Source organism: Pecten maximus, chromosome 2 (genome assembly GCF_902652985.1).
Source record: "Pecten maximus chromosome 2, xPecMax1.1, whole genome shotgun sequence".
In the NCBI taxonomy this organism is placed as follows: domain Eukaryota; kingdom Metazoa; phylum Mollusca; class Bivalvia; order Pectinida; family Pectinidae; genus Pecten; species Pecten maximus.
This window is the reverse complement of record NC_047016.1, coordinates 12,814,878-12,936,111: the sequence shown is the minus strand read 5'-3', so window position 1 is coordinate 12,936,111 and position 121,234 is coordinate 12,814,878. Positions and strand designations below refer to the sequence as shown.

The 121,234-nt window shown below is 37.5% G+C and overlaps 1 protein-coding gene across 3 annotated transcripts; it reads left to right on the top strand.

Moving 5' to 3' along the window:
- Nucleotides 1-2,096: 2,096 nt before the first annotated feature.
- LOC117318006 (protein crumbs-like) lies at nt 2,097-107,263 on the top strand. Of its 3 annotated transcripts, XR_004530290.1 has the most exons (32): nt 2,097-2,260; nt 18,135-18,722; nt 43,439-43,567; nt 44,638-44,745; nt 44,997-45,110; nt 46,982-47,127; nt 47,485-47,698; nt 48,100-48,271; nt 49,503-49,635; nt 49,985-50,138; nt 50,659-50,997; nt 56,739-57,056; nt 58,249-58,386; nt 58,769-58,964; nt 61,928-62,042; nt 62,387-62,600; nt 63,578-64,627; nt 64,854-65,595; nt 65,766-65,878; nt 66,643-67,447; nt 77,608-77,734; nt 83,160-83,240; nt 84,630-84,786; nt 84,919-85,029; nt 88,104-88,232; nt 88,995-89,219; nt 94,891-95,010; nt 97,948-98,175; nt 98,913-99,055; nt 99,486-99,576; nt 99,892-102,813; nt 102,938-107,263. XR_004530290.1 is itself a non-coding variant. In XM_033872979.1 (31 exons), exons 1-31 carry the CDS (start codon nt 2,197-2,199, stop codon nt 100,029-100,031), a joined length of 7,404 nt encoding a protein of 2,467 aa, XP_033728870.1. In that variant the 5' UTR covers nt 2,097-2,196; the 3' UTR covers nt 100,032-107,263. The 3 variants fall into 3 exon arrangements, 2 of the variants coding, with proteins under 2 accessions (XP_033728870.1, XP_033728882.1); XM_033872979.1 differs by having other exon boundaries at nt 99,892-107,263; XM_033872991.1 differs by lacking the exons at nt 2,097-2,260; nt 18,135-18,722 and adding an exon at nt 30,674-32,681 and having other exon boundaries at nt 99,892-107,263.
- Nucleotides 107,264-121,234: the final 13,971 nt, after the last annotated feature.

Here is a 121,234-nt window from a genome sequence, read left to right as displayed (position 1 = left end):
CCACAAGGGAGTGACAAGATAGGTCCCCCACAAGGGAGTGACAAGATAGGTCCACCACAAGGGAGTGACAAGATAGGTCCACCACAAGGGGTGACAAGATAGGTCCACCACAAGGGAGTGACAAGATAGGTCCACCACAAGGTAGTGACAAGATAGGTCCCCCACAAAGGTGTGACAAGATAGGTCCACCTCAAGAGAGTGACAAGGTAGGTCCACCACAAGGAGTGACAAGATAGGTCCACCACAAGGTAGTGACATGATAGGTCCCAAACAAGTGAGTGACAAGATAGGTCCACTACAAGGGAGTGACAAGGTAGGTCCACCACAAGAGAGTGACAAGATAGGTCAACCAGAAAGGAGTGACAAGATAGGTCCGCCACAAGGGAGTGACAAGATTATCTATGTCAATGGGGCCAACCACAGGGGAATGACAAGATTATCTATGTCAATGAGGCCAACCACAGGGGAATGACAAGATTATCTCTGCCAATGGGGCCAACCACAGAAGAGTGACAGGACTTTTTGTCAGTGAGGTCCAACAGAGGTTTTGTGTGATGACTACAGACGTGATCAAGAAATTTATCTTTTCTGTATAAACTGATAGAAACCAAGTATTTAAAATGTCAGCATAGAAAGTATGACAGCAGTGGACAGGTTACTTGCAGTTTCTAATTATTTTAAGATGACTTGCTATTACAAATACATTAAATAACTTTAAAATACTGTCATGGCCTCACTTACTGTTTTATTTTTACCTTCTTCACTTATATACATTTTATCATGATGAACGGCACATCAGCTATAGGGACCTGCCGGGTAATGTTTTACTGGAGATTTCCCTCTTTAAGTTAGGAGGGGAGGGGAGGGGAGGGGAGTGGGGGTCCTTTAGCCTGCGAGTGCCCATAGCCTGGGGGTGTTCTTCATCCTGGGGTTGTCCTTCAGCCTGGGGTTGTCCTTCAGCCTGGGGCACATTATCCAGTCTCTGGTGTGGTGACAAAGCAAAGTAAAAACCGGTAAAAGTGTCTCCAATCTGTTAACATACGTATGAGGTGTGGAAAAGGTTGCAGACATTGTTTATCATGATATAACATGGTAGTATCTAAAGTTGTTACTTTATGCACTAAAAGTCAAATAAAACATCACACTGGTTGTTTTCTTGGTAGGATTCCGAGAAATTATGTACATATATTAAAACAAATTATTTCTTATTCCATGTGCATCAGTTGGGCATGAAAAGTGTCAGAAAAGTTTGATATTTACGAGAAAAAAAGTTTTTTTGTAGCCATGTCTACTTTGCTTCTGGAATTAATTAGATTATGAAAATCCGGATTTCAGTTATTTTGCAATTAAAAATGATTTATCACCAAAGTATCAGAATTAAAAAAACAACAACATAATTATAGTTCGAAAAAATAGTATAAGTATGGTATGTTTATTTCAGAATTCTTGCCGTACTAAGTATTATGAAACGTACTATGAAGTGATACTTCGTTTCTGAACCACGGTACACTTTTAACAGAGACCTATATACTAATAGTATATAGGTCTCTGACTTTTAATATGCACACCTTTTTATGTGGTCGCTGTGTCGTGCTGAACTTTAGAGTATCTCAGTAATTCGGCCTGTCACAAAGTAATGTCCGTCAAACATTAGACAGAGATATCTCAATTACGTAAACCATGTTACAGCAGAACCTTTGTAAACCGAACTCCTCGGGACAAATGACACATTCATGAGATGTGCTGTGCATAATAGTTAACCATCTGATTATTCAGGGCCTGTTTTTCAATGTAAATTATATAAAAAAAAATACTTTGAAAAAATTATACCAGTACATGATGATTCGGTCATATCCGAGGCTTTTTATGCGAGTTATTTCCCTTGCATAATAGTACCCACACACCTGTTCCACAGGTAGACAAAACTAAAAAATAATAATTCAAAGGTAGTGTGGTGTGTTTTCAATTAGAAGTAATCTTATAACCGAATAACTGAACATGTTGCAACAGAAATAGTGTGGAAACAACGGCACCAAGATAAGGGGAAACCAAGTATAGTCGACCTGAAACACAGGTCACGTGATTTGTGACAAGGGCCATTCACACGGTGTTGGTGTTAGTTTACATGTGTGTTGTACATGTGTGTTGTTTTATTTGTAAATTCTAAGATGACAGTGGACATTAGCAGAGTGTAAAATGAAAGACAGACGTTCTGGACGGCCTAGGACGTCGCTCCTTGTACCATGGGGCACGTGCACAGGTAGGAATTATCGGGGGACGGGCGGGTTCAGAAATGTCGAAGTGTATATGTAGTGACCCGTTTGTGGGCTTGACCAATTATGCCTGCCCATGGCGGCGCCCTGAAACACAACATACTCCCCGATTTCATAACTTCTAGTGAGTAAACTTTAATGAAATCAGTGTAATTATAAGTTATCGTTTAAAAGTTGTCTCGTAACAGACGGTTATGCCTCACCTTTCTGACAGGTAAATATTGACGTGAACCTGATTACGATGCAGGTGAAAACATATACAGGTGAGTTTGTTGACAATTTGTGTCATTGGTATTCCCAGTATGTCCAAATCACCTGTTAGAGATTTGACAGTTTACTCGTTATCACCAGTCGTATAAAATGTCAATTTGCAATTAAGGAACGACATTTTTATGTCATCAAGTTATATGTCCATGTATATTGTCCCACGCAGGTATATTCGACACACCTGTATATCACTGTATATGATACATAGACGATTTACACACCTTACCGTGGTATTTACCACCAGTAATCTAGGGTGGATGGATGTGTCATATAGCTGAAAATTTGTCCCAAATTCTTTCATTATGAGCACACAGTCTTGTGTTGATTTAAAAACCTGTAGTGATAATGTAGATTCATAGCACTTTTAAAGTTGTGTTACAATTATATATAAATGAATGTCAATAATTGTCAGAATAATTGAGAATTAGTAAGCTGTGGAGATACTGAGGGTGCTGTAGATAATACATAAAAGAGCTAGTGTTAAGTTATGTAATCGTACACCAGCACGCTAGTATATAGCTGTCATTTTGGTTTTGTGATATTATATAATTAAATTATATGTGTACAAAATTTTAAAATATTAGGTCAGTATTGCACAAAACTGAGATATGAGTAATTCAGTAACAGATCACAAACCTGTCCGGCTAATAGTTACCAATCCCTCAGAAGAAGTTTTGTCTAATCCAATTGCTTTTTAATGATTATAATTTTGACAGATTTCGTTTTTTTTTTTTATTACATTGTCATTTGCATAGATTAGTAAGTGTAATAATGGTTGTCCTGTCTCAGAAGTCACCGTAAGATATTGTATAAAGACAAGGATCTCTACATATAAGGGAAAAGTAAACCAGGTAAAAGATCAAGAAGTGAACGCTAATGTTTTACACTGAGAAATGCTGACTTCAAATTCACCTAGGTAAAAGATAATCAAGAACTCTGATGTTTTACACTGAGAAATGATGACTTAAAATTAAAATTCACCCAGGTAAAAGAACGCTAATGTTTTACACTGAGAAATGATTACTTTATCTGTCCGTTCCACGACTGACGTAATAAGTAGGCCTTGTCATGTTAGGCTAAAGAAGTTTGTAGTTGATTAGTCCAGGATGTTAAGGAATTAATTATTTTATACAACATGAAAAGTGAAAACTACACAATACTTCCTGCTGTGTTGATAACATTACCAGGTACATATCAGCTGACTTGATTAGACTACGGTAGATGTAGGGATGGATTCAGTTTAAGGTATAGATTATTATAACTAATTAATACTCATTTTGATTATTATGATCAACCATATAATCAATTTACATAACCTGAAAGTTAGAATGAACAATTGCATAAGTATGAGTTAGTGTTATCAAAGTTAAGAGGTATTTACCGTAAATAACAACATAAGTATGAGTTAGTGTTATCAAAATTAAGAGGTATTTACTGTAAATAACAACATAAGATTTGATATCTCTATTTCCTAACAATGATATGCTGGAGCGATAGTGCCTATCCCTGTACACACGATAACCTATTTTGTCTCATTTACAGGGCTTGTGTACATGTGTACGTATGATAAGTTATCAGATAGGGTATGCCAGTCAAATATTTATATTTTACGTAAATGTTCCATGATAACTATGTCTGACTTTATAACTGTGATGTCCAATGCAGGAAGAACCCTGTATAACGTGGACGTCCTAGAACCCTATATAACTATGACGTCCTAGAACCCTATATAACTGTGACACCCTAGAACCCTATATAACTATGACGTCCTAGAACCCTATATAACTGACACCCTAGAACCCTATATAACTATGACGTCCTAGAACCCTATATAACTGACACCCTAGAACCCTATATAACTATGACGTCCTAGAACCCTATATAACTGTGACATCCTAGAACCCTATATAACTGTGACGTCCTAGAACCCTATATAACTGTGACATCCTAGAACCTTATATAACTATGACGTCCTAGAACCCTATATAACTGTGACGTCCAAGAACCCTATATAACTGTGACGTCCTAGAACCCTATATAGGTGTGACGTCCTAGAACCCTATATAACTATGACGTCCTAGAACCCTATATAACTATGATGTTCTAGAACCCTATATAGCTGTGGCGTCCTAGAACCCTATATAACTGTGATGTGCTATACCCGAAATAGCTGTGGCGTCCTATAACCCTATATAGGTGTGACGTCCTAGAACCCTATATAACTATGACGTCCTAGAACCCTATATAACTGTGACATCCTAGAACCCTATATAACTGTGACGTCCTAGAACCCTATATAACTGTGACGTCCTAGAACCCTATATAACTGTGATGTGCTATACCTGAAATAGCTGTGGCGTCCTATAACCCTATATAGGTGTGACGTCCTGGAACCCTATATAACTATGACGTCCTAGAACCCTATATAACTGTGACGTCCTATAACCCTATGTAACTATGACGTTCTAGAACCCTATATAACTGTGGCGTCCTAGAACCCTATATAACTGTGACACCCTAGAACCCTATATAACTGTGGCATCCTTTAACCCTATATAACGTCCTAGAACCCTATATAACTGTGATGTCCAAGAACCCTATATAACTGTGACGTCCTAGAACCCTGTATAACGTGGACGTCCTAGAACCCTATATAACTATGACGTCCTAGAACCCTATATAACTGTGACGTCCAAGAACCCTATATAACTGTGACGTCCTAGAATCCTATATAACTATGATGTCCTAGAACCCTATATAACTATGACGTCCTAGAACCCTATATAACTGTGACGTCCAAGAACCCTATATAACTGTGACGTCCAAGAACCCTAAATAGTTGGGACGTCCAAGAACCCTATATAACTGTGACATCCTAGAACCCTATATAACTATGACGTCCTAGAACCCTATATAACTATGACGTCCTAGAACCCTATATAACGTGACACTCTAGAATCCTATATTACTGTGACACCCTAGAACCCTATATAACTGTGACGTCCTATAACCCTATATAACTATGACGTCCTAGAACCCTATATAACTGTGACGTCCAAGAACCTTATATAACTGTGACGTCCTAGAATCCTATATAACTGTGATGTGCTATAACCCTATATAACTGTGATGTCCAAGAACCCTAAATAGTTGGGACGTCCTAGAACCCTATATAACTGTGACGTCCTATAACCCTATGTAACTATGACGTTCTAGAACCCTATATAACTATGACGTCCTAGAATCCTATATAACTATGACGTTCTAGAACCCTATATAACTGTGACGTCCTAGAACCCTATATAACTATGACGTCCTAGAACCCTATCTAACTGTGGCGTCCTATAACCCTATATAACTGTGACGTCCTAGAACCTTCAGATGATGTAAACATTCTGTGTTCTCACGGCTGTTATGGAACTGTAATCAATTATCAGATGTCTCATTACCATATAACTATGGCGATGAAAATGAAAGTATGATAATTACATTGTTACTTTGACAAATTTACCTCATCCATGCCAATATAAAAATAGCTGGGTTATGTATCTCTCCCAGCTATATGTAATTTGATCATTTTGAGTTTCATACTGTGTATTATGTATAAAATTTATTACCGTAACCGAACAACAAAAACTAGTGCACAGCTCAATGTTTCTATTGATATAAAAATATGTATGAAAGGCAATTTTTAGGTGAAATAGTTTGTAGAAATGTAGAATATCAAAGTGTTCATCTAACTCTAAATGCTACAACATAGAGAAATGTAGAAGAACATTAAACACATAAGATTTATGATATTCCTGACAAAGACATCGTCCATTTAAATTGATATATAAGGAGGGAAATATGTTTCTTGTGTGTTGAATTTTTTTTTTTTTAATTCATTTCTTTAACTTGATTAGCGTTTCTCTGAAAACTGTACATATATTTTTCACATGATTAATCGTAGACCCTATGACTTTAGTCGATTGGGAGGTGCTAAGTTTATACCCACCAGCTTCCTAATATAGATATTTCTGATTCAGAATATCTTATTAGACCTGTTTATCATCAGTCTGTTATTACATTAAATGTTTTGTGTCTTTAGACTGGTTAACAATTATGAAAAATACTTGTTAAGTTGACAGAAACTAAGGATTGAATATCGATAATAAGGAATATGTACATTTAGAGTATACAATTTAACATATGGATCAAAGAATATTATGCCTTTCTTGTATACAATTTAACTTATTATCTATAGAATTGTCAATGATTATTATACATATAGATGAAAAAAAGTTGCAAATATATAGATCTGCATTCTTTGTGAGATCAAACCTTGAGAGAATTATTGCACTGTACATAAATTGAAGGACATCTACTACAATATTGATATATATATATATACATGCTTCAAAGGAATCCACCATTATCTATCATGTTACGTGGGGTCAAGCAATCATTGGACACATTTACAAAATCTGATTGAAGAGAAATAAAATGACAAGAGGTTCTAATTTTGTACTCTATTGAACAGTTCTGCTTGAATTGATTTTGATTCAGTTCAAATATGTAAGAAATGTTTAGATTACGTATTTCCTGTACATTGTCACTAACACCTCCGCAGCGATACCTCAAAACTCTTCTGTCTTATAATAGTTTTATTACTGGTACATGTATTTATATTTGTACACACACAAGAGAAGGTTAATTTAATTTTACACTTTTAAATGTATGGTCTGAGAGTAACCATGTATGTTATCACATGTAATGTACCCTGGTTATATTGTAATAGCCGTATTTTAATATAGAAATATCCACTATAAATCACGTTGTTTTTTCCTGTAGATTTCTTTCCGTATTTGTTCATCATATTAAATGACATTCTAAAAAAACTCTTCAGGAAATGAAATTAAGGCACATACTTTCCTGTCAGATTGTGTACATGTTATAAATATATATGTATGAGATATTTTAATACGGAATCTTTCTCCCCACAAATAAACAAGAAACCATAACATCTTGATCAAGTACATCTAGTTAGATCAGTTATAAATCATACTATTATAATCAGTTTTCCATTGTTTGTATGAGAATGCAGTTTTACTTTTCATACCTCTATGAAAAAAAAACCCATAAATGGCACGAAAAAATGTGACGTCACAATTACGACAATTGATGTTACGTAATGATTTGTTCAAAAGAATCCCTTATTAAATAAGTAAAATTGTACATAAAACATGTTTTAAATTTTAAAATAAAGTGTAAGGAATTAGGTATAAGCATTGATGTCAATATTTTTCAGTTTCATAGGGATATGAAAAAAAAATGTTTGCAAACTTTTGTGAGAATCCGATATGCAGTTTCATACAGTTTGCGAACATTTTTTTTAATAATAATTCAGTCAGGGTAGGTATTGTGTAACTCAGTAATTACATTAGTCAGGATAGGTGTAATTATCACATTAGAGTAAAAATATGTAGTATAATTATAACCATAACTAATATAGTGTTATTATAACCACATAACTACACCAGTCAGGGTAAAAACAGAGTAATTATAGAGCTATGTCACCACATTATACTTAGTAGGTATTACAGATAAGACTAAGTAGACCTATGAAGGCTCTTAGTGACATTACTAGTGGTCAAGTTAATGTATAGGTATTTGATGTGTTGACATCCAGGTGATCTCAGCAGCCTCATCAGCCACAGATAGGTGAGATAATAAGTACACACACCTGATACAGGTGTAAACTAAGTAGAGTGAAGCCAGGTGTAAATGATATCCCACTGAGATATTGATACCCAAATCACATACATCACTGGGGATGAGCTTATCAATAAGTAAGTAAGCTATATACTTATGTGTCTATCAATCAGGCTCTTACATGGATGTTACAGCTGCTGGTTAGTCCCCTGCTAGTGAAACTGGCAGGGGGGGGGGGGGGGGGGACTATAGGTTTCCTCACCTGAGCCATCTTATATGTATCTGAAAAGCCAAAATTGGTCAGTGCATGCTCTAGCTGCTTAATATCTTGAGGGATTTTGATCAAACTTCACACAATGATAATATAAAGGACCATAATATCTCAGACAATTAAGTTTGAGTTTCAGGGGTTTTGGGTCAAGGCCACTGTTACTGAGTATTGCTTTGATCAATACCCATTATGCTTGTTTAGCTTGACATTAGCTTATGATGCCTTTCTTACACTTTGGTATAAAGCTGTAACATTTTTTAAGTATAAAATGTTGCATGAGAATGGAAATTGCCTTGGAGGTTAAAAGTTAAGGTTATCTGGGATTCAAACTTACCTATTAATGTGTATACTTTTACAAAATCTTATATGAAAGGTGAAACTAACTATAGTAAGTAGTAAGTAGGTGTTGTAATCTTGATTTCTTCTGCAGCCATTATATATGTAATTACTGTACTTCATGTTGCAATTTTCTTACTGTTGTTGTGCATACAAATGTATATGTCATCAATAGACAGTGTACAAAGTTACAAAACACACGTGGCTATATCTCCATTGATTATTTTCTGTAATGACAGGTGTTCACAACAACATTAACAAATATCCATATTTGGTAAAGATTAAAGTAATTCTAGTCCACAAATTGAAATATTATTTATTTATAGTTGTGTCATCTGTAACTGATGTTTATCGATATATATATATATATATATATTGATTGTAAGTGTATAGATGTGTACCACATGATGATTCAGACTCCCCGAGCTCTCCTGGGTGAAATCTAGCTGTACAAAGAAGAAGTGGAAATTTAAATAGATTAATTATAATGCTTTGAATTTCAGCAAATGTGACAAAGATTTGTTTAAGAAATTATGTTTTTAAGCAAAAGTGATTACTTGGTAAATTAAAAGTTTGTAAATTCATATAAATCAATTATTTGTTTGAATTGATGAATCAGGTCTATGCATTTGTAAATGTACCCATGTGAGATGTAATATTGTGGATCTGTGGATACCTGGCTGTGTTTTACCTGTTAAGACAAGGTCATCGCTCCATCATCCTGTATAGGGGATATTGTGCCTGTACAGCAACATATCTCCTGACGGAGTACCTTAAACAAGGGATAGCTATATACTTCCTGCTTAGTTAGTTTGGTTTCAAACTTGTGATCCTACCGTGCTGACAACTAATGTTGTGATAACCTGTATTTAAAGTAAACCTGTCTATAATACTCTGGAAATATGATTTAACAGGCAGAAACCTGTTTATTACATAAGCCCTGCCAGTATTTTTCTGGTAGATATGTTGTAGAGAATTACTCCAGAGAAGATTTAAGTTGATGAATCTTGTGTCTGCTTTGTATCACCTGAGTTTCTGAAGTGGCTCTTCAACTATGAACATCTCATTAAAGTGCTGGCCAACAGTTTTATGTACTCTGACAGGAAGACAAGGGACCCCCAATATAAGGTCTCACAGTCACTCTAGAACACTATCAGTAGTATGGTAAAACACGTACAGTATTTAACCTACTAAACACATAGGATAATAAATGCCCTGGTTGATTTTAGGATTTAGGCAACTGTTAATGATTGCTGTACCTGAAATTCAGTGTTCAGATTTTTTTTTTTTTTTTCAATGTCAGACACTGATTACATTATATTTGGTATGTAGATAGCAAGGCATTATGTCATATGTCTAAAGTTAGAATCGCATTAAGTTCAAAGGTCAAATTCAAATTAATTGGCTTTGCCCTAACTTCTGACACTCTGAAGATGATTGAAAGTTTGTTGGGTGCCACTTTCGAGTCAGGTGTGACATATCATGTCCACGTCAAGGTCACATTTAGATCAAAGGTCAAATTCATTATCTAATGCAATAATATATCTCACATATATTATGGCAGAGTTTGACACTTTCCGCTCTTGAACCAATATGACTACAAGTTAAGGTCACTATAAATTCTTTTCAAAAGTCAAATTGTCTGAGGCTAAATTACTTTTAAAATTACTAGATTACTGTTTTGCTTATTAAAAGCAAATGAAATTTTATGCATATAATTCTATTCAGTGTAGATTGAAAAGCAGCATGTTTCATGTACCACTTACAGCAATGTAGAGAGAGGCGGCAGTAGTAAGATATGATAAATTGAAGGCCTCAGAAAGACAGAAAGTAATTGTGTAGTGTCCTATGTTCTGATATTTCACATAAACTAAAAAAATGATAAAGATGCCTGTTTATCCTGGTAGTTATAATGACTGTTGGGTAGAGAAGCTGTTTGTTTCACTGTATTTCCTGTTTTAAACATGGACTTTGACATAAATGGTTCATATCTTATGGGTTTGTTAAATTAGGTGACCTTAGAGTTTTTGACTGAGGACAGTTGGTGGGGTTTTGAATGTCCAGCTGGTGATCTAGCCCATTGGCGCAAATAGATACGTCTGTAGTAGTAGGAGCTGAAAACCAAAGCACTGATCATGGCCAATTACTAGTACTAGCTTCTGTATGAAAACTATGAGGGTCATTAAGGACGTGCCAGGTTTTGGAGGTGGAGAAAAGCCGGAGTACCCTGAGAAAAACCACCGGCCTATGGTCAGTACCAGGCAACTGCCTCACATAGGTTTCGAACTCGCAACCCAGAGGTGGAGGGCTAGTGATAAAGTGTCAGGACACCTTAACCACTCAGCCAGTCCGCAGCCCCATTTCATTTCCATGGCGCATGTTCATAATTTTATATCAATATCAGGGTGAAGGGAGTGAAGACAGTGAATAAAATCCCTATCTTGATCCTCATAAATTGTCATTGCCACAATGTGGGTAGTAAGAGAATACATGTAGTAATTTTCTTCTATTAATGGTGATGTATCACCAAGGATTTTATCATCGAAGAAGATTTTGAGCATGAAGAACGTAACCAAGGGCAATGTCATAAAGGACTTTATGAGTGGAGGAAACCTGGAGGAAGTTGGAACACGTGTCAGTCTTCAGGAACTCAAGAACAATAACTCTATGAAATCAATTCTGATTCACAGTGGTTTTGTGACCCATGTTGATTGGCTGTGAAAAGAAAATTATGGTTCTCTCAGAAGTCTAAATAGAAAGAAAATGTAACGAATTAATGCAAGGATATTAAAAAGAATTAATATTTAAGGGAGACCATTGATAAAAAGGAGGATTAAGGGGAGGATGGGGTGGGAATTGTAACAGACGAAACGGGAAAGTATAAAAACAAATTATCAAAGAAGGCAATTTTATATCAGCCTATAAAATACTTAAGGAAGTCAGAATACAACAGGAAAACAACATCGTGTTTAATATTGAGGAAACAGAAAATATCTGAAAGGAAAAAGATGATGGGGAAATCAAAGAAATGTTTATCATATGCAAATTAAGGAAATCAGATATTATAGCAATACAAAGACCAATCCTTGTAAATATAGACTCTTTAAAAGAACAGTAGCTTTCTTAATAAATATATAAGGCAGCTAAGCATGGATAAATGTTTACAAGAATTTAGTCTCTAACGACCTTACAAGGAAGGAATGAAATAAAATTACGATCCGAAGTTGAGGAATCCAAGACTCTTGTCAATCGAGTGAGAGGCCCTCCCTGGATGACAGTGAAAATGTTTTTTGATTCCTGAACTACAACAATTACCAAGAACTAAATATATTGAGTACATGACAAAATCAAAAAGGAAACAAAAACTTTGCCTAGTGTTTCAGGAAATCTTTGGGATTCACTTTATTTCAACAGTCGTCGGTTCAGAACCTATAGTATTTTAGAAGTCCATCATTATCATATCATATATAATTTTTTATGACAGGGTAAGGATATATCATATTTGTTTCTGTTTTGAAATGCTCAAATTTTGAAAAGCTTGATTCTGTATGATGTGTTGCCTTGAGGTATATGATTTACGTTGCTGGTATAAATGCACATCTCTGTAGAAAATTAAGCACTTAAACAAATAATTTGTGTTATGGTGTCACTGGCAAAGCATGTAACTTAAATGGATGGCTAAGATACCACTGTCTGACAGACAGAATATCTAACTCACCTGTAAATAGAGAGAACTAGTTTCTTGCAGAAATTCTGTTTGTCCTTCACCTTGGCCTGCATTATGCATTTCTCAGTAAATACCCTAAATATGATTATAATAAATTCCATAAGAAGGATTTTTAAATTTATGAAGGTGGAGGAAATCATGAATAATTCTTACCGTTGGCGACAACTTAAGATTTAATCTGTCAGCTAGTTGGCATAAAACATTGAAAACTCCAACTATTTACAATTGTTACTGCTAAACTAGGTGTTTGAGGACGAAGTATGACAAAGACACTGCGCCCAGTCTTATTATGTTAGGTCCACTAAAACATCTGTTAATGATCCAGGTGCTATGTACATAAACTAATACACTTTTATAGGTTCAGGATACTTAAATTGCTACAACTGTGTGTCCATGCCATCTTGTACCTGTATCAGACCTTTTGTTGGGTAGATGGAATGGATGTTTTATACTGTATTATATATCATACATGGGTCTAATAAGTAATAACGATGGTATAATCCAATTTCTACCACAATACCCTGTGTTATTCAACTCTCAGACCATCAGTTAATCATTACAGCCGTTGAACTCTGTACGCATTTCGATTGGCTAACACGGTGAACTTTGACCCAAGCTGCAATTGTTATTGACGTCATCAATAATCTAATGACGTCACATCACCGGGTCCCGGACGTCACCTGTACACTTTATTTGCATACGCGAAATTATACTTGGCCACGTTTCCCTTTGATTCAAGCCGATATTATTGTGGTAGAAACAGGTCACACGACTCAAAATTGTTGGATATGGAATTTATTTCACACTCGTAAGTTATTTTTTAAAAGTTGCAAAAAACACTCGCTAAAGCTCGTGTCTTTTGTAACTTTTAAAAAATAACTTACTCGTGTGAAATAAATTCCATATCCATCAACCACTCGTGTAACCTCTATATAGGTACTGGATCCTAACAAACAAATGTTCGTTGGATGCGTATTACTAGAAATAGATAATTGTCAAGTAGTAATAATGACAATACAGACAAGTAAATTGTCGAATTTTTGAGGCAATCTGCCCCTTTATAAAGACACAGGTAACAAGGTAATATACATAATGTATATCGTGATATACAAAATGTATACATATACGTCTTTGATCAAATATGTTAAATATGTGAGTATAAATTTTAGTGCCCTAATGAGATATATTTGATATTTGAAATGTTGTATTTTTAAAGATAAAAAGTTGCATGTTTATTCACACTTTTTGATGGAAACTCATGTAGCTTACACAAATATACTCAGTGTCTTAGTGCTTATCTGGAACTGACTATACTACAATATTTACCTGTAAATGGTGGCCTTTACAATGACATACCTGACATTCCAGGCGATAAGCCTATATAAAGATTTATATATTATAGGTGAGGATCTTACCTAGGATCAAATAAATGGAGTCAAAGATCAATAAAATGGTACCAATAGAGAGGTTGGGTCTATCAATTAAACAGAGGCCGCCCCAGGGAGATTCTATAATGGTTGGCAGATCAGTTACCTATAACAGGTGTTTATGTACTGATAAAGAATTCCCCTGGGGGAAATGTATTGATGTATATATTGTATTTCATTAATAAATAACTCATCTGATGTTAAACTTTGATATTAAACTGTTGTTTTTTCCATTATTGCAGCCCTAGGCCTCCAGAAGTAGATGTACTGTATTAGCTATAGGTGCAGTGTGTTATATCTGGGAAGACAATTAAGGGGTACCTGACTGTACATATCATTAGCTGTGTGATACAGTGTGTCTCGTTAGGGAGATTTGTAGGCCGTATGTCACCTCTGTTAATCTGTCCTTAGTAATATTACCAGACTAAGGACGTATATAAACCACTATCAATCAACCAGTAAAACAGAGCAAGGTTTTGTACAGTGAATATGATAGATTAAATAAAAGTACTGCTCTGTAACAATTGATACACAGGTTGCTAAGCTTCTTTTGAACATGACCACATGTTACTTGTCATAAATTTTAAGTTTTAATATCTGTATACCAATTAAGCCAGTACATTAATAGTAGAATACCATTACAAATGCACAACCATTGTATACTAGTTGTGATATCATGTTTGTATATATATTGTCCTTGTTGGTTAAGCATCCCAAGAAGAATACAGAAAGTGCAGATTATAATGTGAAATGAATTAAGACTTTGTAATTAAAAAATGTATGTTTTTTTTCAATATTTATAAACATTAGACATTGTTAAGATTTGTTTCTCTTTAATATACAAAGTACATGTATACATGAATTTCTGAAGTACCATTCCATTATATATGTGTATATTGTCACATAACAAGATAAACAAAAACAGCTATAGATTTAAGTTACCTCAGTCCAACCCCACAAACAGCTATAGATTTAAGTTACCTCAGTGAAACCCCACTACAGCTATAGATTTAAGTTACCTCAGTCAAACCTACAAACAGCTATAGATTTAAGTTACCCCAGTCAAACCCCACGAACAGCTATAGATTTAAGTTACCTCAGTCAAACCCCACAAATAGCTATAGATTTAAGTTACCTCAGTGAAACCCACAAACAGCTATAGATTTGAGTTACCTCAGTCAAACCCCACAAACAGCTATAGATTTAAGCTACCTCAGTTTAACCCCACAAATAGCTATAGATTTAAGTTACCTCAGCCAAACCCCACAAACAGCTATAGATTTAAGTTACCTCAGTCAAACCCCACAAACAGCTATAGATTTAAGTTACCTCAGTCAAACCCCACAAACAGCTATAGATTTAAGTTACCTCAGTCAAACCCCTCAAACAGCTATAGATTTAAGTTACCTCAGTCAAACCTCACAAACAGCTATAGATTTAAGTTACCTCAGTCAAACCCCACAAACAGCTATAGATTTAAGTTACCTCAGTCCAACCTACAAACAGCTATAGATTTAACTTACCTCAGTGAAACCCCACAAACAGCTATAGATTTAAGTTACCTCAGTCAAACCCCACAAACAGCTATAGATTTAAGTTACCTCAGTCAAACCCCACAAACAGCTATAGATTTAAGTTACCTCAGTCAAACCCCACAAACAGCTATAGATTTAAGTTACCTCAGTCAAACCCCACAAACAGCTATAGATTTAAGTTACCTCAGTTTAACCCCACAAACAGCTATAGATTTAAGTTACCTCAGTCAAACCCCACAAACAGCTATAGATTTAAGTTACCTCAGTCAAACCCCACAAACAGCTATAGATTTAAGTTACCTCAGTCAAACCTACATACAGCTATAGATTTAAGTTACCTCAGTCAAACCGACTGAGATATTAAAAGATATGTTCCTCTTAAAACCAGAATTAACCAGAAAAGCCCTCGGGCTTATATTTCCACTTGGGTCCATGTTCTTTATAACTTTCCTAGGTTTCAAACTGGAGAAGAACAGACTAGAAGTCTGATGCTCTATAAGTTTACAGTGTAAATAGGCCTATAATTGTGGTTTACTCTGTCAAGTTATTTATTGTAGGTGTATAAACCATTCTGTTGACTCACATAAACAGTGTTTCTGTATTTAGAGACCATTTGTTTGAGTAGGAGTTATTGAGAATGAATTATACACTTTTTAACCAAATGTAACACAATTACTTTCTTATTTGACATCACTAAATTTGTCTAAGATCAATAACGACAAGTTTGTTTATAATATTGATATTCTGTCTAGATCCGTTGAATCACATTAAGAAAACCTTGCTATATGATTCATATTAAATTACATGTATGCTGATGATAATCAAATTCCTTATCCATAATACTGTTGGGCTGGAAAAGAAACATCAGTAAAAATGTAAACGATATATACCAGGTATGGTTTTTAGCCCTGATGTGCATCTTCAGGTGGTGAACTATTGAAAGTGGTCTACCTTTGTCCGATCAGTGGTTTGTTAATTGCTCGATCTGCCTGTTGTCTGTTGCTCAATCAGTGGTCTTTCACCCAACAAGTGGTCTGTTGTCCAGTCAGTTGTCTGTTGTCCAGTCAGTAGTCTGTTGTCCAGTCAGTGGTCTGTTGTCCAGGCAGTGGTCTGTTGTCCAGTCAGTAGTCTGTTGTCCAGTCAGTTGTCCGTTGTCCAGTCAATGGTCTGTTGTACAGGCAGTGGTCTGTTGTCCAGTCAGTTGTCCGTTGTCCAGTCAATGGTCTGTTGTCCAGTCAGTAGTCTGTTGTCCAGTCAGTAGTCTGTTGTCCAGTCAGTTGTCTGTTGTCCTGTCAGTTGACTGTTGTCCAGTCAGTAGTCTATTGTCCTGTCAGTTGTCCATTGTCCAGTCAGTTGTCCATTGTCCAGTCAGTTGTCCATTGTCCAGTCAGTTGTCTGTTGTCCTGTCAGTTGTCTGTTGTCCTGTCAGTTGTCTGCTGTCTAATCAGTGGTCTTTTGTCCAATGGTCTTTCGTCAATTAATACTTAAAACTATCATACATACTGTAATGTAGACATTGGAAATCCCCAATTAAAAGGATATGTTAGGTGGATGTATCTGTCAGTGTACAGTAAAACACTCTAGTTGGTATTTACTTATCTTGTTTGGTTGTTGTATGGTGTTGATAACTCACACAAATCTGGGTGTGAGGAGGCTATGGTTAGATGATTGTGTTATCAGGTTTACACTGATAGCTAGCCCTGTACTGGAATATAGGCCAATCGGTTTTCATCATTAGTTTGCATCAGTTCCACATTTGTTACGTAATACTTACAACAGAGAACAATACTTGTCATCACATTAGTGATTGTATTACATTGATTGCCTGATTTTGATAAAGGTTTCATTACATGAACAGACCTTCAAGAAGTTCAGATATGAATTTGTTGGGTTGATCGATGGTCAAAGTCGACGTCACTATTGCTAAAAACAATTTGTTTTTTACTGTCACATATATCTTTTGTCAACACATGAGATGTTGTAATGTTAATTGCCTGATTTTGGTGATTGGAACTTCACATTCATTTTTGCATAGGACATACCTTGAACAAGTGTGAATTTTGAAGTGATTGGTATATGTTTTGAAGGTCACTGTTACTAAAAATAGATTTTTCTTTTGCATCAGTTCACTTCAATGTTTTTCAAAGGCTTCAAAGTCCATAGGTATACATCCCATACTCTTTTAATTTAGTTTATATACAAGATATGATAAAATGACAATGGGGTGTTTGATATTGGATTTAATTGTTCATCAAACTAAAATTTCTTAAATTACTTTTAGAATTTGAATTAAATTCACAAAATATCTTATGTTTGTGTATTATATCCTGAATTGCTAAAATTGTAGTTATGTTTTTTGTGATGGCTGCCGCCAGTGAGCTTCACAATCATTGATTGCATTTGTTGTTATTTCAACATCAGAAACTAAATGACAATGCATCAATGAAAAACCCTACCTTTCATTCACCAATGCATCGGTGAATCATATCACCACTAATATGAAGTTATCAAATAAAGAACAGACTTTTGATCCATACTGAGAAATAAAGAGTTGTGTAAATCACATGTGCAATGTCTTATGATCTGTGTCCTTTATTTTTACAGTGCTGGGTTTCATCCTCTTCCTGCTAGACGTTCCAACGGAGGCCACAACCAATGGGGGTGTAGCGTTTTTTAATGTGTCTATGAATTCCAGTTTACACATCCAAGGAACAAACTTTACGTGGAACCAAATTGGTGCACAGTTAGCGTTTAGCTACAGAACTTGTTCTGGTGGCCAGCTTCTTTATCAGCGTGGCTCCACCGGAGACTTTATTTCACTAGATTTAAATAGCAATGGAACATTGGAATTTCGGTGGAAGGCTGGAAATGAAGAACATTTTATTCCTTACGGGAGTTCTTTTATAGGAAAAGATTCTTATTATGTAAAAATTCATCGTACAGTTTTTAATATTTTAGCATTAGAAGTTCATTTATTTGGAAATACTGTTTTAAATGTATCTATAGCCAATACTACATATCGAGCAAGTATTTGGCATGTGAACTTTGGGGGCAGTGCAGGTATCCAGGTGGGGCGTCAACTGACTGGATGTGTAATGGAAGGCCCTGGAATCTCATTCAGGAACAACAGTAATGTTCAGCCAATCAATGTGGTATGGAGCGACACCTGTCCAATCAGTAGCTGTTCTACAGGTAAGTAATTGTCTCTCAACTAATATCCATGATAAATACAACAACAGCCTAAAATCAACGCAACCATTGAATACACCTGTCTAATTAATACAGGGGGCCATTGATCATGATAGCTCGGTCAGTGGAGCGGTCAGGCTTATGCACCTGTGGTGTATGGTTCGATCCCCACCCAGGGCAGTTTTTCTCCGAAGCCATGCATGGAGTGTCATGGACTGTTGTCAATGTGTCACTTGGCCAGATACTTTACCTCAATTGCACTTACTAGTGTGTGACAGGCCTCCTGTATGTTGTTTGGTGAGGTAGCCACCAGCTACTACTAGGTGGAGACTCCCCACCACAAAATGGCCCTGATTTCTCACAAGTAGATAATATTAAAACCTGCCTTGGAAAAGTAAGGTGAATTGCATGCAATTATAGTTTGAAGACATTGTGTGCCAAACTGACTAAACATGATGGAAAAAATGGATTCAACTCCTCATGTGTACTCGATTTTATGAGAAAAATAATTTGTATTTCAATATTTTTTGTGTGTTCTTATTGCCTATCACTCAGCAGACGTAACAGGAATGTCTATGGCTACAGAATAGGAAAGTGCAGGATTGTTATGTAGTACTGTATTTTCACATTTTTGTTGTAGATTTTAATGGTTTTATATGTCCAGTTGATGTAATACAATTCTTAGAGGTTATCTGAAGGTCTTGAGCTGTAATACATCGTAAAAACAATCTTTGCTTTACATATCCAAGACTGTTTGGTATTTCCTACATTTGATTAAGGTTTAAAGACCTTTGGTCAATCAACATAATTGAAATGAAAACAGAACTGGTCTGTTTACACAAAGGCTGCAGTAATTATTTATATAGAAATATAGGTGTGTATTGTATAGGTCCATAAACCTGTGAATTTATAAAGAAAAGCTTAGCTTTCTCAAGTTTCAAAGGAAACTGTATTTGATATGTATTTGATCATGTGACCACTAAAATATGCATAACATGAGATTTTTTAAGGTTTCGGTTATAATTAAATTTATTTCCCACACATAATACACAGGTATACTCTGGTATATAATATACACACGTGTATACAGAGGGATACCCTGGTATATAATATACACATGTGTATACAGAGGTATACCCTAGTATATATAATACATTATGTACCAGGGTATACATCACTGTAACTTACATCACTGTAAGCATCACAGTAAACTACATGTGTGTATAATATATCATATACCGGGTATACATGTGTGTATAATACATTATATATCAGGGTATACCTCTGTATACATGTGTGTATAATACAGTATATACCAGGGTATACCTCTCTATACATGTGTGTATAATATATTATATACCAGGGTATACCTCTCTATAAATGTGTGTATAATATATCATATACCGGGGTATACCTCTCTATACATGTGTGTATAATATATCATATACCGGGGTATACCTCTCTATACATGTGTGTATAATATATTATATACCAGGGTATACCTCTCTATACATGTGTGTATGATATATTATATACCGGGGTATACCTCTCTATACACGTGTGTATAATATATTATATACAGGGGTATACATGTGTGTATAATACATTATATACCAGGGTATACCTCTCTATACATGTGTGTATGATATATTATATACCAGGGTATACCTCTCTATACATGTGTGTATGATATATTATATACCGGGGTATACATGTGTGTATGATACATTATATACCGGGGTATACCTCTCTATACATGTGTGTATGATATATTATATACCGGGGTATACATGTGTGTATGATACATTATATACTAGGGTATACATGTGTGTATGATACATTATATACTAGGGTATACATGTGTGTATAATATATAATATACCAGGGTATACCTCTCTATACATGTGTGTACAATATATTATATACCAGGGTATACCTCGTGGATATATATATATATACCTGCTGTAAATATGAATTAAATCTGTAGAGAGGGAATTTGTATAAACTTTTAGCATAAATCATTTAAATCATCTGACATCATTTTACATTGATTTATTTACATTATAAATTTATTATATTGCATTGTTCTTTGTAGAGTAAGGGAAGTAACTCTTGTTTGCTTGTTGAAATAAGTCACCAAGCAATTGTGCAAGGGAGATAATTAATATTTCCATGTCTATTTGGAATTTGGGGACAATATGAGAGGAAGTTTAATAAGTTGAACAACTTTGGTAGCTGTATGTATAGATTATGTAAAAGGTATTATAAACAAAACATGTACTAATGTGTGATGTGGTACATGTATTTATTTTGTATGGCATGAGTTAAAGGGCTGACAATTCAGGAATATTTTTGAGGTGATCAAATTACTTTACAATAATTCCTGTTTACAGACTTTCTTTGATTTTTTTAAACAAAAATTTCAGCATCCATTCTCTGACTCCATCAATATATCAAAGCTAAAAAAAGAAAGCCTTAAGTTATACCAGCTCTGTCCATGTTCAGTTGTACCAGCTCTGTCCATGTTCAGTTGTACCAGCTCTGTCCATGTTCAGTTGTACCAGCTCTGTCCATGTTCAGTTGTACCAGTTCAGTGTCTAAGTTTAGTTGTACCTGCAGTCCAGTGTCTATGTTCAGTAGCAAAATACTTGTCAACAAAAAAGTCATGTTTTCTGTCCCTTAAATGAAGAAATGTTTGATATTGACTTTCAGATTATTTGTATCAGGATGTGTAGAGTACTGTTTTCTGCTCGGGGGAAACACCAGTATATAAGGAACCAGATTTTAGATTTCTTTATTACTAAACACTCTTCCATGTTACTGGAGATCTGCAGAAATAAGATGATGAAATTGTAACTGTAGTCAGGAAGCATTGATTTTGTTGAGGGCTTGGCTCAGCCATTAGAAATGTGTATTAATATACATGTATTCATTGTTATGGTCAAAGAGCCTGTCATCAATGGAATAAAGGCCTCCATCTTACCAATATTTAGAATTCAGCACTATGAATCAGTCTAATATTTAGAATTCAGCACTATGAATCAATAATATTTAGAATTCAGCACTATAGATATATGAATCAATTTAATTTTTAGAATGTGTCTGATGTCAATTCAATGATTTAGATTGATGTTACAGCAATGCATATTATATTATTCAGATTACAGTGATAGAGATTACCGTCTGTTGTAGATTAAAGCAGTGTAAATAAGAAATGAAGTTAACAGTGGTGTACATTATAGTTTTCTGTGATGTAGTTTACTGTGATGTAGTTTACTGTAATGTAGTTTACTGATGTGATGAAGTTTACTGTGATGTAGTTTACTGTGATGAAGTTTACTGTGATGTAGTTTACTGTGATGAAGTTAACAGTGATGAATTTAATGTGATGAAGTTTACAGTGATGTAGTTTACTGTGATGTAGTTTACTGTGATGAAGTCTACAGTGATGTAGTTTACAGTGATGAAGTCTACTGTGATGTAGTTTACTGTGATGTAGTTTACTGTAATGTAGTTTACTGATGTGATGTAGTTTACTGTGATGTAGTTTACAGTGATGAACTTTACTGTGATGTAGTTTACAGTGATGAAGTTTACTGTGATGAAGTTTACTGTGATATAGTTTACTGTGATGTAGTTTACAGTGATGTAGTTTACTGTGATGAAGTTTACTGTGATGAACTTTACTGTGATGTAGTTTACAGTGATGAAGTTTACAGTGATGTAGTTTACTGTGATGTAGTTTACTGTGATGAAGTTTACTGTGTTGTAGTTTACTGTGATGTAGTTTACAGTGATGAAGTTTACTGTGATGTAGTTTACTGTGATGTAGTTTACAGTGATGTAGTTTACTGTGATGTAGTTTACTGTGATGTAGTTTACTGTGATGTAGTTTACTGTGATGAAGTTTACATTGATGTAGTTTACTGTGATGAAGTTTACTGTGATGTAGTTTATGGTGATGACGTTTACAGTGATGACGTTTACAGTGATGTAGTTTACAGTGATTTAGTTTACTGTGATGTAGTTTACAATGATGTAGTTTATAGTGATGAAGTTTACTGTGATGAAGTTTACAGTGATGAAGTTTACAGTGATGTAGTTTGCAGTGATGAAGTTTACTGTGATGTAGTTTACTGTGATGTAGTTAACAGTGATGTAGTTTACTGTGATGAAGTTTACTGTGATGTAGTTTACAGTGATGTAGTTTACTGTGATGTAGTTAACAGTGATGTAGTTTACTGTGATGAAGTTTACTGTGATGTAGTTTACAGTGATGTAGTTTACTGTGATGTAGTTTACAGGGATGAAGTTTACTGTGATGTAGTTTACTGTGATGTAGTTTACTGTGATGTTGTTTACAGTGATGAAGTCTACAGTGATGTAGTTTACAGTGATGTAGTTTACAGTGATGTAGTTTACAGTGATGTAGTTTACTGTGATGAAGTTTACTGTGATGTAGTTTACAGTGATGTAGTTTACAGTGATGTAGTTTACAGTGATGAAGTTTACAGTGATGTAGTTTACTGTGATGAAGTCTACAGTGATGTAGTTTACTGTGATGAAGTTTACTGTGATGTAGTTTACTGTGATATAGTTTACTGTGATGTAGTTTACTGTGATATAGTTTACTGTGATGAAGTTTACAGTGATATAGTTTTCAGTGATGTAGTTTACAGTGATGAAGTTTACAGTGATGTAGTTTACTGTGATGAAGTCTACAGTGATGTAGTTTACTGTGATGAAGTTTACTGTGATGTAGTTTACTGTGATATAGTTTACTGTGATGTAGTTTACTGTGATGTAGTTTACTGTGATATAGTTTACTGTGATGTAGTTTACTGTGATATAGTTTACTGTGATGTAGTTTACAGTGATATAGTTTACAGTGATGTAGTTTACTGTGATATAGTTTACTGTGATGTAGTTTACTGTGATGTAGTTTACAGTGATGTAGTTTACAGTGATGAAGTTTACAGTGATGTAGTTTACTGTGATGAAGTCTACAGTGATGTAGTTTACTGTGATGAAGTTTACTGTGATGTAGTTTACAGTGATGTAGTTTACAGTGATGTAGTTTACAGTGATGAAGTTTACAGTGATGTAGTTTACTGTGATGAAGTCTACAGTGATGTAGTTTACTGTGATGAAGTTTACTGTGATGTAGTTTACAGTGATGTAGTTTACTGTGATATAGTTTACTGTGATGTAGTTTACTGTGATATAGTTTACTGTGATGTAGTTTACAGTGATATAGTTTACAGTGATGTAGTTTACTGTGATATAGTTTACTGTGATGTAGTTTACTGTGATGTAGTTTACAGTGATGTAGTTTACTGTGATATAGTTTACTGTGATGAAGTTTACTGTGATGTAGTTTACTGTGATATAGTTTACTGTGATGTAGTTTACAGTGATGTAGTTTACAGTGATGAAGTTTACAGTGATGTAGTTTACTGTGATGAAGTCTACAGTGATGTAGTTTACTGTGATGAAGTCTACAGTGATGTAGTTTACTGTGATGTATTTTACAGTTATGTTGTTTACAGTGATGTAGTTTACAGTGATGAAGTTTACAGTGATGAAGTTTACTGTGATGTAGTTTACTGTGATGAAGTCTACAGTGATGTAGTTTACAGTGATGTAGTTTACTGTGATGTAGTTTACAGTGGTGAAGTTTACTGTGATGAAGTCTACAGTGATGTAGTTTACAGTGATGTAGTTTACTGTGATGAAGTCTACAGTGATGTAGTTTACTGTGATGAAGTCTACAGTGATGTAGTTTACAGTGATGTAGTTTACAGTGATGTAGTTTACAGTGATGTAGTTTACAGTGAAGTAGTTTACAGTGATGAAGTCTACAGTGATGTAGTTTACTGTGATGAAGTCTACAGTGATGTAGTTTACTGTGATGTAGTTAACAGTGATGAAGTTTACTGTGATGTAGTTTACTGTGATGAAGTTTACTGTGATGTAGTTTACTGTGATGTAGTTTACAGTGATGAAGTCTACAGTGATGTAGTTTACAGTGATGAAGTCTACTGTGATATAATTTACTGTGATGTAGTTTACTGTGATGTAGTTTACAGTGATGTAGTTTACAGTGATGTAGTTTACTGTGATGTAGTTTACAGTGATGTAGTTTACAGTGATGAAGTTTACAGTGATGTAGTTTACTGTGATGTAGTTTACTGTGATGTAGTTTACAGTGATGAAGTTTACTGTGATGTAGTTTACTGTGATGTAGTTACAGTGATGAAGTTTACAGTGATGTAGTTTACAGTGATGTAGTTTACTGTGATGTAGTTTACAGTGATGAAGTCTACAGTGATGTAGTTTACTGTGATGAAGTTTACTGTGATGTAGTTTACTGTGATATAGTTTACTGTGATGTAGTTTACTGTGATGTAGTTTACTGTGATATAGTTTACTGTGATGTAGTTTACTGTGATGTAGTTTACTGTGATGTAGTTTACAGTGATGTAGTTTACTGTGATATAGTTTACTGTGATGAAGTTTACTGTGATGTAGTTTACTGTGATATAGTTTACTGTGATGTAGTTTACAGTGATGTAGTTTACAGTGATGTAGTTTACAGTGATGAAGTTTACAGTGATGTAGTTTACTGTGATGAAGTCTACAGTGATGTAGTTTACTGTGATGAAGTTTACTCTGATGTAGTTTACAGTGATGTAGTTTACAGTGATGTAGTTTACAGTGATGAAGTTTACAGTGATGTAGTTTACTGTGATGAAGTCTACAGTGATGTAGTTTACTGTGATGAAGTTTACTGTGATGTAGTTTACAGTGATGTAGTTTACTGTGATATAGTTTACTGTGATGTAGTTTACTGTGATATAGTTTACAGTGATGTAGTTTACTGTGATATAGTTTACTGTGATGTAGTTTACTGTGATGTAGTTTACAGTGATGTAGTTTACTGTGATATAGTTTACTGTGATGAAGTTTACTGTGATGTAGTTTACTGTGATATAGTTTACAGTGATGTAGTTTACAGTGATGTAGTTTACAGTGATGAAGTTTACAGTGATGTAGTTTACTGTGATGAAGTCTACAGTGATGTAGTTTACTGTGATGAAGTCTACAGTGATGTAGTTTACTGTGATGTAGTTTACAGTGATGTAGTTTACTGTGATGTAGTTAACAGTGATGAAGTTTACTGTGATGTAGTTTACTGTGATGTAGTTTACAATGATGAAGTTTACAGTGATGTAGTTTACAGTGATGAAGTCTACAGTGATGTAGTTTACTGTGATGTAGTTTACAGTGATGTAGTTTACAGTGATGTAGTTTATGGTGATGAAGTTTACAGTGATGTAGTTTACTGTGATGAAGTTTACTGTGATGTAGTTTACAGTGATGTAGTTTATGGTGATGAAGTTTACAGTGATGTAGTTTACAGTGATGTAGTTTATAGTGATGAAGTTTTACAGTGATGTAGTTTACTGTGATGTAGTTTACTGTGATGTAGTTTACTGTGATGAAGTTTACAGTGATGTAGTTTACTGTGATGTAGTTTACAGTGATATAGTTTACTGTGATGTAGTTTACAGTGATGTAGTTTACTGTGATGTAGTTAACAGTGATGAAGTTTACTGTGATGTAGTTTACTGTGATGTAGTTTACAATGTGATGTAGTTTACAGTGATGAAGTTTACAGTGATGTAGTTTACAGTGATGTAGTTTACAGTGATGTAGTTTACAGTGATGTAGTTTACTGTGATGTAGTTTATAGTGATGTAGTTTACTGTGATGTAGTTTACAGTGATGTAGTTTACTGTGATGTTGTTTACTGTGATGTAGTTTACAGTGATGTAGTTTACTGTGATGTAGTTTACAGTGATGTAGTTTACTGTGATGTAGTTTACAGTGATGTAGTTTACTGTGATGTAGTTAACAGTGATGAAGTTTACTGTGATGTAGTTTACTGTGATTTAGTTAACTGTGATGTAGTTTACAGTGATGTAGTTTACTGTGATGTAGTTTACAGTGATGTAGTTTACAGTGATGTAGTTGACAGTGATGTAGTTTACTGTGATGTAGTTTACAGTGGTGAAGTTTACAGTGATGTAGTTTACAGTGATGTAGTTTACAGTGATGTAGTTTACTGTGATGTAGTTTACAGTGATATAGTTTACTGTGATATAGTTTACTGTGATGTAGTTTACAGTGATGTAGTTTACTGTGATGAAGTTTACTGTGATGTAGTTTACTGTGATGTAGTTTACAGTGATGTAGTTTACAGTGATGTAGTTTACTGTGATGAAGTTTACTGTGATGTAGTTTACATTGATGTAGTTTACTGTGATGTAGTTTACAGTGATGTAGTTTACTGTGATGTAGTTTACATTAATGAAGTTTACAGTGATGTAGTTTACTGTGATGTTGTTTACTGTGATGTAGTTTACAGTGATGTAGTTTACTGTGATGTAATTTACTGTTATGTAGTTTACAGTGATATAGTTTACTGTGATGTAGTTTACTGTGATGTGGTTTAGTTTGATGTATATTGCAGAAGTGTAGATTACTTTTAGGTAAATGATGATGTAGCTAGATCATAATGAAGTAGAATATTGATGTAGATTGCAGGGATATGCAGTCTTGTAAATTAAAGTGTATAGTGTGGATTACATCAATGTATTTTCTTGGTATAGATTATAATGGCATACATATAATGTTAAAGGTATATATATGTGGTCAGATGGACGTTGGTGTACAGTACATGTACTCTACAGCTACTATATCATTGTGATATATTATGCCCAGGTAATGTTGTATCTTTACAGAGGTGTCATTGTATCTCTGTGTCACTTGACCAAAGTAGGTGATTAATGACCTAGGGGTGATACTGTTACTATGTAATGCCATATGTGGACATGATAATTACCCAGTCCTCCGCCACATAGGTATGTGGTCACCTCACCAGTCTATAATGGTCAGTCATGAGGATATATAACCCAAAGCAATGACCAGACCAGCAGATCTGAGAATTGATAGCATAATTCCTGTACAGAATTCCAGTTGTGATTTCAAGTATTAGCCCACAATATTTCTCAAATATATGTTTTCCTGGTGTTCAAACCGTAGGAACCAAACTCTCTAACTCACTGTGATTTTGTTTGCTAATAAGATTTGGTTTTAAGTGTATGGTATTGAAGATTTCAATTCTTTGTCTAGTTGTGTACAGGAAACTCATCTTAGATAAAAGCTTATCTGTGTGTACCTTGGTATATAGATATCTGTGTGTACCTTGGTATATAGATACCTGTGTGTACCTTGGTATATAGATACCTGTGTGTACCTTGGTATATAGATATCTGTGTGTACCTTGGTATATAGATATCTGTGTGTACCTTGGTATATAGATATCTGTGTGTACCTTGGTATATAGATATCTGTGTGTACCTTGGTATATAGATATCTGTGTGTACCTTGGTATATAGATATCTGTGTGTACCTTGGTATATAGATATCTGTGTGTACCTTGGTATATAGATATCTGTGTGTACCTTGGTATATAGATATCTGTGTGTACCTTGGTATATATATATCTGTGTGTACCTTGGTATATAGATATCTGTGTGTACCTTGGTATATAGATATCTGTGTGTACCTTGGTATATAGATATCTGTGTGTACCTTGGTATATAGATATCTGTGTGTACCTTGGTATATAGATATCTGTGTGTACCTTGGTATATAGATATCTGTGTGTACCTTGGTATATAGATATCTGTGTGTACCTTGGTATATAGATATCTGTGTGTACCTTGGTATATAGATATCTGTGTGAACCTTGGTATATATATATCTGTGTGTACCTTGGTATATAAATATCTGTGTGTACCTTGGTATATAGATATCTGTGTAATGGACCTGATACCACAACTTCTGATTCAGTTGATTATAGCTGTAATGGTCAAGTGTTGATAGACTGGTCACTCGTTTTCACCCATAGGCTGCTTGTATTTTATGTTCTGTTTCCTATCTTCAGCTTGGTTATGACAAGTATGTCCAGATTGATATAAAGTTTACCAGAGAATCCAGTTATGTTTATGTGCTATATAGCTGTCTCATCAATGAAAATAGAGAGACATTATGGTGGTCCATGTTTACAAATTATTGTATACCTGAATCAAAGTCTAAGGATTTATTGTGACAGCAGGAAAATCATAATGATCTTAAGAAAGACCTTATATATAGATAACCCAGAAAAAAAAAACACTTCATAGATGTAAAAGTTTTCAACATGGTTTATCAAACTTTGACTTTAATTTCTCTCATTTCCCTTATAATCCTTGGGGAGAGAGGTCTTACATAGTGACATCTCGGGTTATTATAACATGAAAAAAAAATTAACTGATTATGAGTACAATTATGTTTAAAACAAGGTGAAAATCAGTAACATAAACCTCTCAATAGGGAGGATTGGCATGTACACTTGTATATGTGTGTGAGCTGACCCTACCGAAGAGTGACACATAATGCCTTCTACATATACAGAGTTATAGCCCTTTGTTCAGGTTCAGGTCTGAAATTTGGATTGCTTGCAAAACTCAGCCTTATTAACAGTGAGGTATTAAAGACATGTGCACATTCCTGTTTACATGTCATTTAAATGTCACCCATCTGTTAAAATGTCACATGCCAGAACAGTTATAACTGCCTGTGTAGTTCAGACTTCTGACTGATGGTCGAACACCAAACTGGAGGAGAAAACTAATGCTTGTTTTGTGTTTGTAAGTCACCTTACTCATTACAAGGACACAAAAACTCATTGTTATGTCACATCAGAGAGTGGATGTTTATATATCATGACATTTTCTGTTGCCTGCAACCTAAAAATTGATTTGGATTTTTTTTTTAGATAATTACATAAATCTGTTATGGGTGTGTCACTGCATGAGCTTTAATTGCAACCATTGTATTCATGCTCCTGTTAATTTTTCTCATTTTGGGAATTTCTTATTTGATTATTTCACATATGATTTATATAAAAGCATTCAGCAGCATCCACTGGCATACAGAGTTGTAGAGTGCTCTTTGTTTGTTCAATCTATAAAAGTTTGATAAAAGTAAATATGCCACATAATCTTGTTTAAAATCTATCTGTGATTTCATAGGCGTGACCACTGTCACAGATGTTGCATGTCACCAGATATGGTAGTGATGATAATCAAATAGTATCTTGATTATTCTTTGTCAATATTTTAAATTAATACCAAGAGGTCTTCAAATGGGATATTTGGGTGTAGATATGGTAGGCATTTTATATTGAAATAATCTTTTTAATAAATTGTACTGTAAAAATAATTCTTATTTTTCCATTACAATTGTCTATGATCTTGAGTGTAGTTATTTATTTAATTGTGATGAACTGTATTATACAGTTCTTATTTACCAGAAGAATACAATTTATGTGTATTATATCTGTACCAAATGGTGATGTTGGTAGGTTGTGATTTAATTACCTAACTTGATTGGTTAGCTGTCCATCTTACCTGGCCTTGACGAGTAGGCATGGCACCTTTACAGGTAAGATATAGCTGTCAGTGTTGTGAATCCACCTACCTGTCCTCAGCTACACTAAACTGCCCCAGGGGCACCTCAATTATTCTGGGGCTCCAAATGGGGTAACCAGAAAAACGCACATTGTATTATCTGTCTATCATTGCAAATCATATATATATATATTATAATATTTAAAAATCATTTAAAACTTGTCATTTATATTTTTGCAAATGATATTCATTGCGTTGTATCTATTTATACCTAAATTAAAGTTATTGTACTTCAGTTGTGGCCACCTTTAGGGCCCCAGTGGACACTTATTTCATTATTATAGACAAACAATAGATAGGCCTAAAGACAGATATTTATATACATACCAGTGGAAAAAAGCATTGTTTGGCATGCAGGATAGAAGCTGGACATGTGTTGGGGACTAGGTGGTAGGAGACGTGTGGTATTAGATAGTATTGTGGAGATACTACGTCCCTCATTGTGAATCACAAAACAGCTAATCTATAGTACCTGTTATCTGAGGGGATTAATTACCTGACAGGAAGGGTGTATGTACCTAGCTGGACCCTGATGTTTACAGAACAACCTCATTACAGGTCAGCTGGTTTGTCTCAGACTGGTGGCCACCAAACTTTTTATCAAGAAACAGGAACATTCCAGTCATACATGGTGTTGTATTTCGTCTCCAAGAAAACGAAAGAAGCACACTGTTGACTAATATATCTCAAGCTGAGATCACCACAAGGGGACCAGAATTCATCCGACATTCAATAACATGTAATACCTGTGAATCACTGCAGATTGCTTTCCGTGTTGCACCTGAACATATCAAACTTGGAAGTCATTAGATCAGGATTAGATCTGTGATTTTTTATTGCTAGTAAACAATTTCATGTTGACAATGTATAAATGTCAATATATATAGCAAGTGACGTAACCTAAAACATTGGGAAAGTGTTATTGATTTCTTTAATAGTTGTACCTGAAGTACAGAATGTTTTACTTATCCACGACAGAATCAAAGCTTTTACCTGGGAAATACTTGTGTGTATACCTGTGACTGGTGTGGAAAACAAACCTGTATACAATATTAATTAACTGGTTGAAGAGTAATATAGGATGCCTTATATGAGATCCAACTTCTATGAAAATGTATATGGGATTTAATCGGCTGCAATCTGTTGCAGGAAATTTAAAATATTGAAGGTCATCTGTCTTAGTTGAGGTGTAGTGTTACATACTGGGGTGCTCTCTGAACTGTGAAATTGGAGCTTTAATCGACTGTTGGTGTAACGTCTACATATTTTTGAAATACTACCTGTACTGGAGACCAGGTTGGATTTATTTGAACCTTTACCCTGTTTTATTTGTGACTGACCATCATCATCAGACAATCAACTGACCACACTGTCCAGTTAGAGAGTTTTCACGTCTACAGACTGTGGTATTATACTGTACACTTTGGGTAGTACTGTAGTGTACACACGTGTGGTACTTGTGAATTATTAATTATCATATTTACCTGTGACAGAAACACACCAGTGTTCCAGTAACTGTTTGGTTTACTGCATATTTCACCTAAGACATAACCTATTTCAACACAGACAGGAGTCTATACCTATGGACTGTGGACAAATTACTGACTACAGCTCTCACATAATTTTCTCACTCTACCTGGGGATTTTAAATTTGAAAAGGATTGTAGCTCTCCTGTGAAGAAAGGTAGATTTTATAATGAGGAGACAAACCCATTTTTGCATGACTTGTTGAACTTCAGAATGTCCCAAAGATGAGTCAACTAGAACTGAACATACCTGGATTATCACCTGGCTAGATTTGTTAATTTTTAATAATTGTCATTTTACCCCGTGATTTAGATCTACCATTGTGTTTATAACAGTGTACAGGTGTTTGGTTTGTACTTGTGATTTTCAACAAGGATTTAAAATAGACGTTGTGACTGATCCAGAGCTTTACCAGTGAAAGTAACAGGTACCATCAGTGAAAACTAGTATTGGAACAGGTAAATGTGTGATAACTGTGAAGTCTCCGGCCATTTATCACAACACTAATGGTTATGTGGTACTTACCTGAATATCTAGGTGTGTAATCCAATCAATTATATAAACACACACCATACACTGTGCAGTTATCCTATATGTTGGTGTTCTAAATGAGCTGTTGCATGTTGGCATATTCCCAGTAACTGATCAGCATATCAACATTCTAGGCCTGTGACAAATATCATGGTGATATATTTATTTTGTGACAATTTTTGTGATTCTGTGGATATGTGTGATTGAAGGAAGTTTATTTTGAGGACAAATACCATTGTAAGCAGTGAATCAACAACCTTCCCAATGTTCAAATTTCTGCTTATCATCCTCCTTGTTCCCATTGGATTATGTTCTGGCCAAGGTTAGTATTTTGCATTTTGATGTTTACCTCACCCCTGACATTACCCCTCCACCTCCCCCAACCCTGACATTACCCCTCCACCTCCCCCAACCCTGACATTACCCCTCCACCTCCCCCAACCCTGACATTACCCCTCCACCTCCCCCAACCCTGACATTACCCCTCCACCTACCCCAACCCTGACATTACCCCTCCACCTACCCCAACCCTGACATTACCCCTCCACCTCCCCCAACCCTGACATTATACCCTCCGCCTCCCCAACCCTGACATTACCCCTCCACCTCCCCCAACCCTGACATTACCCCTCCACCTCCCCCAACCCTGACATTACCCCTCCACCTCCCCAACCCTGACATTACCCCTCCACCTCCCCCAACCCTGACATTACCCCTCCACCTCCCCAACCCTGACATTACCCCTCGCCTCCCCCAACCCTGACATTACCCCTCCACCTCCCCCAACCCTGACATTACCCCTCCACCTCCCCAACCCTGACATTACCCCTCCACCTCCCCAACCCTGACATTACCCCTCCACCCTACCCCCCAACCCTGACATTACCCCTCCACCTCCCCAACCCTGACATTACCCCTCCACCTCCCCAACCCTGACATTACCCCTCCACCTCCCCAACCCTGACATTGACATTACCCCTCCACCTCCCCAACCCTTACATTACCCCTCCACCTCCCCCAACCCTGACATTACCCCTCCACCTCCCCAACCCTGACATTACCCCTCCACCTCCCCCAACCCTGACATTACCCCTCCACCTCCCCAAACCCTGACATTACCCCTCCACCTCCCCCAACCCTTACATTACCCCTCCACCTCCTCCAACCCTGACATTACCCCTCCACCTCCCCCAACCCTGACATTACCCCTCCACCTCCCCCAACCCTGACATTACCCCTCCACCTCCCCTAGGTGAGGGTAAAGGGTAGCTGGCCTGATCAACAATACAATCATGAGGGGGCAAGTAAGGAAAGTATGAATACTTTTATGTGAGAAATATATATATATATATAATAGCTAGGTAAAAAAGAGATTGGTTATAATAATCTTAATATCTTTAAAGTTGTGCTTATTAAAAAAATAAAATGAAAATAAGATGAGTATACAATCCATGAAGCTCATTAATAAGCAATAAAATTAGGTAATTTATACATATATTAATTGCTCCACACTAAATGCCATAGAGATGATTCATTATAATGTTAAATTCTGTTGAACCTATCCTATACAACACGTGGACATCACACATACCTTGTAGCTCCGTATAGATTGTCTAATTGTCAACAGGAAAATATGTATAAAAATATTGACAACTCCTTCGTTGCCGGTCTACTTAGGAATTAAATATTGCATAACAAGACAGATAATTTTATAAAACTTTTTATCTGCAATTAATTCTCTTTCTGCAATTAATCTGCATGTATGCTGTATTCAACCAATAAGACTTAATTAGGTTATTTAGCAAATTGTGATTGGTATACATGTAGCTGATTTAAAAAGAGTCCATCTTGTTATAACATTCATTTATCTCAAATAAAATAGTAAATTTTGGTGAACTATGTTTGGATGCAAGAAAAATAATAGAAGGTATATATATATATATGGAATGTGACATTTATGAGAGGAAAGTAATGAGACCAACTTTTTATGATATAATGGAAATCATTTTGATCAGGAGGCAGTGAGAAATCACCTAACAATATTAACTATGGTTTGTCATCCTTGCTGAATAAGTTAATATATATCGGTATACACAAATGTATAAATGTTAGCCGATGATCAATCTGAGAAGTGAATTTATACCAAAATGTAAATTCATGTAGTATATCCTATTAAACTGAGAAGTGGTAACTATAAGAATTGTGGATTATAAAAGCATGCAGAAATTTGGCTATTGTGATTTATTTCACTTTTTAGCCCACCATCATCAGATGGTGGGCTATTCAAATCGCCCTGCGTCCGTGGTCCGTCGTCCGTCCGTCCCTCCGTCCGTCCGTCCGTCCCTCCGTCCGTCCGTCCGTAAACAATTCTTGTTATCGCTAATCCTCAGAAAGTACTGAAGGGATCTTTCCCAAATTTCATATGTGGGTTCCCCTTGGTGCCTAGTTATGCATATTGCATTTTTAGACCAATCGGAAAACAACATGGCCGACAGGCAGCCATCTTGGATTTTGGCAATTGAAGTTTGTTATCGCTATTTCTGAGAAAGTACTGAAGGGATCTTTCTCAAATTTCATATGTAGGCTCCCCTTGGTGCCTTGTTATGCATATTGCATTTTGAGACCAATTGGAAAACAACATGGCCGACAGGCAGCCATCTTGGATTTTGATAATTGAAGTTTGTTATTGCTATTTCTGAGAAAGTACTGAAGGGATCTTTCTCAAATTTCATATGTAGGTTCCCTTTGGTGCTTAGTTATGCATATTTTATTTTGAGACCAATCGGAAAACAACATGGCCGACAGGCAGCCATCTTGGATTTTGATAATTGAAGTTTGTTATCGCTATTTCTGAGAAAGTACTGAAGGGATCTTTCTCAAATTTCATATGTAGGCTTCCCTTGGTGCTTAGTTATGCATATTGCATTTTGAGACCAATCGGAAAACAACATGGCCGACAGGCAGCCATCTTGGATTTTGATAATTGAAGTTTGTTATCACTATTTCTGAGAAAGTACTGAAGGGATCTTTCTCAAATTTCATATGTAGGTTCCCTTTGGTGCTTAGTTATGCATATTGCATTTTGAGACCAATCGGAAAACAACATGGCCGACAGGCAGCCATCTTGGATTTTGACAATTGAAGTTTGTTATCGCTATTTCTGAGAAAGTACTGAAGGGATCTTTCTCAAATTTCATATGTAGATTCCCCTTGGTGCCTAGTTATGCATATTGCATTTTGAGACCAATCGGAAAACAACATGGCCGACAGGCAGCCATCTTGGATTTTGACAATTGAAGTTTGTTATCGCTATTTCTCAGAAACTTATGAAGGGATCTTTCTCAAATTTCATATAAAGGTTCCTCTTGGTGCCTAGTTATGCATATTGCGTTTTGAGACCAATTGGAAAACAACATGGCCGACAGGCAGCCATCTTGGATTTTGACAATTGAAGTTTGTTATCTCTATTTGTCAGAAAGTACTGAAGGGATCTTTCTGAAATTTCATATGTAGGTTCCCCTCTGTGCCTAGTTATGCATATTGCATTTTGAGACTATTCGGAAAACAACATGGCCGACAGGCAGTCATCTTGGATTTTGACAATTGAAGTTTGTTATCGCTATTTCTCAGAAAGTACTGAAGGGATCTTTCTCAAATTTCATATGTAGGTTTCCCTCAGTGCGTAGTTATGCATATTGCATTTTGAGACCAATCGAAAAACAACATGGCCGACAGGCAGCCATCTTGGATTTTGACAATTGAAGATTGTTATCGCTATTTATCAGAAATTGCTGAAAGGATCTTTCTGAATTTCATTTGTAGGTTGCCCTCTGTGTCTAGTTATACATATTGGATTTTGAGACCAGTCAGAAAACAACCTGGCTGACAGGCAGCCATCTTGTATTTTGAAAATTGAAGTTTGTTATCGCTATTGTACAGAAGGTACTGAAGGGATTTTTCTCAAATTTCATATGTAGGTTCCCCTTGGTCCCTGGTATTGCATTTTGGGACCAATCGGAAAACAACATGGCCGACAGACAGCCATTATCGCTAAATCTTAAATTTTATATATAGGTTCCCCTTGTTTGAAAAGTACTAGATCTAGAGGGCTGTTTCTGAATTTACACAAATTAGTAAGACTTAGAAGAAGGGAAAAGTAGAGAAAAGATCAATCTGACATGGAACCTATAAAGATCATTCAATGGTGGGCGCCAAGATCCCTCTGGGATCTCTTGTTAATGTATACATGTAAAAACAACCAGGTGAGTGATGCAGGCCCTCTGGACCTTAGTGTCCTGTCTCACATTGCTGTTTGCCCTGTAAAACAACTCCACTCAAGCTCCTTTATAATCGTCAGCTGTCATTTCTTACTGTGTTATAATTCCTAATTCCCATGACTGAAAACTGAGAACATAAATATCACTCATTATTCAACCATTTAACAATGGCTATATGATGTGTGGGGGCTGCAAAGGCTTGGTGGGTTAGAACATCGGTCACGTAACTTCAGGTAAGATTTGAGCATCTGTCACATAACTTCAGGTAAGATTTGAGCATCGGCCATGTAACTTCAGGTAAGATTTGAGCATCGGCCCAAATCTATGGCAGTTTGTGTTTCTTGGGAAGCTGAGAAATTGCCTGGTCTGTGCTGATCTGATTGTCTCTTGGCAAGGTACTTTACCCTACTTGCCCTTGATGGCATGTGACAGGTGACTCCAGTTTATTGTTCAGTGAGGTAGCCACCAGCCTCTACAAGGAGACCAAGCTGTCTCTCAAAATAACCCTGGCTGGTCCTGGGGTGATAAACCAATAGAGCGGTCATCATTACAATATTATAAGAAGCATAAGTAGTGATTGTTTCTGGTGTATCATCTTGGTTTAAATAATGTTGGGATTTTTTGTGTGTGCAGTAGGGGGAATAGTTTGTAGTTGGAGGGGTGGTTGGATGGCTGTATTACCCAGCATGCCTTTCACCTTGGCTTCCATCTGGGCCAAAGCGATAAATATAAGTTGGTATAACTTGTTTTAATTTTTGTTGTTAAATGAATAAAGTTTACATTTTAGGATGGGATATTTGAATTGTGTAGGAAGGCGAGAGGGGTGGGGGTATTCGAATGACGGGTGATGATAGTAGGTGGGGGGTTATGATGGGAGGGGGGTGTATGCATGGTCATGAAAATACGGAGTAAATAATGGAAATGTGGCGATTGTTTACTTAGTACTGAAAACATTGGTAATCTCTGTAGTTGTGAATTATATAGACATACAAGAGGAAACCATTAGATCTGTTACAGGAAGAGTAGACCAGAAGAAAGATGATCTGTGTATAAAGGTATTATTTGACCTTTGCCAACATTTCACCTTGACAATGATACAGGAAGGTGAACACTATTAACGAGACAGTAGCCGTGATATACCTGGGGTACACTATCCCTCAGGATACTAACTGGAGCATTGGGAAATAGAGATGTATCTGAGTATAAAGTAATTGGTTGTATATGGTTTCTGTAGACCCATTAATCTTCAATCCTTTATACCTGCGGCCTGACTATTAACATTACACAGTAATCAGTAACAGAACAAAACACTATTAATGATGTATGTATTTCATTTACACCAAGTTTGATCTCCATGTGTAGCTTTGTCAGTATAGGAAACCAGAGCGGAGCAGATATTGTTTGTTACTGGTATATTCTTATTTGGTACCCTGGCTAAACGTAGGATATCATTTTTACAGAATTTGGTCACCCGGCTACATAAACGTAGGATCTCATTATTACAGAATTTGGTCTTCCAGTTAAATCATTGGAACTTATTAAATAATTAAGTCACATAGGACCTTATTACAGAATTTGGTCACATAGATCAACATAGGACCTTATTACAGAATTTGGTCACATAGATCAACATAGGACCTTATTACAGAATTTGGTCACATAGATCAACATAGGACCTTATTACAGAATTTGGTCACATAGATCAACATAGGACCTTATTACAGAATTTGGTCACATAGATCAACATAGGACCTTATTACAGAATTTGGTCACATAGATCAACATAGTATCAAATTACAGAATTTGGTCACCTAGCTGAACATTAGGTCGACCTTATTACAGAATTTGGTCGCTAGCTAGCTCAATCTAGGACCTTAGAATTATTACAGAATTTGGTCACCAGTGAGGTTCAACATGGGACCGTATTACAGAATTTGGTACATTGGTCCTGGCATAAAAGGTTTATTCTCAGGTGAAACATAATTAAAACATATACATAAAAATATATATCATTAGTGTGTCAACATATACATTATAATGTCATCCTTCACCAGCGGAGTGTATAATGTGCTGGGGAGAGAGTGCTAATAGGTCAAAAGAAAAATTGAAAGAGTGAATGACAGGAAAAAGAGTGAATGACAGAAGGGAAAGTATGAACGGCAGAGGAGAAAGTGTGAATGACAGAGGAGAAAGAGAGAAGGACAGAGAAGGCAAGAAGGACAGGAGAAAGTGAAAGACAGAGGAGAAAGAGAGAAGGACAGAGAAGGCAAGAAGGACAGGAGAAAGTGTGAATGACAGAGGAGAAAGTGTGAATGACAGAGGAGAAGTGTGAACGACAGAGGATAAAGAGAGAAGGACAAAGGATAAAGAGAAAAGGACGGAGAAGGAGAGAAGGACAGGAGAAAGTGTGAACGACAGAGGAGAAAGTGTGAATGACAGAGGAGAAAGAGAGAAGGACAAAGGATAAAGAGAAAAGGACAGAAGGAGAGAAGGACAGGAGAAAGTGTGAACGACAGAGGAGAAAGAGAGAAGGACAAAGGATAAAGAGAAAAGGACAGAGAAGGAGAGAAGGACAGAGGAGAAAGTGTTAACAACAGAGGAGAAAGTGTGAATGACAGAGGAGATAGAGAGAAGGACAAATGAGAAAGTGTTAACGACAGAGGATAAAGAGAGAAGGACAGAGGAGAAAAGGACAGAGGAGAAAGAGAGGACAGAGAAGGAGAGAAGGACAGGATAAAGAGAAAAAGACAGAATGAGAGAAGGACAGAGGATAAAGAGAAAAAGACACAGACGGAGAAAAGGACATAGGAGAAAGTTTGGTTTATTTTGTTTAACGTCCTATTAACAGCTAAGGTCATTTAAGGACAGCCTGCCGTGCGTGCGACATGCATGTGTGTGGCGAGTGTGTATGTGTGTTTTGGGAGGCTGCGGTATGTTCGTGTTAAGTCTCCTTGTGATAGGAGGAGAAAGAGAGAAGGAGAGAAGGACAGAGGAGAAAGAAAAAAAAGACAGAGGAGAAAGAGAAACGGAAAGAGGAGAAAGTGAATGACAGAGGAGAAAGTGTGAACGACAGAGGAGAAAGAGTGAAGGACAAAGGAGAAAGTGAATGGCATAAGCTATCATAAGCTGACTGTGCTGGTAACAAACCTGATTTTGATTATTAGGATAGCCATTGACCTGTAATGATGGGTGATATTTTCTCACATTTCTTCTTGTCCAGAACAATTTATCAGGTTATTTATGATATCAATTAATACTCTAATAAACTATATGTCGATTACAACATATTCTATGTTGCATTTGGAAATAAATTGAATTGAATTAGTAGGAAGCCACATATCCCAGCTCTGTGGTGTGGCCAGTGCATGCATATTGGCCTATATTATATATAGAACTAATAGGAAGGAGGAATGAAAAATACCCTGTCTATGTCGGCTAGTAAGAAGACCATAATATGCTCTCTCCTTTTACCGAACCAACATTTTAATTTCTTGGTAAAAAGTTTGAGGAAAGTAGTGATCATATATCATGATGTTTATTATAAATCATTTAATGTTGTATGTTTATACACAGCAATAGTTTAACAGTTGAACAGCATTAACATAGCATGATACAGACATTATGTAAATGAGGTGGGTGTGGCCAGTTTATCTGTCTGCTATAGCAGACCTTTTGAAACAAAAAAATGACATGGATTATAATTGCTATCACATCTCGATTCCTGACCACATCCTATGTTAATTGGCTGGTGAGAACTTATAAATATTCATATGGTCATTTACATATGACTATGTAGAGTAAAATGCCTGGTGGGATTAACCAAGAGAAAATGCAAGAGTACACAAGATGCAAGAAATTCTATTTTACATCAGATATATGGTAACAGTGAACATAAGCTAAAAAGACCTTGTACTTCGATTAGAGTTTTGAGACGTGTTTAATGAGTTTCACAGTATAGTTTTACTATCCCTTACTATGATTCAGAGAGGAGATGTAAGGGATTAGGCTCATTGTTTATGTACAAAACCAAAGTAGGAACAACATTGTTACTCTACTGACTTCTGGATCTGGTTGTCCTGAAACTTCATACAACTCAAATTCAAATTCTTAATTTATTTATCTTGAGCATATAATATCATCTCATCAGTATAGCCATTTAAATACAAAGTATAAATTCAAGTTTAGATTCATGTGAAGTATTATATGAAGTATAATAACAGAATCATTGAGTATGAGTATTCACAATACTTGAACTGAAAGGCTTTTACCCTCGTTTATAATCAAACAACAGACAGTGGTATTGAACAATAGTATGAAACAATGGTATGAAACAATGGTAAATTTGCATGATATTAAAATTGATGAAGATTATTTAATTCTTCAGTATTTCAGAAGTGAATACACGTAATATGATTTATTTATAGACAGCAGGATTCCTACAGTATTATGTCTGAATGTATTTAGTTCTTAACAAGATGAAAAGGGACATATTACATATTAATATATATTTAGTATGAAGTCTCTAAGTCTGTGACTCTTACGTATACATAATGGACAAATATTATGTTACAAGGTATTGTCCTATGTCTTCCGGCTTCTATTATCAGGTTGTGTGAAAAGAGATGCATTTTACAATTGCCTTTTTACTTGACAGAACCATCATCTTTTGTACAAGAACACATTTTAACCACCATGAGTCAAAATTGAGATCACTGTTAAATATAATTACTATAAATAGATTTTTGAAGTCTTCACTCCACCTAGTTCATTAATTATCCAAATATCCTGAAACTTTGTACACTTTTTCATAGCCATCATCTCTTGTACAAGTTTTTGTACACATATATTTCAACCAAAATTGAGGTCATGTACTGTATACCTAGCTATAAATTTATTGAGAATTAAGTGATTATATTAGTGAGGAGACTCAGATCATCTATGATGCCATATTTGTAATATCCTTTTAAACTCAAACTTTGTTTCACAGTTTCTTCAAAAAGAACTGATGATCTTTATGATGTAATGATTAATTATCCTGATTATATATGAAACATGTTTTAAATCCTGGTTACATACTCATGGCCTATTGGAATCTGAGGTCCAGAACCCCAAAGGGCCCCCATAGGGTTAGGCTGGCTGATTTTGTGTTGTTAAGTTTGAAGAGGATTCCTGAATAATTTTTGCTAAAGGTTTAGCAGGTTAAGGTGCTTTCAGGCGTTTAGATCTTAACTCCGCTTCATACTTATAAGATAACAATTGAGGTTAATCTGAAGTATTGTTTGTTGTGTATGAGAATACCGTGATTAGATGACTGTGATCGGAGGTGTAGGCCTGACTTGCAGTGCTTATGGATAGGTAGCAACATCCTCATATTCATCATCATAAACATTCTCACGGGACAGTCAGTGGTCACATCTGAGTGAACACAGTGTCACACCTGAGTGAACAGGTACACTCTTACTCGTAAAACAATAAGGAGTTGGGATCGATGTCTGATGTGCCCGTGTAAGCTTGCTCAAGCTTGGAAAGGCATTTGTCAGTTTCACTTACACAAGCATATCGGAGATAAAATTTCACGGATACCATGTGACCCAATGAGATTTAATTAGTTTGTTTGGATTTAAAACTAGTAATCATCACACAATCAAATTGACACACAGTCACTTTTTTAATCACAAGCTCTAAAGATGAGGTTTAGCTCCTAAACAACGGAGATTCATCTTCTCATGAGTTCCTCCACTGCAGATTTTTTTTGTCCAAGTCTCATTTATTCATGCATCATAAAACGTAATATAAATACAAAAATAAAATTTATTTTGCACGGGGGAAAGTACCAAAAATTGATGCCATACTAAAGTAGAATAAGTACATCAAGTTTCTAAGTAGCCAACAGTTTCTGTAAACATCTTATAGTAAAATATTAATTACCCTGTTGTACATTAATACAACTTTAAATAATATTGCGTATTGCAAAATTCGCTGTTTTGACAATTGAGGCAATTTTTAGTTAATAAAACTATACTCCATGCACCTTATGGGCATATTAAAGTCTGCATGTTGGTGTTTTCTCATGCTGTAGTTGAAAATGATTAACATTAGATGAAACCAAATTGTTTGAAGTATACTATCATAATGTTGTAAACATTATATTTATGCTGATGTTAGGGACGTTATAATCAGTGGCCGCCACATACAGTGGAAGCTCTGTATTAGACTAAGATAATTTGTATACTGTGGTAAATATAATAATCCCAGAAAATGAGAACATAATTAATCATCCAATATTTATGATACCTTGGTAATTTAAACATTTATGTTTAGTGTTAGAGTAACTGATCCATTATAGACGACCCTAATCTGTCTCCTGATAAAATGATTGTTCATTAGGTACTCTATATTTAACTCAATTGTTCATTAGATACTCTATATATAACTCAATTGTTCTATATATATCTCGATTGTTCATTAGATACTCTATACATAACTCGATTGTTCTATATATATCTCGATTGTTCATTAGATACTCTATACATAACACGATTGTTCTATATATATCTCGATTGTTCATTAGATACTCTACATAACTCGATTGTTCTATATATATCTCGATTGTTCATTAGATACTCTATACATAACTCGATTGGCTCTTTTTGGTGTAGTCTTTCTCACCCTTCTCTACTAAAATCTTGTGATTTTCTCAATTTATATAAAAAGATATGACAAATGAGTAACCAGTTTGATATTTACTTTTGCTGTTGTGAGAGACCACCAGTTATACATGCCTGGTATGTTGTACTTTCAGTTGGGGAGGATGGGAACCAATGTGCCTCAGTGCCATGTAAGAATGGAGGTACCTGTGAGGACGGCTTCCAGAACTATACCTGTCAATGTCCTCACCTGTTTAATGGCACCAACTGTGAGGTCAACCTCAGTAAGTTATCTCCCCTGTATCATAGCAACCTCAGTAATTTATCTCCCCTGTATCATAGCAACCTCAGGAAGTTATCTCCCCTGTATCATAGCAACATCAGTAAGTTTTCTCCCCTGTATCATAGCAACCTCAGGAAGTTATCTCCCCTGTATCATAGCAACCTCAGGAAGTTATCTCCCCTGTATCATAGCAACATCAGTAAGTTATCACCCCTGTATCATAGCAACCTCAGGAAGTTATCTCCCCTGTATCATAGCAACCTCAGGAAGTTATCTCCCCTGTATCATAGCAACATCAGTAAGTTATCTCCCCTGTATCATAGCAACCTCAGTAAGTTATCTGCCCTGTATCACAGCAATCTTAGTAAGTTATCTCCCCTGAATCAGTATCCACAATATGTTATCCCCCCTGAATCAGTATCCTCAATATGTTATCTCCCCTGAATTAGTATCCTCAATATGTTATCTCCCCTGAATCAGTATCCACAATTTGTTATCTCCCCTGAATCAGTATCCACAATTTGTTATCTCCCCTGAATCAGTATCCTCAATATGTTATCCCCCCTGAATCAGTATCCTCAATATGTTATCTCCGCTGAATCAGTATCCACAATATGTTATCTCTCTGAATCGGTATCCTCAATATGTTATCTCCTCTGAATCAGTATCCTCAATATGTTATCTCCTCTGAATCAGTATCCTCAATATGTTATCTCTCTGAATCAGTATCCTCAATATGTTATCTCTCTGAATCAGTATCCTCAATATGTTATCTCCTCTGAATCAGTATCCTCAATATGTTATCTCCTCTGAATCCGTATCCTCAATATGTTATCTCCCTTGAATCAGTATCCTCAATATGTTATCTCTCTGAATCAGTATCCTCAATATGTTATCTCCCCTGAATCAGTATCCTCAATATGTTATCTCCTCTGAATCAGTATCCTCAATAAGAACATGTCTGTCCTTTGTTGTGGCAGCCCTATTAAGCCCTGTTTTCCTGACATGCTATATGAGTAAACCTGCTGTGTGGTTTAGGAGTACAGGAGTATTTTGTTTCTACCTTTACAGGTGTATACGGTTGTGATGTTAGCCCATGTCTCAATGGAGGATCCTGTAACCCTGTGACACCCTCGGTATCCACGAGTAACCGTATCTATGTGTGTAACTGTGCTCCAGGTATGTGTGACTATATGCATCATTTACACAGACTATAAATGACTACTTTCTTTTCACAGCTATGTATATTAACCAATGATTGGAAACAGCTTTAGTTAAATTTCATTGCATGTTCATGTCAAAATTGTGGTTGAGTAAGTTTTGTACTTCATGTAGTAATCGAGTTGTAACACAGAATATGTAATATTCCTACAGAAAACTATATCTGTGGAGAGGTGACTAATGAATTGTTCTTTGTGTTGTTTTGTCAGGCTTTACAGATGTGAATTGTCAGGTGAACATCAATGAGTGTGACGTGGATACCTGTCAACATGGTGGTCAATGTGTGGATGGGATCAACTCTTTTTCCTGCACCTGTACCTCGTGTAAGTATGGGGAAGTGTAGCTCTGACACCTGTACCTCACATAAGTGTTGGGAAGTGTAACTCCGACACCTGTACATCATATAAGTGTGGGGAAGTGTAGCTCCCACACCTGTACTTCATGTAAGTGTGGGGAAGTGTAGCTCCTACACCTGTACCCCACATAAGTGTGGGGAAGTGTAGCTCCTATACCTGTACCTCACATAAGTGTGGGGAAGTGTAGCTCCTACACCTGTACCCCACATAAGTGTGGGGAAGTGTAGCTCCTATACCTGTACCTCACATTAGTGTGGGGAAGTGTAGCTCCTATACCTGTACCTCACATTAGTGTGGGGAAGTGTAGCTCCTATACCTGTACCTCACATTAGTGTGGGGAAGTGTAGCTCCTATACCTGTACCTCACATTAGTGTGGGGAAGTGTAGCTCCTATACCTGTACCTCACATTAGTGTGGGGAAGTGTAGCTCCTATACCTGTACCTCACATTAGTGTGGGGAAGTGTAGCTCCTACACCTGTACATCATATAAGTGTGGGGAAGTGTAGCTCCTACACCTGTACTTCATATAAGTGTGGGGAAGTGTAGCTCCTATACCTGTACCTCACATTAGTGTGGGGAAGTGTAGCTCCTACACCTGTACTTCATGTAAGTATGGGGAAGTGTAGCTCCTACACCTGAACGTCACATAAGTGTGGGGAAGTGTAGCTCCTACACCTGTACCTCATATAAGTGTGGGGAAGTGTAGCTCCTACACCTGTACCTCACATAAGTGTGGGGAAGTGTAGCTCCTACACCTGTACTTCATGTAAGTATGGGGAAGTGTAGCTCCTACACCTGAACGTCACATAAGTGTGGGGAAGTGTAGCTCCTACACCTGTACTTCACATAAGTGTGAGGCAGTGTAGCTCCCACACCTGTACCTCACATAAGTGTGGGGAAGTGTAGCTCCCACACCTGTACCTCACCTAAGTGTGGGGAAGTGTAGCTCCCACACCTGTACCTCACCTAAGTGTGGGGAAGTGTAGCTCCTACACCTGTACCTCGCATAAGTGTGGGGAAGTGTAGCATAAGTGTGGGGAAGTGTAGCTCCCACACCTGTACCTCACATAAGTGTGGGGAAGTGTAGCTCCTACACCTGTACCTCGCATAAGTGTGGGGAAGTGTAGCATAAGTGTGGGGAAGTGTAGCTCCCACACCTGTACCTCACATAAATATGGGGAAGTGTAGCTCCTACACCTGTACCTCACATAAGTGTTGGGAAGTGTAGCTCCGACACCTGTACCTCACATAAGTGTGGGGCAGTGTAGCTCCCACACCTGTACCTCACCTAAGTGTGGGGAAGTGTAGCTCCTACACCTGTACCTCGCATAAGTGTGGGGAAGTGTAGCATAAGTGTGGGGAAGTGTAGCTCCCACACCTGTACCTCACATAAATATGGGGAAGTGTAGCTCCTACACCTGTACCTCACATAAGTGTTGGGAAGTGTAGCTCCGACACCTGTACCTCACATAAGTGTGGGGCAGTGTAGCTCCCACACCTGTACCTCACATTAGTGTGGGGAAGTGTAGCTCCTACACCTGTACCTCACATGAGTGTGGGGAAGTGTAGCTCCTACACATGTACCTCACATAAGTGTGGAGAAGTGTAGCTCCTATACCTGTACCTCACATAAGTGTGGGGAAGTGTAGCTCCTACACCTGTATGTCACATAAGTGTGGAGAAGTGTAGCTCCTATACCTGTACCTCACATAAGTGTGGGGAAGTGTAGCTCCGACACCTGTACCTCACATTAGTGTGGGGAAGTGAGTTCGTACACGTGTACCTCACTTGAATGTGGCGTTGAAGATTTCAACATATTGTATCCTTTTATTTGTAGTGTTTGAAGGTGATCGCTGTGAGAATGATATTAATGAGTGTCAACGATATTCTGGAATCTGTGGCCCTGGAACATGTTTCAACTTTGAAGGCGGCTATGATTGTCAGTGTCCTGTGGGATATGATAGCAAGAGGAATTGTTCACAGGTAAAATATAAAAACATATGTTTACATGTAAAGTGATATCCTGGATATGTACTTGTACATACATTATAACGAAGCCAAATAATGAGGGCAATAGTTATTTTGGTTCTTCTAGTCATTAAGGGGAAACTCATCCATTGCAGTCAGACACAAGATTTTGTTATCTGAAGTATTGTTGATAGAATGAGTGCAATTTTCAAAGTTTGCATAATTAAGTGCACATGCTTTGTAATTAACATGATAAAAAACACTGGTATCATGAATCATTACTACCATGGTTGGATCAAGTGATAAAGATATTAAGGGTACAGCCAAATTATTGTTTTATAGATGATGTATAATTTGTATATCTGTTGACAGTCTCTAGATGACTGCCTCACTGGTCCGTGTAAGAATGGCGGTAGCTGTGTGGACGGTAATAACTCGTACACGTGTCAGTGTATCCCAGGGTACACTGGCAGTGACTGTCAGACAGACATTGACGACTGTAAGGATGTTGTGTGTTCAGGCCAGAACACAGTCTGCCGTGACCTGGTCAACTCCCATGAATGTATTTGTAAACCAGGATACTTTGGTAAGCACTCTGGTAGTTGAATCATTGGTTGATGTGTACATTAAATTTGAATAGTTTATTACTGGATTTGATTGGTTGATGTGTATGTTAAATTTGATTGGTAAATATAAATAGTTTATTAATTAGATGATTGCTGGATTTGATTGGTTGATGTATATGCTAGAGTTGATTGGTAAATATAGATGAATTAGATGATTACTGGATTTGATTGGTTGATGTATATGCTAGAGTTGATTGGTAAATATAAATGAATTAGATGATTGCTGGATTTGATTGGTTGATGTATATGCTAGAGTTGATTGGTAAATATAGATGAATTAGATGATTGCTGGATTTGATTGGATGTTTGTGTTTGTAGGTCACAGTTCATTGTTTTATGTAATCATTTTGATATGTTACAGGTGAACCCTGTTTGGATGTTGATGAATGTCTTATGCAGCCCTGTAAGAACGGTGCTAACTGTACAAACCTGGAGAACGACTACAGTTGTACTTGTGTATCTGGCTACACTAACAAGTCATGTGATGTCAATATTGACGACTGTGCACCAAATCCGTGTCAGAATGGAGCAAGGTTTGTAATTATAGTAAAACAGCACAATTGTTTTGTAAAACATCAACATAATATGGACAGATATCAATACTAAGCCAGCCTATATCAATTGTAAGGTCTTGAGCATTTGATTGCCCTACACCCTCAGTTTTATCAACTAGTTTGATTTAGGATTCATGTTGACTGTGGGATCTGGGCCTTATTGACAGATGGCTGTGCTAAAAATGATAAGAAATGATGCCATGCGGTCTAGATCATTTAAATATTTGAATGTTTTGAGTTCCAGTGTGCTACTAGGTAGACATTCAACTCCCTGTGACCTCTACTAGGGTCTTGTTTGGGGCATGCCTTGTTAAGTGTCGAATTAACATAAAAGTTAGCTCACCAGGCCAAAAGGGCCAAGTGAGTTTAGGCCATGGTGTAGAGTTGTCGTCTGTCTGTTGTCCATGGTCTGTCCAACATCAACTTTTCCATTTAACTGACTTCTTCCTACTAAACAAGACTCCCAGAGTCATGATATTTTGGCTGATAGGTTCCTTGGATGAGGTCTGACAAAGTTTGCAAAAAGAAGTGACTTGACCCATATTTATTAAGGTCACAGGGTTGAAATTCCTCAAAACCATTTAATTGACTTCTTCTCACTAACCAAGACTTTCAGAATTATATTTGACTGAAAGGTTCCTTAGATGAGACCCAACAAAGTTTGGATAAACAAATGATATTGACTCATATACAAGGTCACAGGGGTCAAATTCCTTAAAACGACTTCTTCTGGTTGACCAAAAGGCCAAAAATCATAGTCTGCTGGTAGGTTTCTAGGATTTAGCCCCACAAATTTTGCAAAAAGAAATAACCTTGAACCATATATTCAAGGTCACAGATGTCAAAGTGTTTAAACTTCTGGTTAACTAAAAAGCCTAGAATCAAGTTCTTTTGGCTAAATGAAAGGCAGGGAATCGTCAAACAAGTGAATACCAGATGAGCGATGCAGGCCCATTGGACCTCTTGCTATTTGTTTATAGAAGAAAAAATGAAATTAGCAGTTAAGGATATCACACCTCTAAAACATTGTTGACTTAATAAACCACATATTGTTTTTCTGCAAAATGTATACAGTATTGAAGGTCATGTAACACTGAGTCATAAGATTATAGTTAAGTTATTGAATTGTTATGAAAACATGGTTAGGATATAAATATAATACCAAACCACCATGGATTTAGAAATGATAAAAAAATGTTGAAATTTTCAGCTGTGTGGATGGGGTAAGCAGCTTCACTTGTACTTGTGTGCCTGGGTACACGGACCTCACCTGTAACACTGATATCGACGAGTGTCAGGCAAGTGGGCAGCCCTGCCAGAATGGTGCCACCTGTAGGAATGAGGTAAACAAAAATCAAGTGCTGTCTCACTGTCTCGCTTCTCATTATCTACTCCGTTTCTTTTTATCTATTGCTGTGCATGGGCACCAGTGCCCTGGTGATATCATATCATAATTAAAATTATTTTCTTCATCTTTTGGTAAAAATGTCAATGTGAAAGTAAAATATTTTTGCTGTTGTAAGAATAAGATAGTTAAAACTCCTACATAATATAGTAAGATTAAGATAGTTGAAACTCCTACATAATATATCTCTAACAAATAAAGCTTGTATCAGGAAGGTGACTTTATTGACAGGTATTGTTATTTGTGTATTACTACTGAACATTGTATTTTATTGTTATGTCTTACAGGTGAACAGGTACGAATGTGATTGTGTAGCAGGTTGGACTGGTACCCATTGTGAGACGGACATCAATGAATGCTCACCACAACCATGTGAAAATGGCGGCACCTGTCATAACTTCCTCAACTTTTACAACTGTACCTGTGTTACAGGGTATTCAGGTAATGTACCTGTGTTACAGGGTATTCAGGTAATGTACCTGTGTTACAATGTATTCAGGTAATGTTCCTGTGTTACAACGTATTCAGGTAATGTACCTGTGTTACAGGGTATTCAGGTAATGTACCTGTGTTACAACGTATTCAGGTAATGTACCTGTGTTACAGGGTATTCAGGTAATGTACCTGTGTTACAGGGTATTCAGGTAATGTACCTGTGTTACAGGGTATTCAGGTAATGTACCTGTGTTACAGGGTATTCAAGTAATGTACCTGTGTTACAGGGTATTAAGGTAATGTACCTGTGTTACAATGTATTCAGGTAATGTACCTGTGTTACAATGTATTCAGGTAATGTACCTGTGTTACAGGGTATTCAGGTAATGTCACAGTAATAGATGATCACTTTGCTATGACCTTCATTCTTTATCATCGAAAGATTTTGATTTCTATTTTAGTAATTAATAGATCGCAATGGATTGATGTAGTTTTTAACATATATACACTTGATATTATTTGACAGGTGTTAACTGCAGTGTAAACATTGATGACTGCTTGCCAGACCCCTGTCAGAACGGAGGAACATGTATTGACCAAGTGAACGGCTACAGGTGTGACTGTCCCCCCACCCATATGGGTAAGACGTGTAATCTTGTATATGATGCATGTTCGTTTACGCCATGCAAGAATGGAGCCACATGCCATACCACGCCTCCGAGCCAACAATACAACTGTGCATGTGTCCTAGGATATACTGGCAATGACTGTGAGACAGACATCAACGAATGCGCTTCCAATACTTGTCAAAGTCCCCAAGTCTGCTTCGATCTAATTAACAACTACACCTGCGCATGTCCCAGCGGTTTGTTCTCCTTGTTTTTATGCTCACTGTTTGTAAATCTGTCTTGTAAATCAGGATTATCAATGTCATCATTCATCTCGCATGCTTCAATGGCAAGGGATCAATGTATATAAAATGTGAAAATGAAATTTATCAAATCAATTTTTAATGCCAGGAGATATTGAACAAAATAATAGATTAACCTGGTGGAAAATATTTCAACAATAATTCATAACAAGTGGATTTTTCCACATGAGAACAAAATAGTAGATAATCTATAACAAGTTGATTGTTACATAAGAACAAAATAGTAGATAATCTATAACAAGTTGATTGTTACATAAGAACAAAATAGTAGATTATCAATAACAAGTTGATTGTTACATAAGAACAAAATAGTAGATAATCTATAACAAGTTGATTGTTACATAAGAACAAAATAGTAGATTATCAATAACAAGTTGATTGTTACATAAGAGAAAAATAGTAGATAATCTATAACAAGTGAAGTGCTCCACTTACCAGTAGTCTAGAAGAAAATAGTAGAGAATGTATAAAAAGTTGATTGTCACACCAGGACAAGATAGTAGATAATTATGAAAAATAGACTGTGGTAACTGAATATTAGTAGATATTTAACAAAGCTACATGGATGTGTGACAGTACACATGATAACTTGCATGGGTGGAAGGTTTTTGTTGCATGAGGTACAGGTTATGTGTGGTATTGTTCCTGCTCAAAACATTGTTATATCTAGGTATTAACATTGTCTGTATTTACATCCTATCAGGAATGACTCCCTTTTCTACCCTGGTGGCTCCCCTTTCTACCCTGGTTGTATCCCATCAGGAATGACTCCCCTTTCTACCCTGGTTGTATCCCATCAGGAATGGTTCCCCTTTCTACCCTGGTTGTATCCCATCAGGAATGACTCCCCTTTCTACCCTGGTTGTATCCCATCAGGAATGACTCCCCTTTCTACCCTGGTTGTATCCCATCAGGAATGGCTCCCCTTTCTACCCTGGTTGTATCCCATCAGGAATGACTCCCCTTTCTACCCTGGTTGTATCCCATCAGGAATGGTTCCCCTTTGTACCCTGGTTGTATCCCATCAGGAATGGCTCCCCTTTCTACCCTGGTTGTATCCCATCAGGAATGACTCCCCTTTCTACCCTGGTTGTATCCCATCAGGAATGACTCCCCTTTCTACCCTGGTTGTATCCCATCAGGAATGACTCCCCTTTCTACCCTGGTTGTATCCCATCAGGAATGACTCCCCTTTCTACCCTGGTTGTATCCCATCAGGAATGGCTCCCCTTTCTACCCTGGTTGTATCCCATCAGGAATGACTCCCCTTTCTACCCTGGTTGTATCCCATCAGGAATGGTTCCCCTTTCTACCCTGGTTGTATCCCATCAGGAATGACTCCCCTTTCTACCCTGGTTGTATCCCATCAGGAATGACTCCCCTTTCTACCCTGGTTGTATCCCATCAGGAATGACTCCCCTTTCTACCCTGGTTGTATCCCATCAGGAATGGCTCCCCTTTCTACCCTGGTTGTATCCCATCAGGAATGGCTCCCCTTTCTACCCTGGTTGTATCCCATCAGGAATGGCTCCCCTTTCTACCCTGGTTGTATCCCATCAGGAATGACTCCCCTTTCTACCCTGGTTGTATCCCATCAGGAATGACTCCCCTTTCTACCCTGGTTGTATCCCATCAGGAATGGTTCCCCTTTCTACCCTGGTTGTATCCCATCAGGAATGACTCCCCTTTCTACCCTGGTTGTATCCCATCAGGAATGACTCCCCTTTCTACCCTGGTTGTATCCCATCAGGAATGACTCCCCTTTCTACACTGGTTGTATCCCATCAGGAATGGCTCCCCTTTCTACTCTGGTTGTATCCCATCAGGAATGACTCCCCTTTCTACCCTGGTTGTATCCCATCAGGAATGACTCCCCTTTCTACCCTGGTTGTATCCCATCAGGAATGACTCCCCTTTCTACCCTGGTTGTATCCCATCAGGAATGGCTCCCCTTTCTACACTGGTTGTATCCCATCAGGAATGGCTCCCCTTTCTACCCTGGTTGTATCCCATCAGGAATGACTCCCCTTTCTACCCTGGTTGTATCCCATCAGGAATGACTCCCCTTTCTACCCTGGTTGTATCCCATCAGGAATGACTCCCCTTTCTACCCTGGTGACTCCCCTTTCTAACCTGGTTGTATCCCATCAGGAATGGTTCCCCTTTCTACCCTGGTTGTATCCCATCAGGAATGGCTCCCCTTTCTACCCTGGTTGTATCCCATCAGGAATGACTCCCCTTTCTACCCTGGTGACTCCCCTTTCTAACCTGGTTGTATCCCATCAGGAATGGTTCCCCTTTCTACCCTGGTTGTATCCCATCAGGAATGGCTCCCCTTTCTACCCTGGTTGTATCCCATCAGGAATGACTCCCCTTTCTACCCTGGTGACTCCCCTTTCTAACCTGGTTGTATCCCATCAGGAATGGTTCCCCTTTCTACCCTGGTTGTATCCCATCAGGAATGGCTCCCCTTTCTACCCTGGTTGTATCCCATCAGGAATGGCTCCCCTTTCTACCCTGGTTGTATCCCATCAGGAATGACTCCCCTTTCTACCCTGGTGACTCCCCTTTCTACCCTGGTTGTATCCCATCAGGAATGACTCCCCTTTCTACCCTGGTTGTATCCCATCAGGAATGGTTCCCCTTTCTACCCTGGTTGTATCCCATCAGGAATGACTCCCCTTTCTACCCTGGTTGTATCCCATCAGGAATGACTCCCCTTTTCTACCCTGGTTGTATCCCATCAGGAATGACTCCCCTTTCTACCCTGGTTGTATCCCATCAGGAATGACTCCCCTTTCTCTCATATCTCGCCATGTTGGATAAAGTTTGCCCATGTAAGATAGCTATGTAAGATAAATCTATCTTACATAGCATTTCACGCGCGCGGATTAATCTGCGTTCAAGGGGGACAACTCTCACAACGTCGTCTGCTTGTGTTCACATCCGACAGTCCTTATCGTCGGTGTCGGTTTTGAAACGTTGGACTTAACTATAAAAATACATACATTCTTAGATAAATATATATCATATCAGCAGTAAATCAATAGGGCTACATGGTTAAACGATTAGACATTTCATCTGAGCGAACATATAACTCCGTTACTGTAACTACGCCTACAGGCCTGTTGTAACAGTTACAGTACAATACAGACTTGCCTACCCGACAGATTTGTCATTTGTCATTAAAACATGTAAACAAACACAAACACCTGGCAATGAGAGGAAGTAAAATAAAAGCCATACATAAAAAAATATAAAAAAGAAAATGTCAAACGTCACAACCTATGAAATGGTTCCGTTTGCGTCAGCAGGGGGGCCTGGAATTTGCTACGGTACTGACAGTAACTGTTAGGCCTACTCAGTAACCTGTGTATTTGGAAGTTGGGAATTGGCTCTTAAATGAACGAACATTCGGTAAAAATGACACCCTTCGATGTTCATATAAAAAATATTTATTTCAATTGTAACTCAGAGTCTATATTTGTGTAGAGTAACCATGAAAACTAACTGTCATCCTAGCCTTTCAATATGATCATCGTTAGCCTATCGACTGACCTACCTTCGTCATTCCATCAAGACAACCGGTTAAACACATATAATCCTATGTCACAGACAAGATCGAATACTCGTATAGAGTCACTGTTCGCTGGTTCACACACGAAGTTGCCAAAATCACAGTGAATTTAAAATTACCAGCCACGAAACATCGCCGCGTCATGGCGATCGAGATCGACATCACTCTCATTGAACTATGAATGGAATTCCAATGACAGTCGTGACGTCATACAGTGACGTAGTATTTTATAAAAAAAAATTGACTTGACATTTAAAAGTACAGTGTGTTCTGTGAAATGATTAAATATGTCGAGGTGCAAATCAAATTATATGTGAAGTTGGGAAACTCATTTCAGCGTTGGCTTTCAGTATTGTTGATAGAACTTCTTTTTCTCGGATGTTGACAATTTGATCACGGCCACGTAAAAGTCGGTCAAGTTACGGTAATTTTTATCGGCGAATTGTTCATTCGTTCATCACTTAACCACAAAATGAATGAAATTTGTGTGCAAACATTGTTTGCTAAAAATAGGGTATGATCTTTCAGAATATCACAAGTATATTGAGTAAAAACGTCAAATAAAGAAATTAAAAAATTGAAGAAAATGGATGGCTGAGGGACACTTTCGCCAGAAATTCGGTAATGATATGAGAGAAAAAGACTCTTTCATTATGTGTGTATGTAGGATAGGGATATTCCACCCTCGGGATCACAAAATGTGGTAAAACCCTCGGCAAGCCTCGGGTTTCACCACATTTTGTGACCCCTCGGGTGGAATGTCCCTATCCTACATATACACATATGAAAGAGTCTTATATTCTACCCTGGTTGTATCCCATCAGGAATGGCTCCCCTTTCTACACTGGTTGTATCCCATCAGGAATGACTCCCTTTTCTACCCTGGTTGTATCCCATCAGGAATGGCTCCCCTTTCTACCCTGGTTGTATCCCATCAGGAATGGCTCCCCTTTCTACCCTGGTTGTATCCCATCAGGAATGACTCCCCTTTCTACCCTGGTTGTATCCCATCAGGAATGACTCCCCTTTCTACCCTGGTTGTATCCCATCAGGAATGGCTCCCCTTTCTACCCTGGTTGTATCCCATCAGGAATGACTCCCCTTTCTACCCTGGTTGTATCCCATCAGGAATGGTTCCCCTTTCTACCCTGGTTGTATCCCATCGGGAATGACTCCCCTTTCTACCCTGGTTGTATCCCATCAGGAATGACTCCCCTTTCTATCCTGGTTGTATCCCATCAGGAATGGCTCCCCTTTCTACCCTGGTTGTATCCCATCAGGAATGACTCCCCTTTCTACCCTGGTTGTATCCCATCAGGAATGACTCCCCTTTCTACCCTGGTTGTATCCCATCAGGAATGACTCCCCTTTCTAACCTGGTTGTACCTCAGACAGTAGCATGTCACTTCCTTAGTAGATTTTTTGTAGATACAGGTGTGGTGTAATTCAGCTTTAACTCTCATTCAATATTTAGATGATTGTGGTCAGATGATAAAAAATAGAACCCAGTGTCGAAACCTTAAATCATTTGAACTTTCTAATATATGCTCTGTTATGGCTTTATCCTGTGGAATTGATTTCCAAAATGGCTGTCTACCTGAGCCATTTATGTATCTTTTGTTGAGTTCTGAAATTTAGACTTCTTCCTAATTTCATCAGAACTGATTTGAATACATTTAATTGTTTTCTCCCCTGACAATATGTAACTAAACTTTACCCTGGTGCAAGCTCCTGTAGACATGTCGGGTTTAGTATCCTTGGTAACAAGCCGTAGTACTCACTTTAACTTTCAGAGTAACTCACTTTACCAATCAGAGTAACTTTTGAGTAACTTATATAATTAGAGCATGCTAGTTCCCTGGGAAGGTAGCTGAAACTCTTTTAAAAATAGTTTCAGCATAAATTAACACTATCTCTTGGCATAGTATTACCCGAGTCCTAGTTACCTTATATTGAATATAGCACTCCCTGTACAGTTTAAACTTTAGGATATTAAGTCTCGTCAATTGTCCAAACCTGGTTACAATCTTTACTTGATATTCCCAGAAATCCAAGAAATGTTGAAAACAACTAACCCTTCATTATGTTTCTGTGACAGGCTACACAGGTGAAAACTGTTCAGTAGACATCAATGAATGTGATCCTGACCCCTGTCAGAACGGGGCGACCTGTGAGGACAAGATTGGCTATTATGTCTGTCAGTGTCCCCGTATCTTTCTCAACCTCACAAGATTCGGGAACGGTCAGAAACTGGAGTTTGAGACTGGGTACAATGGTACAAACTGTGAGTACAGTATAAACGAGTGTGACTACAACCCTGGTGTGTGTCTAAGTGACGGCATCTGTGAGGAGGAGGACGGCCTACCTGGATACCTGTGTAAATGTGGCCGTGATGAGGACGGGGTTTACAGGACAGGTATTACATTATCATTATTAGTTATTATTACATAATGCGTTTAATTTTCCTTAACTATACCAATAAGCTATATTTTTAACTATTGCTCAGCTAAATTGAATATTGCACAGTAACTTGCGAATTATTTGACACCGCATGACGTTTCAGAATTTAGTCCTTCCCTTTCAAGCATCTAAGTCCCTCAGATGTCAACACTGCCAGATGACAGTCATGGTAACTTCTAGGGTAACATAAAAGTCATGATTTCAGTGATTCTAAGTATGTTTTAGTGATTATGTAATAAAACAATTATATCACGGGTGTCTGTGCAATAGTTCAGAATATTTGACCCTCGGTACTACTAATCAACTTATGTTGTATTTCACTCTGCCTTCGGCCTCATGCAATAGAACTAGATTACCAAAACCTCATGTCAAATGTTCTGGACTATTGCACAGACACCAATGATATATTTGTATGCTAGCACGGGGTCTACAGGACAGGTATTACATTATCACTAGGGAGTACTAGGATGGGGTCTACAGGACAGGTATTACATTATCACTAGGGGGTACTAGGACGGGGTCTACAGGACAGGTATTATATTATCACTAGGGGGTACTAGTACAGGGTCTACAGGACAGGTATTACATTATCACTAGGGGGTACTAGGACGGGGTCTACAGGACAGGTATTACATTATCACTAGGGGGTACTAGGACAGGGTCTACAGGACAGGTATTACATTATCACTAGGGGGTACTAGGACGGGTCTACAGGTCAGGTATTACATTATCACTCGGGGGTAATAGGACGGGGTCTACAGGACAGGTATTACATTATCACTAGGGGGTATTAGGACGGGGTCTACAGGACAGGTATTACATTATCACTAGGGGGTACTAGGACGGGGTCTACAGGACAGGTATTACATTATCACTAGGGGGTAATTGTATATAAAGTTATTTATTAAGATAGGAACACTTCTGTTACTAGAAGGTATGTTTATAGTCCTATACATGTGAATTAAGTCATTTTCATATCTGGTGATGTCATTACTGAATGATGCACAAATGGAAAAGATAAAATAATCTGTGTCCACTAATTCTGTTTTGTACAAATAAGAAAGTCTTCTGAAATACAGTAAAAACAGCATATTAGGGAACAAAGAGATGTGAAGGATTAAATGTTGAGTATTAATCTGGATTACTAGGTCAAAACTGTGACTTGAGGACATCCTACTGTGAAACAGCAGACGAGGTAAAAACAGATCCTCCTGCATGTAAATATGGCGGCACTTGTTTACCAGGGGCTACGTCCTTCACCTGTAACTGTGTTGCAGGCTACACAGGTAAGTTAATTAAAAACTAGAGTGGTACCTGTATTTATGACCAATTTACTATGTCTGCAGACAGAATCTTGTCCATGTTAAACCTCCTATATAAACAGGTATTTCCTAACTTTGTGAGCCTCTACTTTAAATCTTTTACAATTTTTGATATATTTCAGTTGTAAGATATCCTTAATTATATATAAAATTCTCCTGACCCACAGAATTAATTTCTAAGAAACAATCATGATAGACCATCGCTTTTATTTTTCATTTCTAGGACGTTCTGAGAATTTCCTCATATTTAATTGTTATTGCTGGATTGGGAGGTATTAATGGTATAAAGGTATTAATGGTTTACAGCTGTGGTTTTGTTTGTAGTCCTTGTTTTTTTGTATTACAGATCGGCGATGTAAGACTGATATTGATGAGTGTGAGTCCAGTCCATGTCAGTACGGCGGAACCTGTAACAACATGGTGGCCAGCTATAATTGTACATGTATCCCAGGTATCACTGGAGTGAACTGTGAGATAGATATTGACGAGTGTGAGTCGTCGCCGTGTCTACATGGAGGTCGTTGTAACCATTCCATCAACATGTAAGTCAGAGTATATTGTTGTCCATAGTTTACAATAGTTTTCATATTTTAACTGAAGTTAACAAATAGATATCAATAGTTAAAAGGAAGTGTCAATATTAGAGCCAACAACGGGTGATATTCATAGTTTTTATTTACAAAAAAAAATGTCAGGTTGTTATTCTGTACAGAATTCTCCCCTAGCTTGTAACAGGGGTTATTGGAATTTTCTCACTATTTTTACACATTTTCTGTATTGTGAAACACAGTACTGGCACCTGTGTTTGTTTTCACAGTTATTTTTCAGCAGTCTTTTTTTTTTACGTCACTGGTGTACAAATTATGATTTTTCACAGTACAGTGTCCTGCAATCAACTTGAAATATTTTGTAACATGTTTTTATAGCCTTTGCTTTTCCTGTCTGCTTAAATTGTTCTTTTTCTCCCACTGTAGCTTCGAGACATATGACCGTTACAGGGCAAACCTTAGCTATATAGGGTAGGCCTTTAGTTCTTGGTATTGTGACGCTGCTCTCCAAACGCATGATTTCATTTTATTACTCTTATGGTTGCAGTTACTTTCTTTTGATTTCTGGTTTTTATTTTGTTTTAGATGCTTAAGTTATTCTTGGTTAATGATTATTTTATTTTGCATGTATTCTATTCTTTAAAGAAGCATCTTGAGTAGTTAAAATTTACTCGCTTACAAAAACAAAAGGTTCCTTTCTAAATCAATAAACAATTGACTTACAAATTAAAAAAGAAATGTCTTAAGTATATATTAGAGTTTTTGTGTTTATATAATCCCTATTGTGAATTGTGAATTCAGGTGTTGTACCTCGTTAGCAGTCTCTATAGTAATCTACCTGGCGATAACACACCTATAAGATATGTGATATGGATTGTTAGCCTTAATTAAAGGAAAATGCTCTGCTTATTTTGTGCCTATAATAATGGGGCATAGTGCCATTTGAGTTTGTTGCGTTTGATAGAAGTACTGTTGCGGTATGAATTATAATAAGATTTTACGCCTGAGTGAAGTGCAGTTGAGTTTGTTGAGTTAGATAGAAGCACTGTTATGATAAGAATCATTTGACTTTGCACCTGAGTTAATGTTGCATTTGATAGCCCCCCAAGTGACATGCCATGACTTAAAAGCATACATATAATAATGTAATTGTATAAAGAATTCAAGGAAACTTCCTTAACTTATAATATCATTTTTTCCTAAAATCCAATAATGCTTTCCTATAGAAAATCATGAGTTTAAAGGAATGTTGATGACACTGGGGCCTGATGGGCCGCCTGTACTTATAACAAACAGGAATGCTCCGCCCCTCCTCCTCCCCATATAACAAACACGATTGCGCCGTTCCTGCTCCTCCCCATATAACATTATCTATAGTATCCATGTGTGGAAGGTCAAGGTCACTACTGAGGGAGGGGTTGTTATTATGATATGCAATAGTGTTTATGCAGCACATAACACTGCATGAAGACTGATGGTTATTGATTGACTCTTGTCACCATACAATCGTCCTGTAAACTGTCATAATAATCAGGGATATCGCCCTGTAAACTGTCATAATAATCAGGGATATTGTAGGCTTCCCTCACTGCAGCTAGTTGACAGTACATGTATGTATTTTATTTACCTTTGAACTTAAAGCATTGCACAAAGGTCATGAGCCCTATAGCTGAAACAAAGGTGACCTTGAGTATATATATGTGTTTATGTTTGAGTAGTGTTCTTTGAATGCTGTTTGAGTTAAATTATTTTGTGTGTCAAATAAGTACACATTATGGGCAGTGATAATTCCTACTATTTTCCTAGTCAGAATTTTATATAATTATTAACGACCTTTACAAATATATCGCTAATATACATTGTTGAAATGAAATCTAGCAGTAAGTGAAATAGTGCAACAGTAGAAAAAACAAAAACAAAAACAAAAACCAACAAAAAATGGTAAATAACTCATCAGACACATGGGTGGGGGGATCTGTCCTGGAATATCATTACATGTACAGGTTTATGAATCATGTAATTCGTATTTCCATTTTCTATTTTTAAGACTAATGATAACCCTATGGGTATTGCCAAGCATGAGGATTATTTTATTGGTTAGATGTATTTACATTTAATTCCCAAAATGACTAACCTTGTGATTCTCAAAAATTCTGAATAAATTTAAATAGAAAGAAAAAACATAATACAATATTATATTCTTTGTCAATCGTTATCTTATGTATAATATGTAGTAATACTGCACATTGTTATATACAGGTAAAAGTATATTACACATTGTTATATACATGTATACAGGTATGAGTATATTACACATTGTTATATATACAGGTATGAGTATATTGCACATTGTTATATATACAGGTATGAGTATATTACACATTGTTATATATACAGGTATGAGTATTTTACACATTGTTATACATGTATACATGTATACGGGTATGAGTATATTACACATTGTTATATATACAGGTATGAGTATGTTACACATTGTTATATATACAGGTATGAGTATGTTACACATTGTTATATACATGTATACAGGTATGAGTATATTACACATTGTTATATATACAGGTATGAGTATATTACACATTGTATATATACAGGTATGAGTATATTACACATTGTTATACATGTATACATGTATACGGGTATGAGTATATTACACATTGTTATATATACAGGTATGAGTATGTTACACATTGTTATATATACAGGTATGAGTATGTTACACATTGTTATATACATGTATACAGGTATGAGTATATTACACATTTTTATATATACAGGTATGAGTATATTACACATTGTATATATACAGGTATGAGTATATTACACATTGTTATATATACATGTATACAGGTATGAGTATATTACACATCATTATATACAGGTATGTTAATTACACATCATTATATACAGGTATGTTAATTACACATCATTATATACAGGTATGAATGTGACTGCTTTGACACTGGATTTAATGGCACAAACTGTCAACTCAACATTGACGACTGCGCATCCAACCCCTGTATGCATGGCTCAACTTGTGAAGATGGTATCAAGGTAGACAATTAAGAAATTCAGAAAAATTAATGTTAACAGAATTAGATTCTAACTATAAATGTTACAATGTCTTCAGTATGTTTTGATTACAGGTCTTACTCCCAACAACATGTTGTACCTTAACTTTGTACTTCCTCCATTTTTGTTGAAATGGTATATTGCTTATACAGAATTTTATCTGAACTCAGTGGTTAGGTTATATTGTTCAAATGCAATGTAATACATTAATGTAAGTTATCTGAAAACAATGGTTATTTCATCAATGCTATTTTATTTGAAAACAAAAGGACATTACATGAACTATATTCTATCTGATAGCAATGGTTATTATATTTTTTTACCAGGATTACAACTGTTCCTGCTATGCTGGCTACACTGGTAAAAACTGTGAAATTGACATCAATGAGTGTCTCAACAGTCCATGTTATTACAACAGCACCTGTCTACAAAGATCTAACGAGACATTATATGACCCGGCATATGACCTCCCAGGGTATTCCAATTTCTCCTACGCCTCAGCTGCCGGCTACACCTGTGTCTGTATCCCTGGAATCACAGGTTTGTTTTTAATCTTAAACATTTTGCATACATTTTACTTCATTATATAACATAAGCCATATACTTAAACTTGTTGTTATATAAAGTTTACTGAGCACAAATACAAAATCTTTATTGTGATGTTAAAGATGTCTCTATCAACTATGTGGCTATGTTGTTAAGGTGTCTTTTTATCCCCCGCGAAACCCGCGAAACGCGTTTGCAGGGGATATTAAATTGGGCTCCGTCCATCCGTCCGTCTGTGTGTCCGTCCGAGATTCTTTTCCGGGCTATAACTCCCTAAAAGTTCAACGCAGCTCCTTGAAACTTTCTGTATATATCAGACTAGTGCCCTAGTTGTGCCTTTTGCTATTGCGGTCCTTCCATTTTTGGAATTTTTTCTGTCACCATGGAAACTTAGTCAAAAATACCAAATTACTGTTTCCTTTTGTTTCCGGGCTATAACTCAAAAACTGTTCGAAGCAGCTCCTTGAAAATTTCTGTATATATCAGACTAGTGCCCTAGTTGTGCCTTTTGCTATTGTGGACCTTCCATTTTCGGTATTTTTTCTGTCACCATGGAGACTTAATCAAAAAACCAAATTACTGTTTCCTTAATAACTCTTACTTTGAGCTTGATATATACATGTATTTGGGTTTTCATGTCAACTGCGGGGCGCGGGGGATAATGCCAAGCTTTGCGGCTCCTTGTTTGGTGTGTGATAATATTAAGAGTTGTCTTTGATATGTTAGGAGTTGTCTTTCCTTTGTTTATGATGACATGTTATTAGTTGTCTTTCCTTGGTATTTGATGACATGTTATTAGTTGTCTTTCCTTTGTATTTTATGATATTATGAGTTGTCTTTCCTTGGTATTTGATGATATTATGAGTTGTCTTTCCTTGGTATTTGATGATATTATGAGTTGTCTTTCCTTGGTATTTGATGATATTATGAGTTGTCTTTCCTTGGTATTTGATATTACTTGTATGTTTCAGGCGAGAATTGTTCTGTGAACATTGATGACTGTGTAACAGACAACTGTACAAATGGTGCTACGTGTGTAGATGGTATAAATGAGTACAGCTGTCGATGTGCACCTGGTTACAAGGATGTTTACTGTCAGACGGAGATAGATGAATGTTTGGAGTACCGCCCCTGTCAGAATGGTGCCACCTGTACTGACCTCATTGCTAACTATGACTGTACATGTGCAGAACTTTATTTAGGAAATAAGTATGGTGGAAAAAACTGTACATTTGAATTGACAGCATGTGATTCTCATCAATGTCTGAATGGTGCTACCTGTGACCCATTCCTGGTTAACGAGGCTACAGGACAACAGAACTACAGGTGTGAATGTCCCAGTGGCTTCACTGGGCAGTTCTGTCAAAGAATCACCAGCGGAACTTTTGAAAATTCCCGATTTAAGGCTGTGTTGATATCCAATACCACCAACAACATATCCTTTCAGTTTATCACCACACTTCCGAATGGCATGCTGTTTGTCTGGGATGGGACCTATCCCTCCACCAGGACATTTGTCACAATTGAGTTGGTCGATGGGAGGCTCAATATGAGTTACATTCATGGAAATGCTATTTCATCAGTTAGCATGAGTACTGTAGGATTTCCATTCTTATTGAATAATGCTGTCTGGCATTCTGTAATCCTGCAACAACGTGCTAACAGGCTAACACTGAAACTGGTTAGCGATGTGTGTCCATCTGAATCTGAGTGTACCAAGGAAGTCGGCCATTCACCAAACATAGCAATAGATGACATTTATTTCGGAAGGGGCAAGACTCCTTTTATAAATGATAGGACACTTTCTAAGACTTACTTTATAGGATGTCTCCAGGACGTGACAATCAATGGGGCTATTCAGATAGTTTCGGAGGGGGAGTCCATTTCTGTTACTAAGGGCTGTGCTCGAGTTGACCAGTGTCGGCCTGATCCCTGTAATGGTAATGGTGCCTGTACTGACCTCTGGACTAGCAAGAGGTGCGACTGTTACCGACCACACCTGGGAGGCACCTGTAATCAAGGTAAATATTATCACAGCTGTTTTTTGGCATGTTTTGTTAGTGCCTTAATTGTTAAATAGTGCTTGGTAAATGTTAGAGTACTACATACTGGGGGCATCACACAACAATCTGGTCATTATTTTGTTTGTTGTATTAAAGTCCATCAACATCTACCATATATAATATTGAAAAATAAACTTTGCAGTACAGTAACATTGTTGAATTCTGTTTTTTTTTTTTTTTCCAGAATATGTTGCAGCAACCTTTTCATTTGAAAATACAGTGTCAAGAGCAAGTTTCAGCATTCCTGATAATCTGAAGTCAACTTTGACCTCTGACATTGACCTTTCACTCTTTATGAGGACAAGGGAGGCCGATGGCTTTGTGGTATTTTTTGGTTTCTATGGCAGTACTTCTTCGAGCCGGACATTCCTAACCCTTGAGATGTATGGTGGAGCCCTGGTCAGCAGATTTGTGTTGTGTAACTTCCAGAAAGTTTTATTTGCTAACAATACATTATACAACAGTGGGTTTCAGCACTTTGTTAGTATGAAATTCATTAACGGAGAGTACACTATTTCTGTAAATAATACCGCTTTAGACAGTGTGGTTATCACTTCTCAAAATTGTCCATTTAATGCAGATAAAGTTTATTTTGGAGGAGAGATTCCAGCTCTGAGTTCGAGTGTTATTACAGGGACAGCACGAGTTAAGAGGTCATTAGATCCTGTCGTTAACGAGATAATCAATGATATCAATAATTTTATCAATGTGACAAACTATAAAGGAACCCTACAGGATGCTCAGTTAAATGAGAACAGTCTTCAGTTTATTCCTCCGGCTGACCCATCCATCGTGAAGATTCATCCCATCAATGTCGATGATAATTCAACATTGACTAAAGGGGAGAGATCAGACAACATCTGTAACCTCACCATGCCATGTCTCCACAATTCTTCTTGTACAAATGTATTCTTCAATGATTTCAGGTGAGTTTTTACCTGTAATTGCCATCCATTTACCTCTGTAATTTTAATTAAAGTATTAATAAATATTTATGTTATGCAGTGTCATTTTGTTCTAGATGGAATTATTTATCCCATAATCAAGTTAAGTTATTGTCTAAGTATTAATACATCTGCCATTTTTTTCCTGACAGTTGTAAGTGTCAGAGAGGTTTCCGAGGGAAGGACTGTGGCGAGTTGGATTTTTGCCATCAAGACTCCTGTCCAGTGGGGGCCACTTGTCAGAGCCTAACAGATGGGTTTGAATGTAAGAATCAGTGTGTTTACATTTATATCATCTTAATGGATTTAAAATTAAGTATAAGAACATGAGCATGATATGTAGTTGTATTATCCTTTTTTTTTTTTATTCAACAATGTTAGAAAGAGCTACTGCCCTTTGTTTATTTCAGTTTTTAGAAAAAGACCAGACATCTCCTCTCTTAGTTTTGTATATGATATATAGTTTGTTATCATAACATGTAATTTATAATCATGATATGTAGTTTATAATCATGATATGTAATTTAGAATCATGATATGTAATTCATAATCATGATATGTAATTCATAATCATGATAGGTGATTTAGAATCATATGTAATTCATAATCATGATATGTAATTCATAATCATGATAGGTGATTTAGAATCATGATATGTAATTCATAATCATGATATGTAATTCATAATCATGATAGGTGATTTAGAATCATGATATGTAATTCATAATCATGATATGTAATTTATAATCATGATATAAGATTCATAATCATGATATGTAATTTATAATCATGATATGTAATTTATAATCATGATATGTAGTTTATAATCATGATATGTAATTTATAATCCTTATATGAAGTTTATAATCATGATATGTAATTTACAATCATGATATGTGATTCATAATCATGATATGTAATTTATAATCATGATATGTAATTTATAATCATGATACCTGTATCACTTCATCTGTAAATTTTGTCTCGCCTGACTTCTACTAACTTTTATCATATTTGTCTTTTTTTCAGGTCTTAGTTCAACACTCTTCAACCCAACAACAAGCTCTATCACATACAAAGCCGTTGTACAGCCAGATAAAGACATTGATCGACTCTCACTCAAAATTAAAACATTAGTAAGAAATGGTGCTTTGTTAAACATTGGATATGATAACTATTATGTGAAACTTAGCATTGTGGGAGGAAAAGTGGCAGTGGCGTGTAAATTTGGAGATACAGGCGAGGATAAGTTGGTGGTGGATCATTATGTGAGTGATAAGCAGTGGTACCTTGTGACCTTTCAGGACATGTTAGACAATGTCACCTTGACAGTCCAGTCAGACACAGGGGAGGTAACTCATGCCAGTGCATCCCTCATTCCTCAACATAAGTTGCACTCCTTCTCCTACCTGGTTACAAGCTCGGATGCTCAACATGTTAAATTTGGCCAAGCTTTTGGCTCCCGAATTCCCCAGTTCTACTATGGCTGTGTGAAGGAAGTACGGCTAGGAGGCATCCTTTTGCCATTCTTTGAACAATCTTCTTTCACAAATTTCACAACTCAAGAATATTTCGAAGTGGTGAGTATGACATCTATTCCTATTGGTTGTGTGGAAGGAGACCGATGTTCCTATCAACGATGTCAGAATGGTGCCCAATGTTTAGCTGGTTACCACGACTACCAGTGCACCTGTCCTAGTGGCTACGAGGGTCGATGGTGCGAGACTAATGTTCCAGACTGTAATCCTCAAAGCTGTGACTCTAGCCATGGGGTGTGTGTGGATCTGGTGAACAACTTCTTCTGTGACTGTCGTGCTGGCTACACAGGAACAAGGTGAGATACATGTTATTCAGCTAAATTCTGGAATAATTCAAAATACTGGTCTGGATGTTTTGTGTTTTGGTAAATTTATGTTATCATGCTTCTTCAACAAAATAATGATATATTCTATGAGTTTCATCTCACAAAAATTCTTATTTTATATTTATGTGCATATGTGCTTATTTCAAAATATTTATATGATGTATAGAACATTTGCTGAGACAACTTGTTTGTCCCCACTGGGTTATTGTACTGTGACTGACAATCTGTGTCCCCACTGGGTTATTGTACTGTGACTGACAATATGTGTCCCCACTGGGTTATTGTACTGTGACTGACAATATGTGTCCCCACTGGGTTTTGTACTGTGACTGACTATCTGTGTCCCCACTGGGTTATTGTACTGTGACTGACAATCTGTGTCACCACTGGGTTATTGTACTGTGACTGACAATCTGTGTCCCCACTGGGTTATTGTACTGTGACTGACAATCTGTGTCCCCACTGGGTTATTGTACTGTGACTGACTATCCGTGTCCCCACTGGGTTATTGTACTGTGACTGACAATCTGTGTCCCCACTGGGTTATTGTACTGTGACTGACTATCCGTGTCCCCGCTGGGTTATTGTACTGTGACTGACAATCTGTGTCCCCGCTGGGTTATTGTACTGTGACTGACTATCTGTGTCCCCACTGGGTTATTGTACTGTGACTGACAATCTGTGTCCCCACTGGGTTATTGTACTGTGACTGACAATCTGTATCCCCACTGGGTTATTGTACTGTGACTGACAATCTGTGTCCCCACTGGGTTATTGTACTGTGACTGACAATCTGTGTCCCCACTGGGTTATTGTACTGTGACTGACAATCTGTGTCTCCACTGGGTTATTGCTGTGTCCATGCTGGGTTATTGCTGTGTCTCCACTGGGTTATTGCTGTGTCCATGCTGGGTTATTGCTGTGTCTCCACTGGGTTATTGCTGTGTCTCCACTGGGTTATTGCTGTGTCTCCACTGGGTTATTGCTGTGTCTCCACGGGGTTATTGCTGTGTCCACACTGGGTTGTTGCTGTGTCTCCACTGGGTTATTACTGTGTCCTTACTGACATTTACCTGGTAGTTATTTGTATGTCAAATTGGATTTAGAAAATTGTGGGCATTTTATATTATGATATCATTATAAGTTAGATATATCTTGTCTGGATGACCTTGATGCCTCCAAGTTAGATATATCTTGTCTGGATGGCCCTTGATGCCACTAAGTTAGATATATCTTGTCTGGATGGCCCTTGATGCCACTAAGTTAGATATATCTTGTCTGGATGGCCCTTGATGCCACTAAGTTAGATATAACTTGTCTAGATGGCCCTTGATGCCACTTAGTTAGATATATCTTGTCTGGATGACCCTTGATGCCACTAAGTTAGATATATCTTGTCTGGATAGCCCTTGATGCCACTAAGTTAGATATATCTTGTCTGCATGGCCCCTGATGCCACTAAGTTAGATATATATTGTATGGATAGCCCCTGATGCCACTGTGTTAGATATATCTTGTCTGGATAGCCCTTGATGCCACTAAGTTAGATATATAACTTGTCTGGATAGCCCTTGATGCCACTTAGTTAGATATATCTTGTCTGGGTGGCCCTTGATGCCACTAAGTTAGATATATCTTGTCTGGGTGGCCCCTGATGCCACTAAGTTAGATATATAACTTGTCTGGATAGCCCTTGATGCCACTTAGTTAGATATATCTTGTCTGGGTGGCCCTGGGTGCCACTAAGTTAGATATATCTTGTCTGGATGGCCCTGGGTGCCACTAAGTTAGATAAATCTTGTCTTGATGGCCCTTGATGCCACTAAGTTAGATATATCTTGTCTGGATGGCCCTGGGTGCCACTAAGTTAGATAAATCTTGTCTTGATGGCCCTTGATGCCACTAAGTTAGATATATCTTGTCTGGATAGCCCTTGATGCCACTAAGTTAGATATATAACTTGTCTGGATGGCCCTTGATGCCACTAAGTTAGATATATCTTGTCTGGATGGCCCTTGATGCCACTAAGTTAGATATATCTTGTCTGGATGGTCCTTGATGCCACTAAGTTAGATATATAACTTGTCTGGATAGCCCTTGATGCCACTTAGTTAGATATATCTTGTCTGGGTGGCCCTTGATGCCACTAAGTTAGATAAATCTTGTCTGGGTGGCCCCTGATGCCACTAAGTTAGATATATAACTTGTCTGGATAGCCCTTGATGCCACTTAGTTAGATATATCTTGTCTGGGTGGCCCTGGGTGCCACTAAGTTAGATATATCTTGTCTGGATGGCCCTGGGTGCCACTAAGTTAGATAAATCTTGTCTTGATGGCCCTTGATGCCACTAAGTTAGATATATCTTGTCTGGATGGCCCTTGATGCCACTAAGTGTGGATGGCCCTTGATGCCACTAAGTGTGGATGGCCCTTGATGCCACTAAGTGTGGATGGCCCATGATGCCACTAAGTTAGATGTGTCTTGTCTGGATGGCCCTTGATGCCACTGTGTTAGATATATCTTGTCTGGATGGCCTTTGATGCCACTTAGTTAGATATATCTTGTCAGGATGGCCCTTGATGCCACTAAGTTAGATATATCTTGTCTGGATGGCCCTTGATACCACTAAGTAAGATATAACTTGGCTTGATGGCTCTTGATGCCACTAAGTTAGATATATCTTGTCTGGATGACCCTTGATGCCATTAAGTTTGATATAACTTGTCTGGATGGCTCTTGATGCCACTAAGTTAGATATATCTTGTCTGGATGACCCTTGATGCCATTAAGTTTGATATAACTTGTCTGGATGGCCCTTGATGCCACTAAGTTAGATGTCTTGTCTGAATTGTTATGATGCCACTAAGTTAGATATGTCATGTTTGGATGGCCCTTGATGCCACTAAGTCTGGATGGCCCTTGATGCCACTAAGTTAGATATATCTTGTCTAGATGGCCCTTGATGCCACTAAGTTAGATATATCTTGTCTGGATGGCCCTTGATGCCACTAAGTTAGATATATCTTGTCTGGATGACCCTTGATGCCACTAAGTTAGATATATCTTGTCTGGATGACCTTGATGCCACTAAGTTTGATATATCTTGTCTAGATGGCCCTTGATGCCAAAATGTTAGATATATCTTGTCTGGATGACCTTGATGCCACTAAGTTAGATATATCTTGTCTAGATGACCTTGATGCCACTAAGTTTGATATATCTTGTCTAGATGGCCCTTGATGCCAAAATGTTAGATATATCTTGTCTGGATGACCTTGATGCCACTAAGTTAGATATATCTTGTCTAGATGGCCCTTCATGCCAAAATGTTAGATATATCTTGTCTGGATGACCTTGATGCCACTAAGTTAGATATATCTTGTCTGGATGGCCCTTGATGCCACTAAGTGTGGATGGCCCTTGATGCCACTAAGTTAGATGTGTCTTGTCTGGATGGCCCTTGATGCCACTGTGTTAGATATATCTTGTCTGGATGGCCTTTGATGCCACTTAGTTAGATATATCTTGTCAGGATGGCCCTTGATGCCACTAAGTTAGATATATAACTTGTCAGGATGGCCCTTGATGCCACTTAGTTAGATATATCTTGTCTAGATGGCCCTTGATGCCTCTAAGTTAGATATATAACTTGTCAGGATGGCCCTTGATGCCACTTAGTTAGATATATCTTGTCTAGATGGCCCTTGATGCCACTAAGTTAGATATATAACTTGTCAGGATGACCCTTGATACCACTAAGTAAGATATAACTTGGCTTGATGGCTCTTGATGCCACTAAGTTAGATATATCTTGTCTGGATGACCCTTGATGCCATTAAGTTTAATATAACTTGTCTGGATGGCCCTTGATGCCACTAAGTTAGATGTCTTGTCTGAATTGTCATGATGCCACTAAGTTAGATATGTCATGTTTGGATGGCCCTTGATGCCACTATGTCTGGATGGCCCTTGATGCCACTAAGTTAGATATATCTTGTCTAGATGGCCCTTGATGCCACTAAGTTAGATATATCTTGTCTGGATGACCCTTGATGCCACTAAGTTAGATATATCTTGTCTGGATGACCTTGATGCCACTAAGTTTGATATATCTTGTCTAGATGGCCCTTGATGCCAAAATGTTAGATATATCTTGTCTGGATGACCTTGATGCCACTAAGTTAGATATATCTTGTCTAGATGACCTTGATGCCACTAAGTTTGATATATCTTGTCTAGATGGCCCTTGATGCCAAAATGTTAGATATATCTTGTCTGGATGGCCCTTGATGCCACTAAGTTTGATATATCTTGTCTAGATGGCCCTTGATGCCAAAATGTTAGATATATCTTGTCTGGATGACCTTGATGCCACTAAGTTAGATATATCTTGTCTGGATGACCTTGATGCCACTAAGTTTGATATATCTTGTCTAGATGGCCCTTGATGCCAAAATGTTAGATATATCTTGTCTGGATGACCTTGATGCCACTAAGTTAGATATATCTTGTCTAGATGGCCCTTGATGCCAAAATGTTAGATATATCTTGTCTGGATGGCCCTTGATGCCACTAAGTTTGATATATTTTGTCTGGACTACTTACTCCTCCAAACAAAGTTAACCAATTTCATTGAAATTACACGCGAATGTTACTGATTATGTGAAGGTGTGCATGCAGGTTTATTGGTTTTGGTTGCCATTGTAACATGTTACAACACACAGATTTTGTGTAGTGTCCAATCGCTCACCAATTCTTTGATCAATTTTATTCAAACTTAGTTAAGTGGTGTTGCTTATTAAAGCCTATTATCTAAGACATGAGACGTGTCCAGAATCACTACTTCAGAAATAAAGTAGAGGTTTCTAGTTGGTAAAAAATTGAAATATTTTCTGATTAAGCTGAAAATTGGTATATAAAGGTTTTGAGGGATGGCAGATAAAATATGTTACTATTTTCCAAATGATAGCTGTTGTTAAGTTGCCATGTTAACCATAAGAAAACCTACTTATCCAAACATGTCTAAACAATTTCAATTAAACTTACATACACATGAATGTTATGGAGCATGTACATGTACACATGTTAGGGTGTATTGCTTCTTTATTTTTGGAAATGTTGTTTAGGGGTCAGTCTCAGGATTAGTCGATTTAGTGAGATCCTGGGCCTCTCATGAGAATGAGGGAAAAGGTTTTGTTACTTATTGATGAAAGCTATATCCACCTTTTACCGGAGAATTTGGTAAATCATCAAACATGGAAGATGATTGATATAGTGGGATGCTATGATCGCACTAGAGGATCAATGTTAAAGAAGTCTTGTCTGCAAGAGGTATACATACATGTAGTTATTTGTCAGGATTTAGAAAAAAAAATAGTTCCCAGTGTTATAACCCTGTTTTGTTTTGTATCACAAACTAAGCTGTCTATGACGATCTGGGGAATGTTACTTTGAGTACATTATATGAACTTTAACAAAATACCTAATCTAATACTGTTTGGGGGTCTATCATTATATTGCTAGTATATTAATCAATCAATCAATCAATCTGAGTGAATCAGTCATTCAATCAATCAATCAGTTTATTTATTAAAGTGTCACACAATATATGTATACATGTATATACAAATTTAGGTAATGTATATGTCATATAAAAACATATGAAACATAAAAACTACATTAATTGCCTAGCCAAAATTGACTTATGACAGACTATAACTTAGTAATCATTTTCATATGAACATATTCACTTATATAATCCTACAATATAAAATATATAATCCTACAATATAAAATATATAATCCTACAATATAAAATATATAATCATACAATATAAAATATATAATCATACAATATAAAATATATAATCCTACAATATAAAATATATAATCCTACAATATAAAATATATAATCCTACAATATAAAATATATAATCCTACAATATAAAATATATAATCCTACAATATAAAATATATAATCCTACCATATAAAATATATAATCCTACAATATAAAATATATAATCCTACAATATAAAATATATAATCATACAATATAAAATATATAATCATACCATATAAAATATATAATCCTACAATATAAAATATATAATCCTACAATATAAAATACTATCATATTACATGATGTTATATAATCCTACAATATAAAATACTATCATATTACATGATGTTATATAATCCTACAATATAAAATACTATCATATTACATGATGTTATATAATCCTACAATATAAAATACTATCATATTACATGATGTTATATAATCCTACAATATAAAATACTATCATATTACATGATGTTATATAATCCTACAATATAAAATACTATCATATTACATGATGTTATATAATCCTACAATATAAAATACTATCATATTACATGATGTTATATAATCCTACAATATAAAATACTATCATATTACATGATGTTATATAATCCTACAATATAAAATACTATCATATTACATGATGTTATATAATCCTACAATATAAAATACTTAATCATACAATATAAAATATATAATCATACAATATAAAATATATAATCCTACAATATAAAATATATAATCCTACAATATAAAATATATAATCCTACAATATAAAATACTATCATATTACATGATGTTATATAATCCTACAATATAAAATACTATCATATTACATGATGTTATATAATCCTACAATATAAAATACTATCATATTACAATATAAAATACTATCATATTACATGATGTTATATAATCCTACAATATAAAATACTATCATATTACATGATGTTATATAATCCTACAATATAAAATACTATCATATTACATGATGTTATATAATCCTACAATATAAAATACTATCATATTACATGATGTTATATAATCCTACAATATAAAATACTATCATATTACATGATGTTACACCAGAGGTTGACCACATATGTCTGTTGTTAAATTGGTGAGTACATATTGGGAGATAGCTTTGTGTACACTGTCCTGTATCCATTGTAGTAGAGGTGGCCCAGGGATTATAGGTATGTCCAGTGGTTATCTGACCTTTATCAGCCTTTAGGGCCCCCAGTATACGGTAGACAGTCATGGGAAACCTGATCAATTCTTTTTATCAACTTTTGAAATAATTCATAAAGTTCAATGTACATTACTAGAAATCATTTATTTCAATTTTTTATAAAAAAAAAAGTAGTTATCTATGACATTTGATCAACGTAGAATCATTTCATTTATCAGGCATCATGACATTTAACAGGTTTATTATAGCAGTTATTAATCAAAATATTAATGGCCTTTCATTGAATTTTGATAAAAACTTTATTTATGTGGGAATTTGGTATCTGGATGTTATATATATCTACTGTGTCACATGTAGAATTTGTATTTAGATCCCAACATCCTCCCTTTTGTGGGCCCCTCCCTACCTGGGATTATTGAGACCTCGTGGTGGACTACTGATCCCCACAAGGTCCTGACCCTGTGTCCAGGTTTATGTCACTTTCTTCACATTAAAATGAACATCTCCGATGATTGTGGCATTTTTTCACCAGTGTGTAGCTCACCAGTGTAAGCCTAAGGCAGGTGTACTACCTGGCTCTTCCTGACTTTATCAGCTTGTCATCTACTGGCCATATCATTGTCTGCAGTTTTTACAGTATGACAGGTGCTTCTGCTGACCACCACTTCCTGTTGGACTGGACAATATTTGAGTTGACATGTCTGTGACAGTTTCATCAGTATAACGTTTGGCAGTAGCAGCCATTTCTGATAGTCATGAAAACTTAAGTGAAAATTTAAGTGAGAAGTTTTAGGATTTTCCCCAGTGTGAGTGAGTTTGGAGTTTTAGGATTTGCCCAGCGATGAGTTGTTACTATCAGTAGTGATACATAGAGTACCATGCTAATATAGAAAGTGAAAAATTAGTGCATTACTTGTCACCTGTTTTACCAGTCACCAGTGTTACCTGTAGAAGTCACCTGTCACCTATACCTGAGTAAGATAAAACAGACACTAATAGTTAAATGCCAGTGTTTCTACAGACTTGTGTAATCTGTCTACACAACACTGGAATAATCCACTTACATGTGCACTTTCAGGAGCATATTACAATGTTTCAATGCTTTGTAGACAGCAGTGAAATTCCTGTGGACTATAGTTAGATCAGAATATTTTATAGTCATTTATGTTTTAATTACGGGTTCACAGAAAACTTGTGGCCAAGCTGGAAAACAAGTATATAGCCACATACCAGACTACCTGATCTTATACCTGAGTGGTTGATTTACCTGTGGTATTTTTACCTGTCTGAATACACCTGTAACTGTCATTGATCATGTGTGTTGAGCCTGTGTTTACCTCCATATTACCCAGTAAAAACAGGTAAAAACTACACCCATACATCGACCACCAGTGGCCTGAATCTGCTGTGGAGATCAGCATGGCTGCCCCTCGGGTGAGGAGAAAAATACTAAACATCGGGAGTACTCCTTACGGATTCCATGTGGAAGGAATGTGTCCTGACACTAATCTTCTGTTGGAGACGAGATTACAATGAAATTGGGTTGATATTTGGATCACAGAAGGATCTACTAACTGTGTTATAATTTCCTGTGTTAAATTCTATTGGAGATTTCATTGTGGTTGTGTGAGGCAGTGTTAACACCGGACACTACAGGGTATTACTATGAATCTACCTGTTATTTTTACACCTGTTGATTACTGTTACAAACAGTAGATAGGAATGTGTTTTTATTAAAACTCTGGTCAGTGTGCTGTCAGCAGACATATTAAAGCTACCTTAAACTTGTATATTGTCCAACTGGGTCACATAAACACCTGATATTTTACATGGAGATTAACAGAAAACTACCATGTGAGATCCTTTATTGAGGACTAATTTATACAGAAGAATTAGGACTGAAGTACTGGTCAGTGAAGTGGTCATGTATGACAATAGCTGGCTTGAAGGGCTCACATCCTCACTTTTGGACAGTGGTAAATTTGCTGTTTTTAGGTGAAATTCTCGTTAGTTGACCATTGAATTGTGCAGTAGACTTGTGGTGTTTGTTGGGGTGAGGTCTCTGTGACAGAAGAGGTGTCACTAGTCCACAACTACTGAACAGGATAGTGTACCCAATGTCTAATTGACTTTCTGTGTAGCTGTGGTCATCATCCTACATCATAACCTACCTGGATGCATTTTCGTGTTAAAACCTCTACACATAGGTACTTTGGACCCCCAACTGTGACCTAGATATTGGGTACTATACATATTTACCTGATTTCGGTTTTTACAGTTACATCAGTGTGTGTATTGTTACATTACATGTTGTGAATTACATAACTTAGGTATGTAATACACAGGTGAATTACATTGGTATATAAATACAGGTGATGTGTTGCATGGTCACACCTTTAACGAGAAAAGTAGAGTCGTGCTCCTGGATCAATAACTGACTGAAAAGAGGATTCAACACATGTTGTTTGTGGACGTGTACCTGTGGTTTACCTATCTGTCGGTCGTGTTTTCTTGGTATTCCTCTGCCATGTGATAATTACCTGGATGTTACTTAATATCCTAAAAGGTGTACCTGGAAATTACATTAGTGTGTTACACAGGTAGTGAGTACAAAACAGGATTTCTTAAAAAAATCCGGGGTAAATTATAGCTGTTTGTGTCTGATTCCAATGGTGTAACCTGGTGTGACAGTTTGATGTTTGTGTACTTGCTGTCTGACTTTATTGTACACATACATATGTCTAGTTTACATGCCGTGAATTTAAACACCGACGTCAATGATTTGACATCTCTGTCATATGTGTAAAATGACATCTTCACATGTAGCTGAATATGTTACGATATTGTGCTTATGTTGTAATCGCTTACAAACTGAATGGTAATGACAGAACTTCCACAACTGTTTTGACTGGATTGACTTAAAAAGTATCTTAACGAGTATACAGGTGTATCTAAATCAGGGTACTTTAATTAGTGGTGTACTTTAACGAGTATACAGGTGTACTGTAACAAGTATGCCTCAGGTGACCTTGACCTTTGTGGGGACATGGATTGTGCTGATGGCCTGGGTAGTAATGTTTGCCCCTCCCTCCAGGTGTGATGTGGCCATCAACTACTGTCAGAATGATCCCTGTCAGAATAACGGCTCATGTGGAAATGGTACCGGCGATTACCAGTGTACCTGTACCGATGACTTCACAGACAAGGACTGCAGTACACAGGTAAGGGTTTATGTATGTGTGGATGATGGTGTTTGTGATGTATTTAAAAAAAAAAAAAATGTACTGTATATTCAATGTACCCAGCGTATAATGCTAAGCCCATATGGCACAAACACACTTTGACCCAAAGTTGGGTTGGCCTTATCACTGGCCAATGAAACCCCCCTATCTATTAATGTTAGCATTTCTACGCCCCCGCCATTTTATTGGGGGTGGGAGCATTTTTACGCCCCTGCCATTTTTTTGGGGATGGGAGCATTTTTTACCCACCCCCATGCATCTTATAATGTGTTACTCATGTCCATCCATCCACTCTTGCATAATCAATGACCTCTGACATCTTCTGCAGTACAATTAAAAAACACATTTTTTCAAAGTCACCGACATATAACTTGAGAATTCTCAACATATTTACACCATGATAGCATACTATGATGTTTGGTGGTTATTTAGGTCAAGGTTGAAAGGTTAAAGGTCACCTGAATGGCACTCAACGTGTCCTGTCTCCTTCCAAATCAATATCTTACCTGGAGAACCTCTCAACAGATTGGTTTTATATATTAGCACCATATAGTCATAAATTTAAACCAAGTTCAATTGCAGAGGAATGGGGGCCTCAGGTCTTATTACATTTTCTGGTTACTGAACTGAATTGAATATGGGTTATTTAATTAGGAGACATTGACTTGGTTAATTAGGAGACATTGACTTGGTTATTTACGAGACATTGACTTGGTTAATTAGGAGACATTGACTTGGTTAATTAAGAGACATTGACTTGGTTATTTACGAGACATATTGACTTGGTTAATTAGGAGACATTGACTTGGTTATTTACGAGACATTGACTTGGTTAATTAGGAGACATTGACTTGGTTATTTAGGAATACATTGACTTGGTTAATTAGGAGACATTGACTCGGTTAATTAGGAGACATTGACTTGGTTATTTACGAGACATTGACTTGGTTATTTAGGAATACATTGACTTGGTTAATTAGGAGACATTGACTTGGTTATTTAGGAATACATTGACTTGGTTAATTAGGAGACATTGACTTGGTTATTTAGGAGACATTGACTTGGTTAATTAGGAGACATTGACTTGGTTAATTAGGAGACATTGACTTGGTTAATTAGGAGACATTGACTTGGTTATTTAGGAGACATTGACTTGGTTAATTAGGAGACATTGACTTGGTTATTTAGGAGACATTGACTTGGTTAATTAGGAGACATTGACTTGGTTGATTAGGAGACATTGACTTGGTTGATTAGGAGACGACTTGGTTAATTAGGAGACGACTTGGTTAATTAGGAGACATTGACTTGGTTGATTAGGAGACGACTTGGTTAATTAGGAGACGACTTGGTTAATTAGGAGACAATGACTTGTTAACAAGTAAACACAATATAAGTAAACTAGGTGTCTATGTTATACATGTAAGGGTTGGAAATGTTTGAGACATGAGGTAAGGTCCTACACATTAGGTAAAACGTTATCAGGTACGCCATTGTGACATGTAGGACAGTGTTGTATTGTCTGGTACACCTGGCACTGTTAGTTAAACACATACTTTTTTACTTACTTCAGTAAAAAGTGAATTACATTAACACAAACCTTAACATAAACCTTCAGAAGGTCATGTATTAGTCATGTTTTAATAAGGGAAAACATTATAAGTTCTGTTTCACACGAACATTAAACTTGAAATCTTAACAGTATAAAACTTTAATTTAAAACAGTGCGAATTTACTGATAAAAACCATAATAAAACTGACATTGTGTAATGTACTGGTAATAAATTTTCGAGCCGTTGTCCTGGTCTGGTTTGATCACAGCCTATATAGCTTATCTCAGTCACACGACCCAGACATATTTTATACATTGTGTCATCGTACTTATTTACAATAAAAGTTCCCTGTAAGTATTTGCCCATAGCTAGAGAGTTAAACCCAAGTATACCTGTGGTTACGTCATCGTATATTTTCATAGTTCCTTGTGATTATATCTTGTTACCAAGGGTTATATAATATCTCTAGATTCTCTACATACCTTAATTATGGCTGTCAACATGGAAGTATTCATGTTGAGGATATGTTAGGTTTTTCATAACCTTTTAACCATTTATTCACTACTTAAAATATAGTTTTATAACAATTATTTGAATATGGCCTTATAAATTTTCATAGAATAAATATTAATATTGTTATCGCATTCTGAAGTCAACTTTTGTGGTGTTAATGGGTCCTGTTCTTATGATGTCACCACTGCAGGTAATTCATGTAATTAAACACAAAATCATCAATTTAAATTCAATTTAATACTAGATATGCCCAATGACCCGGCCTATACTATGTGTACCTATACTTTGTATACCTAATGACCCAGCCTATACTATGTATACCTAATGACCCGGCCTATACTATGTATACCTAATGACCTGGCCTATACTATGTATACCTAATGACCTGGCCTATACTATGTATACCTAATGACCTGGCCTATACTATGTGTACCTAATGACCTGGCCTATACTATCTATACCTAATGACCTGGCCTATACTATCTATACCTAATGACCTGGCCTATACTATCTATACCTAATGACCTGGCCTATACTATGTATACCTAATGACCTGGCCTATACTATGTATACCTAATGACCTGGCCTATACTATGTATACCTAATGACCTGGCCTATACTATGTATACCTAATGACCTGGCCTGTACCATGTATACCTAATGACCTGGCCTATACTATGTATACCTAATGACCTGGCCTATACTATGTGTACCTAATGACCTGGCCTATACTATCTATACCTAATGACCTGGCCTATACTATGTATACCTAATGACCTGGCCTATACTATGTATACCTAATGACCTGGCCTATACTATGTATACCTAATGACCTGGCCTATACTATGTATACCTAATGACCTGGCCTATACTATGTATACCTAATGACCTGGCCTATACTATCTATACCTAATGACCCGGCCTATACTATGTATACCTAATGACCTGGCCTATACTATGTATACCTAATGACCTGGCCTATACTATGTATACCTAATGACCTGGCCTATACTATGTATACCTAATGACCTGGCCTATACTATGTATACCTAATGACCTGGCCTATACTATGTATACCTAATGACCCGGCCTATACTATGTATACCTAATGACCTGGCCTATACTATGTATACCTAATGACCTGGCCTATACTATGTATACCTAATGACCTGGCCTATACTATGTGTACCTAATGACCTGGCCTATACTATGTATACCTAATGACCTGGCCTATACTATGTATACCTAATGACCTGGCCTATACTATGTATACCTAATGACCTGGCCTATACTATGTATACCTAATGACCTGGCCTATACTATGTATACCTAATGACCTGGCCTATACTATGTATACCTAATGACCTGGCCTATACTATCTATACCTAATGACCCGGCCTATACTATGTATACCTAATGACCCGGCCTATACTATGTATACCTAATGACCTGGCCTATACTATCTATACCTAATGACCTGGCCTATACTATCTATACCTAATGACCTGGCCTATACTATGTATACCTAATGACCTGGCCTATACTATGTATACCTAATGACCCGGCCTATACTATCTATACCTAATGACCTGGCCTATACTATCTATACCTAATGACCTGGCCTATACTATGTATACCTAATGACCTGGCCTATACTATCTATACCCAATGACCTGGCCTATACTATGTATACCTATACTATGTATACCTAATGACCTGGCCTATACTATGTGTACCTATACTATGTATACCTATACTATGTATACCTAATGACCCGGCCTATACTATGTATACCTAATGACCTGGCCTATACTATGTGTACCTATACTATGTATACCGAAAGGCCTGGCCTATACTATGTATACCTAATGACCTGGCCTATACTATGTATACCTATACTATGTATACCTAATGACCTGGCCTATACTATGTATACCTAATGACCTGGCCTATACTATGTATACCTATACTATGTATACCTAATGACCCGGCCTATACTATGTATACCTAATGACCCGGCCTATACTATGTATACCTAATGACCTGGCCTATACTATGTATACCTAATGACCTGGCCTGTACCATGTATACCTAATGACCTGGCCTATACTATGTATACCTAATGACCTGGCCTATACTATGTGTACCTAATGACCTGGCCTATACTATCTATACCTAATGACCTGGCCTATACTATGTATACCTAATGACCTGGCCTATACTATGTATACCTAATGACCCGGCCTATACTATGTGTACCTAATGACCTGGCCTATACTATCTATACCTAATGACCTGGCCTATACTATGTATACCTAATGACCCGGCCTATACTATGTGTACCTAATGACCTGGCCTATACTATGTATACCTAATGACCTGGCCTATACTATGTATACCTAATGACCTGGCCTATACTATGTATACCTATACTATGTATACCTAATGACCTGGCCTATACTATGTATACCTAATGACCTGGCCTATACTATGTATACCTATACTATGTATACCTAATGACCCGGCCTATACTATGTATACCTAATGACCCGGCCTATACTATGTATACCTAATGACCTGGCCTATACTATGTATACCTAATGACCTGGCCTGTACCATGTATACCTAATGACCTGGCCTATACTATGTATACCTAATGACCTGGCCTATACTATGTGTACCTAATGACCTGGCCTATATTATCTATACCTAATGACCTGGCCTATACTATGTATACCTAATGACCTGGCCTATACTATGTATACCTAATGACCCGGCCTATACTATGTGTACCTAATGACCTGGCCTATACTATGTATACCTAATGACCTGGCCTATACTATGTATACCTAATGACCTGGCCTATACTATGTATACCTATACTATGTATACCTAATGACCCGGCCTATACTATGTATACCTAATGACCTGGCCTATACTATGTATACCTAATGACCCGGCCTATACTATGTATACCTAATGACCTGGCCTATACTATGTATACCTAATGACCCGGCCTATACTATGTGTACCTAATGACCCGGCCTATACTATGTATACCTAATGACCTGGCCTATACTATGTATACCTAATGACCTGGCCTATACTATGTATACCTAATGACCTGGCCTATACTATGTATACCTATACTATGTATACCTAATGACCCGGCCTATACTATGTATACCTATACTATGTGTACCTTTTAATGTTGGATGAGGAATTATACCCACCTTTTCCATTTGAAAAAGAAGGTTCCTAATAATCCTTGCAACACCTGATCATCTATATTTCACAAAACACATTTCATGATTAATTAATTTAATTTCTTTGATCAGAAATACCAAGACTGTAATGGATCCAGTCCATGTAAAAACAATGGCAGCTGTGTCTCTATCAACCTTACCGACACCTCGGGGGTAAGTACCGTCTGTGTCTCTATCAACCTTAGCGACACCTCGGGGGTAAGTACCGTCTGTGTCTCTATCAACCTTACCGACACCTCGGGGGTAAGTACCGTCTGTGTCTCTATCAACCTTACCGACACCTCGGGGGTAAGTACCGTCTGTGTCTCTATCAACCTTACCGACACCTCGGGGGTAAGTACCGTCTGTGTCTCTATCAACCTTACCGACACCTCGGGGGTAAGTACCATCTGTGTCTCTATCAACCTTACCGACACCTCGGGGGTAAGTACCGTCTGTGTCTCTATCAACCTTACCGACACCTCTGGGGTAAGTACCGTCTGTGTCTCTATCAACCTTACCGACACCTCGGGGGGTAAGTACCGTCTGTGTCTCTATCAACCTTACCGACACCTCGGGGGTAAGTACCGTCTGTGTCTCTATCAACCTTACCGACACCTCGGGGGTAAGTACCATCTGTGTCTCTATCAACCTTACCGACACCTCTGGGGTAAGTACCATCTGTGTCTCTATCAACCTTACCGACACCTCGGGGGTAAGTACCATCTGTGTCTCTATCAACCTTACCGACACCTCGGGGGTAAGTACCATCTGTGTCTCTATCAACCTTACCGACACCTCGGGGGTAAGTACCATCTGTGTCTCTATCAACCTTACCGACACCTCGGGGGTAAGTACCATCTGTGTCTCTATCAACCTTACCGACACCTCGGGGGTAAGTACCAGTCTGTGTCTCTATCAACCTTACCGACACCTCGGGGGTAAGTACCGTCTGTGTCTCTATCAACCTTACCGACACCTCGGGGGTAAGTACCATCTGTGTCTCTATCAACCTTACCGACACCTCGGGGGTAAGTACCATCTGTGTCTCTATCAACCTTACCGACACCTCGGGGGTAAGTACCGTCTGTGTCTCTATCAACCTTACCGACACCTCGGGGGTAAGTACCGTCTGTGTCTCTATCAACCTTACCGACACCTCGGGGGTAAGTACCGTCTGTGTCTCTATCAACCTTACCGACACCTCGGGGGTAAGTACCATCTGTGTCTCTATCAACCTTACCGACACCTCGGGGGTAAGTACCATCTGTGTCTCTATCAACCTTACCGACACCTCGGGAGTAAGTACCATCTGTGTCTCTATCAACCTTACCGACACCTCGGGGGTAAGTACCATCTGTGTCTCTATCAACCTTACCGACACCTCGGGGGTAAGTACCATCTGTGTCTTAAAATGTAAGTTTTACTTTCCCTGAAAGATTTATGCATATTTTACCTGTACGTGCATTATTTTTTGTAATTGTACTTCACTGTTTTTTGTAATTGTACTTCACTTATATTGATGTCTGTCCTCTAACAACCAACTTTGTCTTGTTTCTCTAGCAAACTCGAGCTGGCTTCAACTGCTCCTGTGTGACTGGATATGAAGGGGACTTATGTGAAACAGAAATTGACTACTGTGCTTCCCCAGTCTGTCAGAATAACGGTACCTGTACCTCTAACACAGTAGCTGGGAAACACACCTGTACCTGTCTACCAGGTAATACCAAACAAATATCAGTAGAAACTTAACCAACTTGAACAAAGGAAAGTTAAATTTTCAAAATATTAAAAAAAAAACCGGAATGTATGTTACCATGGGTCCAGGTATGATATGGTTTTATTGTTACAGGATACACAGGGGACAACTGTGAGACGGATGTACAGGACTGTGTGGGGCAGTGTCGTAATGGAGCGACATGTATTGACCTCGTCAACGACTACGCCTGTAACTGTACTGATGGTAAGTCACAATAACTATACACCTGTAACTGTACTGATGGTCAGTCACAATAACTATACACCTGTAACTGTACTGATGGTCAGTCACAATAACTACACACCTTTAACTGTACTGATGGTCAGTCACAATAACTATACACCTGTAACTGTACTGATGGTCAGTCACAATAACTACACACCTTTAACTGTACTGATGGTCAGTCACAATGACTACACACCTGTAACTGTACTGATGGTCAGTCACAATGACTACACACCTGTAACTGTACTGATGGTCAGTCACAATGACTACACACCTTTAACTGTACTGATGGTCAGTCACAATAACTACACCTGTAACTGTACTGATGGTCAGTCACAATAACTACACCTGTAACTGTACTGATGGTCAGTCACAATGACTACACACCTGTAACTGTACTGATGGTCAGTCACAATAACTACACACCTTTAACTGTACTGATGGTCAGTCACAATGACTACACACCTGTAACTGTACTGATGGTCAGTCACAATAACTACACCTGTAACTGTACTGATGGTCAGTCACAATAACTACACACCTGTAACTGTACTGATGGTCAGTCACAATAACTATACACCTGTAACTGTACTGATGGTCAGTCACAATAACTATACACCTGTAACTGTACTGATGGTCAGTCACAATAACTATACACCTGTAACTGTACTGATGGTCAGTCACACGAACTACACACCTGTAACTGTACTGATGGTCAGTCACAATGACTACACACCTGTAACTGTACTGATGGTCAGTCACAATAACTATACACCTGTAACTGTACTGATGGTCAGTCACAATGACTACATCTGTAAGTGTACTGATGGTCAGTCACAATGACTATACACCTGTAACTGTACTGATGGTCAGTCACAATAACTATACACCTGTAACTGTACTGATGGTCAGTCACAATAACTATACACCTGTAACTGTACTGATGGTCAGTCACAATGACTATACACCTGTAACTGTACTGATGGTCAGTCACAATAACTATACACCTGTAACTGTACTGATGGTCAGTCACAATAACTATACACCTGTAACTGTACTGATGGTCAGTCACACGAACTACACACCTGTAACTGTACTGATGGTCAGTCACAATGACTACACACCTGTAACTGTACTGATGGTCAGTCACAATAACTATACACCTGTAACTGTACTGATGGTCAGTCACAATGACTACATCTGTAACTGTACTGATGGTCAGTCACAATGACTATACACCTGTAACTGTACTGATGGTCAGTCACAATAACTATACACCTGTAACTGTACTGATGGTCAGTCACACGAACTACACACCTGTAACTGTACTGATGGTCAGTCACAATGACTACACACCTGTAACTATACTGATGGTCAGTCACAATGACTACACACCTTTAACTGTTCTGATGGTCAGTCACAATAACTATACACCTGTAACTATATACTGATGGTCAGTCACAATAACTATACACCTGTAACTGTACTGATGGTCAGTCACAATAACTATACACCTGTAACTGTACTGATGGTCAGTCACAATGACTACACCTGTAACTGTACTGATGGTCAGTCACAATGACTATACACCTGTAACTGTACTGATGGTCAGTCACAATAACTATACACCTGTAACTATATACTGATGGTCAGTCACAATAACTACACCTGTAACTATATACTGATGGTCAGTCACAATAACTACACCTGTAACTATATACTGATGGTCAGTCACAATGACTATACACCTGTAACTATACTGATGGTCAGTCACAATGACTACACACCTGTAATGGTACTGATGGTCAGTCACAATAACTATACACCTGTAAGTGTACTGATGGTCAGTCACAATGACTACACCTGTAACTGTACTGATGGTCAGTCACAATAACTACACCTGTAACTATATACTGATGGTCAGTCACAATAACTATACACCTGTAAGTGTACTGATGGTCAGTCACAATAACTATACACCTGTAACTGTACTGATGGTCAGTCACAATAACTATACACCTGTAAGTGTACTGATGGTCAGTCACAATAACTATACACCTGTAACTGTACTGATGGTCAGTCACAATAACTATACACCTGTAACTGTACTGATGGTCAGTCACAATAACTATACACCTATAACTATACTGATGGTCAGTCACAATAACTATACACCTGTAACTGTACTGATGGTCAGTCACAATGACTATACACCTGTAACTGTACTGATGGTCAGTCACAATGACTATACACCTGTAACTGTACTGATGGTCAGTCACAATGACTACACCTGTAACTGTACTGATGGTCAGTCACAATGACTATACACCTATAACTGTACTGATGGTCAGTCACAATAACTATACACCTGTAAGTGTACTGATGGTCAGTCACAATAACTATACACCTGTAACTGTACTGATGGTCAGTCACAATAACTATACACCTGTAACTGTACTGATGGTCAGTCACAATAACTATACACCTGTAACTGTACTGATGGTCAGTCACAATGACTATACACCTGTAACTGTACTGATGGTCAGTCACAATAACTATACACCTGTAACTGTACTGATGGTCAGTCACAATAACTATACACCTGTAAGTGTACTGATGGTCAGTCACAATAACTATACACCTGTAAGTGTACTGATGGTCAGTCACAATGACTACACACCTGTAACTGTACTGATGGTCAGTCACAATGACTACACCTGTAACTGTACTGATGGTCATGAGTCTACAGAGAAATACTTAAGAATGAATTAGTGTACAATCATATTGCTCAACACAAAGATCCCATTATCACACTAATTATCTTAGTATTGAGGGGAGATAACTTAGCTGTAGATGAGTTCAAGGTTTGTTTTAAAACTTTTTAATACTTGATAATAAAGGGGAGACAACCTATATGAATATAATAGAATACTGTTTGCTGTATCAGATAGCACATTAAAGGCTATTGAAATAAATATATGAATGAATGAATAAATAAATAAATAAATGAATAGTAATTAAATAAATAAATAAATAAAATGTTATTGTTGCAGCCTGGACAGGTGTACACTGTGATATAGACGTAAATGAGTGTACCCTGACACAGCCATGCCAGAACAACGCCAGCTGTACAAACGCCGACGGCAGCTTTATGTGTCATTGCTATGGAACTGGTTACCAAGGTAATAAACTTTGTTATTTTCCACATAGCCAGGTGTTTCTGTTTGATTTGGAATTTTTCAGTTGTGATGTGACAAAAATTCATAACCTTTTCGTCTCTGTTGTGATATAGTATTATATAGTGATATAGTATTATATAGTGATATAGTGTTATATAGTGATATAGTATTATATAGTGATATAGTTATATAGTGATATAGTATTATATAGTGATATAGTGTTATATAGTGATATAGTATTATATAGTGATATAGTTATATAGTGATATAGTATTATATAGTGATATAGTATTATATTGTGATATAGTATTATATAGTGATATAGTATTATATAGTGATATAGTGTTATATAGTGATATAGTATTATATAGTGATATATTATATAGTGATATAGTATTATATAGTGATATAGTATTATATAGTGATATAATATTATATAGTGATATAGTATTATTTGGATATCTGAACAACATCAAAATTAAGACTACCCTGGGTAACAGTGTATTTGTTCCTGGTGAATGGTGCAGAACATTTTAAACACCACCTCTGAAATGTCAGTGACAAAATCATTTTGCACCTTTAATAGAACTTGCAGTTTGTATTGTAAAGTATAGAGGATTTCCAATTCAGTTTTGAAATTAAACTTCAATAATGTATAGACTGAAATGTCATCATGATTGCTATAGCCCTTCCTGTTTAATTCAAGACTCTGTTTATTTATTATCCAGATAAGTCATCAATTCTCTGTTTTTTCATATATCACAGGAACGTACTGTTCGGAGGATGTAGATGAGTGTCAGGCGGGTTTGGATCCTTGTCAACACAACTCTAACTGTACCAATACAGTGGGTGACTACAGTTGTAATTGTTCCTATGGATACACAGACAAAAACTGCAGCAGGCCAGACTGTGGTCTGGTCACATGTCAAAACGGTGGCACTTGTGTAACAACAGATGTTTGGAAATGTAACTGTAATAGATACTATTATGGTAAGTCATGTTCTCTACTAACACCTCATTTTATCAGACAAGGGAGATAACTTGTCTGTCCTTATGTACCCTGTGAATGTCATCTAGAATGTACATGTATTAATTTACTGAAATCAGATTTTACTCACAAGTCAAACTAACCAGACTTAGGTAGGTAGGTAGGTTGATTACAGGTACTGTGTCACCGTCCTGGTAGGTAGGTTGATTACAGGTACAGAGTCACCGTCCTGGTAGGTAGGTTGATTACAGGTACTGTGTCACCGTCCTGGTAGGTAGGTTGATTACAGGTACTGTGTCACCGTCCTGGTAGGTAGGTTGATTAAAGGTACTGTGTCACCGTCCTGGTAGGTAGGTTGATTACAGGTACCATGGCACCGTCCTGGTAAGTAGGTTGATTACAGGTACTGTGTCACCATCCTGGTAGGTAGGTTGATTACAGGTACCATGGCACCGTCCTAATAGGTAGGTTGATTACAGGTACTGTGTCACCGTCCTGGTAGGTAGGTTGATTACAGGTACTGTGTCACCGTCCTGGTAGGTAGGTTGATTACAGGTACTGTGTCACCGTCCTGGTAGGTGGGTTGATTACAGGTACCGTGTCACTGTCCTGGTAGGTTACAGGTTGATTACAGGTACTGTGTCACCGTCCTGGTAGGTAGGTTGATTACAGGTACTGTGTCACCGTCCTGGTAAGTAGGTTGATTACAGGTACTGTGTCACCATCCTGGTAGGTAGGTTGATTACAGGTACTGTGTCACCGTCCTGGTAGGTAGGTTGATTACAGGTACTGTGTCACCGTCCTGGTAAGTAGGTTGATTACAGGTACTGTGTCACCGTCCTGGTAGGTAGGTTGATTACAGGTACTGTGTCACCGTCCTGGTAAGTAGGTTGATTACAGGAACTGTGTCACCGTCCTGGTAGGTAGGTTGATTACAGGTACTGTGTCACCGTCCTGGTAGGTAGGTTGATTACAGGTACTGTGTCACCTTCCTGGTAGGTAGGTTGATTACAGGTACTGTGTCACCGTCCTGGTAGGTAGGTTGATTACAGGTACAGAGTCACCGTCCTGGTAGGTAGGTTGATTACAGGTACTGTGTCACCGTCCTGGTAGGTAGGTTGATTACAGGTACTGTGTCACCGTCCTGGTAGGTAGGTTGATTAAAGGTACTGTGTCACCGTCCTGGTAGGTAGGTTGATTACAGGTACCATGGCACCGTCCTGGTAAGTAGGTTGATTACAGGTACTGTGTCACCATCCTGGTAGGTAGGTTGATTACAGGTACCATGGCACCGTCCTAATAGGTAGGTTGATTACAGGTACTGTGTCACCGTCCTGGTAGGTAGGTTGATTACAGGTACTGTGTCACCGTCCTGGTAGGTAGGTTAATTACAGGTACTGTGTCACCGTCCTCGTAGGTAGGTTGATTACAGGTACTGTGTCACCGTCCTGGTAGGTAGGTTGATTACAGGTACTGTGTCACCGTCCTGGTAGGTGGGTTGATTACAGGTACCGTGTCACTGTCCTGGTAGGTTACAGGTTGATTACAGGTACAGAGTCACCGTCCTGGTAGGTAGGTTGATTACAGGTACTGTGTCACCGTCCTGGTAAGTAGGTTGATTACAGGTACTGTGTCACCATCCTGGTAGGTAGGTTGATTACAGGTACTGTGTCACCGTCCTGGTAGGTAGGTTGATTACAGGTACTGTGTCACCGTCCTGGTAAGTAGGTTGATTACAGGTACTGTGTCACCGTCCTGGTAGGTAGGTTGATTACAGGTACTGTGTCACCGTCCTGGTAAGTAGGTTGATTACAGGAACTGTGTCACCGTCCTGGTAGGTAGGTTGATTACAGGTACTGTGTCACCGTCCTGGTAGGTAGGTTGATTACAGGTACTGTGTCACCTTCCTGGTAGGTAGGTTGATTACAGGTACTGTGTCACCGTCCTGGTAAGTAGGTTGATTACAGGTACTGTGTCACCGTCCTGGTAGGTAGGTTGATTACAGGTACTGTGTCACCGTCCTGGTAGGTAGGTTGATTACAGGTACTGTGTCACCTTCCTGGTAGGTAGGTTGATTACAGGTACCGTGTCACTGTCCTGGTAGGTAGGTTGATTACAGGTACTGTGTCACCATCCTGGTAGGTAGGTTGATTACAGGTACTGTGTCACCATCCTGGTAGGTTGAAGTTGATTACAGGTACTGTGTCACCGTCCTGGTAGGTTGAAGTTGATTACAGGTACTGTGTCACCATCCTGGTAGGTTGAAGTTGATTACAGGTACTGTGTCACCGTCCTGGTAGGTTGAAGTTGATTACAGGTACTGTGTCACCATCCTGGTAGGTAGGTTGATTACAGGTACTTGTCACCCAACAGAGATTGTACTGTGTGTCACCCAGAAACTAGCAATCACACACATGTACTCGTCAACCGATTTTTGACCCAAAATTTTTAACAATTATTATCAGTGAAACTTTTCTATTGTCCATGATTTAAAAATCCACTAGTCCAGAATGAAGATGGCATGTTTTAAGGTATTGGTTTGTCAGATGACTATAAATACCCAGTGTGGCATGGTATTTTGAAGCATGGTAAAATGAACTGGGGGTCAAAATACCATAATGGTAAAGTGAACCGCAGTTCATTTCACAATTACTCAATTTCTTAGGCTCAAAATTTTGAACATGTCCACCCTATGGAAACAACGGGAAGTTGGTGGGTTTGTAGCTCATGAATTGTTTTGATATAAAATAAAGCTAACAAGACATTAGGAAGTTATCCAGTATTTACCTGTAAGGTATAGATGATTACCTGTCCTGTACCCTGAGGATTGGATGACTGTATCACCAGATTTCACCCTGGGGGTTTTCCAGGCTAACTTACTGCTCTGTAAAGTTTACAGTGATAACACACAAACACTTCAGATTCGCCTATCACACTTAATCAGTTATTCTGATCTATGTAAAAAATAATCTTCTTAAATACTGCTAATTTTAGGTATTTAAATTTTCTGTTCAAAACCTAAAAGACTTTATTATAATTTTAATATTATGATGGCCCCAACAGTGTTGAGATAGTAAGGAAGGAGACAATTAAGTAAAGGTCAGGTAAAAATTGAACAATTCTTACTGACTCTCTGAAGGAAGGAATACCTGTGTAGTAGGACACAGGTAAAGTGTTTGGTTGTTGGAGAGGATTTTAAACTCAATAGGTAGAAATCTAAACATGTTTAATAGATACAGGTCTTTTTAAAAACTACATGAGCTTATAAGACCTATAATTTTGCTTAACAAAATAATCATACAGACTTCCTTTATCAGCTGATATGATATTTCTGGGCTATTTCATCACATCAGTACATACATGTATATGTATCTATTGGTAAGAAATGCAGAAACTGTGAGTGTCTCTCCTAATATGGAGAGGTGACTAATTTGATTGATCACAGTGTTTGATTTATCAAAAGAGTGTTAATAAACAGAGTCAATACTGAAGTCAGATTATTGTAGGTAACTTATAGATCTCAGGTTTATGGCCCTGTACAGTGACTATAAACTACTCTCGTAGCTTTTATACCCCAGGTAAGTACCCAGGACAATGATATGGATGTTTTGTCTCACGTCTTGTTTAACAAATGTTCAAACTCTGGCAATCCTTATATGTAATAACTAGTTCACAAAGGAAGTGTATAAGATATGGAGTAGTTCCTATTGTTAAGCTGACAATACTTGTATTTATGTACTATGATGAGGAAATGTATAAGATGTGGAGTAGCTCTTCTTATTAAGCTGACTATACTTGTATATAGTACTATGATGAGGAAATCCCTACCTAATTAAGCTGACTATACTTGTATATAGTACTATGATGAGGAAATCCTACATAATTAAGCTGACTATACTTGTATATAGTACTATGATGAGGAAATCCTACCTAATTAAGCTGACTATACTTGTATATAGTACTATGATGAGGAAACCCTACCTATGACTTGAGGGGTATGTAGGGACAGTGCCATCACTCAGCCTGCTAAGTATATCTTATGTCCTAGGCCAGACAAACTCATCTGGAGAGCATGTGCTGATATATCCTGGTCGAAAATTTGGTGGGGAATTGTAAATTATTGGTTTGGCCTCAAACTTTTAGGTTATACTCCAACCTGTGTGGATTATATAGTCTACCTGCCCCAGGTAGGAACAGTGCTCTGTACTGAATGTGTAGTGTAGAGAGAGAGGACAGAAAACAGCTCAGTAAGTCTAACTATGTAATGTCATCGTCCAATTCTTATATTAACTAGTACAGCATTTTATGATAGTTAATTCTGAGATAAAGTTAATTAAGAGTTAAATTTAAGAATTAAGAAATATTTGAATGGTTTGAGTTACTAATTGAGACAGTCATTACGTCACTGTTGTAATTATGGCTGGACACTTGTTTTCTACATGACTCGATTGTACTGCTAGTTAAGAGGGGTGACGAACAGGAAAGGTCCTCCACCCCAGCCAGAGGGGTATTTATTGTGGATCTTTGTATTTGGTAGGGTCGGGATGGGTATACTGTATATTGTACTGTACCTGTGCAACAGTGTTTATGGTATGTCCCGATGCTCGTTAACTTACCTGTACAATAACAGTGTTTATGGTATGTCCCAATGCTCGTTAACTTTATGGCGGTGTATTGACTGTGTTTACTTTGCCCTCCAAGTTTTATCATAGGGCATCATCTACTCCAACAAAGGACCAACAGAGATGACACATAGTATATGTCCTAACTAAGGACCCAGTATATGTCCTAACTAGGGACCCAGTATATGTACTAACTAGGGACCCAGTATATGTCCTAACTAGGGACCCAGTATATGTCCTAACTAGGGACCCAGTATATGTCCTAACTAGGGACCCAGTATATGTCCTAACTAGGGACCCAGTATATGTCCTAACTAGGGACCCAGTATATGTCCTAACTAGGGACCCAGTATATGTCCTAACTAGGGACCCAGTATATGTCCTAACTAGGGACCCAGTATATGTCCTAACTAGGGACCCAGTATATGTCCTAACTAGGGACCCAGTATATGTCCTAACTAGGGACCCAGTATATGTCCTAACTAGGGACCCAGTATATGTCCTAACTAGGGACCCAGTATATGTCCTAACTAGGGACTCACTAGAGATGACACATAGTATATGTCCTAAGGACTCACTAAAACTGGATATTGAAAAGGTTCAGACACAAAAGAACTAGAATTACAATATATTTGGTATGATGACAATGTATTTGGTATGATGACAATGTATTTGGTATGATGGTGTAATTGGTACGTGTATCATGTATTTGGTATAATGATGATGTAATTGGTACGTGTATCATGTATTTGGTATAATGATGATGTTTTTAGTATGATGATGATGTAATTGGTATGATGATGATGTAATTGGTATGATGATGATGTAATTGGTATGATGATGATGTAATTGGTATGTGTATCATGTATTTGGTATAATGATGATGTTTTTAGTATGATGATGATGTAATTGGTACTCCATAAACTGGACATTGTGTATCATGAGATATCCACAAGAGTAGTCAAGTTACTTGCTGTCTGTTAGTCAAACAAACTTGACAGCCATTTTATTGTACCATATATTTTATGTGTTTGACTCTGGTGTTTTACAGGAGACCGGTGTGAGACCAGAGGACCTTGTCTGGATAACCTCTGTAACAAGGATAACATCATTGAATGTCACCAAAATGTCACCGTCTCGCCTTCTAATTATACCTGTGAATGTAAACCAGGTAATGTACAGTTAATACATCATACCCCTCTCTGATGTGTCTCAATGTATCACTGTCTGGTTTAATACATCATACCCCTCTTTGATGTGTCTCAATGTATCACTGTCTGATTTAATACATCATACCCCTCTCTGATGTGTCTCAATGTATCACTGTCTGATTTAATACATCATACCCCTCTTTGATGTGTCTCAATGTATCACTGTCTGATTTAATACATCATGCCCCTCTCTGATGTGTCTCAATGTATCACTGTCTGATTTAATACATCATACCCCTCTTTGATGTGTCTCAATGTATCACTGTCTGATTTAATACATCATCCCCTCTCTGATGTGTCTCAATGTATCACTCTCTGGTTTAATACATCATACCCCTCTCTGATGTGTCTCAATGTATCACTGTCTGATTTAATACATCATACCCCTCTCTGATGTGTCTCAATGTATCACTCTCTGATTTAATACATCATACCCCTCTCTGATGTGTCTCAATGTATCACTGTCTGATTTAATACATCATACCCCTCTCTGATGTGTCTCAATGTATCACTCTCTGATTTAATACATCATCCCCTCTCTGATGTGTCTCAATGTATCACTCTCTGATTTAATACATCATCCCCTCTCTGATGTGTCTCAATGTATCACTGTCTGATTTAATACATCATCCCCTCTCTGATGTGTCTCAATGTATCACTCTCTGATTTAATACATCATACCCCTCTCTGATGTGTCTCAATGTATCACTCTCTGATTTAATACATCATCCCCCTCTCTGATGTGTCTCAATGTATCACTCTCTGATTTAATACATCATCCCCTCTCTGATGTGTCTCAATGTATCACTCTCTGATTTAATACATCATACCCTCTCTGATGTGTCTCAATGTATCACTCTCTGATTTAATACATCATACCCCTCTCTGATGTGTCTCAATGTATCACTGTCTGATTTAATACATCATACCCCTCTCTGATGTGTCTCAATGTATCACTGTCTGATTTAATACATCATACCCCTCTCTGATGTGTCTCAATGTATCACTGTCTGATTTAATACATCATACCCCTCTCTGATGTGTCTCAATGTATCACTGTCTGATTTAATACATCATACCCCTCTCTGATGTGTCTCAATGTATCACTGCTCTGATTTAATACATCATACCCCTCTCTGATGTGTCTCAATGTATCACTGTCTGATTTAATACATCATACCCCTCTCTGATGTGTCTCAATGTATCACTGTCTGATTTAATACATCATACCCCTCTCTGATGTGTCTCAATGTATCACTGTCTGATTTAATACATCATACCCCTCTCTGATGTGTCTCAATGTATCACTGTCTGATTTAATACATCATACCCCTCTCTGATGTGTCTCAATGTATCACTGTCTGATTTAATACATCATCCCCTCTCTGATGTGTCTCAATGTATCACCTTCTGATTTAATACATCATCCCCTCTCTGATGTGTCTCAATGTATCACTGTCTGATTTAATACATCATACCCCTCTCTGATGTGTCTCAATGTATCACTGTCTGATTTAATACATCATACCCCTCTCTGATGTGTCTCAATGTATCACTGTCTGATTTAATACATCATACCCCTCTCTGATGTGTCTCAATGTATCACTGTCTGATTTAATACATCATCCCCTCTCTGATGTGTCTCAATGTATCACTGTCTGATTTAATACATCATACCCCTCTCTGATGTGTCTCAATGTATCACTGTCTGATTTAATACATCATACCCTCTCTGATGTGTCTCAATGTATCACTCTCTGATTTAATACATCATCCCCTCTCTGATGTGTCTCAATGTATCACTGTCTGATTTAATACATCATACCCCTCTCTGATGTGTCTCAATGTATCACTGTCTGATTTAATACATCATACTCCTCTCTGATGTGTCTCAATGTATCACCGTCTGATTTAATACATCATACCCCTCTCTGATGTGTCTCAATGTATCACTGTCTGATTTAATACATCATACCCCTCTCTGATGTGTCTCAATGTATCACCGTCTGATTTAATACATCATACCCCTCTCTGATGTGTCTCAATGTATCACCGTCTGATTTAATACATCATACCCCTCTTTGATGTGTCTCAATGTATCACTGTCTGATTTAATACATCATACCCCTCTTTGATGTGTCTCAATGTATCACTGTCTGATTTAATACATCATACCCCTCTTTGATGTGTCTCAATGTATCACTGTCTGATTTAATGCATCATACCCCTCTCTGATGTGTCTCAATGTATCACTGTCTGATTTAATACATCATACCCCTCTTTGATGTGTCTCAATGTATCACTGTCTGATTTAATACATCATACCCCTCTCTGATGTGTCTCAATGTATCACTGACTGATTTAATACATCATCCCCTCTCTGATGTGTCTCAATGTATCACTGTCTGATTTTTGGCTTTTTGATTAATTTGGCAGTAGTTGGATCCAGACAAATTTAGCATTTTATTTTTCTGAGAAGTATGAACATCAATGTTGATATGCATATTCAGTAACTAACACTACAGTAAATAAATTATGTCACTCCACATAACATCAATTCTGTCACTCCACATAACATTAATTCTGTCACTCCACCAAACATCAATTCTGTCACTCCACATAACATCAATTCTGTCACTCCACAAAACATCAATTCTGTCACTCCACCAAACATCAATTCTGCCACTCCACATAACATCAATTCTGTCACTCCACATAACATTAATTCTGTCACTCCACCAAACATCAATTCTGTCACTCCACATAACATCAATTCTGTCACTCCACATAACATCAATTCTGTCACTCCACATACCATTAATTCTGTCACTTCACCAAACATCAATTCTGTCATTCAAACTAGTCACAGAGATAACAGTTGAATGTTTAATTTACAGGCTGGGAAGGCACCTATTGTAGCACTGACATAAACGAGTGTGATTTAAGTCCATGTCAGAACGGAGCCACATGTTACAACTCGGATGGGACGTACAACTGTACATGTCAGGACGGGTACAATGGCAGTAACTGTGAAATCAATATAGATGAGTGTGCGTCAAACCCATGTCAAAATGGAGGTACCTGTTCTGACCTTGTCAACAGTTTCCAGTGTTCATGTACTGAAGGTAGGCAGTGATTTATACAATGTTGTATCATGTTTATGTTTGGGGGGGAGTTCATTAAATGTTTGGGGTGGGGGAGTTCATTAAATGTTTGGGGTGGGGGAGTTCATTAAATGTTTGGGGTGGGGGAGTTCATTTAACTTCTCTAGAATGACTTTAGACTTTTGCTGTATCACTGGGCTATTCCATCTGATGCCTCATTGACCTGTATCCTTCTAAGTTCTAAAAGATATGACTTGGATAATGCCTCTATGTAAAACCCTACATTATGATTCACTAATGCATCTGTGAATCATATCATCTCTTTTTAAAATATTGTTTACCATTTCCTGAAAACAAAATTGATATATTATGGTCAACAATTTGAAATAGTAATTTTACCATTATTTTTTTTTGCATCACCATTTGAATGATCCAGGCCCTCTGGGCCTTTTGTATTATTTATTATACAGATTATGCCATCCTTTCTTCCTAACCCTTTACTGCTCCCAAATTACTGTTAATGTGATGGCTAGTTAGGGTGGCTTTAGCCTTGACTATGCTTGAAATTTCAAAGTTCTCTGCTGCAATACTGTTCTATGTAATTTGTTATTCAATTTTGCAAAGAATAAAAAAAAAAAAAAATCTGATTGAATATGCTTTATTTGGCTAAGAGTCCTTTATTTCTAGGAAAATATGTTTTCAAGCTTAAATACAATAGTATTATTTATAATAGTTTTTGGTTCCATGACTATTTGCAGGCTATACAAACGTGACCTGTATGGAGGACGTGAACGAATGCGTGAGCAGTCCATGTATCAATGGCGGTAAATGTACCAACTTACCCGGGACGTTCCAGTGTGAATGTACCAGTGAATACATGGGCAAACTCTGTGCACAGCGGGTAATTACAATCATATAGATTCAAAGGAAAACCCAAGAATAAAAGATTTTCATAAATGAAATGCTTGAAGTCCTTGAAATGAGAGATATCTCAGTTCTAATTAGAATGTCAGTAAATAAACATGTTTGTCCTGAAAGTAGGAGACAAAGAAGATAGTTGAAAAAAAGAAAACTTGTGTCCTTGAATTTCGATTAAAGAAGGACATTTTGTGACATTTCAATGTGGTGTTTATAAGTGGCTTTGTTAAGTGGGAGGCTGAAATATATTGTGAGAGAGATTTTAATCTCAATCTTTTGATTCCAGAATTATGTTTTGTTTTAGGTTTCGAAATAACTGAAACAGTCCTCGTGTGACAAATTAACTTTGTCAGAAAAAATTACTATGATGTGTAGTAATTAAGATATAATAGAGATATTTTGTCTTAATACAGAACCCAGAGTACCAGAAAATCAGCCAGGATAACAATCTAGCCATTATCATAGGCCCCACAGTGGCCGCGGTTCTACTTCTCATTGTTGTTGGTGAGTTTTTTATGTCGATTGTCTCCCCTTTCACATTGGTTGTTATGGAGATGGTATGGCTTATATCGAGGCTTATTGGAAAACGCTTGTCAAATCTTCTATATCTTAGTTTCATTGAACATACATGTTTAAAAAATTCAAGTAAATTTTAAGATTATGAAGTTACCAGTAAATATAAGTACAAAGCTATGGTTTGTTAAAACTCTTACTGTTTTAGGCTGTTACATTAAATATCTATGTTCTGTACTTGTCATAGAAACCTTTAATGGAAAGGGTGAAATAAAGAACTCATACTGTTGTCATTTTTATTTTCAGGTGTCATCATATTTTTAGTATTGGCACGGAGTAAACGTGCTACTAGAGGTCACTACAGTCCAAGTCGCCAAGAGGTCACGGGGTCAAGAGTAGAACTTGGAAATGTTATGAAGCCACCGCCAGAGGAACGCCTTATATGAAACATTCCCTAGATATTTATTGATGGACATTAACTATAGTAACGCCTCACTGAGGGTGGAACACAGAGTGATAGGATACTCCAGCTGACACCCTACAGATTTGGTGTAGTCAGCCCTTGTCACTTCTGACAACATGTGTTTCTGTGGTGCTATGTAGGTGATGCAGGTATTGATTGACATAATGCAAACCTATGGAAATAGATATCTCCAAACAATAAAAGGTTCAAGATATTTAAACAATGGAGGGTCAAGATATCTCCAAACAATGGTGGGTCAAGATATCTCCAAACAATGGAGGGTCAAGATATCTCCAAACAATGGAGGGTCAAGATATCTCCAAACAATGGAGGGTCAAGATATCTCCAAACAATGGAGGGTCAAGATATCTCCAAACAATGGAGGGTCAAGATATCTCCAAACAATGGAGTGTCAAGATATCTCCAAACAATGGAGATGAAAATACCTTGTAACAATGGAGTGTCTTCAAAAGATCAATGCTGATATGTCACAACAATGGAAAGTGATCTGTGACCTACTGGAGACAATCAAGCAACATCTCAGAAATATAGTGTGGATGTATCCCGTTAAATTGGGATGGAAATCAACTTTTAATTAAGTGATAAAAGTCTCCATACAAATCCATGGAGATGTCCAAGGATTCGGAAGGTGAAAGTCTCCATAGAAATCCATGGAGATGTCCAAGGATTCGGAATGTGAAAGTCTCCATAGAAATCCATGGAGACGTCCAAGGATTCGGAATGTGAAAGTCTCCATAGAAATCCATGGAGATGTCCAAGGATTTGGAATGTGAAAGTTTCCATACAAATCCATGGAGATGTCCAAGGATTCGGAATGTGAAAGTTTCCATACAAATCCATGGAGATGTCCAAGGATTCGGAAGGTGAAAGTCTCCATACAAATCCATGGAGATGTCCAAGGATTCGGAAGGTGAAAGTCTCCATACAAATCCATGGAGATGTCCAAGGATTCGGAATGTGAAAGTTTCCATAAAAATCCATGGAGACGTCCAAGGATTCGGAATGTGAAAGTCTCCATAGAAATCCATGGAGATGTCCAAGGATTCGGAATGTGAAAGTTTCCATACAAATCCATGGAGATGTCCAAGGATTCGGAAGGTGAATATCCACTGGATGTTGTTCACTTCCTGATAATATCTAATATGTATTTATGACAAAATTTCACAATATTAGTTACCACAATGGTTTATTCTGAATGAGCAAACATTACACAAATCAAGTGAATATTTGTGGCAGCTTTCTCTGATATGACCTACCTTTTGATGAAGGTTGTGCCTAATTTTGCCAAATTTAACTGCAGTATATGGCAGTGTTAGTCTACGCAGTGGTTGTCAAGCTATGGAGCTAAGAGACCTGGTGTAGAGTAAAGGAGTACATGTACAGGAGCTAAGAGACCTGGTGTAGAGTACAGGAGAGTGTTTCGGAGACAGCAGTCTGTGACAATAAATGTACTGTCTATGCAGTAGTTGATGATGTGAAGTGAATTTATTATCATATTCAGTCATGTAGGTAACAAGTTTCATCCTGCTGAACCAACTTTCCTACCCAAATACATTGTTTTGGTTTGAGGATCTCAGGAAATCAAATCTACAATTTGTACACAAGATAGACTACAACAATTATAGTTGTGTTCAGTTTCTCTTCTAGTAAATTTTTTCTGCATCTGTTTTTGTTAGCCAGTAATTTAGATTCAAACTTTGCTTCCATTGACTTAAAAAATAGTTTTTATTTGGGGTTTATAGAGAAGACTGGAACACACATTAAAACGACAAGACAAGGGGTAGGTTAGAGAGAGGACTAGAACACATTGAACACGAGACAGGGGTAGGTTAGAGAGAGGACTGAAACACATTGAACACGAGACAGGGATAGGTTAGAGAGAGGACTGGAACACATTGAACACGAGACAGGGGTAAGTTAGAGAGAGGACTAGAACACATTGAACACGAGACAGGGGTAAGTTAGAGAGAGGACTGGAACACATTGAACACGAGACGGGGATAGGTTAGAGAGAGGACTGGAACACATTGAACACGAGACAGGGGTAAGTTAGAGAGAGGACTGAAACATTGAACACGAGACAGGGGTAAGTTAGAGAGAAGACTGGAACACATTGAACACAAGACAGGGGTAGGTTAGAGAGAGGACTGAAACATTGAACACAAGACAGGGGTAGGTTAGAGAGAGGACTGAAACACATTGAACACGAGACGGGGATAGGTTAGAGAGAGGACTGGAACACATTGAACACGAGACGGGGATAGGTTAGAGAGAGGACTGAAACATTGAACACGAGACAGGGGTAGGTTAGAGAGAAGACTGGAACACATTGAACACGAGACAGGGGTAGGTTAGAGAGAGGACTGGAACACATTGAACACGAGACAGGGGTAGGTTAGAGAGAGGACTGGAACACATTGAACACGAGACAGGGGTAGGTTAGAGAGAGGACTGAAACATTGAACACAAGACAGGGGTAGGTTAGAGAGAAGACTGGAACACATTGAACTCGAGACAGGGGTAGGTTAGAGAGAGGACTGGAACACATTGAACACGAGACAGGGGTAGGTTAGAGAGAGGACTGGAACACATTGAACTCGAGACAGGGGTAGGTTAGAGAGAGGACTGGAACACATTGAACACAAGACAGGGATAGGTTAGAGAGAGGACTGGAACACATTGAACTCGAGACAGGGGTAGGTTAGAGAGAGGACTGGAACACATTGAACACAAGACAGGGATAGGTTAGAGAGGACTGGAACACATTGAACACGAGACAGGAGTTAGAGAGAGGACTGGAACACATTGAACACGAGACAGGGATAGGTTAGAGAGGACTGGAACATATTGAACACAAGACGGGGGTAGGTTAGAGAGAGGACTGGAACACATTGAACACGAGACAGGGGTAGGTTAGAGAGAAGACTGGAACACATTGAACACAAGACAGGGGTAGGTTAGAGAGAGGACTAGAACACATTGAACACGAGACAGGGGTAGGTTAGAGAGAGGACTAGAACACATTGAACACGAGACAGGGGTAGGTTAGAGAAAGGACTAGAACACATTGAACACGAGACAGGGGTAGGTTAGAGAGAAGACTGGAACACATTGAACACGAGACAGGGGTAGGTTAGAGAGAGGACTAGAACACATTGAACACGAGACAGGGGTAGGTTAGAGAGAGGACTGGAACACATTGAACACGAGACAGGGGTAGGTTAGAGAGAGGACTAGAACACATTGAACACGAGACAGGGGTAGGTTAGAGAGAGGACTGGAACACATTGAACACGAGACAGGGGTAGGTTAGAGAGAGGACTAGAACAAAACACCACATGGCGATTCATTGTGTATTATGATGCAATCTCTCCATTCTAATTGATGAATTTAATTTGATTAGATTTACTGAAACTGCCTTTGTGATTGAATGATACCACGTAATGGAACATTATCGTGTTTAAGTGCTGTTTTTGAGAAGGCCTGCCCTGTGGTAGTGATACTACTGTTACGGTGTCTATATAAATGTCTGTTGACCTATGCCATCCATTTGACCAGCGTTTTGCCAATTTGTCAGATCTTATTATATAAGAGATATATTCTGACTGGCACTGTTAATGACCAATCTACTTGTGTAACGGTGCAACGATTTGTGACTTTAAAATGATGCACAAAGTTTAAAGTTATTCTCAGGTTCTTGTCTGTAAAACAGAAATATGTGTGGAGTTCTGTTTGAATTAAAAAGCCATAGAAGGATTTTTGAATTACTTAAAAATCACTTTTATGTAGGATCAGGAATGTTAGCATTGTTTTATCTTGAATGTGTGTTAACAACACAAATATTTCTGTTATACAGTGATGCATCCTCATTAAATATTCCATCGTCCTCATCATTATAACTGTCAGAACAAAGATATGAGTCCTATATCCTGTATATTCATCATCTCGATCATGACATCATTGGATGGTTTACGTGTTGAGGAGATAAACTACCATAATGTAACAGGTTAGAATCTCTGTGGAGAAGACTTACTATTGTGAGATAACTTTAATGCCTGGTGAATTTCACATTACTATAATAAGTTGTACACACTGAACGTTAAACAACTCATAGGGGAGATAACTCCAATACAAATAAAACTTTGTGTAAGGCCGCAGTAGACATGTATACAACTAATCAGTTTTATATAATCACAAAACGCGTAACACGATGCATAATGGATCATAAATTAACATTACCTTTACTATTAGTCATACAGAACAATCAATGATTTCGTAAATAAATTACAGGAAAAAAATATAAAAATCACATTTCTCCTTTATTAGTTGAACAAGTGTTTGAATTATGACTGTCATTGTAGTCCTCAATATTATATACGGGGGAATACGCCCTTCATTATGCTGTATAGTTACATGTTTTTATGAAATACATTGTGAACAGAATTGTTAGAATCAAGGCTTATACTCTTGATAGCATGACTGTAAATATTTCACCGATTATAGATTTTTGTACATATCGACCAATGAACATATCTGAGCAATTTTATCATGTAAACAAGAATATCTGTGATATATGATTTCAGATTGATATTTTAATCTCCGGAACTGTTTTATCCTCCGCATAGGTAGTTAGAAAATGTGACATAAATGATGTTAATTCTTGGTATGAATAGCAGAGAATCTTTACCAGGGAATGGGGCGAGAATATTGATTCCGTATGATAGATAATAGCTTACCTCCCTTCCTCCTTGTTCCGTGTAACAACTGTTCTATATCTAAACACACCTGCTGAGTAGAATCAATTGATTTCCGTAATACTTTTATTATTATTATTCACTTGTGAAGTTTCTCTTGGTGCACATTTTTTGATGACAAAAATTTGAACGGTTTAGATGGGATTATACGTATATACCAATATCACCATAAAACTCTCTCATTGTCAAAAATAGAACTTATTAATTTGAAATTAAAATCAGGTGATGATATTTACAACTTCAATAATGGTTAAGAAATGAAATTGTTGAATGTAGAGCATATTTATTATATAATTATAAATCATTGCATGATTTGGAGAATTTAATTTACATACTTCTTTGAAGTAATTATATTTTGTGAATGATTTTACATGTGTAATCTTTCCAGATTTGTTGTTTAGAAATCTTTGAATGTATAGACAGCTGGGTGTTAATTATGACAGTGTACAGTTTATGTACATCCAGTAAATGTTAATTACTGGGTATTATGTCCCCCAGTGTAAGTTAACTATGTATGTACTACATGTAGCAGTGTGACATTTGGCCAGTGTTATTTGTTAATGTCAGGTTGACAAGCTTGCCTTAGGACTGTGTATATCAGTGATGGTGCTATAGCAAGCACTTTAAGTCATTCCTAGGTTGTGATCTCGCTTCTTGTCCTAATTATCACAGGTCAGTCCTAATTATCACAGGTCGGTCCTAATTATCATAGGTCGGTCCTAATTATCATAGGCCGATCAGTCCTAATGATCACAGGTCCGAGTTCTGATTGTACATTCCATTGTATACAAAGTCATTCCATCCTTTACCAGAAAATAGAATTGTTTAACAGGGATTCAACTTCCACAAATATCTTACCTGGATCTAACTCACCAGAATTATATACCTGGATTTAAAACAAAAACATATATACATGTTTCAATAATATATACATGTTACCAAGATGCTAAACAAAGCTAACCAAGTAAATTCAGAAAAGATGTTCATAAACTAGATATTTTATGTTTGTTTTTCCTGATATTAGATGTTAATGTTTGACAATGGTTGTTGTAAAGAGCATGTTGTAATTGACCCTAAATTTTAGATTTGATTTAAAAATAGTTGTAATTTAATCCCATCAAAATTTGATTATTGTAGGTATAATTAGATATTACAGATAAAATATGCTTTTTTGGTTCCACACATGGATGACTATCAGTATCCCTGTAATGACATTTAAGATACGTCAGGGAGGGGGAGGGAGGGGCTAAGATAGACCAAATGGAAACAGGGAGGAGTGGATGGAAAGTTTATAAGTGTTAATTAGATGGTAGTAATATGTGGGGTCAAAAAGGCATTTATGTATATAATTCATATCCAACTTATTGAGTAATATATAATCCATATGCCCCTTGCCAAAGTATACTTGTAAAAAGCTTGTATCATTGAACATCCCCAGATGGAACACCAGGATTTCATATTGATCATTGTAAAACCTCATCACATAACCGCAGACTGCTGGTGGTGGAAACGCCTGTTTCCTGAACTGGTGACGCTCATTTGTTTCACTGGACAATTTGATTAGCTGTATTTGTATCTATGCAATACAAGTCACTGTGTGTGTAAGAGGCTGACTGTCAGAGCCCCTACAGAGGCCTATAGAGGATGTCAATCAAAAGGAGGTAAATCCAAAGACGGTTTCAGTATTAAGATACATTATTTTTAGAAAACAAAGTTTATACTCTTACTAGGTGCCAGATGACACGGGAATACATTTAAATTACCATACAATGTGTAATCAAATTTCATGTGTTATATTACAGCTTGCTAGCTGTAAATATCAAATACAAACTTTGTATTTAATGCTCATATAGATATAGACATTTTTCTGAAGTGAATTAAAACATATACCCATCCCCTCATATACCAATCACCAGCAGTTGATGAATCCAGGATGTTAACATATTTATATTAGATAGAATATAACCTATGTAATTCGATATGAATGTCATATTCCAAATCTCTATTTTAGCCACATTACCATAATTTTGATATTATATATAGATACATTGATGTATTGTGCAATATGAGTTAGCTACCACATGGTCAAATCTTTGAGGGCGTACCACATGGTCATGTCTTTGAGGGCGTACCACATGGTCATGTCTTTGAGGGCGTACCACATGGTCATGTCTTTGAGGGCGTACCACATGGTCATGTCTTTGAGGGCGTACCACATGGTCATGTCTCCTTGAGGGCGTACCACATGGTCATGTCTTTGAGGGCGTACCACATGGTCATGTCTTTGAGGGCGTACCACATGGTCATGTCTTTGAGGGCGTACCAGATAAGATTCTCTGTTTTTTTTAATGGCTACGCATAAGTTTTTGTAATGATCATGCCGGAGAGTAGTGTCATATTGTGCTGAGAAGGAGGGAAATAAAACATCCATGATAACTCATGTTCGTGTCATATTTTATTTCACATTGCAGTGTTTGTAAATATTTAATTAAGTATTCACAGTATGAATAATCCACAGTAGATAGTCTACTGCTCTCATTACACAGGGTGCTGTATTAGAACCGTTTTATGACATGGTCTACTGCTATCATTACACAGAGTGCTGTATTAGAACCGTTTTATGACATGGTCTACTACTACCATTACACGAGTGCTGTATTAGAACTGTTTTATGACATGGTCTACTGCTATCATTACACAGGGTGCTGTATTAGAACCGTTTTGTGACATGGTCTACTACTATCATTACAAAGGGTGCTGTATTAGAACCGTTTTATGACATGGTCTACTACTACCATTACACAGGGTGCTGTATTAGAACCATTTTGTGACATGGTCTACTACTACCATTACACAGGGTGCCGTATTAGAACCGTTTTATGACATGGTCTACTACTATCATTACACAGGGTGCTGTATTAGAACCGTTTTATGACATGGTCTACTACTACCATTACAAAGGGTGCTGTATTAGAACCGTTTTATGACATGGTCTACTACTACCATTACACAGGGTGCTGTATTAGAACTGTTTTATGACATGGTCTACTACTACCATTACACAGGGTGCTGTATTAGAACCGTTTTATGACATGGTCTACTACTACCATTACACAGGGTGCTGTATTAGAACCGTTTTATGACATAGTCTACTACTATCATTACACAGGGTGCTGTATTAGAACCGTTTTATGACATCATCTACTACTACCATTACACAGGGTGCTGTATTAGAACCGTTTTATGACATGGTCTACTACTACCATTACACAGGGTGCTGTATTAGAACTGTTTTATGACATAGTCTACTACTATCATTACACAGGGTGCTGTATTAGAACCGTTTTATGACATCATCTACTACTATCATTACACAGGGTGCTGTTTTAGAACTGTTTTATGACATGGTCTACTACTACCATTACACAGGGTGCTGTATTAGAACCGTTTTATGACATGGTCTACTACTATCATTACACAGGGTGCTGTATTAGAACCGTTTTATGACATGGTCTACTACTACCATTACACAGGGTGCTGTATTAGAACCGTTTTATGACATGGTCTACTACTATCATTACACAGGGTGCTGTATTAGAACCGTTTTATGACATGATCTACTACTATCATTACACAGGGTGCTGTATTAGAACCGTTTTATGACATGGTCTACTACTATCATTACACAGGGTGCTGTATTAGAACCGTTTTATGACATCATCTACTACTACCATTACACAGGGTGCTGTATTAGAACCGTTTTATGACATCATCTACTACTACCATTACACAGGGTGCTGTATTAGAACCGTTTTATGACATGATCTACTACTATCATTACACAGGGTGCTGTATTAGAACTGTTTTATGACATGGTCTACTACTATCATTACACAGGGTGCTGTATTAGAACCATTTTATGACATGGTCTACTACTATCATTACACAGGGTGCTGTATTAGAACTGTTTTATGACATGGTCTACTACTATCATTACACAGGGTGCTGTATTAGAACTGTTTTATGACATGGTCTACTACTACCATTACACAGGGTGCTGTATTAGAACCATTTTATGACATGATCTACTACTATCATTACACAGGGTGCTGTATTAGAACTGTTTTATGACATAGTCTACTGCTACCATTACACAGGGTGCTGTATTAGAACCGTTTTGTGACATGATCTACTGCTCTCATTACACAGGGTGCTGTATTAGAACCGTTTTATGACATGGTCTACTACTACCATTACACAGGGTGCTGTATTAGAACCGTTTTATGTCATGGTCTACTGCTCTCATTACACAGGGTGCTGTATTAGAACCGTTTTATGTCATGGTCTACTGCTCTCATTACACAGGGTGCTGTATTAGAACCGTTTTATGACATGGTCTACTACTACCATTACACAGGGTGCTGTATTAGAACCGTTTTATGACATGGTCTACTATCATTACACAGGGTGCTGTATTAGAACCGTTTTATGTCATGGTCTACTACTACCATTACACAGGGTGCTGTATTAGAACTGTTTTATGACATGGTCTACTACTACCATAACACAGGGTGCTGTATTAGAACCGTTTTGTGACATGATCTACTGCTCTCATTACACAGGGTGCTGTATTAGAACCGTTTTATGTCATGGTCTACTGCTCTCATTACACAGGGTGCTGTATTAGAACCGTTTTATGTCATGGTCTACTGCTCTCATTACACAGGGTGCTGTATTAGAACCGTTTTATGTCATGGTCTACTGCTCTCATTACACAGGGTGCTGTATTAGAACCGTTTTATGACATGGTCTACTACTACCATTACACAGGGTGCTGTATTAGAACCGTTTTATGACATGGTCTACTACTACCATTACACAGGGTGCTGTATTAGAACTGTTTTATGACATGGTCTACTACTACCATTACACAGGGTGCTGTATTAGAACCGTTTTATGACATGGTCTACTACTACCATTACACAGGGTGCTGTATTAGAACCGTTTTATGACATCATCTACTACTACCATTACACAGGGTGCTGTATTAGAACCGTTTTATGACATGGTCTACTACTACTATCATTACACAGGGTGCTGTATTAGAACCGTTTTATGTCATGGTCTACTGCTCTCATTACACAGGGTGCTGTATTAGAACCGTTTTATGACATCATCTACTACTACCATTACACAGGGTGCTGTATTAGAACCGTTTTATGACATCATCTACTACTACCATTACACAGGGTGCTGTATTAGAACCGTTTTGTGACATGGTCTACTACTATCATTACACAGGGTGCTGTATTAGAACCGTTTTATGACATGGTCTACTACTATCATTACACAGGGTGCTGTATTAGAACCGTTTTATGACATGGTCTACTACTACTTCCATTACACAGGGTGCTGTATTAGAACCGTTTTATGACATGGTCTACTACTACCATTACACAGGGTGCTGTATTAGAACCGTTTTATGACATGGTCTACTACTACTTCCATTACACAGGGTGCTGTATTAGAACCGTTTTATGACATGGTCTACTACTACTTCCATTACACAGGGTGCTGTATTAGAACCGTTTTATGACATGGTCTACTACTACCATTACACAGGGTGCTGTATTAGAACCGTTTTATGACATGGTCTACTACTACTTCCATTACACAGGGTGCTGTATTAGAACCGTTTTATGACATGGTCTACTACTACCATTACACAGGGTGCTGTATTAGAACCGTTTTATGACATGGTCTACTACTACCATTACACAGGGTGCTGTATTAGAACCGTTTTATGACATGGTCTACTACTATCATTACACAGGGTGCTGTATTAGAACCGTTTTATGACATGGTCTACTACTATCATTACACAGGGTGCTGTATTAGAACCGTTTTATGACATGGTCTACTACTATCATTACACAGGGTGCTGTATTAGAACCGTTTTGTGACATGGTCTACTGCTACTTCCATTACACAGGGTGCTGTATTAGAACTGTTTTATGACATGGTCTACTACTACCATTACACAGGGTGCTGTATTAGAACTGTTTTATGACATGGTCTACTACTACCATTACACAGGGTGCTGTATTAGAACCGTTTTGTGACATGGTCTACTACTATCATTACACAGGGTGCTGTATTAGAACCGTTTTATGACATGGTCTACTACTACCATTACACAGGGTGTTGTATTAGAACCGTTTTATGACATGGTCTACTACTATCATTACACAGGGTGCTGTATTAGAACCGTTTTATGACATGATCTACTACTACCATTACACAGGGTGCTGTATTAGAACTGTTTTGTGACATGGTCTATTCCAAAGAAATTAGTTTGTATATCAAATATCATCTTTTAATACTAAAATGTGTTAATTGCACTAATGCCTCAGAGTCAAAAATAAAGAGTATATGTTGACAGGCTCCAGACTGTCAGAGTCGTACATTTAGTCTGGCTTTGTGAAAGTTACAGTAACAAGACATATACTGAACTTTTTGTGTCAATTTGTCATATTTTAGAGATTGAAAGCATCATTCCTTGCCTGGGAACCGGCCGAAAACCAGTCATTGTTTTATAATCTATCCCCTCCGCCCTTTCTGACCACCCGAAGTCCCTTAGGGAGGACAAAGTTGCTTTAGTACAAATTACCAATTTCGTTGGAGATAAAAAAAAAATAATACCGTGGTGTTTGAGGATTACTTTAAATATCATTTACTCATTGATAATAATGAGAATCGGTGATAATATTTTCAGAATATTTAGAAATACCTGGCCAAACTATATAAAATTTGTTAGTTATCAGTTATAACAATATCGTTGATACTAATTCCATACAGGGACACTGATGATACTAATTCCATACAGGGACACTGACGATACTTATTCCATACAGGGACACTGATGATACTAATTCCATACAGGGACACTGACGATACTAATTCCATACAGGGACACTGATGATACTAATCCATACAGGGACACTGACGATAGTAATTCCATACAGGGACACTGACGATACTAATTCCATACAGGGACACTGATGATACTAATTCCTTACAGGGACACTGACGATACTAATTCCATACAGGGACACTGATACTAATTCCATACAGGGACACTGATACTAATCCATACAGGGACACTGACGATACTAATTCCATACAGGGACACTGACGATACTAATTCCATACAGGGACACTGACGATACTAATCCATACAGGGACACTGATGATACTAATTCCTTACAGGGAAACTGACGATACTAATTCCATACAGGGACACTGACGATACTAATTCCATACAGGGACACTGATGATACTAATTCCTTACAGGGACACTGACGATACTAATTCCATACAGGGACACTGATGATACTAATTCCATACAGGGACACTGATGATACTAATTCCATACAGGGACACTGACGATACTAATTCCATACAGGGACACTGATGATACTAATTCCATACAGGGACACTGACGATACTAATCCATACAGGGACACTGACGATACTTATTACATACAGGGACACTGACGATACTAATTCCATACAGGGACACTGATGATACTAATTCCATACAGGGACACTGACGATACTAATTCCTTACAGGGAAACTGACGATACTAATTCCATACAGGGACACTGACGATACTAATTCCATACAGGGACACTGACGATACTAATTCCATACAGGGACACTGACGATACTAATTCCTTACAGGGAAACTGACGATACTAATTCCATACAGGGACACTGATGATACTAATTCCTTACAGGGACACTGACGATACTAATTCCATACAGGGACACTGATGATACTAATTCCATACAGGGACACTGATGATACTAATTCCATACAGGGACACTGACGATACTAATTCCATACAGGGACACTGACGATACTAATTCCATACAGGGACACTGATGATACTAATTCCATACAGGGACACTGACGATACTAATTCCATACAGGGACACTGATGATACTAATTCCATACAGGGTCACTGACGATACTAATTCCATACAGGGACACTGATGATACTAATTCCTTACAGGGACACTGATGATACTAATTCCATACAGGGACACTGATACTAATTCCATACAGGGACACTGATGATACTAATTCCATACAGGGACACTGACGATGCTAATTCCATACAGGGACACTGATACTAATTCCATACAGGGACACTGATGATACTAATTCCATACAGGGACACTGATACTAATTCCATACAGGGACACTGATGATACTAATTCCATACAGGGACACTGACGATACTAATTCCATACAGGGACACTGATGATACTAATTCCATACAGGGACACTGACGATGCTAATTCCATACAGGGACACTGACGATACTAATTCCATACAGGGACACTGATGATACTAATTCCATACAGGGACACTGACGATACTAATTCCTTACAGGGAAACTGATGATACTAATTCCATACAGGGACACTGATGATACTAATTCCATACAGGGACACTGATACTTATTCCATACAGGGACACTGATACTAATTCCATACAGGGACACTGATGATACTAATTCCATACAGGGACACTGACGATACTAATTCCATACAGGGACACTTATGATACTAATTCCATACAGGGACACTGATACTAATTCCATACAGGGACACTGACGATACTAATTCCATACAGGGAAACTGACGATACTAATTCCATACAGGGAAACTGACGATACTAATTCCATACAGGGACACTGATGATACTAATTCAATACAGGGACACTGACGATACTAATTCCATACAGGGACACAGATTATACTAATTCCATACAGGGACACCGACGATACTAATTCCATACAGGAACACTGACGATACTAATTCCATACAGGGACACTGACGATACTAATTCCATACAGGGACATTGATGATTCTAATTCAATACAGGGACACTGATGATACTAATTCAATACAGGGAAACTGATGATACTAATTCCATACAGGGACACTGATGATACTAATTCCATACAGGGACACTGACGATACTAATTCCATACAGGGACACTGACGATACTAATTCCATACAGGGACACTGATACTAATTCCATACAGTGACACTGACGGTACTAATTCCATACAGGGACACTGACGATACTAATTCCATGCAGGGACACTGATACTAATTCCATACAGGGACACTGACGATACTAATTCCATACAGGGAAACTGATACTAATTCCATACAGGGACACTGACGATACTAATTCCATACAGGGACACTGGTGATACATATTCCATACAGGGACACTGGTGATACATATTCCATACAGGGACACTTATGATACTAATTCCATACAGGAACACTGACGATACTAATTCCATACAGGGACACTTATGATACTAATTCCATACAGGGACACTGATACTAATTCCATACAGGAACACTGATGATACTAATTCCATACAGGGACACTGATGATACTAATTCCATACAGGGACACTGACGATACTAATTCCATACAGGGACACTTATGATACTAATTCCATACAGGGACACCGATACTAATTCCATACAGGGACACTGACGATACTAATTACATACAGGGACACTGATGATACTAATTTCACCCATTCGTTATAGTTATTTCGCTGCGGTTGTTGTATCGGTCGATGGATGTTTCTGGTAATTTTACTTATCATGATGAGTTCAATAAAATCGGATATCAAACCAAAAATAGCATCTAAGCGAGATGAAATTGATTGTAGGGTTAATTCTGCTATATCTCGTCCAGACCCATTTTGAGTGACTTCCTTCCTTTTGCCCTAACATCACTGACGAGTCGGAGGCGGACGAATCATTATTCCATACATTAAAAGGTGCCTCACCCGTGTGTCGTGTGTACAGCCCTCTGATAGCACATGATAGCGGTGATAACTATATAAGGGGTCTAATGATAGGGCATTCTACTGTACAAACAACGTCCATACATGTACAAGACGGATTGGTTGTCATCCTGCTTGGCTCCTCTATATAATCAATGCATTGTCATTGGGTTTTGAATAATTCCTTGTATGATATAGGATGGTCAAATTTACCGTCTTAACATCACATCAATCTTTTATTTTCGATGAATTAATGGGAACGATCTTTGTTTTGTTTTTTTCCTGTTTTTGAGCATGTGTCATATTTTTATCGTTATTTTCTCCTTTTATAGATAGTGACCTTGCTGCTTCCCGACCTAACAGTGTTTATATATCACGATATTTAAGAACCTTCCCTAATATTAAGATTTCCGTGATAATTTATAATCGACATCATCATATCGCTGGGGAATATTCAATGTTCCTGTGTGATGTGAAGCTAATGGACATGCCTGTTGTCTCTATGACGGTTATCATTTTACACACGACATTAGCCTAGATTTACAGGTTGGTTGTCGTCGATTAAGGGGGCGCTTTCCCTTCTGTAGCACCTGGGTATATTCCCTTGTACTGTTTTGATGATGTCCCTGTACTTTGAGTTACGACTGTGTTACACGGAGGTATTGTCTCATTTTTTACGGATTAATCTGTCAACAATAATGCTATTTCGATTTTGGGAAAATGTATTTCAACGAGACATTGCTTAGATTAGACATGTTGATATAGATGAAATTAGTGTCCTTTCTTCTGAAAGTGAAGTGAATCGGTTTAGCATGGAATTAGCATCCAAAATATACGACTTTATCATCGAATGTTCAGACAAATGGTCAGTCATTTATGTCCCATTACGTTGAACTTAAGAGGGATGGTTGATATGTTGTGAGCCTCGCATTGAAGGAGGTACTCAAGGATGTTCTTTTTAAGTCCTACTTTTCTCTGACTATATAGGGCCGTGAACCCAAGGACTGGTCTCATTTGGTTAGTTTATATCGACGAGGTAGCACTTTCCATTCTGACCGAGGATCTTGCAATGAGAAGGCTTTCCGCCCAATGGGTACCAAGCATTCTGATAGTTGATTAGAAGTACACCAAGCCCGCATTATCGCATGCTAATCTCAACTTTTGAGGAAGATCCTACTAATTTTCTTCAGAGATTTGTCACTATAGATTAAACATGGGTCCATCATTTTACTCCAGAGGCCAAACAACAATCGAAACAATGGAAGCACCCTAGCTCTCCCCCGCCAAAAAAGGCAAAGACTTCCATCAGCTGGGAAGGTCAATGCCTCGGTTTTCTGGGATGCAGATGGTATTCTGATGATAGATTATCTCTAAAAGGGACAAACTAATCAGTTGCACATACTATGCTTTACTTCTGAGGCAGTTACGGGAAAATATTAAACTTAAGCGTCACAGAAGCTCACTAAAGGTGTGCTATTCCATCAGGACAATGCTCCTGTTCACAAGTCTGTCATTTCCATGGCTGCCATTCACGATTGTGGCTTTAAATTGATTGATCGCCGCCTTATTCACCTGATCTCGGACTTCCAAAACTAAAAACAGCTATATCAGGCACCCACTGTCTGTTCCATGATGACGTCATACATGCAGTGGATGACTTTCTGAACAGCCTAGAAAAGGAGTTCTATAAAAGTAGCATTGAGGCACTTAAACACCTCTTACAAAATTGTATAGATACTGAAGGGGATTATGTTGAAAAATAATACAATATGTCCGGCAAAATTCAAATCCTTCCTTATGAGGCTCACAACATATCAATCATCCCTCGTATAATTCTTGTCTTAAAATCTCACGTGTTGTCTTAAATCAATTTTGAGTAAAGAATAGACGAATACATGTTAAACATTTATGTTGAGGCATACCATATTCAAAATTAGTTTCATTCATGACATTATTCATACCTGACTTGTTGAAATGAAGTTGTACCAGGTGGTACGAAGTGGTTATCCATAAATGTTGACTGTACTCTGACAGCATTTGCAATAAGCACAAAACCAACTTTTTTACCTCTGACAGAAATGTGTAAATTACATGGGGAGTGTTAGCCATATATTCATTTCCATAAATCCATGTAGTTATTTATATAATCAATTAGATGATAAAAATAATAATGCTTTGTCCATTCTTATGCCCGTTCGATGTAGACATTATAAGACCAAGTCTGTAAACTGCACTAGGTAACGGTGTGGGACAGTCACTGCCAGTGGGAGTCATCAGCTGTATGTTGCATGGTAAGGATGGTTCCATATGATCGGATCCATGATGGATGGTGCTCTCAGTTGTAATAAGCTATCAGACTTGCCTTTTTAGCTCCCTGTCGTGGCCGCTAAGCTCGATGTCGTTTATTCGTTACACGACGAAGGTTTGCAACGGTTAATTAAGAAAATATATATCAAAGAGGAAAAGACGTATGTCAACAGTGTTCAACATGTCAAGTCCGCAATGATGGCGAGTTCACGGGGTGCTAGATACAGCAAAACAAGTTTAATATGACCGAATACATGTCTGATTTCATGACAAAATAAATCAGCTTTGTTTTCAAAAGAAACACACATCGATAAGACTGATGTCGAGAGTTTCTGGGTTACTCAATAAACATACATCGGTACGACTGATGTCAACAGTTTCTGGGTTACTCAATAAACATACATCGATAAGACTGATGTCGAGGGTTTCTGGGTTACTCAATAAACATACATCGATAAGACTGATGTCAACAGTTTCTGGGTTACTCAATAAACATACATCGATAAGACTGATGTCAACAGTTTCTGGGTTACTCAATAAACATACATCGATACGACTGATGTCAACAGTTTCTGGGTTACTCAATAAACATACATCGATAAGACTGATGTCGAGGGTTTCTGGGTTACTCAATAAACATACATCGATAAGACTGATGTCAAGAGTTTCTGGGTTACCCAATAAACATACATCGATAAGACTGATGTCGAGGGTTTCTGGGTTACCCAATAAACATACATCGATAAGACTGATGTCGAGGGTTTTTGGGTTACTCAATAAACATACATCGATAAGACTGATGTCAAGAGTTTCTGGGTTACCCAATAAACATACATCGATAAGACTGATGTCAAGGGTTTCTGGGTTACTCAATAAACATACATCGATAAGACTGATATCAAGGGTTCTGGGTTACCCAATAAACATACATCGATAAGACTGATGTCAACAGTTTCTGGGTTACTCAATAAACATACATCGATAAGACTGATGTCAACAGTTTCTGGGTTACTCAATAAACATACATCGATAAGACTGATGTCAAGAGTTTCTGGGTTACCCAATAAACATACATCGATAAGACTGATGTCGAGGGTTTCTGGGTTACCCAATAAACATACATCGATAAGACTGATGTCAAGGGTTCTGGGTTACTCAATAAACACACATCGATAAGACTGATGTCAAGGGTTCTGGGTTACCCAATAAACACACATCGATAAGACTGATGTCAACAGTTTCTGGGTTACTCAATAAACATACATCGATAAGACTGATGTCAAGAGTTTCTGGGTTACTCAATAAACATACATCGATAAGACTGATGTCAACAGTTTCTGGGTTACTCAATAAACACACATCGATAAGACTGATGTCGAGAGTTTCTGGGTTACTCAATAAACATACATCGATAAGACTGATGTCGAGGGTTTCTGGGTTACCCAATAAACATACATCGATAAGACTGATGTCAAGGGTTCTGGGTTACCCAATAAACACACATCGATAAGACTGATGTCAACAGTTTCTGGGTTACTCAATAAACATACATCGATAAGACTGATGTCAAGGGTTCTGGGTTACCCAATAAACATACATCGATAAGACTGATGTCGAGGGTTTCTGGGTTACCCAATAACCATACATCGATAAGACTGATGTCGAGGGTTTTTGGGTTACTCAATAAACATACATCGATAAGCTGATGTCAAGAGTTTCTGGGTTACCCAATAAACATACATCGATAAGACTGATGTCAAGGGTTTCTGGGTTACTCAATAAACATACATCGATAAGACTGATATCAAGGGTTCTGGGTTACCCAATAAACATACATCGATAAGACTGATGTCAAGAGTTTCTGGGTTACTCAATAAACATACATCGATAAGACTGATGTCGAGGGTTTCTGGGTTACTCAATAAACATACATCGATAAGACTGATGTCGAGGGTTTCTGGGTTACTCAATAAACATACATCGATAAGACTGATGTCAAGGGTTTCTGGGTTACTCAATAAACATACATCGATAAGACTGATGTCAAGGGTTTCTGGGTTACCCAATAAACACACATCGATAAGACTGATATCAAGGTTTCTGGGTTACTCAATAAACATACATCGATAAGACTGATGTCAAGAGTTTCTGGGTTACCCAATAAACATACATCGATAAGACTGATGTCAAGGGTTCTGGGTTACTCAATAAACATACATCGATAAGACTGATGTCAAGAGTTTCTGGGTTACCCAATAAACATACATCGATAAGACTGATGTCAAGGGTTTCTGGGTTACTCAATAAACATACATCGATAAGACTGATGTCAAGAGTTTCTGGGTTACCCAATAAACATACATCGATAAGACTGATGTCGAGGGTTTCTGGGTTACCCAATAAACATACATCGATAAGACTGATATCAAGGGTTCTGGGTTACTCAATAAACATACATCGATAAGACTGATGTCAAGGGTTCTGGGTTACTCAATAAACATACATCGATAAGACTGATGTCAAGGGTTCTGGGTTACCCAATAAACATACATCGATAAGACTGATGTCAACAGTTTCTAGGGTTACTCAATAAACATACATCGATAAGACTGATGTCGACAGTTTCTGGGTTACTCAATATAAACCTAGGCCATACAACGTATGCTATTCCTCCAAGGGTACTTAATATATACCAATTTGAGGTTACACCAAGATTGAAGGTTTCTGAAGGATTAAGTTCAGGGCTATTGAATGTAGTAAATGTATCCATTTTTTAGTATCCCTAGATTCTATAATGATGTTATCTGATGGTCAGCACATATTGTAACGTACGTGACCTGAAATGTTCAGTAACTCTTCTGATTCTTCTCAATAAAAAGAATGTGAACCAATCGGTTATTTATCTATTGCGAAACACATAACATTATCACCATGTGTAACCTAACAATGGGGGAGGCGGTATTGTGGTCAGTTTTTCTAGTATTCACAATGCTCCTGATTAGTGAACTTCTCGAAATCAGTTAGAGTGCCAGCCACGTAACCTCAGATGAAGGTCCGAGGGGCGTGGTTCAACGCTCCTTAATCATAGTGGTTTGTGTTTCTCGGAAAGCTGAGAAAACGGACCTGTCTGTGCTGTCGCAGTTGTGTCTATGGACAAGATACTTGCACTAATTGCTCTTGATGGCATGCGGTAGCCTTACCACATATTGTTCAGTGAGGTGGTCACCAACTACTACAAGGATACCCGCCTCAGATTGACTCCTGCTATCAACGAGGCGATAAACCCAAAGACATGTCAACACTATGCAGTTTAAAAAAAACCGACAAACATACAGAAACTATTAATACTAGAAAGTCTGATTTAGCTGTATTATGTATAATTGGTAATTATAGCAAATTACTTGTTATCGTCTAACAGAACGGAGATGTGATGATTACCATACATAACGCAGGTGTTGAAGCTTGTGTGACTACCAACCTTTAAGAAATGTGACCTCTGTCATTGCTCACACTAGAAACTTCAACAATACACACGAAATCACATAATTACATTTACTGTCAATTATTCTTTCTGCGAAGTACAAGTGCATGTACAACATATGTTTGCAATACTCTTTCCTTTGTATCTTATATATTTACTTAAGTATTTACACTAAAGATGGATAGATGGTATACATGTGACTAAGCCGGGAACACAAGTAGGACGATAGATAGTATACATGTGACTAAGTCGGGAACACAAGTAGGGTGATAGATGGTATACATGTGACTAAGCCGGGAACACAAGTAGGACGATAGATGGTATACCTGTGACTAAGTCGGGAACACAAGTAGGATGATAGATGGTATACATGTGACTAAGTCGGGAACACAAGTAGGACGATAGATGGTATATCTGTGACTAAGTCGGGAACCCAAGTAGGACGATAGATGGTATACCTGTGACTAAGCCGGGAACACAACTAGGACGATAGATGGTATACATGTGACTAATCCTGGAACACAAGTAGGACGATAGATGGTATACCTGTGACTAAGTCGGGAACACAAGTAGGACGATAGATGGTATACATGTGACTAAGCCGGGAACACAAGTAGGACGATAGATGGTATACATGTGACTAAGCCGGGAACACAAGTAGGACGATAGATGGTATACATGTGACTAAGTCGGGAACACAAGTAGGACGATAGATGGTATACCTGTGAC

What these genes read in the sequence shown, in the direction of transcription:
- LOC117318006 (XM_033872979.1), top strand. Translation starts at nt 2,197, where the DNA reads ATGAAAGACAGACGTTCTGGACGGCCTAGGACGTCGCTCCTTGTACCA. An exon ending in GTGCCACCTGTAGGAATGAG is followed by an intron (nt 49,636 to 49,984) that starts GTAAACAAAAAT and finishes TATGTCTTACAG; the next exon opens with GTGAACAGGTACGAATGTGA. An exon ending in CTGTATCCCTGGAATCACAG is followed by an intron (nt 62,601 to 63,577) that starts GTTTGTTTTTAA and finishes TGTATGTTTCAG; the next exon opens with GCGAGAATTGTTCTGTGAAC.